General features: G+C 41.6%; 6 protein-coding genes and 2 long non-coding RNA genes across 10 annotated transcripts; 5 read left to right on the top strand and 3 right to left on the bottom strand.

The window, feature by feature from the left end:
• Positions 1–17724: 17724 nt before the first annotated feature.
• Positions 17725–18673, top strand: LOC147255505 (uncharacterized). The gene is made up of 3 exons (XR_015117707.1): positions 17725–17801; positions 17935–18058; positions 18305–18673. It is a non-coding gene; the product is annotated as an uncharacterized LOC147255505 (long non-coding RNA).
• A 5941-nt stretch (positions 18674–24614) lies between these two features.
• itga5 (integrin, alpha 5 (fibronectin receptor, alpha polypeptide)) lies at positions 24615–61394 on the top strand. The gene is made up of 30 exons (XM_086213289.1): positions 24615–24995; positions 34151–34281; positions 40174–40274; positions 40807–40930; positions 41065–41126; positions 41214–41259; positions 41346–41471; positions 41577–41621; positions 41853–41896; positions 42116–42172; positions 42700–42752; positions 42894–43102; positions 43218–43409; positions 43491–43536; positions 43924–44037; positions 45326–45381; positions 45768–45925; positions 46852–46989; positions 50046–50113; positions 51470–51620; positions 51705–51797; positions 52504–52583; positions 52678–52758; positions 52855–52960; positions 53224–53382; positions 54029–54136; positions 56672–56785; positions 57342–57443; positions 57529–57651; positions 58259–61394. Exons 1-30 carry the CDS (start codon positions 24787–24789, stop codon positions 58340–58342), a joined length of 3180 nt encoding a protein of 1059 aa, XP_086069415.1. The 5' UTR covers positions 24615–24786; the 3' UTR covers positions 58343–61394.
• A 13-nt stretch (positions 61395–61407) lies between these two features.
• Positions 61408–84765, bottom strand: rapgef3 (Rap guanine nucleotide exchange factor (GEF) 3). Its single transcript, XM_086213290.1, has 27 exons — positions 84257–84765; positions 81116–81160; positions 75441–75547; positions 75244–75365; positions 73897–74074; positions 73380–73464; positions 72926–72986; positions 71634–71710; positions 71404–71550; positions 71202–71308; positions 69164–69252; positions 68990–69068; positions 68539–68689; positions 67542–67624; positions 67411–67441; positions 67156–67231; positions 66844–66981; positions 66564–66661; positions 66287–66412; positions 64493–64674; positions 63854–63944; positions 63707–63757; positions 63489–63576; positions 63330–63394; positions 63188–63242; positions 63022–63093; positions 61408–62199 (listed from the first exon to the last, which is right to left on the bottom strand). The coding sequence occupies exons 1-27, from the start codon at positions 84338–84340 to the stop codon at positions 62081–62083; spliced, it is 2607 nt and encodes an 868-aa protein (XP_086069416.1). The 5' UTR covers positions 84341–84765; the 3' UTR covers positions 61408–62080.
• A 6479-nt stretch (positions 84766–91244) lies between these two features.
• Positions 91245–93801, top strand: slc48a1a (solute carrier family 48 member 1a). Its single transcript, XM_086213286.1, has 3 exons — positions 91245–91783; positions 92284–92451; positions 92593–93801. The coding sequence occupies exons 1-3, from the start codon at positions 91654–91656 to the stop codon at positions 92727–92729; spliced, it is 435 nt and encodes a 144-aa protein (XP_086069412.1). The 5' UTR covers positions 91245–91653; the 3' UTR covers positions 92730–93801.
• A 103-nt stretch (positions 93802–93904) lies between these two features.
• On the top strand, positions 93905–98649 carry LOC147255501 (solute carrier family 26 member 9-like). The gene is made up of 16 exons (XM_086213288.1): positions 93905–94023; positions 94908–95034; positions 95244–95383; positions 95500–95610; positions 95738–95913; positions 96010–96174; positions 96256–96408; positions 96523–96605; positions 96701–96848; positions 97316–97429; positions 97563–97640; positions 97717–97812; positions 97908–98014; positions 98108–98177; positions 98255–98347; positions 98426–98649. The coding sequence occupies exons 2-16, from the start codon at positions 94910–94912 to the stop codon at positions 98573–98575; spliced, it is 1809 nt and encodes a 602-aa protein (XP_086069414.1). The 5' UTR covers positions 93905–94023; positions 94908–94909; the 3' UTR covers positions 98576–98649.
• On the bottom strand, positions 97353–99719 carry LOC147255500 (uncharacterized). Of its 2 annotated transcripts, XR_015117853.1 has the most exons (4): positions 99527–99719; positions 98298–98469; positions 97884–97988; positions 97353–97490 (listed from the first exon to the last, which is right to left on the bottom strand). It is a non-coding gene; the product is annotated as an uncharacterized LOC147255500 (long non-coding RNA). The 2 variants fall into 2 exon arrangements; XR_015117852.1 differs by having other exon boundaries at positions 98298–99719.
• Positions 99720–101697: 1978 nt separating this feature from the next.
• Positions 101698–105839, top strand: LOC147255499 (solute carrier family 26 member 9-like). The gene is made up of 7 exons (XM_086213287.1): positions 101698–101889; positions 101993–102016; positions 102690–102941; positions 103518–103572; positions 103884–104020; positions 104831–104890; positions 104978–105839. Exons 2-7 carry the CDS (start codon positions 102014–102016, stop codon positions 104987–104989), a joined length of 519 nt encoding a protein of 172 aa, XP_086069413.1. The 5' UTR covers positions 101698–101889; positions 101993–102013; the 3' UTR covers positions 104990–105839.
• Positions 105840–109355: 3516 nt separating this feature from the next.
• On the bottom strand, positions 109356–119703 carry tmdd1 (transmembrane and death domain 1). 2 transcript variants are annotated; one of them, XM_086213284.1, is made up of 6 exons: positions 116626–119703; positions 116140–116331; positions 115795–115914; positions 114870–115022; positions 114331–114531; positions 109356–112313 (listed from the first exon to the last, which is right to left on the bottom strand). In XM_086213284.1, the coding sequence occupies exons 1-6, from the start codon at positions 116747–116749 to the stop codon at positions 112231–112233; spliced, it is 873 nt and encodes a 290-aa protein (XP_086069410.1). In that variant the 5' UTR covers positions 116750–119703; the 3' UTR covers positions 109356–112230. The 2 variants fall into 2 exon arrangements, with proteins under 2 accessions (XP_086069410.1, XP_086069411.1); XM_086213285.1 differs by lacking the exon at positions 109356–112313 and adding an exon at positions 112329–113293.
• Positions 119704–144179: the final 24476 nt, after the last annotated feature.

Here is a 144179-nt window from a genome sequence, read left to right as displayed (position 1 = left end):
TGTTATGTGATTCATTTTAATTTTTAATGTGTCAGGGCTGTAGATTACATGAAATCACACTAAAAAGTGTAGAAAATGATGAGCCTTTGTCCTCTGGAGGTCATAACGGTGACCATCTGCTGGGTGCAGCCCAATTATTAACCACTAGATGACAGCACTAACATTGCATTGCCGCTCACACCTGCTCTCTGTGTTGCAGCATCTAAATTACTGTGTTCATCCGCTCCAGTAGCTACGCTGCTTGTGGTATCCATACCACAGACTGATAGTACTGGGGATAGTATTATAGAAAGCTACAGCCCAGTGTTCCACATGCCGGTGAGCATATTTTTCAGTATCAACCCTTTCACAAGCGCCTCTTATATTATCTTACAGCTTGAAATGGGTGTCTGGCTTGCCACTGCTATAACAACTGATTGCGGAAGAAAAAATATTTGCATTATTTAAAAATTCAATAGCAGGAAGTTGCTCGCCGGGTGAAGTGACACAATGACTCTCCTCTGTTCCCTGAGCGCCTGAGTCAGAAGCTACTTATATGGGGCCTTTTGTCAGTTGAGCACTAGACTCTGAGGTCACTGCTCTGGTTGCAGGATACAGACTCACTGCTCTGACATGCACTTCCTTTCAAAAGGCTTTGCAAGCCAAACTGATAACTGGGGTAGAAATAACAGCCACTATCAGGGGTTGTAAGGCTTCCTCAAAGACTGCTATCATCTCAAAGGGGATAATTGAATTGGACCAACTTTTCACATGGCAGTTAGTAGCTCTTAGACATTTGATGCCATTTGTGATTTCTGGAGGAAGTTTTCTAAAGTCTTATGAAACGACGTGAGTTTGGAAATTGAACTCCAATTTTATATCACTTACCTAGAGAGGCCACAGACGAAAAGATTTTCGTGAATACCTGGAATACAGACGAAAAGTCAAGATATATCTGCCTCAGTTTTCAGAGTTTTTTTTTTCATTGTGTCTCTTGCAGGTTTCCCATCTTGCTATAAACGCAACGGTGCAATGACAAATTGTTATTGGAAACTTTTCAGTATGTTGCTTTACCTGAAGATACCTGATTTAAACATGAGTACTCTTCTATCACCCCCATGTGCCTGAGTGTGTATTCAGCCAACTGACTGAGGCCCGTACACACAAATAAACACCAGAAACACTTGACCTCTGGAACAGTTGTGGCAGTGGTAAACAGTCTTGTAACTATACATCAATTGTTTATCCTCAGGAGCTATTGTTTCCCCCTACCAATGGGCGGAAGAAGCTGGGGGGTTGACGATGGAGTCCATGGCGAACTGGACAAAATATTTTGAGAGAACATTTAAAAAAACATCCAGAGTGGTGGAGTCATTATCCTGGTGTGGACAGATGTGCAAAAGCGCTGTCTGGGCTTTAATTTGAATGTTGTGACTGGACAGTGCCATGGAGAGCGACAGGGCATTTAGGAGTGACACATGTGAAATCAGTAAAATCCCTCCAGCTGACCAGTCTGAAATTGCTGCTCCAGCGCCTGGAAAGAATGCTCTCTCTCTGTGACGCCAGTGCTATGGCATCATCACCGAAACCAATCCCTTTTAAATGGCACTATTCATAAAACAGGCGTACGATATTTTCGCTCCTCTGGCCGGCACTCTTCACATGCTGGCTGAACTGAGGAGGGAAATCCAGACTCACTCTCTCTCTCTCTCTCTCTCTCTCTCTCTCTCTCTCTCTCTCTCTCTCTCTCTCTCTCTCTCTCTCTCTCTCTCTGGTGCAAAGTTCATACTCAGGATCCATACTCAGGAAACAATTAAAACAGGAGAGCTCAAACCAAAACTGCTGCTGCTCAGACCATTGTGTAAAAGAAAAGTGGAGGATGCCAAAATTTTTGGCCTTTGGCCAGATTAAATAAGACTATTTATGGTGGTTATGACAATTTTACAGATGGTGAAGTGATGTTTTTCACAAGTGACCCCTCAGCTTTGTTTTTAACACCTGTGGTCATTGGCGTAATGTTTCAGCATCATCGCCCTTTATGATTATTCCACAGATGGAAAGTGCCCTCAGCTCTCCAACGTTCATACCCCAAACACACAATACAATTGCTGCAGCATATATGTTTCCATGGCTACGAGAGGGGAAAACAGGCCCTGCACATACAGTATGGAAACTCACCCACACCACACAACACTAAAGAATTGTTTTTACAGGTAGAAAAGTGAACCCGTGTGTTGCAGGAAATGAGGTCACTTGAACAAAACAATCGATATACGAGACTGCTACTGAAAACTGAGCCGCAATAAACGTCTGCATTGCCCGACTCCTGCTGTGAATGCCAGTTTTTATACGAGCAAAAGATAAACAAAAAGTGCTGCAGGAATATGGCTTTAATTAAGAATGAATGACTTTCCTGCAATGGTGGAGGTTAGGTATCTACCACAAGCAGGGACTTTTACATGATTCACCTAATTGTCCATTAGGGAATAGTTCGGGCACAGGGACAGGAAGTCATTCTGCTTCCTTTCCCAGATTTGCAAAAACATGTTTCCTTCTAATTCCCATCACCTCTTTGAGACCCCCACAAGGATGGGCGGATGACTCGAGCTCAGATGACAGCAGCATCAGGATCAGAAACAGAACTGAGGTGGCATTATTAAGAATTAGAAGGAAAAAAGAGAATTACTGTCGGAACGATTGAGAAACTTGTATATTACTCGACACTCACACCATGAAGGAATTTAAAGCAAATGCCAGGAAGCAGAACTCCATATTTGTCTAGCAGCTCATGTACTGCACAACTACTAACCGTATTAGCATGAATATGAACAACATGAACAGGGAAACTGACAGCATGCCACTAAATGCCACACACAGTTCATTGATGGGTACTCATTGCCAATTCCAGTTCCAGTAGCTTCCCAAACACCAAGAAACACTCACTTACTTCCAAAAACCCATGAAAGTCTTAACAAAATTAACAGAACATGGACTGCAGTTGACTCTGAAGTATTTTAGCATTAATTGACGTTTCAAAATCCGACTCAGATCACTTGGCCATCATCTTGGATTTTAAGGCAATAAATCCAAAAGCTGTTGAAACATTTCATTATAAAAACGAGAAGTCTTTGGCTGTCTATGACCCAAGTGTCTCAACAACTGGTCATCTTATGGGTGTCCAAATTGTTGGTACCTTAAAGAAATGCAGTGCCAAGGTCGAAGCCTCCGGTCCGAGGTAGTCTGTGGTTTAGCGGCCGGAGGTGATGATTCTGGACAGCTTTGATGCTGTCTGTCTGTCAGTATGTGGTGATCAAAGCGGTAGATTAAAGATGACAGGATGATAGAATGACTGAGATCAATGTCATGCATTTGCCAGGGAGGTTCGACCCTGTCCCTTAAACAACAGGCACCGCAACAGACAAAGGGGTGGGGCCTGCAGTTGTTAAGGCATCACATATGTCTGATGTTTTGTGACATGACACATCTAATGGCTCTACCCCTTAAACATCAGACACTGCATTACCAACACAATAACTGCTGAGTTGTTGTGGTGTGAAATAGTGGGGCTAAAATGTGGCTAAGGGGTGTAAGAGAAAGCACCACATTGTCATGTAATACTGCAGCAACATTATTTTAATGACATAATAGCATCACACTGGGAGGATGAAAACCCAGTGCCACCAGTCTGCGAACACTGGGTCTTAACCAGTGTCATCAACCGCTGCTTTTCACAAGCCATCTGCGACCTTAAAAAACAGAGGTAACCATAAAATCTCAAAAAACAGAAACAGTCAACAAGCACAATTCACCAAAGAGCGCATTTGATGAGATTAATGGATTTCTTTATATACCTCCTCAGAGCTTTAAGGGTCAGGCAGGACATCCCTCTGACATGAAGTCACCTCTTTTGTCTCCACGGGTAAAATGGAAAACATTCAGATGAGATTACCCACTGTTGTTAATGTTGTTGTAAAGAGAGCATGAAAGCATCTATAGATAAACTTCCACCTCGAGGAAAGCTGGGCTCTCAGCCAACGGCTCAGCTAATGGGATGGGTTTTGTTACACAACTGAAAAGAAGCATGATCATAAAACCGAACAAATACCGAAAATCACGAGTTGAACTGAGACTAAGTGCTGATTTTCTTTGCACCTATTTCCATATTGTATCGTGTTTTAGTGTTGTTGTTAGGGAACTTGGGTGTAGTGATGACCGACGTATCCTCAGGGATCAGCAGCCAGCGCAAGAAACACCATATTTCACACAGCTGTGGACACACAGCTGTTTTTCTGGTTCTGCTGCAATCCACTCAGCTGTGCCGCCATGTTTTACTTTCATTCAGTTTTTTTTCTCGTTTTGGCATTGCCATCTTATACCCAGAGGTTGGTGACTTCTGGTTTTGGCTGCACTTTTTCTGGCACATTGAAACCCTAATTAAAGACTGCAGTCAAACCTGGATTGCGCCGCAGTCTCGACTGTCTGTCATGAGACATTTTGTTCTGCAACATACAAAACAACTTTCTTGTGGTGCTTGTAATAAGTCAGCATCTTTCTACTGTACTCCTAGAATATTCTCCATCCTGATTCCTTCTTTGATTGGAACAACCATCTACTGAGGGCTATCACAGGTCTCATTGAAATAGGCAGTAAGTTATTCTATATTCATGCACTTCTTTTGAAAATGTTGTCAAATCCCATTTGAAAGCATTTAATTTTGCATTGATTTTTAACTGCGGCACTGATTCTCTTGTGGTGTTTTAGTAATTCCTATCTATGTAAATACATTTATTGATGGCACGTGTCATATATTATAATTCTGCTAATCGTTTATAAATTTCTGTTTTAATCTCCAAATTAAAAGTCATTTCATGGAAAGCTGTTTAATAAGTTCAATGCAATTAGAGGGCCACGCTTCTGTAAAAATAGCTACAGTCATATTTCAGACGAATCAAACTACCTGCTTGACTTGATTCCATCGGGTTATCCTTGAGCAGACCAGTCGAATGAGGCAGGGCTGAGAATCAGGACCAAAACTTTATTAAAGTTTGTCTCATGGACATGATATGTCCCTGAACTACAACATTTATTTAAGGGAATTTCATAAAGCCCCTTAAGCTGTTAGATTGCTGTGTTTAGGCTAGGACTTTCACTGTAATTGGTGATGGTTCAAACAAGGGTGTAGTCCTTCCCTTATTCAAATTATGTGCGTGTGTGTGTGTGTGTGTGTGTGTGTATATATATAGCTGAGGATACTCTTCAGTTACCATGGTCATGCATCAGCTATCATTAGTTTAATTTTCACTGTTATTTTCCCTAAAATGGACGGCAAAAAGGAAGACAAAAGAAAAGAAAGAAAGATAAAAGTTCATGAGCATCAGTCAAAGCAAATAATCCAGAATAAATATGACCCAGACATGTTGAAATAGAAGCTGTTACAAGAAGTAAGAGACAAAATATCTGTGAGAAATTCTGTTTTGACGTTTTAAGTTTTCGTGACGATTTTTCAGCTTGACCTCTATCACTATGAATGAGGCCACGGCCTTAAGTTCCTAAAGTGTTTAAATTTCCTGAAAACTGTTTGAAGTAAAATACTAAAAAACATTTTAACACATAAGGAAATACTTCGGTTGTTAAGGGTATGTACTTGTGCATGGTTTTCCCTGACAAAATCGATAAGAAATTCTTGATGGTGATTTCATGCAACTCCTTTTTTTAAAGGGATCAGTGGATACAATTTGAGCACATCCTTAACTTGAGTGTTGTTTTCCTGCAAGCGGGCACTGGTTTTGGGTTGCTGCCGGGGAAACAGGCGTAGCATGAATGTAACAGGTGATGGGCTTGATAGAGGGGCTTGTCACAACACTGCTGCGCTCCATCACAGGAAAACTACTGCTGAAAATTAATTACACATCAGGGATGACTTCATAACGTTATTTGTAGCCTGTCTCCTGGGTTTTAGTGGAAAGTGGATCCCACTGGATAGAGTGGACGTATCAGAGGCCCTTTTCTAAGAATATATTGCTGTACTGGACGCAGTGACATCCCTTGGACTCGTCGGCCAAACAAAGCAACGTGAGGTCATTTTGAGTTTGGATTTGTAAAGATCTGCTCCTCATCAGTGAAGCAATGTCAAGTTTTAAGTGATAGCAATCAGTAAAATACAGCAGATCAGTTCAGCTAAATGATCATGAGGTTAAGCTCTTTCAGGCTTTGGAATGCTGAACCGTATCTGTTTACATTTTTCTTCTGTCTGTCTGGGTAATTTTTAAAGTTTAGGTTCAAGGATAAATCCCCGTAAAATAAACCAGGTGCAAAATATTGCAAAAAACAAACAGTTTTTGCTTAAAAATATTAAAAGAGATGGTTACCATGTTCCACAACATTGAGAAGTCATCAGTCACATGCAGTCACCCGACCTGTGCTAACTGGAAAAGAGGGGAGATAATTCAGTATCAAGAGGAGAAAAGTTACAAGGTCACGGCTGGATCTCAATATGATGGTCCTCATTTAATGACTACACACTCCAGCTGCTCCCAGAAAAAAAATGTTACGGCTCAGCGCTTCCCGTGAGATACGAAGGCTTTCCCACCAGGCCTCAAAGGGGGATCATAAAGATGTCTGGTCACCGGGATTCTTCATTTGTCTGGGTTGCAAGAGTTAACAGAGACTGACGAGGCGTTCCTGAAAAACATCATAGGACACCGCTGTGATCTCAGTACAGATTAACGTGATTCCCATGTCAGACAACATCCTGGGAGCTGATAAAATATTTCAATAGAAACCCAAACCGCCCTCCCTGAGATTAAGCTCCAGCAGAGCCAAAGAGAGACAGGAGGAGTTCAAATTGCCATAAATTCTTGAAGAAGTAACGTGAACTGGAGATGGTTAATGATTAGAATCTGTCCTGGTCCCCCTCCTTTCACCCTCCGGCATTGTTTCTCACAGCCAACCACTTTTCTCCTCACATTGTGGCCTGAACACTGAGGACTCGTTGTTCGGCTTGGGCGCGGAGGCTTAAAATAAGCACAATTAGTGTTTTCTCCCTGGCCTGTTGAAGAATAAAAGTGAAATAGTGGCTCATATAAATTTGGTGATGGAGGACACGTGCTGGGTGCAGATTTCACAGGAAAGTTTTGACTATGTGGGTGTATACACTTTTTTCTACATCATGGCTCACATCTTGTAGAGGAATCTGCTTATTTACGCGCTTAATCACATTGTTTTCCCCCTCAGTTGAAGCAATGCTTCACTTACAAAATATATTTTGCCTTTCCAGTACGTACGAACACGTGTCATGAAATGCTTTTCAACCTCCTGCATCACCTCTTCTGACTCCAGAACGAAGGTCCAGCCACGTGGATTTCGCTTGAAGTTAGCGTGAGTGAATTCTTTACTCTGAATACATTGTCTGGACAATGATCCATCACTGTGGCAAGAAAAAAGGCCATTAAAAACCTAAAATGGATATCAGTCTTCACTAAAACTGCAAAGAAAGTTGAAGTGAGGACATGAGGAGCTTGAGAGTAAAGAGTAACTGGAGTAACTGGAAGCTCTGGGAGCTGAGAGACTTTGAACTGAGAGACTTGAGCTGTAACAGTTGCGTGGCAGTTTGCTGCCACCAGCATGGCAGCAAACTGCCACGCTGTCCGTTCACATCCCACCACAAAGATGGATTGCGATTTTCAACTGTAACAATGGTGATGTTTTAAAACTGTTGCCTCAAGCACTGCCTATGTAGAAAATGTACTAAAATATAGTAATTCTATAATTCCGCTACAAATGCATGTACCCCATTTGTTATGCGCTCCAGAAAAATTGGTCTTTGTTTTTTGTTTTGAGCAGAGGTGTTTGTCTCTGGGGTTTTACTTCAATACAAAAACTGCGACTCATGTTTGTGGTGTACATACATTGAAAAATAACTCATCCAAAAGCAAAGTTTGATTAAAAGTATTTTTTCCTAAGCAAAAATTTCCTATGAAAACCACAAATAGAATATTTAGTCTGACATTTTTATTATTTTTTTTCCAAAAATGGCAAACTTATTCATTTACTAGCATGTTTGGACATTCTCTTGAATAGTCGGTGTACTGTTTTTTTTAAAATACAAAACTTGCTCCTGTGATTTTCAGAATATACATTTTCAATGTGTTGAGGACCATAAATAAGATTCACTTGCACTGGACTGAAGGCAAAAGTATAAGAGACAGATACCTTACTGTAAAATCTGGACTCATAAAACCTAAAGTATCTCAATGGCTAGATGCCACAACAGTAAGTGAGAGAAATATGTATTTTGGGTGTCCTAGCGGTCTTAAATTATGTTCATGCACACACACACACACGTCCTGTCCTCGGCGCTCTGTGTTTGGCGTGACCAGATTAAAGGGGTCTGTAGTTTCTCACTGACATCCCTCTCTGACCCTGCAGGCCTTTTTCTTTGCACTCAGCCAGCTTCATTAGGCTCCTGGAGAGTGTGGCCACTCACCCAGGGAGGAGAGGTCATCTTCTAACCTTTTACTAATCACAGCCTCCATCGCTGAGCAGCCAGACCCCTCACCAGCAGCTGGCAGGTGAATCAACGTTCTCTTTGTCAAATCACCTGAAGGTCTGTTTTCTCCCCCTCCCTGGTTCTCGTCCTGATTACGGGGTAAAAGCCAGTGAGTCAGAGAAGTCCCTTTGTTGAGTTGGAACACGCAGCTGCTCCTCATTCATTACTTTAATGTTTTGTTTCTTTGTCATGGCTGACGACCCTTTCAAGGCACGTTCTTGTATTCATTGTGGTAATTTCTACTTATATGTTCAGGTTTACAGTTAGACCACGCAACCCTCCAATCTTCTCTGTGCTACCATGACCTCGAGTCTTGTTAATGACGTATGGAGCAAAATTAGTGTGTGCAAAATGAGTGCGGAAATTTGATACGACCCAATTAGAGACGAGAGGGAGAAGATAGAAAGATGGTGAAGTTACAGTGGGAGGCGAAGCGGGAAGAAAGGGAGTGAGGATGAAGCGGTGAGGGTTTAGGATCCCATGCAGTTTAGCTTTGCATCACTGTTGAAGAAGGGCGTGTTCCTATTAGAGAAAACGAGCAGTTGGAGCCTCATGCTGTTTTAATGAGGGTACCCAGGGCCTTAACTCAGCATGGATGCTCTGGAATATGGAGGAGGTTGCGGGAAAATGGAGCCACAGAATGAGGTCTACAGGATTTGGGTAGAAACGGTTTCTTTATAAGAAGCATTGGAATATGTTCCAGAGTCAATTGGCATCAGGAGACTTTGACTAAGAGATTAGTGTGTCTAGTTTTTAATGAATTAGCGTAGGTCTTAACCTGAATGTTTGCGTGGTCAATTGGCATACATCACGTTTCTTTTTGTTGATTTTACAAACACCCATGATTTTTAAAAAAAAATCAGATTTGCTCATTTGTACAAGAACAGTCCACGAAACCACCGTTGTGCCAATTAGCTTAGGAAACATCTGGCCTAACTCCTTTCCTAAATAGCTTGATGACATGGAAAAATCTTTAATTCAAAATCTCGATTAGTACTGTAAGCAAAATGTACTGAAACTATCAAGAGTACAAGTATTCATTATGCTTTTATTTCACTGAATTGTGACTTTTTGAGCAATATGGCATTGTCACAGTGGAGATAGTTTCAACATGATAATGCCGAATACTCCAATTTGCATATATGAATGCATGGAAGACATACTGATTATATAATCTACATGTGAAATGCCATTCTGATCCTAAAGTATCCCTTAACTATAATAGAGAAATAATGACAATGGAAGAAAAGGTTCAATATTTAATATTTGATATGCCTTGTAGCCACATAGCTCTAGTCAACTGGAAGTCCATTTACTCCTACGAGAGCCTCAGTTTTTATTTCTGGTCTGGAATATGTTCAGAATATGTTGGGGGGGGGGGGGTGGCCGCAGAGTTTGGCTTGACAGTGTCAACTCTGCATGCTGAAACAAGCTAAAGGGCCACAGGTGGACTAAATAACTGACTTTTGCTTTTTCTTCAGCATCTCTGAGCTGCTGAATATTCACTGTGTTTAAGTGCCAAAAAAACAAAATCAGTTTCTCCCCCTTGCTAATCGACGGGTGTTTATATCGACTACTGGGTGTGTAAACACACTGAAGGACTTCTTATTTTGCACACAGATCCCTGTAGAGGGCCGGAGCTGGGAATTATCAGCTCACAGATACTAGATATCCTCTTGTGCCTTCTGTTGCAGTTATTAATTGATGAAATAGTGTGCATCAATTCAACGACAGCGATCTTAGCTCTGCAATTATATGAAAAATGAATATTGACTTAAACGTAGCAGTTGTGTACACAATAATCAGCCGGCCTTTCAATTATGATAACTGGAAAGCTGCAGAAGCTCCTGAACACAGGTCTTTTTTTTCCATCTCTCAACGCAGGAGTTCATACAGTCCATCACAGTCAGACATTTTTGGGCGAAGAGAATGAACACAGTGTCCAGACTGCATCCAGGTGGTTGGATGCTCCACACCCCCAGAGCAGATGTGGTAGCTGAAATCCACAGGTGTGATTGAACTGGTTCCCCAGCCCCCTGCGTGCCAGGTGTTCCTGTGAAAACACTCCAGGGGACACCAGGACAAACTTCCATCCTGCTTGAGGACCAAAAGGAAAATTATACCAAATGTGAGAGAACATCTCAGGGAACATATCGTCTGTTAACACTCATAAGGGAACAAGTTGGTTTGGTCATGGCGGGAGTTTTTAGAATGAGAAAATGTACAGAAATGTAGGATTGAATCCGTCTGCTCAGCGTGTGACTCCGCTTCTGCTCACTTCCACCGTCTGAGGGTCGACCTTGTAGACATGCATTCATCACCAGTGAAGCAACACAAACATGTAAGTTGTCTGTCTGTGGTTGATGTTCTAACATACTTGACAGCGTAACAGCGTCTGGAGAAAGGCTCTTTTACTTGCTCACAGTGTCATGAGCGAGAGAAGAAAATAGTTCCATTTTAAAGTTGGAAAAGGAAGGAAATGATTCTCATGAGATAGACAGAGCCAGGCTGAGTGGTGCCATCTAATTCCAGTATTTATGCAAAGAGCACTATCAATCTCTGGGTGTGTTTCTTCCTTTTTTACATGTCTGGGAGAAGAAGTGAATTTGAGGTCATCTTGTCACATTTTGTTCCCCACAGAGTGACTCATCTTCGGGTAACTTGCCCTGATAATTATAGAGGCTTTGAGTGTTTTTCTGCAGGTAAATGCAATTCCAGACCCAATTTGTATACATTAAGAGACAAAAATGTCCATTTATCCTTCAAAAAAATAAGCAGCAAAGCATTTTGATTAAAGAGGGAAGGTATTTGGTTCTCCTGCCATTTAATGTTGAGCTGTTATCACACAGTCAGCTTGTGACTAGATTTTTCCTTTGAGGGATAAAAGAGGTTTAGGCCAATTTATTGCACTCTACTAAGGGCTCAATAAACTGGGATGGACAAAGCAATAGGGTTTATCTTAAGAGTGCTGTTGTTAGAAAGAAAAAGAATCAAAGAGTGGGATGTAACTTTAACTGGATAATAGATGCAGAGATTTTTCTGCATCTCTGGATCCTTCACAGTTCACAAAGCTATGAGAGGTTTACATGAGATAATTTTTTTTTTTGTTGCTAACTGTGATGACTTTAATTGGTAGTATGAGATTGTGTCTCCAGACGACTGTCATGGAAATAGCATATTATGAGTAAAGGAAAGCCTTAGTCATAGAGCACACACAGTGAGGCCTCCACAGCTGTGTCATCGACGTGCAGGACTCTCAGCTGAGCCAGTAAATGACCCCACCCAGCTGGTCTCTGCTGTCCCCTCTCCACCTCCCGCTAACATCAACAGCATGGCCTGCACCACAACAGAGAGACATGGAAGCAATTATAGCGGCAGGCGCAAGAACCTACAGTACTTCCGACTTTTTATTGTCTAACACCAGGAAACAGGCATTAGAGCGCCATTAAAGAGAATGTCTGTCTTGTCACACAGGGGTACATGTCAACCTGTGAAAACAGCTGTTGTAGTGATGGAGCAGCTCTGAAATGTTTGATAAAAATAGCTGCGATAACTTCTTAAAAGTTATCTTAAAGTGGCCTCTGGGATTGGAATTCTTCAGTGGAAAACCTACATTACGAACAGGGCGTTGATTTTGTAAGATGGTGGACATTCACCAGACGTGGGAGTGTGATGAAAGATGCAATGAAATCACCTCATGGGAAGTGTCGAATTCCGGTTTTTGGAACTTTAATCATCATCGTACACGGAAGAAGTGACGAAATCCTCTGCTGCAGCAGTAACGAGGGGGGTTTCGAAACACCACATTAACGTAATCTGTTTCAGAGTCTTTGTCTATGCAGTTATTTTCAACAGGGTGTGAACAAGACAAATCTCTGGAAAAACGGAACATCACTAAATCACTTCAATAAACGTCTAAGCACGGTCATGCGCCTCATGAACTCATTAAAAAAAAGGGTCACAATGTATACTGTAACTATCGTTAATTTATGTATTCTTACGATGATTAATATGCTTATTAAAATGAATTAAGACCATTAAACGCCACACTGAATCTGTCGTTTCTGACCATGAAAATGTGCGAAAAGCAATGGTATTGTTTGCACGCTGGATTTTCTAACGTGTAAGAGCAGCTGACACTGAAATTCGGATATCAGAGCAGCCAAAGACTTTTCAAATCTGTTCCCTTCTAACGTTTCCGAATCCTTGCAACAATATCATAAATTCAACGACAAATTAAAGCAGCTCAATCTGACTCAGTAATGACAAGAACTAAGCTGCTTAAAGAAAACATATCAATCCAAGAAGTTGCGGTGAGCCTGAAAAATGTCAGTAGCAATGTCAAATATACACATTTTAGTTAATGGGCTAAAAATACAAGACCACCAACATGGTCCTTGAATTCGCTTTTTGCTCCTGGACCCAAACCAGCGGCTTTGATTCTCACAACATTCATGGAAAAAAAGGTCTGAATGAAGATGATAATTTCTCTCACCACGTCCTTCTCACAGGCTCGTCCAACATTTTCTCTGATCCTCCCATCATACTTCTACTACTTTTTCCCCCTCTGGTCTTCCATCCAGGCAGAGGCCATTATCGTTCACATCACATGGAGTTTTACAAGAAAACAAGACATTTCTTCCAAGAGAAACCCAACTTGCTGTGTTTCAGCCAGATCATGATGAGATGAGGTGGGTCCATCCAAAGAAGCTGGACGCACCCACGACAGCAGCTCCACAGGGAGTCTGTGTCTCCCGGTTACCCATGGAAACCATCGTTTTAATGCACGCAAGTAGTGTGGTTGCATGTGTGTGTATGTGTGTGCGCTGTCCAGTAATTCATTTATCCTGTATGTACATAAGTGTGTAAGACAAGACAGGCGGAGGGATGGTGGCTGTGTTGTAAAAGAGAAGTTTCTGCCTTAACAGCTCCCGTACCTAGACAGAATGCACGAAAAGGCCTTCGCCAAATCACTAACAGAAACCAGACGCATAGCAAATGAGGAGGGAGGCTCAGCTCCAGAGGGAATTGGAGTGATGGAGGAGATGAGGAGGAGGTGGTGGGATGCATGAGTCAAGAGTCCGAAATTAAGAAAGAAAGAAAGACTGAGATGAGAGAGAGTTAACCCCCTTTTTGCTATTTTGGATTTCTGCAACTGCAACTACCAGCTGCAGAGAGTGAATCCAGAGTAGCGCTGCGCTGCTGCGTATGTGAGAAAACACTCCGCTGCATGGCGTCTCATTGATTTGGCTTTAAAGATAAAGTGCCTAACTAAAACCATATGCACACACTCAGATAACCGCCGGGCGTCAAATATGAATTCGCTGACATTGGATTGAAATGAAGCCATCAGTCATCACATGGTAGACGATGAACATGGACAGAAAAATGTGAAAAGTTGATTATAGTGTTAGATACTTCAAATAAATCATGTCTGTACAGGCTTGAATTGGAAACAATATTTGGCTGTAGCCTTTTTTGTCACGAACATCCCACCCTCAACCACCCTCCCTCTTCAGAGCTTCGCCTGTAGGTGTTTTTAAATCATGCTCAGCTTCTTTCTAACCAAAACTTCTGGTGCTGTCTTGGAATAAAAAGCTTCCTTAATCTACTTTACAACCTGTGAAGTTGGATAAATTTGTCAGTTGTAATATGAAAAAAAACCCAAAACAATCTTTTCTGAGTTTGAATTCCTGCTGGCTGTCGTCACCAGCATAAACAACCAGTAAGGCCTGCATCTCATCGGCAGCCCATTGCTTGTAAACTTCCTTCTTTGCTTCGCAGGGCTCAGAAATAAGAGTTCTCATCTTGTAACCAGAGCATCACTGGATCCCTGTAAAAAAATTTGGAAAGTACTGAATCAATCGGAAATGTTTGGCAGAGAAAACCCACTTCCCAAGTTTCTGGGACTTCAAAAAGTACTACCTCTTGAGCTGTTTTGCCTCACCGTTTTTGCACCACCGAACGAATGTGATCACCGCATGTATTTGTTAGCTAGCAAGGTATTTCAAAAATCATGGACAGATTTAATTCAGATTTGGTATTAGGACTGATACATTACAAGGGATCTGTGATTAACTTTTGGAGGTGATCCAGATCAAATTATAGATCCTGGATCAGTAGAATATTTTGGCCGGGTATGGCAATTAGCAGTATGTTCTGGAGATGTAATAGGTGATGTTTGATCCAATTCTTTGGAGCACATTGTTGAAAGAAGAACAGTTTTGCTCCTGTAAATCATTCTATTGAACCTATGTTTACTATAATGGTCAAATTTTATCTCACAGACACGTTTTTAGCAGTTTGAGTTAGCATTGGATGCTCTTTCTGGATGTTTTCCAGTTCTTTTTGTATTTTCAATTACAACACCACTCTTTGTGTCCTGACATTCATTTGTGTATTTTCCTCTAAGTCGTACATCACACGGATGGATCCATTTGAGGGGATGGGAGGGAGAGAGGGGTGATGGTCACTGGACTCGGTGTGGCAATTTTGGGACCGTGTAATCCTCCAACAGGCTGGTCCCATATCAAGTAGGCCACCACGGTCAGCCGGTCACATATTTCGGTGTGGTGGCCCACTGCCAGATTACCAGTCTGTGTCTGGAGAATAAGAGGAGGAAGTGTGTAATTGTACAATTTGTCACATGGGAATGTTGGATCAGATGATTCATCCTCATCCTCCACCCCTCCCCTCCCCTCTCCTCTCCTCTCCTCTCTGATATAAAACAATCGTTCACATCATATTTTCTACACTAATCTCTCTCTCTCTCTCTCTCTCTCTCTCTCTCTCCATCCGTGCTGGTCATGAGTGAGACAACGTGTATGTCAGAACAGAGGCTCCTCTTCAGTCTCCTCCTGGCTGGTTGTTGGGTCATACGCCGGGACATGGAGTCCTGAGAGGAACACACCGTGATAAAGAACACAGCCTTATTTAGAATCACATTCGGATGAATGTTTGAGTCACAAGGCACGGAGGAATAATCTCTCCCAAGACACTTCATTACAGGGAGTGAATCAGCAATTCAGAGCAAACATTTAGTGTTGGTGTTTATGCTCCGCAGGCTTTATATCAGTATTACCATGAATGGTCAGTTCTTCCTGAGAGTGAGACATTTAGTCTGCAGGTGATGGAAATGAATCAGCGCTAACAGAGGAGCCGCCGCTTCCTGAATGAGTCTGAACACTTTTGTACAGCACATACCTGCAAACATGTTTTTTTTTTCTTTCTGTAACAGTAAATCCAGGTGTGTCTGATTCAAAAAAAGACAAATGGTCCTTTTTCCTTTGGAAAATGACGTCTTTCCTTTCATGTCCGATGTCACGAATGCACCAGGAAAACTATTTGTATAAAGTATCATGGAGGGCAGTGATGTTGTTTATATTTTTGTGAAAAAATAGGCCTGCTCTCTTTTACGGGAGGGTCATTTGGACCAGGACTGAATGAAGATGAAACCCTTACCAATGACAGACAAAAAACGGATGTTAGCTGTTCGACCTGTGAAAAAAGGGCTTGAAATTGAAATGTCTTTTTGTGATGATGAAAATTAAAAAAAACATGCAATTCACTGGTTTTATAGCACTTCTTCATCAAAAGCGTAAGGGCACTGTTCAGAAGGGTCTGAAATAATTACGTTAACATTTAAATCAAGAGCCTCTAAATTGCCAGATGCTTATTTGACAGACTTAAGTATTTTTGTAACATCTGACCCTTCGTAAGAAGCGTCTGATACAACCCTTCCTTCTACTGTTTTATGGGAAGTTCTCGCCACCGGCAGGATTAAGATTTCCTGTTGTTGTCAACTTGGGTGTTCCTCTTTTGAAAATGTGTTTTTATTGAAATAAGAGTTGAAGCTGTGTTGTTAAAATGTATATTTTGTCATTTTCCCTGAAGGGAAGACACCACTGTTACTGTGGCATGTTGGTGGTCCTACGCCCTGAACCGTGTAATCCTACATTAGCGCTGTTGTATGTGGTCAGTAAAATGCCTTCAGTCAGTGCTGAAATCATAACATATTTAAGTAGGTGTGAGTGTCCTGTTAGATCTAATACAGAAACACAGAAGCAACCGTTATAGGCTCCTACAAAGCCATCACACATGGAGATGTCAGCGCTGTTTCCCTCTGACGGTAAATAAGATGTGAAATGAGCGTCATTGCCTTTGAAGCACAAGCTCGTCATCAGCAGCACCGAAACACAACGTTCCTGAACACAAATGCAGGAAATCTAGGATTGTTTGACTCCAGCGCAGGACTCTGGTGACATGGCACAATAGCGTGTGTCACTGGACAAAACAAGAGCACCACAAAAACACAAATTGTCTTTATGTGTGTAAGATTTCTGTTCAGCAAACCTTTTTTGAGTAAAAAAAGCAAAGTGGAGACACTATTTTTAGTTCGGGACAGACTGTTTGAATTATGGACTTCTTACAGCCAGGAGTTAGACCAGAATTAACGACTGTCCTGAAAGCAAAAAGGCCTCCAAAAGATTTTCCATGGTGATGTCCCAGAGCCCAGTTCAACAGCAATAAAAATACCTGCCTGTTTTTTTTCCCCCTCCTTTCTGGCTATTGTTTGAATTGTGATTTGAAACTACGTGTTGTATACATTCATGCATAACATATTATGTTCCGGAAACAAAGCGCAGGGTGAGAGCACAAGTGAGGATTTGGGGATGTTAAACACATGAACCTGAGGGATGTGTCAGATTTCAAGCAGAGGAAAAAACCTGCAGCTGAACCATAATAATGCTGTTGACCTTGAGCTCTTTCATTAGAGAAGACGCCTCACTTTCCCTCACCGATGTTTGCTTGTGTGCATGCTCGGGTTTGTTTTCCAGACAGAAGAAATACCACTGGCCGAGTCTCTGTTGACCCCTTTATCTATCTTAGTGAAATATATGTATAGGCTAGAGGGAGACTGATATTTATTTTCAGGGTCGATACAAATAGCAGTTGTTTTCTTTTCCTAATGCTGAATAAGCCCGTAAATTACCACATTCACCCAGGTTTTGTGCTCCCGTTAACGCCGGTACACCCATATCTCCTGCAGGTTGAACCAGGAGTAAATGTCAGTTAAAACTGTTTGGACTGCAGATGAAAGCTGGATGTCAGCAGGCATTAGCTTCTTTCTTTTTGGCCAACTGGAAAGAGGCTTTGGTAATAAAAGAGTCCAAAAAAACAATATTTGGAACAGATATCGTGGCAAAGTTGTTGAAATCAGAATCAGAATCAGAAATACTCTATTGATCCCTGGTGAGAGACTGCTGTGTTGCAGGTACTCCCGCTCAAGTGTGGAACATTCTTTACTTTTATGGTTGTTGGTTGTTGTTTTTTTTTTTTAGGTTTATTGAATTTCACCAAAAAAAAACTGAACATTGGTTCTGATATTTTTCCCACTCATCATTCAGATCTCACCATGCCAAATACAACCCAGTACTCCTTGTCCTTCCCTGAAGGGACCACCACTCTGCCTCTCAGCGATTACTCACCAGCCTCATCAGTACATCGGACGACTTGACATGACAGTAACTTGTACATTTCCAAGAAACTCTCCTCATGTCGGTTCACACCAACTGACCACTAACGCACTGATCACCAGCCTCTGATGGCTGCTATATAAGGCTGCGCAAGAGTGTGTGACACCTCGGTGGTCTGGTCAGCATCAACATCAACATTGACTTATAAGGAGGAGATTATAGGGAGTCAGGGGATTGCTGGTGTGTTTTAAAAGGCATTGTGACTCACTGTCCTAAACATTGTTTTTCTTTATGTTTATAGAAAGGTGACACAGCTGAAGGGTGGTACATTCTTCGGAGAGACGGCGCGAGACCTACTATGCTGTTCCTCGTTGTCTAGACAGGACATAACATGAAATACCTCAGGAAGTAGTTGGACACACGGAGGGAATGATGGCCATTTTTTTTTTGAGTGAGTCCCCAGATAAAAACACGTTTTCAATTGTGTTTTTACATAATAAATCAAAGAGAAAACTAGTAGCAGCCAAAATGTAGACTGGATCCAGCACTGGAACAAAAATGATGAATGTGTACTTCCACCACAGGAAGGAAGAGACAACTTGAGCTCACATAAAACAGAAATATTCAGGAAACTAAAGTCGATTCTGTTTTACCTATGGTGTCCATGTCCATGACACATGCTGGTGGTAAATGTAGAAAAAAAGAGAACCCTATTGTTCGTTTGTCCAATTGGAAACATGTGGGAGCCTTTATTTCTGCCATCAGCCCAACTGATGTTCTATCAATCTCATTGTTTCTCCACCGGTGGAGAAACAATAAGTCGCCATTCAGCTAATGAAGTACTGACAGTTACACATATATTGTTGTGTCTACTGGTGCTACAAACAATTCATTGAAAGCTTTACCAACTCACAATACAAGAAGAGCTTCTTTAAAAGTGGCTGTGCCCTTTCAAGTGGGCCTAAAACAGAGGTTTCTATGACTGTGATATCATAACACGAGGCTGTAAAACTAAAAAAAACAAAAACAAATTGCCTGTTTATTATTTATGTCTGTGAATATAAAAAGAAACATATACTATACTTATCTGTTTTTACTTGTTTGTTTTTGTCATGGGAAGCCGGACGCGACTATTTCCATTGTGTCACCCAACATTGGCCAGAGGAGTGGGTGTGGGAAAGCAATAGTAGCAAATTGGAGGGAACGTGTGAATGTTTATGTGTGTGTGTGTGTGTGTGTGTGTGTGTGTGTGTGTGTGTGTGTGTGTGTGTATTTGCATGTGAAACAATACCCTGAGGCTCACCAGTGATCACACTGATTCACTGCCCTCTCCTGCTTTACCCCCAGATACACACAATTTACAGCCACATTCCTTCACTCCGAGGCCTGGTGGCAGGCATGCAGCATGCCCGCCCCAGTGAGAAAACACAGGAGGGGGTCAAGAGGTAGATCATTACTCTCAGAAACAAATAGGCCATCCAAATTAAACATGACACCGTGAACGCTGGAACTCAGTGCAAAACTGGATGAGTGGCTGTGAACAAGTGTTGTTTCACACTATTTTCCAACTCAAACATTCCTGTTCATGTAGTTTCCCAATTGAAGGGTTTGATTTATTTCACTATGGGTACCTGCAAATGTAGCCTAATATGATTTCGCTGCTTTCTGAGTTTTGTGTTGCACTGGTGATTCATGTCAGCATTGACTAACGTTAAAATTCACCCTCTAAACTAAAAGGGGGAAGCATTTTACCAGAAAGTTGTGGTTTTCACTTCTATGAGGAAACGTGCACATGGCAAATATATTAAAAAAACACAGTGTGAAGAATTTATGATGGAATTCTATGTCGTATTCTTAACTATAATGCACTTTTTTATGAGCATGTAATCTCCTTAAACTAACAAATATTGTGTTTAAGTTGGCTTAGGACAAAATAAAGACTTGTTTACTTATTTCTTTTTTCATTCTTGACATTTGTACATTTAATTATAAAAATAAAAACACGCAAAAAAAAATAGGAAAATACAATCATTCATATCCAGCATGACATTTTTTTGTCCTTCATGCAGATATGTTTATCACCAAATGCCTTCCTGCAGCAACTGCATGGTTGCATTATTCCAACAGGGGAGAAACTGACATAGCAACACGAAGCAATCCTGGACCCCGTCCCTACATCGGTGGCTTTGAGATGGTTGGGACTGACCAAAATGAATCGCATCCTGCAGCCCAGACATTGAACTGTTAGTTGTGGTGCTGCTTCCCTTCTAGATACCTACAGTTTTTGATGATTTACATGCCATTCACCTATGAACATATGATGTGGGGATAGACTGAAAAGAATGAGACCACAGATGGAAGCAGTTGACGTTAGCTTCCTCTGTGGGGTGGCTGGCCCTACTGCTGATTTTACTTGATTTATTTGCTTGTTGCATCTAAATGGAGCCTAGGCTTTAGCCAAGGGCTCAGTGTGGTGGGGCTTCTATGCCACTGTGTTTACTGTGCTTGTGTATGTCAAACAAGAGCGGCTAAAACGGAGCTGGAGCTAATAAGTGCTTAAGAGTTGCTTTCTTGAAATCACTGCAATGCCATAGATAGAAGGTACTGGTTTTGAAATGCAAAGGAGGAAATTCGATGCTCTGCAGTGGTGTGGTCAGCTGTTGCAGAGCGACGTGCAGTTACATTTCTAGCTAGGTGATCAGGTAGATTATTGGGCAGGCTACTTAGGATTTGACGTGGAAATATTTTCCTTTAGCATAACAAATTGTGTGGGGGCATCCAGGGAGCTGAGAATATTCCTAACCCGACTGGGGCTAACCAAATACCAAATGATAGCTCTGCAATACAATACAGATTTCTTTGACCTATGTCTAAACTGCGTCTTCACATTGTGTTGATCATTCCTGAAAGTTTTAATCTAAGACATTAACATGTAACACCTTCAAGAGGATTTTTGTGCTGTCCTTGTTGTTCCTTATCCTCCAATGCCCTTCTTTCCATGTTGCAGTCAACAGTTAGTCCTGGATATGAGATGATTCCAAGCATTGCAATCAACATTTGAAAAAACAGTTTTGTTTGTTTGTTTTTTTAAGTTTAGTGAGGAAGAACAGCACATGACACTCAGCTCTGCCGGTAAGTGTTGGCTGTCCTGGGACACTCGAGCACATGAGAAGGCTACTGCATGGTGTGAGCCCCCCACCCCCAGTAGTGTGGTAGCTGCTGCTTTAGTGCCCTGCTCCCTCACTGAATACTGCTCGTTTCCAAGAATTTCGTGAAGATTTTAACAAGGCAATTAAACAATGGACACTATCTGGTTAATTTCGCCCCACACAACGACTCAATTTGTACGGACTGACAGGGGAGCCCACCAGAGGAAACGATAATGCAGCCTGGGCGGGTGATCTTTGCCTTCAGAAAAGCCGCTGGGATGATTTGTCAAGCAGCTTCTAGGTTGCTAAGTGCTTGTGTTGAAAACAATGGACAGTCCACTCAGCAACTTCCAGCCAGCTGAGGACTTCCACCCCTACACGACAAACCTGTCATCCAGTTTGTAATATCTCAAACTGGCTGGAACATTCAACATCGCTTCACCACCCTTCCTGCTTGTACGTGGGGAATGTTACAGGGAGGGAAGCAGCAGATGATAGGAACTGAGTGGGTTTGTGTGAGTGGTATAGCGTTGGAACATAATGAAACAGGAAGCCATGGCAGGCCTTTACATTGAAGGAATTTCCTGCCAGTGAGATGTGTATCAGTGTGTTACAGTTGAGGAGGCAGGAAGCAGCAGGAGGAAGGAAAACTCTCTCACTCTCTCTCCCTCTGTGTGTGTTTGAAAGCCATTTAAAGACAGGTTCCAGGCTTACGGATTAGATCAGGAGCAGGCTTGAACTGAAGCCATACAGCTAATATATGATTCATGGTTGACCTCCAGTTTTCACAACAGTACAGGAATTTGTACAAGAACCACATTTTCCATAATTACCCCTAATTTCCTCACTCAACATGACTGTATATCCATAAATAAATGAATCACAAATCCAATATGTCCAAAAGAAACTGCCTAAAGGAACAAACAGAAATTAACGCCCCCTGATTGTTGTGACTTGTATGTACGTACTATTGAGTTGCCTGTTGTGACTTTATTTGCTGTCTGTTCTCGTGTGTTAAAGCCATGTTTATTCAGCCACTTGAAAGGCTCACAGTTGCCTAATGGCCGCCATAGTGGTGTCTCTCCACCCTGCCCCGTGCAACCCATCAGTGTCGGCACGCCGTTTGTGCTACAGAGACAAATGAGATGGATGTGAGTTGTAGGCTGGGTATCAGAATTCCCACTTTCATACATTAAGATATGCTGATGTGTTGATAATGGCGCTAAGCGGCCTTCTGGTCAAGCTATTAATATTGTGCTGCACTTTATCAGAGAGGCGAGCCAATGAATGTGTGCCTATATGTCTGTACATACATGCGCATAAATATAAGCCTGGCCTTGCCGAAGTGCCAATGTGTCAGGTCTATATTTAAACTGGTTTGCCAGCTGTGTTGAGTTCTGTGAAATGGTCTATAAGTGTTTTGCTGCACTTCAGATCTGTTGCCATAGCGGCCAAGTTGATGATGTCAAAGCTGAGGCACTGGAATAAAACCACACCCCCCTTTTCAACGGAAATCACAGTTGGAGCGAGTTGGAAAATATTGTTCAGTTGGTCATTATGCATCACCAAAAGCAGAACAGGCTCTGGCTTCACACACAAAATATGTGAACGGCACACACTTTCATACACTGACTTAAGGGGATGAAACTAACGTGAACGGACAGAGGAGGAGGAGAGACACTTGAAAGGAATATTTCTCCCGATCGTCTGAAAGGTCACATAGATAATGAGGGGTATATGGATCACATTAGAGCTGTGAAAGGTGACTCTAAAAAAGATGACTACAAACAGCATCAGCTATTTCCAAAGTATTTACTTACCCCCTCGGACTGACCTCATACATGAAGTCATGGGACTCTTTGTCCATGAGTGATGATGCCCTGATGAATTCACATCTTCAGAATATCCAGGAGTCACACGAGCTGATATTTCGAATATTTTCTATTTCTCTGTATGTTTGTAGCGGACGCAAAGAAAAAAAGAAGAGAGAGAATAAATTTATTGTTTGCTTTAATGATCATTTTTAAAACTTCAGTGCAGATATTTTGCCAAACGTCTTCTTCTGTCGTATCCTAACTAGGTTTTGAGCAGCATCATCACCATCATCATCCATTTGGTCTGATAACATTTGTAAATTCCACAAGAGCCGCATTCTTAAATTATTTATGAAAAATTAACAGAGTGCGAACTGGACGTAGCCAGTGTAAGTCTCTGGCATGAATCCTCTTGAAAGTGCAAGAATTTTGCTAAAGCTTCAAACTCCATATGTCGTTCAATGCTATGAGATTTTTAGCGGTGATGGGATTAAATTTGGTTTGAGTGTTCGGGATGTTCACTTATATGGAAATATGGCACACCTCAGCTTTACAGAACAATCTGTTTGCTTCCATCCCAACTTGCAACCCTCAAAACAAAGTCAGGGAAAGAGACCACTTCAGGATTAGGGCTCTGAACCATCACATGCCCCCGACAGCTGTGAACGGGGCCCCCAGACACCCTGGATTACTCCCATCAGTCAATGCTCAGACTTAGCTCCCTGTGTCTGCAGCACTTCGTAGCAGTTATAAATATGAGCAGCACTTGACGGAGAGTTCATGTTGCTACTGCCACACATCCAAATTTGGCCCCAGCGTTCAATCCCCAAGGCTTCAAGTGCATCAGCTAAACCAACAGTCACTAATTCCAGCCTGCCTGGATAAGTTTATTAAAGGTCTCATAGCAGTGAGTCGTTGCCTTTCACAGTCTAACCACTTTCCTTGGTATCGTGTGACTCAGAACCAGGAATACGAAATCTTCCCACACACCCCCAAGAGCTTTAGAGGACAGTTCAAATCAGAGCCATGCTGTAATTAGGAAGACATACATGTGGATCACACATTGGGATGCAGGGTTGTGTGATAAAGGTATAATTAGTGTGCAAATTAGTTACTGCTGAGATGAGGAGACTTGTATTTATGGGATGTTTATTTGACAAATGGAGATGCAGCTGTGTTTTATTTTTTTTTCCAGTTTTGCAAGATGAAAGAATTAGAACTATTGCAAAACAGGGCTGTTGTGTTTTTGCTCACGAAAACTTGGTTTAAAGTTGGATTAAAGGCAGATTGCACTTAACTAATCAGTGAAAACCTCAAGAGATTATCTAGGAAAACAGAGGCATATTACCTGGAGAGGTGAAGTTTCATTGACCTTTCTGTTTGCCTATCTTCCTCTCTGACAGCAGTTCAAAAGGTGAAGACAAGCGTTAGATACGGACTTTTGATCCATTGTTCATTCGGTTACTATCACTGGTGCTCAAAAGTGCAAAAGTTACCACATTTTAACCACATAAACAAATACTAACAGTTTTGAGAGATTCCCTGTTGAAAGTGGGAATCACAGGCTCCTCCTCCTCCAAACTTTTGTCACGGCTGTGGGAACTCCCTGCTTCATGTATCATGATTAGGTGCGCAGAGGAGGCGTGGGTCTGGAGAGTGAGGACGCGCAGAGGAGCTGACGGAGCATTAATGGGAAACTGACCGGGATGCACTCTTAGCAATATTCCACCGTTGTCTTTTGACTTGATTAGCGGACTTGAGTGTAAGAAAAGTGGGACAGTTCTGCCAGTTAACTTATTTATTCGTTTTTTTAAAAAAAAATGGGTTTGGGACGATTCCGCTCAAAGACGCCGGGGATCGTAGACTTTCTCGGCCAGTCAGTCCTTTGTATCCTCGGTCTATTACTCACTTTTTCTCAGCCTCTTTGCGAGGCGTTCAACTTGGACGTGGAGAACACAGCTGTTTACAGCGGAGCGAAAGGGAGCTACTTCGGATACGCTGTTGACTTTTATTTGGCCAATACCGCCAGGTAAGTTAAGTTAACAAACGTAACATCTGATTTTACCAAAATCTTGTGGCAAAAAGTGCCGTTTCCGCTTGGAGCGCTCATTCAGTATCTGATAAAGTTGATTCAATATTGTCTTGGTAACTTAAGTTGTATTTACCGTGGTGCGTCTAAACTTACTGTTTTTTGTTGTTGTATTTAAAAGAACATTTCAAAGTCATCCTCACATAGTCGTAGTTGAAGTAATACTACTGCTAATAATTGTATTTGTTGTTTTGGGTCTGGCATCAAATCAGGGTTCGTATACTTCCTTGGACATACAACACGTTACGCGCAGTGCACGCTCCTCAGCGCATATGCGTCACTGTAATCCAATGTATCAAGAGATTCGATTTTTACTCTAAACCACTTTTATATACTGAAACCAATTTGATGCCAATATAGATGTTCCTTTATATATTTATATATATGTATGTATATGTATATATATGTATACGTGTATATATATGCATATGTATATATGTATATATATATTTGTGTATATATGTGTATATATATGTGTATATATGTGTATATATATATATATATATATATATATATATATATATATATATATATATATATATATATGTGTGTGTGTGTATATGAAGACTACATTTAAAATCAAAATCTCATTATCCCACAAACTGACATTAAATCTGATCTCCTAATCTCACTATAAATGCCAGAAAAATCCTGTTAACTGCAGCAATCCCATCGCTCTGAACTGCTGCTGCTGATTGTGATGCTTCCTGGCTCAGTGGGGTTGTGATCCTTGTGACACTCAGCATGCTGCAAAGGTCTGCAGCATTCTTTCAGAGGAGCTTTTGGCATCGGTCATGTAGAGGGACTTATACTCATACATAACATGCCTGTGGCTGGGTCTAATACCCCTGTGGGTTGACCAGACTATAATAGTGTGGGACATCCTGACTGTCCAAGGAGCTTGTAGTCTTTGGATCAACTGACATGCAGCAAAAAGCAAGGAATGGGTTAATTTATTTGCAGAGGGATCTACATCTGTGCTGCTACCCTGTCGGTGAATTTAAATGGACCCAACCCTGTAATTGCAATAATCATTAACAAAAAGTTATGCAGCCGCAGTCAAGGTTTCACTCAGATATAATCAGACTTCCTGGCCGAATCCATCTGCTGAGCACAAGCGGTGTCTCGCCTGAATGTTCAACCAGCCAGCATGCTGAGATTTTTGAGAAAGGGCTTTATGCCAAGTGGGCCGCCAGCAGCAGCTCTAGTTTCCCTGTTCCTCCTCCCCACTTCTGGACGGCAGACATGGGGAGAATTCCCCCCTCTTCCCCCAGCCCGAGCTGTCTTTTTAAAAGCCTACTGCTCTCGGTCTTCATGTCTCTTCCTGGGAAGTAAAAGCTTCAGGAAAGCTGTATGATTTAGGACGTGAAACTTGTATGCATGGACCCCTCTTCTCTCTCCAACATCCCCCTACTTACGACCTCATATGCTGATGTCATTCAGCGGGGCTTTTTAATTCATCCTTCCTTGGACCTTCCCCCACCGTCTAGCCTCTCTCCCCATCATCTCTCCTCACCTCATTAAGTATGAGACATAGGAGACGTCATCTTATTGATGACTGAACTTTTATGCAGTACAGACACTCTGCTTTATTGAAGAGAAGATGAGACAATGGTTTATTTACTGCGATTGCATCGTTCTGCAACCTCAGTGAACTGTAATTTTCAGAGTGCGATGTATGAAGTCAAATTTCAAACAAAACAAAGTATGAAAGCGCAAATTGAGGACTGGGAATCGGTGTGTTTATCTGAAAAAACCACATTCATCTGTCGCTTTTCACCCACATTTTCTTAGAAGTTGACACATCAGATCAGTCATGGAAAGACTTTCTGTTATCTCATGTTTTTGCCTCCACATCATCGCCATCGTCAACACTGTGGAGACATGGGGAGCGGGGGAGTAGCTGGAATCCCGTGGGGGAGGTCAGTTGAGGGTTGCACGGGGGAGTTTCTCCTTGTCAGGATGAGCCGCTGTGAGTTGCACAAAGCTCTGCTCTGACCTTATGAGTAAAATGATTGCTGTGTTTGAGAAACTGCCAAAAGTGTGTTCATTGCTGCGAGCCGTGCAATGGTACAAAGTTAAAATGATGGCAGATGTGGAGACAAAGGTGGACGATACTTATCCATAAATGAATCTGAAGCCAACAAACACAAAGGCTCACTTTCTCCCACTTCGGCGCTGATCTTTTGACGATGAGTTTATATATGTGGGTCCGTCATGCCCTTCAGCCTAATGAAATTAAGTTTGGACTCTGGTAGACAGGCCACCATGGAAGAATGCCTGAGGACACTATGTGTGTGAACTGTGTGTGACAGCTCACACAGGAAGGGCACAAGGATATATGGTCCTCTCGAGTGTGTGTGTGTGTGTGTGTGTGTGTGTGTGTGTGTGTGTTGTTTCACGTTGAGTCAAGATGGACAGTGTTGCTGTCAGTCAGTGGGGTTACGAGAACAATCGCTATCAAGCTAAACTTTAGTAGGCCATTTAACTGTTCATTGTTGGATCATTACTGACATTACCTCAGCGTATGACAACCGGAGAAAAACTGATTAATTCGCACAACTTTGTCCAACTCTGGAACAATAGGTGGCACGAAGCCTCCTTACAATTACGGGCTGCAATCAGACTTTCTCCCTTATCACCTTTTGCATCACAAGTTAGCAAGCTGTTGAACAGAGGACTTAAAATTAAAGACGACTAAATAAAAATGTGTAACTTCCTCATTGCCTGCCTGCCCAGAATTTTATTTTTTTTCACCCTAGTGCTCACAACACTGATACCGCTTTCCCTTTGCACTGTTCAACTTCCAATTTAAACACACACCAGAACCTGTGGGGCATTCACAGACCAATTTCGGGCCTGTTGAAGCGTATTCTTGCCTCAGTAAATTGATCCGCAGCCACATAGTTTGGTCATATACAGAATGATTTTATGTAATGCCTTTCTACATTAGTGGTACTCAAAGCTTATGAAAGTGTTTTCTCATTCACACACAAACGCGCACACACACACACACACACCAGGATAAATTTAGGGATTCTGTATTTTTGCTCAATGACACTTACACGAATTCTCTGGGGAAGGCAAAGGTTGAGCCAGCAATCTTTTGTTTACCAGACAGTCCCTCTACCCCTGTGCCTCTGAGCCAAAGTCCAGCTTCAATTGACTGAAAATGATAAATCTACATACTCTAACATCATGTGTGTTCCAATGTGTATGTCACTATGTACATCCTCTTCCTCATCATCGGGAGGACTTCTTGGGAGGGATGAGTCCTCTTAAACACTTAATAATAAACACAGTACTCCTCTTTGACTCTCTCTGACAGGCAGGGCGGAGGGAGTGTATCAAACTCAAATAGAAGGAGTCAAAGGTCAGGGGCTGTAAAAAAATTAACAGACCCAGGCTGGAGTGTATGAAAGTCATTGCCCTCTGACGCTTGTCCTAGTTGCTGTCTCAGGATGGACTTGTGGTACCTTTTACTCAAACATGTGCTTGTTTTTTTGACATGTCTGACAGCCTTTTGTCAGATTAGTGTCAGTAAAAGCAATATCAGTGTGCAGTAATGGAGGGCCCTCCGAGGGAGATAGGAGCCTAATGAGTTCCAGTCTATATGTGCCTCCGTAAGGTGGCTATGATGTGCTTTAGCTCATGAATGGTTTGTCCGTGATGAGCACTCTGTTCTGTGTAAGCCACACTCAGAGTTTACCTTTTCAAAGACAGTTGGACTAATATTGACATTGTTCCACCAGGGTCACTTGTAGCCACTTTTAGCAGTAGTGTTCTCTCTGTGTCCCTGCATGTCCAGGCCTCTCCATATAAGATCATTTTCATTTCTGTTATTGTTTTCATTGGTGTCCTTTTTCTGTTGACTTGTTTCTAAATCAGACCAGTAAGTGTTTGAGTGTTGGGTGCACTGCTTGTATATCTGAGCTGCCAAGCTTTTCTTCATCCAGGTTCCCGTTAAAGCAAGCGGACAATGGGTTTCTTTGTTTGACAGCAGGAATTGTTTACTGTTTTCCATCAGAAAAATCTCCCTTCTGAAAAGCAGCTTCAATTCTCTGTTGTCAGACTTTGTGTGTTCCTACGATGATGAGATCAGAAGGTGCGTCCATTATTGTCTGGTGCAGTAAAGGTCAATCAGAATTCTTGTATCCTGGCTGCCCGCACGACAGTCTAGCTTTTACTACTCTGTATGTAAAATGGGCTTTATATAGTAAGCCTGTGTTTCTGTTTGACTAGGAAAAAAAGTCAGTGTGAATGGTGACGATGTGTTTAAAGGGCCTGTGGACCCTGCTCTCACGTCTGCTGTGTAAGGTTGGGAATGCCCCCAGGACGTCATGTCTACCTCGGAAAGGAGTTGGCCATTGGTTGGGGTCGAATTGACTCATACTGTAGATTTAATCTCCCACTACCAGCATGCCTGGTTTGTTTTAACCCTGGGTCACAGAATGACTCATGTGAAGCTAGCTTGACAAAGACTAACCGTTATGTAGCAACAAGAAAATAATGCTATCCTACAGCAATCAACAGGTTGAAATTGACATCAGCCGCATTTCATATTTGAGATGGAAATGAGGTGGCATCACTGGCCGTTAGTCATGTCTGTTTGGGTACTTCTGCATGTTTGGGTGCAGAAAGGGTGGGGGTGGGAGGGTGTTTCAACAGCTGCTTCAGGCCCCCCTCCCTATGTTTAATACAACAGCCTCTCTATCCTGAGGTGAGAAGAGTGGACCCCCTGATGTGAGTATTGAGGAGAGGTGTGAACCTCCAGCAGTTAAAATCCCTAAAGGGGGATTTTAAGGCAGTCGGAGTGTGAAAGCACTGGGAGGTGGGTTTATTTTGGGGGGTTTTCTTGGGAAACTGTTTGCCATTGGAGACGTAAGCTATACTAGAAACCATTATCACATTTTCCCAAGTATCAGAATGTTTCAGATTTCTCCCACCCCACTTGTTTACCTCTCACAATGATTTGACATGGTTGGTGGTTTTGATTTAATAGCTTCTGGTTTTCACTCGTGAGGTTATCATCCACAAGCATCTCTGCTTATTGAAAAGTTTGACATAAATAGAACGATTGTTAAATTTCCAACTTCAGTTTGTAGCTGTTGACCAGATGCATATTATATTATATTTTTATCGGTTTATTTTACAAGGACGCAACATTTTTGAAATCTCCTTTTAAAAAAGTCTCTACCTTGACTAGCAGCATTTGTAATTTGCCGTCCACCTGTTTCTCCACAATATTATCCTTCTGAGAATAGAGAGGAAACAGTTCTGTGGTGATAGTAAGATCAGATCCTTTACAAGCCAGGCTGTTTATCTGATCAGCATATCTGCACAGATTCAGCTATCACTTGCTCTAACTCAAGTTTATCTTGTGATGTTGAAATTGTCAGAGAAGACAGGACTTGCCTCAGGCTTGTATGGCCGCGCAGAGATAATTTATCTCCAAGTTAAAGTCGGATCTGACTTTACAAAAAAATGTGGCTTTAGTACAGCACAGTAGTCTCTCTGTAGTCAGCACACGGCATCCCAGCAGGCACTGCTACTCTCATCATCCTCCCCAACAGCAGCAGCAGCAGCAGCAGCAGCAGCAGCAGCAGCACAAAGAACGTGTGTATTGTGTGTGCGTGAGTATGCGATCGTCCATATGGCAGCAGTGAGGACTCAAACAGCTTCTGTCTGGCCTTGGCTCTGGGAGGACGGGAGACTATGCGTCTGTCTCTATGTGGTCAAGAATAAGTTATCACACACAAGCTGCGCTTCTCATTTCTGTCATTCAGCTGACCTCGCACTAGCAGCTCATGCATGTTACTAAGAGTCTGTATCTGTTTCAGCAGTATGACATCATGCAATTTTGTACCTCATTTCGTGCTCGTGTCGACTCCCTATTTCTATTCTCATTGATCCAGATGTCATTTAATTTTAGTGAGGTTAGTCTTTCGAGAGTGGGAGGGTGGTGGCTCAGTTTATCCATTGGAGGAGGGAAAGAGGGGAAGGTCAAAAGTTTCCAATCTAAGATCAAGTCCCTGCATCTGAGTTCCTTCACTGATATGAAACCACTCCAGTGTTTAAGCACGTGTTTATCGGTCACTGTGGGTCACTGTTCAAGTTTTACTTGCTGACATTTGCTCTTAAGCTTTTGAAAGCCACTTTTTTTTCCCCTCCACACATCCCTGGACCTCTTTTTAAATGGCATTTGCTGAGCCATATTTATGATTACATTTGGCTCTGGTGGGCTCAGCTAATGTGATTTTTCTCTGGATTAAAGCAATCATAATAGTATTCTAGTGACATCAGCCTTGCAGCTGGGTGGAAGACAATTAAATGTGAAATGGGGGTTGGGGGGGTGGGGTATTTGGACCGAAGCAGAGGGGGTAAGAAAGGAATCTTACTCTCTGACAACCTGCTTGTGCAACCTCATCATAAACTGAATTAGCCCCGACTACGCACGATAGCGTCACATCAGCAAGTTCCAGCACTCTGCATCACCCCTAATTTCTCAACCCCACATAAAATAGTGGTTACAGTCTGGCACTCGAAGTGTGGTGAGATATTTTTTGTTGAGTATCCTCAGATTGCTCGAGCTTCTAATGAGAAAAACTCACAACTTAGCTACAGTCAAGCTGTTGTTTACGCATTCCTTGCTCAAAGCCCGAAATGCTTACAGTAGTCTAATTAATGCTTAATTGTCATCTGGGTAGCGTGAAGGTCATTAGTGGCTGTTGTATGGCATCTGGTGGGGTTAGCAATCCTAGACATGGTGAAGCCGCTAATTCTTTTCATCTGCCAGCTCCCCCATGAGGAAAAAATGGGTTTGCTGTTTATTCATAGCAACATGAAACCATGTTGGTTTAATTCTCCAGTAGCCCAAACATTAATAAAGGCTGGTCATGGCTTTTTATACGACACGGCAGCACGGCTTTCCCTTCGCCTGCTGTGATCCCTATCACAGCGGTGATGGTGCCGTTTTCAAGCCTGCTATTGTTTAGACTCACCTCATTCAATTGAACATCACACAACGAGCATCTCTTCTCCTCCGTCAGCCGCCTCCAGCCAATTACATATATTTGCATACTGCAAAAGGTTGGCTGTGCTCCCCCGCCTCTTCTCCTACAAAGAATTCGCAGCCGGCTGCAGATAGAGCTTCATTAAATGCTAATGTTGCAAAAGCTCTAGCTTTGGAGCTCACAGCTAACAGATAAGATGTAGGGGCGGGGAAATGCCTGTTAGACTGATCCTCAGCAGATAAAAACCCATTAAATGCTAAGTTCTCATCTACAGGACTTTCAGATTCCTATCAATATGTGTGCATACATGTGTCTGCACATGTGTGTGAACCCAGTGAAAATTTGCTACACCTGCCAACTGGCTGATTAAAGCATGATCTGCTTGTTTTGTTATTTCCTGTATATATTTTTTTTTGCCTTTGAACAGCTGCCACGGCCAATGATGATGGCTGTTTAGATGTGATTCAACCAGAGATGCTGTGACTCCAGTGTTGTTGTTTATTATGCACATGTGCTTGCATTCAAGGTTTTTCCCCTGGAGACAACAGCTCTTCTCGACTGATAAGAACCTTAACTGCCTGGTTGCTCAGGGGAATTTCTCTGAGACATTCTTTCAAATATCTTTTTTTTTTTTTTTTAAAATGCATTTTCCTGTGAGCTATGACTTTATGAGCCCTGAAGCTGACCATAACACTTTGTGTGAAATATTTACTGACTGCTTGCATATTTTGAGTTGAAAGACAGCTTCAGGGAGATACTCAGCTGTCTCATTTTGGAAATCTGTAACCAGGAAGCCTCCGATTTAGTTTTTTGCACAGGTGGAACTCTGCTGCTTCACTGGGATCTTCCTTTGTCTGCATATTTGGTCAGAAATAAAACAGTGCCTTTTTTTTCTTTGTCAAAAGCTGACTGGTACGTTTATTTTTCTCTCGTCCAACACAAACTGCAAGTTTGTGCTCCACATTTGGAATATAGTATCTCTTAAGAAGTGCAAAGACTCTGTAATGATGTGATATGAAATATTCTCCCCGACCTTCCCCTTTGTTATTCCGCTGTTGAAATTATTTGAAAGCTTTGTACTGACCACCAACACATGCTGGCCCACTTCTGTCAGAGTTCCTCCATAATCCATGTCATAGCTTTTCTTCATTCTGTCATTTGAGCTCATAGATAGGTTCAGTGGGTTTCATTAGTGTAGATTACAATATTGCATGACTTAATTGCTTTCAGACACATGATGAATTAAACATCTTTCGCCGGACTGAGGGGTAACTCTTTTGGACAGGATGCCAAGTTTAGCCAAAATGTAATCGTTCGTGCACTATTGGAAGATCTTAAGCAGGAAAGGGTGCGCTCTTCCTGTTTTAGAGGCCCCTAGACATCGTCTGGTCTCAGTGGTCTCAAGCCTCCTTTACCCACATCAGTGTCGGCACGCTGTCTGTGATGCTTGTCAGGTCAAGTGGGTCTAGAAAGAGGTAATGGCTAAACCATCCACTTAAGATACAATATCTACTGGGGATTTTCCCCCCAACGTAAACATGTTAAAACCTCGGTTTTCACAACTGGTGGATCATTGTTGTCTCTCATCTGTCCCATGTGGTCTGAGTTAGCCACCTGTAAACTCATGAATTGTTCGTCTGTCCTGTTGTACAGTGTCACGTCACAGCTGTAGAAACAAGAGTGTGACTCCACTTAGCCTGTCTGCTTTCTTGTTGAATTTGCCCCACAGGGAGCAACTATTCCTCTTTGTGAGTTTAACTTCACACGAGCGTAGTGAATGTGTCCGTGATTATCACCTGTGCACGTCACAGCTATGCTTATATAGGATTATGTAAAATGGTGCTGCAACCTGTTAAAATGTTTCACTCCTGAGTCAGTATGCAGCTTGCTAAGCAGTAAAATGTGCACACTTGTGCATCATGTTTAAAGCTGTTGAGCAGGAGGTCTGGAATTATGCTGGGATAAGTTTATCAGCCTCTGCAGTGGTTTGGTGGAGATATTCAGGTTCACGAGGATCCTGTACATCAGCAAACCTGTAACATGTGATTTACAGCAACTTGTCTATGTGTTTCTTTTTTGCAGTGCGAGTGTGGTGATAGGTGCTCCCAAAGCCAACACCAGTCAGACTCGTGTGATAGAGGGAGGATCTGTCTTCTACTGTCCATGGAGCCTCAGCAAAACAGATTGTGAGCTCATTGAGTTTGATAAAGAAGGTAAGCTACGTGACCGACTATGTTAATATTCCGCTATCATTCAGGATTATTCCCTTATTCTGAAAAGGGAGAATATTACAACCAAGCTGCGTACATGGCTGCTGAAAATGAAAATTCCACTTATATCCCGTTCACATGTAAGTGTTGTTTATTGCACGCACACCTTGGAAACACACGGGGCTGTGTGACAAAGTGCTGTAAGACTACTCAGTTTGATTTGTAAAGCAGAACCTCAACAAAACTTATCTCATGACTCTGTACAAATAGAGCAGGGCTCCAGCTGCCTTCTGTAAATGACTTTAGTTTAAATTGACTCAACAATGCCAATGCCAACAATCTTTTTTTCATTTTTGTTTTTAATTTCACACTTGTTCCAGCAGTTCAAAAGGATGTTTCCAATGCCACTAAAGCCCTGCTGAATTGAAGTGATGGAGACACAAATTATGACAGAGAGAGGAAGACAGACAAAGACAGAGAACAGAAAAGCGCAAAACAAGAACCATATTCCAAATATGCTGTACACATGTCCAAATAACGCTCCTAAAAATCCAACTCTAATATGGCCTATCCATCATGACTTCATCATAACAATACGTAATTCTGAAAAAGGCCAAATTCAGATCGATCACACAGGAAATTTGCTATGTACATGACCAATTACCAAATTTGCCTTTTTGTCATTTTCATTGTCATTTTTTTGTGTTTCATTGTCATTTTTTTTGTGTCATTTTCTGAGAAGCTTTGTCAGAATATTTTGAAAAATGCTCAACAAATGCTCTCTTTATCTTAACAGAGTGATATAACTGATAAAGATCCCCGTCTAATGACTCAATCACCGTTGTTGGAGATGTTTGAGCTCTCTTGAGATGTCAGAGCTTTGTTACCTCTCTGTACACTTTTCAGGTCAGCAGAGCATTTCCTCTCTGCCGCTGTTGTCAGCAGCAGGTTTGGATCAGGCGTCAGCGTTCTACTCCACTGACCTGTTGTCAGTTGCGTAGGTTCCTTTTTCCTGTTTGTGTCCCTCTCTTTGGGGATGAAAAGGATAATGGGGTGTTGAGGAGGGCTTTTTTGAAGGAGTAGTCCTTCCTTCCTCTAAGTTGTGTTTGTGTTACCCTACCTTAGGAGTTATGGGCAGATAAGAAATGAATAAACAAATAAGCCAGACAAAGAAATGTCCTGTTTGTATAACAGGTGAAGCAGACACCTAAAGTTGTGACAAAAGGCCTCAGGTGGGGTGGAATTAGGTAATGTGTTTTAGTGCAGAACAAGAGGAAGTCCAAGAGGTTGTCTAATGAATGGATTCATGCTCTGGGGTATTGACAGAGGACCTGCCAGCCTTTTTTTTGCCCAGAGGAGACTTAGTGAAGTGGAGAAAGACACAATCAAAGAGTCTAGTTTTTAGACTGTGAGCCAACTTAAATATACTGTCCTTAGTGCACGAAAGAGAGAAGTATTCCAGTGAGTATTTCACAAGCCCATTTAAAAACATTCTTTTATTGGACCCCACAACTTTCTTCACTATTTTCACACTTTTTTTTTTTTTTTGCCACAAAAAAATTGAGTTGAGGATCGTCTGGATGCTGGCTGGAGGCCACAGTGAATGATGTCATGTGTGAGCGGTAAGGTCTAATGGTGAAGGTTTGTTCCCTGGGCTGTCAGAGAGTGTCCTCCGTGTTTTGAAGGGTCTTTGATGGAGCTTGTTTGAGTTCCAGCGCCGGTTCTGACATCTGGATCGTAGCAGTAACGTTGTGCAGAGCGTTAACGTTCAGAACGCGAACATCTGCGTGCAAATGTGTGCCAAACAGCTGTTACATGGATGACATTCACTGTTGCAAATCATTTATTGTAGCTGTGACTGTATTTTCTCTGCCAATTCTGATAATAAAAGCTTGTGTGACAGAAAAGGCATCCTATGGTGATGCCGCCAGTCACAATTTGTCTTTTCAAAATCTGTCTTCAATATGAACATTTGGATTAAGGAGCACCACTATATTTTTATTCTATCTTCCAATAGAGCGGACTTCATATTCAACAAAGTGGTGTCAGAGGTCTCTCTGTCTCTTGGTGTGTTTGAGCTCTGACCCGTAGGCCACAGACCCTCTTAATTAGCCTAACTAATTGGGTCAAAGTTGCCAGAGGCCCCCTCCCATCTACTTCCCCTTCCATTGAGATAAGAGCCTGTCTATGGATCTATGAGAGAGGGAGAGAGAGCACCAGGGAGGGTGTGATAGGGGCACACACAGGATGGGAGGAAGGGAATGGAGGCCACAAAGAGGGAGGGGAAGGAGGAAAGAGAGAGAAACCAGAGCCCTGTTCCTCCACTCTGTCCCCCTCTGCTCTCCCGCTGTCAGTACTCCCACAGGGACAGCTGATGTGATGAGTGAATTTGGCCATTTGTCTTCTACCCCACTGACACACACAAAAATACACATTCTCACAGTGAGAGGCTATAACCCCACTAATGGCTATGCACTAACACACAGTTCAAAGGCGAGAGGCAGGCACTCCAGACCCCCGCACTCCCCTGCTGGTCCCGGGAGAGACTGGGCCGGGCACCATGTCACATCAGCTCACTGTGCTAACCAGCATCCCGGGGAGACTTCAGTTAGATGACATGTTGTTGTGGCCCAGCTTTGGATTTCCTTCTATCTCCCCTCTGAAACATTCCTAGTTTTATTTCACGTGAGTGTAACTGGCTTCCTGCAGACGGACAACAAACCAGACTTTTCATTGTACATGACAGTGACACAAAACGAGTGCTGCTGGTAAAAATGCTTCCATGTGAGAAATATTCAGAGCTCTCACATCTTTAAGGTTTTATGTCAACCCCTCCTGTTCTCAAAAACATGAAAACAGAATGCATGAAAAACCCAAACCTTGCAGAAGAAATGGTTACCTATGCCAGAAGCGTGTCATGTTGTTGCATTCTCACGTAGTGTCGTGATTCTACCAAAGTTATACAGGATTGAGTTATTGTAGCATCATTAGCTGTTCATTCATCTTGGTAAAGTGACCACTGACCCATAAACCCCTCTGACTCCTGCTATCATTTGGCTTTTGACTGGAAAGGGAAACAGTTTAATCAGCATTCAATTCCAGGCCCAATAACCCTGCGTTAGTCATGTTTATTCATCAGCTCTGGCTCAGATCGCCATGGATGTAAGCACAAAAACTCAGCTGAATTTTTGTGTCATACATCTGTTGGTAAAATCTGCTATTATTTTTTTTGTCATCCCAACCACAAAGTGTCTGCAATCATGCAGCACTCTAATGTCGTTGAGTCGGCTTTGAGTATGAAAACAGCCTGCTGTCACTGCCCTCGGTGCTGCATTCAACTTAACTTTTCGTTTACGCTGTTTTCAGATGTGTTTGTGACGTGACACCCCGGGAAAATACAAGGCAACTTTATTATTTGCGACACGAAGGGGGTGAATAGGGTTAAATAAACCTGCTTGCATGCAGGTATGTGCAGGGGGAAAAGGGTATTAGTCTCTTTCTAAACAGTTTTACAGGAAAGGACTTGCGCTAACATGAAAATTCGTATTACAAAACACAAACATAACTGCTGTATTATTGTTTAAAATCTCATTTACAGAACCTTTAAGGCAGTAACATGACGTGCTTCCTCTCTTTTTCACGGTCAGATATGTGGTTACCGCTACGCGCTATGAGTTACACGAGGGTTTTTTTTTTTTTTTTGCACCTAATCCCAGTTGCCATGGCGACTCAAACATACACAATCCTGCTCAGCTTCTGCCGCGGCTTTACATTTGCCTTGTCCAAACAGAAACCCACAAGTTGTGAAAATATTAAGAAGGTGTACGCTTAAAGAAAAGAAAGCCCATGTGGCTAAAACAGATTAGTTGCATGCTTATAAGGAGCCATTTGAAGTCTGGGTTGTGTATTGTAATTGCCTGTTTGGCTAAAGTACTGCTTTTCACACATGCACTCCTGAGAACTTTACCCGGCAGGGGCAGGGTGGGCTGCTGTTCGCCCAGGATGAATTATGTTAGCAGGAAAGACTGCTGATGGAGATTGAGTTGAATTACGCGAGGGTTATTAAAGAACTATAATCTCTCAGGGTGACTGGAGGTAGCGCTCCCTGTAAGCAAAGAAGAATAAGGGCTGTATAGACACGGAGATTTGGGTTTGATAAAAAAAAAAAAAGAATAGGTGGATGGAGATAATATTGAAAATGAAAACAGAAACTGAGACAGAGTGTGTGTCTAAACAGAGATGACTTGGAGGTTGCTATGAGGAAAGTGGGCCAGAGTGAGTATGTTTTCCTTGGACCCCAGCTCCTTAGCTGTTTCCATAAAGACATGAGCAGGCCTTCACCCCAGCTCCAGGCTGCCTAGTTGGCCTGGAAGAAAGACGAGGGGCACAGAGATAGACAAGCCTGACACACAGCACACTTTCGTCACATCCACATAGGCCACGACCCCTGGCAGCGTTCATCGGTACTTCGTCCCTGAGAGGTGCTGCTCTGTTGCAACATGCCAGTGATTTGACACGGTATATAGGGGAAATGAGTCAGTGGCCTGTAAAGGTTTGGGGTGGAGTGGTTTTTCTACTTCCCTTTTGTGTAAACTCTGTCAGTTTCTGAGCTACACAGCGATGATGTGACTTCTTTCCCAAAATCAATTTGTTTGCGTCTCGTTCTCGATTGCAGCACAGATGTAACATCTGCCTCCCAATAAAGTTGTCTTTAAACCTGACTCCTAAGACCATCTGTCACGTCACTTGCTGCTGTCAAAGCGTTGAAGTGGGGGATCAGCATGAACAGCCAGGTGGTCAAAACAGAGCCAAGGGGTCCATGAGGTTAAGCTTGGACAGTGCGGTCCATCCCAAACTAAAATATCGACTCTCCTCTGAGTGGCTGATTTCGCACACACTGTTTCTTTTCTAACTCGGATAGTGTGAACATGAAAAATACTGTAAATATATACGTATAAATAGTTTAAAAACAATTTTTTTCATTGGTCCAGTTGAAGGAATGAATGTCACAATTTTATCTAATCTGCCTAACTATGATGTCACTGTCAGAGTTAAGACTCAAATAGTGAATCAGATTCAAGCAAACTGAGGTCTGAAATGTCAGTTTAAAGTTGCAGTTTCACTTAATTCTATCACACTTTTGATGACAAACATTGATCAGCTTACCTGAAAATAGATTTTTTTTATAATGATATCCTATCGGACGGCATGGTGGTGCAGTGGTCAGCACTGTGGCCTCACAGCAAGAAGGTTCCAGGTTAGAGTCCCGGCTCGGGCGCGGGATCTTTATGTGTGGAGTCTCCATGTTCTCCCCATGCCTGCGTGGGTTCTCTCTGGTACTCCGGCTTCCTCCCACTGTCCAAAGACATGCAATTTGGGGACTAGGCTAACTGGATTCTCTAAATTGACCGTAGGGATGAATGTGAGTGTGAATGGTTGTTCGTCTCTGTATGTTGGCCCTGCGATGGACTGGCGACCTGTCCAGGGTGAACCCCGCCTCTCGCCCGTAGACGCTGGGATAGGCTCCAGCCCCCTGCGACCCTTAATAGAAGGGAATAAGCAGAAGATGATGAATGAATGAATGAATATCATATTAATGCTTGATATGCGCCCCCCCCCTCAAAAAATAAAGTAACCCGAAAGGAATGAAAACAAAATGATTTTTTCTTTGTTAAGTAAATATCTTTGGAAAAGTATTGAGTCCTGACAGATATGAAACTTGAAATACATCTGAAATATAGAATTCAATATTTCAGATAAGCTACTGTGCATCAATTCTCATACCATGGTTTACATCTGCTAACCTACTGGGAGGGGAGAGCTACTTGTCGCCCCAGAGAACTGAATGTTTTGTTATTCCATCTCTCACTGTGATTTTCATGTGTTTGTTTCCAGGGGATCGCAGCGTGTTGCTCAACAACACAAAACATCGTGTTGAGTTTAAGTCCCGCCAATGGTTCGGTGCCACTGTGCGTTCCCACGGTGACACAATACTGGTAAGATGACTCTCTCGGTGATGATTCGGGGGGTTGGGCAGAGAAGGACTTGAGTTTCAGCTTTGCTCCACTCCACTGGTGCTGTTATGGTTAGGGCTCTCAGTGACGCCTGCTCCGGCGGCCACATGGCTGTGAGAAACTTTCTGTTTCAAGCGATGTCTCGCCTTTACATCAGGGGGGGAATGTGTGTGTTCTTTGTTAAAAGTTTGTCTCACTGATTACTGTCCATTAGATTGTTGTCATTCAGGTCCAATTTTCACTTCCAGTCTCAACGCACCGTAGAGAAATATTTTGTGCTCCCCCCTGTGACATCAGAGTTGAGCCGCCTGTTGTTTGGTCTGATAGTATGGGTTGTGACCTGGTTTGGGTTACGTGGTTACCCTGCTCCAGATGTACCACTGACCCCAGCCTGGGTCTCCGTCAGAGTTCACTTGGGTGTTGTTGCAACTGGAAACACATCTCCCACCTAAGAGCTCACCCCATTCATCAATAAGTCTCCTCCCCATCTTTCTCCACCTCCTCCCTACCCCAGGCGTGTGCGCCTCTCTACTCATGGCGGACTGAAAAGGACATCCCCCGTTCTGATGCCACAGGATCATGCTACCTCTCAGTCAACAATTTCACTAACTTTGTGGAGTACGCTCCCTGTCGCACAGGTAACTGTCACCTCGTTGCAAAACTGACCATGAGATTCATCTCTGAAGCAATCAGTGTTAACTGAGTTGAGTAATATTTAGTGGTGCTCTTCTTATTCAGGGAATATTCACTAGTTTTTATTTTGTCTGTGTAGAGATCAGCGATGAGGGAGGACAAGGCTACTGCCAGGGAGGATTCAGCGCTGACTTCACATCGGTAATAACTCTTTTCCTGTCAGAACAGCTCATGGTGTCTGGCGTGTCTTTTCCTTTTTGGTAGTAATTTACAACTTTTATCTTTCAGGATGGCAAAGTCGTACTAGGAGGACCAGGCAGCTACTTCTGGCAAGGTAAGTAGGACATGCCAATCAGGATGAAATAATCCTTAAATGTACTTTTAAGTTTGTACTTATTGAACTGTTTTTCTTAACTCTAGGTCAGGTGATCTCTGCTGCTAAGGAGAACATTATCAAGGCGTACTACCCAGACTATTTCATGCAGTCTGTGCATGGCCAGATCCAGACCAAACAGATCCAGCAGAATCATGATGACAGTTACCAAGGTAAGTTAAGGCCGAATAAAACGTGGTGATTTCATAATGAATGCACACTGATGTAGATCTTAACGCAAACTGAGGCCAATAAATGTGCTATTATGTTCCCTGTAGGTTACTCTGTTGCTGTTGGAGAATTCAGTGGTGATCAGGTGGAAGGTAAGTCCATCAAATATACACCCTCATGGCCAATACAAGGAGAGGCGGTGTGTCATAAAACACACAGGAGCGGACAAATCTTCATATTCCTGCAGAATTAAACATAAGATGAAGACAGCCTCAATATTTTACATGATTATTGAAATGGAAATGTTGTCAATACTGAATTTCTTCTGTCCTCCTTGCTGGATATTTCCCCTCTATAAATTGTCGCTTCATTTCTCTGTGCAGATTTTGTGGCTGGTGTTCCAAAAGAACTCAAGCTTTATGGTTCGGTAAGAAAGCTTAATGCACCAAAATGAACACCAAATGAGAGAGAGGATTGAGAGTGAGATATCTTTGCTTTAGACTCCGGACTGGTGTAGTAAAGTAAAATAAAGGAAAAAAGCAGCTATAGTAATAGTGTGAGGATTGTTTTTTCAGCCAATTCCATACCAGAGACTTTGCTTGTATTAAACCATATAAAAAGACCATATGTGACTGCTGCTTTGCAGGTGTCTATTCTGAACGGCACAAATCTGGGGACCATGATTAACTACACTGGTGAGCAGGTGAGTCATAGAGGTCCTATCTCCAACCCATAAAAATCTCCCTCACGCTCTGCCTCATCTGTGTTTTCACTGCTCCATTCCTCCTGAGAGCTCCTAATTTGTTGAGCAAGTGTAAGCATAAATAATTTCCTCAGTTAGATTTTGGTCTCTTTCATGGTTTGTTGTTAAGCTCAATTATTGAGGGGGGAAAGTGCGGTGGCAATTTGTGCAAATGGTTCTTGGGATAGCATGTTTACACAGCGATGATTGACTCAGCTGAGTAAATAAAATCACAAGTGAATTTGCTTACGCTCAGGTCAGACAATCAGGTCTACAATCCAGATTTCGTGACAGAAAATTAAAAGAGCTGGATAAGAAAGTGGATTTATCGTGCTCTGAAGCTGTTGAAGTCATCAGCCCTTCATGTTGTCTCACTCCCTTTAGTGTTACAGGAAGCAAATGTGAATTTTGCAGGAGCGTCTGTTTTTATTACATGATGATGTCTGCTGAGTGATGATATTTTTGCCGGATACTTGTTTTGTTTACAGATGGGATCATATTATGGCTATGCTGTGGCTACGACTGACATCAACAGTGATGGGTGAGTTCTTTTTCTCTGCCTTGCTAAATAATTAGCTGGACAGAACCTTTATTGGATGCCACCCACATCTCATTGTGGCTGCAACCTCAGGTGTCACAATGTCTGACTTTTAATGACTTGATCTTCTTTTCTTGTCTCCAGGATGGCCGACCTGCTGGTGGGAGCGCCCATGTTCATGATGTGGGGCTCGAGTGGCCGTCTGGAGGAAATAGGCCGGGTCTATGTTTACCTCCAGCTTGGCCCACTCAGCCTGGAGCTCCAACTACCTCACCTTACAGGCACTCAGGAGTTTGGGAGATTTGGCAGCACCATTGCGCCACTGGGAGATCTGAACCAGGATGGATTCAATGGTAAAAGCGGCGATGGAGACTGCTGCAATCAGAAATATGATAGGATTCATTCATTCCACTTTTCAACTGAAATGCGTGAGGACAAATTTGCAAATAAACTTGTGCTCTCATGCAGACGTAGCTATCAGCTGTCCGTTTGGAGGGGAGGATCAGCAGGGACTGGTCTACATCTATAATGGATACGCTCAGGGACTCAGGGAAAAGCCATCTCAGGTGATCAAAGGCCAGTGGGCTGCTGGGACGGTCCCCGCCAGCTTTGGATTTGCACTCCGAGGTGCTCAGGACCTGGACATGAATGGCTATCCAGGTGAGGAGGGTAAAGCTCACAACCATTAGCATCATTATCTTTTGCTATATTTAATGTGTTTTCTCTTCCTTTAATTCTCAGATCTGATTGTTGGTGCCTTTGGCGTTGATAAGGCAGTTCTCTACAGGTTTGTTTTCGGCATTTTGTTTGTTTACTTAAGGAGTTAGACGAGAACAGAAATGCCATGTTGTTCAGCTAAGTTTAAGCAGGAATTTCTAGGAAGGTGAATTAAACAGAAAGTGATGGTATCAGTTGTTAGGACTCAGAGATATGGAGGTGAACACCATTTACAAATTACAGTTATTATTGCACCATGAAAGATTGATAGCACTTTCCATTTAAACTCACTACTTCATCCAAAAACACCCTCAAATTAAAACCAAAATACAAAAATTTTATTTTGAAAAGACAAAATGATTGTGGAGTCCAAGTATATTTCCCAAAAGATCAAACTATTCTTTTATGGCAGTAAGAGTGGAAATTGAGTCTTGAAATAACTTTTTATCACCCACAGAGCTCGCCCCATAGTTAATACCAGTGCCTCCCTGACAGTTTATCCCACTATGATCAACCCTGAGGAGAAGAACTGCATGGTCACTAATGGAAACACCAGCATTCCTGTTTCCTGGTGAGTGTTCAGCTGGTCCAGGACCAACACTCTGGTTACTGCTCTAGTGGTATTTGTTGGTCCTAGCTGCAAAAAGTTGGGTTTCCCCATTCCGCTTCATGCATAAACATTTCTATCCTGTCAGGAAATTCTGATAAGGAATATCCATTCCATCAGCAGTCACGATATGAATACGTACCGAGAGCTGTTCTTATCTGACCTATTTTCAACATGTCTTATACCACACTGTTTCTGCTGTGTAACAGAAATATCGTGCTCAATAGCAGCATTGTTTGCCATTCCTGGCTTCCTCTGAATGTGCACAGTATTCAGCTCCAGAAAGAAGGGTAGAGGAAACAGACGATGGCTGCTTGCTGTTCAACATGGTTGACACTGCACTCATGTGTCGCCCCCCCCCCGCCCCCCCCATTCAAATCCAGATCCATAAAGGAAGCTCTTGTATACACATGTGTCTTGATTACGCTAGGTTGCCTGGTGATGAGGAGTTTTTGTGGGGGTGAAGGGAGTGCAGAGGGGATAATGGGAAGGAGGGCGAGAGAGAGAGAGGGGAGGGGTTGCAGGGGTTTTTGCATTTGCTTTGAATGAGATATTGTTTGCTGGTGGAACACAGCTGGGAAACATCAGGACACGTAGACTCCCGTGAGCGTGCGCACAGAGTTGTGCAGAAACAGGCACAGGAGCTTATACATGAAGTTATTACTCCTCCTCAAAAGAAGCCCTTGTATTCTTTTTGTTTTCATTTTTCTCTTCCCTTTCAGGCTCTCCCTTTTTCCTTTTTCACTTCCAGTTTTTTGCTCTTTGCATTTAATGTGGGTTTATTAGTAAAAGAACTGGGGGTTTTGGGGTTGCAGACATTTGGACAGCAGCAGTGTGTTGTGCGGCTGATGTCATGGGAGTAGGCTACAGGCTTATGTAGACGGCCATTGACTGGTCAGGACTGTAATCTGAGTTGCCCAATTTCACCCTTCTTAACTCTGCTATTCCTTTGAGTGTGGGGGGGCTGAGGGTGGAAACAGAGAGACGCACCAATTTATCAGCCTGGCTGGTGAAAGCAGTCAGATGCCAGAAAAACACTTGGCATTTTTTTCATATTATTCATCGTATTCCCATTACGCCGTGTGTGTTGTTATGTGAAACATGCAAGGAGCTGACATGAGAAAAGAGGGCCTTGAGAGAAAGGAGGGGGAGAAAAAGTGAGACTGAATCTTATGGTGACAATATATTTATACTGAATCTTTGCCATGAATGAATATGCTTCCCCTGATCATCTCCTGTCTGTCCAAAACAGTGTCAACCTGAGTTTCTGCTTATCTGCTGAGGGGAAGCACCTACCAGGAATCCTAGGTGAGCCAGTTTTCCACATGTGCTCTTTATTAAATCTATCAAATAGTCACCAATGGTAACGTTTCAAATCCATTAGGGGTTAAAGCGTTTTGGCAGGTGAAGGCTTTTGGATTTTGTTATGACAAAGACAGGAGTCCCATGTATTTGTATGTCCTCCTTCCAAACTTGTTCTGTGCTCTGTCCTTTTCCATATCAACCCCTAATCATTATCTCTAATAACTACCTCCTCTATAAATATGTGTTCCCCCTGACATAATTTCCATTAACAACGCTATGCGTGCTGCCGAGCATTTATGGCGGTCTTTTTTTTTTTTAAACCTGCCATTATGTGACTCAAGAACATTCATCATGCCATGAATGCTCATTTGTGTGTTTATGTGTTCCAGATTTCCAGGTGGAGGTGCAGCTTGACAGTCATAAGCACAAGCAGAAAGGTGCAGTCAAGCGGGCTCTGTTCTTGGACTCCCAGCAGCCCTTGCTCCAGAGGAGAGTGAGGGTGCGGCATGGCGAGCGCGAATGCTATCACACCAAGATCTACCTACGGGTATGATTTCTCTCTCGCTCATGAAAAAACTAGATGATTGTGATTGTTCAGGCTGTAATTGTCATTACAGTCAGTTGTAATTAACTACTTAAGTGAAAAAAACAGCACTTTTTGTGCATGTTACGGAAATGACAGTATTACAAAACCAGAATTTAATCCTGATAACATTTGGAAAATCTAGAGCAGTTGAACAATGAATTTTTCAATATTCACGATCAAGTAAAAATCAAGTAAACGTTCAAGCAGGCAGATGAAGGCGATTCTTTCTGTCTCATTTCTTAAAATGTTTTGCCTTTTCGTATGTTTTTCAAATTAACCTTGGGATGACCAACGTTTTTTTTCACACAAAGAACAGGAAGCTGTGTCAAATGATTGCCTCTTTTAAGATTATGAAAAACTCAAAAAGATACAAAATTAAACCATCCACCTGAATTCGAGTTTGCAGAGGGTCAAAGGGATGTAGCCGGCTCTGGTAGCCTACTCGTAGTTATTGCTGCTGTAAAATGATGGATAAAATGTTTTGAGATTCGAACTTCTCCTGCAAAATGGCTCATTTCTTCATCTGAATTTGATCCATTTGGTATGATAACATTTGGAAAGTCTGGGAGAGCCGTATGATTAAATCACTTATCCATAACCAAATGGCTGCCTAGGGTTAGCCCATAAGTAGCCATGTGAGCCTCTGCCCATGGAGCATGCTCAGTTTGCATCCCACTGGCAGCTTAGGAATGTGAACACTACATCCTGTGAAATGCAGATTTATCTGGCGGTGATGAGCTTGATGAGTATTGTACCATCTTGTTTGGCATTTATGCCAAAGTACTATGTCTTTAAGCCTTGGGACATTTTTTTTGAACAACACATTCTTACTTTTTGGACAATTTCCATCTCATAAAACCCCTGGTATGTGTTTTATTTGATTGCAGGATGAGAAAGACTTCAGGGATAAACTTTCTTCCATTTATGTGGCCTTGAACTTTACCTTGGACCCCAATGCTGCAGCTGACTCACATGGCTTACGGCCCATCCTCAACTATCAAACCACCAATATAATTGAGCAGAAGGTACTTTGACATGCACTACACTTTCCTGATGTCTTCGGCACAGTTACCTAACCCTGGTTTAATCTACAGGGGTTATGGCGTCATATATGTTTGAACGATGTTGGCTAATAATGTACATGTGGTTCTGGGACTACCAGGTTCTCTAAGCCAATGATAAGGAAATCCACCACACTGAGTAATCCCTCCCTACATCATTGGCTTGCTAACAGACTGTCTTGGATGAAAGTGTGTTGCTTTTAATATAAATTCTAAACTACTCTGTTGGAAGAATGTCAAGGGTACCTGGAAAGCTGTTTGTGAAATGAAATGTGAATCATATTCAGAGCGGGGTATTTCCCCGTCCCAGCAGGATTAATTCTTGGCATGTTTGATGGTGTTAAGGTACAACGGTGACTCGTTCCGGAGCTGAACATTAGGTAGATATTTCTGTGTGGGCTACTTTCCCCTCTGGTGGAGGTCTCTTAGCATTTTGACAGTTTCCTTCTAAGGGCATCCTGTCAACTGTGCGACTATATGGACGACAGTAGCCAACGGATTTAGGGAATGGCAGTGATCATAGCTTTATCTCCAAGTCTATCCCGGTGTGTGTCTTTGTCCTGTTGGATCAGAGCTGAACTCAGTCATTGATGCCCTTAAGGATATCAAAGCTACTGGGCCTCCAACAGATGTGGTCTACTGCTAAACCAAGATCTCGAGGAAAGCTTGAGCTAAGATATCAACCTTAAACCTAGAAAAGCCCCTTTTTTTACTAAACACCCAAGAGGGCAAACTTGATACATATGTGTGTGTGTGTGTGTGTGTGTGTGTGTGTGTCTGTGTGTGAGTGAAATGGGGGTGGGAGTAGAATCAAAGTGCCAACATATTTCATTATTCTGGATTTGGTCTTTGTGAATATAAGGGAGTGTAAACAGTGAAGGGTTGCTCTGCTACCGCAGCCTTGGCCCTGATCAGACACATGATGCGCTATTGATTTTCACATATGCTTTCAGATTGTGTGGCACAATTTCATTAGCTCGGCCAATTTCTTCCTTTCTGGGAGACTGGGACAGCCTTGCTATCATCTTAAGATATTCCATATGTTTCACGAAGATTTATGGTTTTACATTGGCTCTATTAATTGCCATCGTTCTCATCATCATGTAAGAGCGCATGACCCAGTTGATCAAAGATCCAAGTTGTTGTCACGTTCTCAGAACATTCTTCATCAATACCCTCATTGTTCCTAAAATAATCCCCAACCGAATCGGTATGACTTTGATTAATGGACTCTTGGACTTTGCCAAGCTGATATTAGATTTTATTGTATTGCGTTTGTCTTCATTTCAAATTGTCATGTCAGTGTTGTTAAACTACAGTGATGGGCCTACAAACGTCATTTTTCTGACCCACGCAGACCCATGGGCCCAGGAGGACATGTGGCCAAGTTAACTTAGCGGTTTCCATGGTGTCCATAATTAGAGCCCCTGTATGGTGTAATGACAAGGGGGGTGCATGGCTCTCTCTAATCTCCTCCTCCATTTCTATTTATTATCCTCATCGTCATGAGCATCATCACACTCGCAGTCACAGCGGGGTGCAATTTGGCAGTCCGCAGAGTTTCTCTTGCTGCCGCCCTGCCACACGTTCAGGGCTCATCCTCTTATCAAGCACTGGTTTGGTTCTTTTCTTGTTATCTTTGACCCCCCCAAAAAAAGTCCAGAGAGATATCCGATGTCTCAGTGAGCTCTTCTTAAGCTCCTCCCTCTCCATATGCTCATATACATCTGTGGTTCGCTGGGTGGCGTAGCATGTGGTGAAAGCGTGGTTGGCCACATAGTGCTGTGATGTGGCATGCTGGTTAAGATCTGGCAGCTCGGTGCTCCGCTCCGCAGGAGGATCTCCTCTGGCACGTTCTGTGTGCTGTATGCTCCCCTGTTCATCATTTCCTCCTCTTACGTCGCAAAGAGAAAACATATGTGTGCCGTGACAGCTGGTTCTGGGGAGTGTGTCCGTGCCTACACAGGGTCATTGTTTCACTGAGTTTGTGTGCAGTGATGATGTCTTGTAAAAACAGTAATCCAGGTGTGTGTTAGCTCGTGGTGTAATGCATTAGTCATACCACATGTCACACGGTGCTACACTCATCCTGTTTTCCTCCTTATGGCCAGGTTGGACTAAAGATTCATGACAACACGTGGAAACTTGCAACTACTTGTTCCACTGAGAGACGGTTGTACTGTATTTAGTTGTATTTATACTGTTTCTCACTGGAGATCAGACAAAACAAATCACAGGTGACATCCCCCAGCTGAGCTGAGCCCAGCTGAGCTGCTTAACACCGCTCCTACTCTCCCTGCAACTTTTTCACCACACTGTGAACCTTTGAGCTCAGCTGGCCTTAAAAAGATAAAAGAAGTGCACTTTTAGTTCGAGTTGCTCCGCTTCCAAGAACAGAAACACCTCTGATGCTGGCTGAAAATCTGATCATGTATTTGCCCTGAAAAGGGGCCTTGCTACTTCTGCTACTTTTGTTACATACAGGAAATGAATTCTTCGTCACTTCTCTGAAACAGCAGCCTTGACCTACACAGGAAGTTGTGCTGTTCTTCCACTGGCAGTTGCTATTTTAGATGAATTGATTTGCTGTATATTGTGCAGACGAAGCTTGCAAAATGTCAGTAATGTAATAATACTTTACATTAACAAATAAAATATTGGTGTGTCCAGTATCAAGGCTGTAGTTTAGAGGGTGACCTTCAAAGTGAGTTATGAAACAAAGTGCTGTGGCTTCATTCTCTGGATGTTTTTGTTCATGTTTTAAGAGTTTAACATGAACCAAGTCATACAACGATGTTATGTCAAATCCATACAGAGATTTTTGTAAATGTAGTTGTTGAGTAAAAAACATACACGCATTTATTTATTTTTCAGTACTGTGTATCAGATCACTGCTGGCTGATGTGCAGGTTCAGGTATCGGATACCCTTTCAGAAAAGAGGAGTCGGAGCTTCTCTGTTTGTTGTCCTGTCTGATCATCATTATTGAGCCATTAATCAAAACCAACGTGTGTCTTTTAGGCTCAGATTCTGCTGGACTGCGGGGAGGACAACATCTGTGTTCCTGACTTGAAGCTGGCAGTTCACGGGTGAGGCTTTTCATTTCCCTGTACATTTCTAAATATCCCACAGCCTTTGGATTTTAGAAAATATATTAGAGCATGGTGAATAAATACAGTGTCACCAGTGAACAAGGTAACAGACGCTGAACTCTTCAACTTCTACAATGCAAATGGGAGCTTGGATTTGAGTAGTAAAACAAAAATACAGCTGTTTTTGTTGCTCTGCTGCTTTGTTTAGTTTTGCATACCAGTGAGAGGCTGCTAATAGCCACAGTAGAGTAGAGGTGCACGGTCCTTTGAAAACAGGAAGAAGCTCTGCTCTACAGGTGCTATGACAAGGGGAAGACAGTGGGGGGTGGGTTGAAGGTTTGGTTTGGAAGGAATCGAGAGCTGAGGCCCGATCTCGCCGGCTTCTGAGGCTGTCAGGAGCACCCTGCATGCCACACTTTGATTTGAGAAATCTGTTAGCATTTTTCTTAAAAATAACAGCCACCCCGATACTCCCTTCTCCGCTCTGTCATTTTGATTTCACATTCCTATATTTATCTAACATCTGCCTCCATTTTTTCCTCAACGTATGGCTGACCCATCACATATGGAATAACCTGCTGTGAGTGTGGCACTGCATTCAAATGCAGGTCTATCAGCCATAGAAGGTGTTATTAATGTCATTGGAATAATTGCTTAATGCTTTTTTGTGCTCCGTAGTGACTGATTTAAGCCTTGTTACAGGGGTTAATGGGACGGACATGATTTAATAGACGTTCAGAGAAAATCGTTCCTGGGGTGTTGTTTTTTTCTATTCCACTGCCAAAGCACATAACCTGTAAGACCAGTGAGCCCCCCCGGGGAAGCTTTGCAGTTTCTTGGCATTTTCTAATTTTGAGCCCTTGTTTAGTTTAAAAAGCACAATGCCAGTTAGAATCAGACTACAGCTGACTCGCAGGTCGACAGAGGATCAGACCTAGAAATCTTCTCTCTCTTGCTCTCCTGCCTTGCTTTTACGAGAGCGGCCCGTAATTAAAAGCGTCTGTGTGGCCCTCTGTGTGGAATTTTTCATTGTTCTTAGCTGTGTAGAGGGATTTGGAATGAGGCATAGGGGGTGAGAGAAAGCAAAGAAGGGGGAGGTCTTTGATAGTCCTGTTTTACAGCATGTTCCACCTAATTACCTAGTTCAGGAGGGGGTTTGTTGGATGAATCTAATTTCATGTTTTTTTTTTGCCACACTGAAAGTTAACATGTATTAGCATGATTAGACAATTAATTTATCATTTTGTACTTTCCTTATAACAACCAGCCGTATTTATTTGTCCATAGAGTCCTGATACCATTTAATGTTGACACTGTTAGTAATCAGCTTTTATTCTTTCTGCGGGCCCTCAGGGACAGGAAGGAAGTCTACCTGGGTGATGACAACTCGCTGACCCTGACGTTCAATGTCAGGAATGAGGGTGAGGGAGGGGCGTACGAGGCAGAGTTGTATGTGGTGCTGCCGCCTGAGGCTGACTATAGCGGTATCGCCCGCAATAATGAGGTGAGTAGAGATGTAATGCACACTGCAATGTTCAACTCCAGGAGCCAATCTGATGTCCTGAACAGTCGGTCCTATCGTTCCCAGAGTTTGACCCAGCTCACCTGCAGCTATGAGACGGAGAATCAGACCCGATACCTCAGCTGTGATTTGGGAAACCCGATGAAGTCCGGTACCAGTGTAAGAACACCATTATCTGTTTTTGGCCAAGAATGAGTTTTAGGGTTGTGGGTGATTTGATTTTTGTTCAAAGTGGTAGTTGGTTTACACATTACAGTTTCCTCTTCATTGTGTAAAAAAAAAAAAAAGTTTGTCATCACCGGGTAAGGTGTGAAGAACAAAGGAAGAGGAAGTGTATTTTAGGAAACGTGACAGAAAAGTACTGCAGAGTTCCCCCTACTGTCTCAATTTTGATGTGAACACATAGGTCATCAGATTGTCTCAGCACCATTGATTTGAATTAAATAAAATCCAAGCTCTGATTAAAGCACAGAGCAAAAAAGAGTATTTTCCAAATACACCCAAGAACATCATGTTAGAAGATGCGGTGAATGATGTCATAGGAGGTGTGGCTGCCTGAAAATGCTCTCCAGTCTTGAAGCCAACTGGCACCACGTTATTGAGACGTTAGTGTCCAGCCTTGGACTTTGTGTCTTCAGATATCAATTTCAGTTGTCAGAATTCAAATTTTCATTAGACGTCCTGACATTGAATTTTGTTGACATCCCAACTAAGACTGGAGCAAATAGCAATTTGTTAATGCCAGTTGGGTGCCAGCTGAGGAGAAATGAGTGTACAGTGTTTCACATGCAGGCATTTTTAGTTGAGGTTACATCATCTACCCACTCCTTTTTTCTATAAGATGAATGATGAATCTTCTTTACAGCTTTGGGCAGGTCTGCGCTTCACAGTGCCACGGCTGAAGGACACACATAAAACTGTTCAATTTGAGCTGCAAATGCGCAGGTATGACATGATTTCAACAACAGATCCTAGAAAATGTGCGAAACCTTCCATCAAATGACATCAGTTTATCAGAATTCTTCCCTCCTCCCCGCAGTAAAAATGAGAACAACTCCCACAGCGAGGTTGTACCCTACAAGCTGGAGGTGGTTGTCCAGGCTGAGGTCATTCTGCAGGGGTGAGTCTTAGGATTCCCTCTCATGAACTTTTACATCTTAATCAAGTCTCTGATGCCTCCCTGCACATGTTCTCACTCCTCAATTCTTTTTTTAAGTGTGTCGCGACCAGATAAGGTCTTCTTTCCACCGGCTAACTGGAAGCAGCCCAAAAGCTATGGGGTGGAGCAGGATGTTGGGCCTGGAGTGGAACACATTTATGAGGTAAGCGACCATAGCTGTTCATACTCATGAAGGAGGATCCTCAGAGCAGAGATGATGGAAAAAACTAAAGAAAACATACCCCAGATTAGACAGGATAATTTACTCGCTGTGCAGATGTAGTTTCACATGGGGGGATTACAAACAGGTTAAAAGATTCGCCAGATGGGAAAAAAATCTGTTTCCACCTGTAGCTTTGACTAAAATATGAATAAAAAAGAAGTTGCCATTGATGCTTCTAATAGTTTACCGTTTCTTTTTTCCAGCTGGTGAACAATGGGCCCAGTCGGATCAGCCACACCCTCCTTGAGCTACGTTGCCCCCTCAGCGTCCAGGGTCTCGCTCTCCTTTACCCTCTGGAGTTCTCCACAGAGGGCCCCATCAACTGCACCGCTGACAAAAACATGAACCACAGACGACTCAAAGTGAGTGACCTCGTACAGATGTGCGCATATGCCCACCTCTCAGGGTCAAACGAGGGAAAAAAAAGGGGAAAATCTGACTGTTAAGATCTCCCACTGATTCTCAGTAAGATGTATGATTAACTGTTGGGTCTTCCCGCTGGTTTGCCCACACCCACCTCCTCTTCGCTGCTTCTCAGCCCCACCCAGGACACTTACCCCACCACTGCTTTGAAGCTCCAGCTCTTCCCTATGCTCAGCACAGCTTGATGAACCACCTCACCCAGCAATATACTCACTCATCTTCGACATCTAGAGACGCACCCCCTTATACCAAGTTACAGCTTTGGGATTTTGTGGGCAAAACATTTCAGTGCAGTTGTTTGTGTTTACATTTGAAGTATGACAGATGTTGAGAAGGGCTGTAAGTGGTCATCAGTCTAAGCTGTGCTCTAATGTTTTTTTTCCCCCTGGTGAATTGCTAAGTAGGCTGTATTTCCACGGGAATTCACGTGGAGTGGTGCTCACATGCTTCTGATTAATGACAAATCAGCCTCAGGGTCACACTAACATTAGGTCCTATATTGACAGAACGGGTGGTGTGCTCTCCTTGACTGGGAGGTCAGTGTCTAATGGGTTCGATGTGCTTTTGTACCGTCTTGTCTTTTAGCTCCAGCACACATCCACAGAACCACCTCTGCTGGCACTGAAGGCCCATGAGCACCGTGTCGAGAAGAGGGAAGCCCAAAGGAATCAGCTCTCGCAGTTGACGAACCTGGTAAGAGGCTTTGATGAGTATTGTCACTTTCTACAAATACGGAATTTTTGGTGTGTGAAATTGTCAAGCCAAACACATGCAAATAGCCAAAATAGCTCCAAAAAAATAAAAATGTCTCCATCAATAGGAAAACATGCTGCAAAATCAGACAAGGCTTGACAGAAACACTGCGAATCCCATTAAATGGCAAGTAAGGGCACTTCAAATTGATGAACATGTCTGGACACACTTGTTTTTTAACACAATATTTTGGTGGCCAAAATGTCAAAATAAAATAAGAACATTTCCAACACCACTGACAGAGAGCCAACTTCAATAAACTTGTGAGACAGCAAAAAAAATAAAAGTTCATTTTGTATAACTCCCTTCTGGGAACACCTCTCTTGTTATTAATTGGAATTTTTAGTATTTCTGTAATGTGTTTGAGAATGTGCTTGTATTTTTGTCTCTTTCAAAGTCGTTTCCTCAGATTCAGTGTTTTGAGCTCTCCGGGCCACCATACACGTGAGAAGTTTGGCACAATATATTTTGTAGCGTTGCCTTAAATAAAGTTTACAGGCCTGGATGTATTTTTTTAGACACTGGCCCTCGCCTTACGCGAGGCTCTTGGGATTGCATAATTAGATTATGATGTCATTAAAAGGGAGGGGTCAGAGGGCACAGGCTTGTCCAGCTGTGGTGATTAACATTAAAGGGCCTTCAGTAGTGGTGGATGTAACATATGGGAGGCTTTTTTTTGCCAGTGATGCTCGGCTTACTTCACTGCTCTTTAATTTTTGGCTCTGGCTCTTTGAGGCCCCGAGCCCCCACACACACTGGCCCCATTGATCCACCCAGCTGCAGGTAGCTGCTCTCCCTGCCTCTGTCTGTGGATACCTGCCTCAACCAAAGAGCTCTTTGTCCAGCAGCCTGTCGTCCCTAACTGTGCTCGTTTATCAAGCATGTCCGATGACACGTTCAGATGAAGGACCCCATTCTCTCATTTCCCCTGAGTTTGCACTTTTGCTTTCTGCGCTCCAGAGGACAGATATCTGTCTTCAAAGTGCTACTTAATGAAAGTCTTTCAGAGTTTGGCGATGCTTCACTGAGGCTGTGTTGGAGTGAGAGTTTGAAATTGAGAGCAGCAACAAAGGCTTGGCTGTAAATGCACGAACAACAGCAAAATAAATATTGTGTTGTAGTTCTTCAGTTAATTAGAAATGTGTTGGCATTTATTAGAATTTTGTTTATCTGGTGAGATACCAATTTGGGCTCATAAGCATCCCAGTATTCCAGGTCCATGGGGTCCATTGTCCCACAAATTTACAATTAAATAGAGCCAATAGCTACAATGCAGAGCAAATCACCATAACGGGAAAACACACTGAATATATACATATATATTTTTAATAACTTTAAGAATAAAAAGACAACAAGGGAGGAATCATAAAAGCAAATCCCAAAAATCTAACATTCACAATAGCAAATCAGATCTTTTCCTTTTTATCTTCCTTTACGGCAGCACGACACACCTCTTGAGCCGCTCTCATCCCGTTGCACTTGTTGTACTTGCTAGTGGACTGGAATAAAATCTTTAATCATGATGAATTTTCCAGGCTTAATTAATCATTGCAGACCTTCTTTTTTTCTTTTCTTTTTTTTTTTCCTTACAAAGGGTTAAACTATTTAGACCCCATACACACAACAGCTGTGGAGTCAGGCTGCTGACTATTTTTCCTTTTTTTTTTTTTTTTTATGAAGTTGTGGGAAAAGCATGCACACCCCCAAGCTCCAGATCACGACCGCATAATCCCACCAGGGAGGATATGTGGAGGACTGGAGCATCTCTGGCACTGGACAGTTCTCATGTCATTTCCACAAAGCTTTGTAGCCCTGCTGCCCTGGGCATCGGGAGGGTTTACCAGGAGGAAGTGGACTGATACGCTCCCTGTCTGTCTGATTACTCTTATTAACTCTGTCTAAGATCGAGCCTGGAGCAACTAGGCGGGAACTCTCTTCTCCTCCTGTGTTTGCCCTTCACAGTGTAATAAGTAAACCAATGCGCTCCCGCAGGAAACCCACTGAAACCTCTCAGTCTGGGGGTGGTCTGGCTGTATGGCATCAGCTCTAAAACACATTGCGTACATGTTTTAAAATGTTAAACATGCTAAGTTGCATTATAGGGATGTAATTAAGATTGTGTATTCAACAGTTCTGAGAAAATGGGATGGTTTCAGTGGTAACGTGGAGAGTGGTGCATGCAGCATTTTTACAGTCTCATGACATTCCTTCAGTCTAATTCGAAGCAGGCGTGGAATAGGGATCATAACATTGGGCTCTTTGTTATATTTATTTGACCTGCAGTATTAATGTGGCTGTTATTTGTCTTATGTCAATATAAACGATTTTCACTCTTTCCTGCGTGTCCTTCAACTGCAGCCTGTGATTAGCTATGATTTGTGGGAGGATATTTTTTTCTTCTCCGCGCTATTTATGAACTCGAGAATGATTTGAATGACTAATAAATGTCATTTGAACTCCTCTCTGTCTCCGTAGTCCTGCTCTAATGTGGAGTGCTGGGCACTCCAGTGTCACGTGGGTCTTCTGGAGAAAGGAACAACTGCGATTCTGAAAGTGCGATCCCGCATCTGGGCTGAGACCTTCATTGAGGTTTGTAGGAGATGAACCTTTTCCTTACACACTTGGGAACAGATGACAAGGGCATGACAGAGGAAAAGGATGTGGACTATTTCACTGACGCCCGTATTTTCTCGCTTGCCAGGATATAAGGAGCTATTATTGAAGTCTGAATAAAGACAAAAAAAAAAAAGATAGTAAAGCTGAATTAGTCACATATTTGTTTGTGTTGATGAGGCATCATCGGTTCTTCTGCTCAGTCTAAAATTCCCTCAAAAGCAACACTTCTAAGCTGAGCTTGCTCCACACTAGATGGGCAGACTTCAATTTCTGTTCGTGCACTCACATTTTCAGTGCTCCTGCCATGTCTGATCTACACAGGCTATTTATTACCCCCATGCATGCTGTAACACAAGACACATGTGTGGATGTGTTGAAAATTCATTATCTGGTTGTCACCACTTCTCATAGGATTGGTATGCAAAACTGTTTTCTTTGGAAAAGGCGCACGGTCTCTGTCCCCACCTAGTGTGTATTAGTGGGTTTCATTTTGATTCTGGTGAAGTAACGTTCATGTTTCTCCTTTCAGAGAGCTTATAAGCAGTATGTGCTGGAGTGTCTGGCTCGATATAGCGTGAAGAAGATGCCTTATGCCATCCTACCTAAACATGTATCCAGTGGGCACAAAAAGGTATTTAAGACCTTTATTAATTTAGTCGAATCACTGTTGCAGGTCGACTACATGCAGAGGTTTTAAAGTGTGTCCTCATCCTCAGGTGGTGACCCAGGTGGTGTGGAACAAACCAGACATTGAGAACTCAGTTCCTCTGTGGATCATCATACTGGCCATTCTGGCTGGTTTACTGCTTCTGGCGCTACTCATCTATGTATTATACAAGGTCGGTGTAACGGGGTGTTTCATGGATTAGTGTGTGGGATCTAGTGATATCTAGTGGTGAAGCTTCAGACAACACTTCACACTTTCAAGTGTGCAGGAGAACTTGCAGGGCGAATGATCCTACGTTTATCAAAAATAGGCTTCTCAAACAGCGTAAGCTTCCTACAGAATAAAAAAAAAAAAAAAATTGATCCCCGCAGCAAAATTAATTAGTACCCTTCAGTTGCTTATAACAATTAGGTAAGAGGAAATAATAAATAATTAAAGCCCCTAGAAATGATAGTGAAAGTGCGTTTCAGCTGCAACAATTGATTGTTTCTGGTGATCTAACACTTGTGAAACCACTGGTATGGGATTCTTTCTAATAAATCAAAGCTTGAGTTTGTGGCTAATTTCTCTAGTTTTAAAGATTATTTTAACAGTTAGAGCCTGACCACTTCAGGTGTGAGTTTGACCCACTTTCGATAAATTTTATTCCTCCCAATAATCTATCCTGAATTTTACACACTGGGTCTCTGGAATAGCTTTGTATTATTGACAGACTGAAAATGTAGGATCGTCTTAGTTGAATTTCTGCTGTATTGAAATGTTTTCTATGTTTCTTGCAGTTTGGCTTTTTCAAGCGATCTTTACCGTACGGCACTGCCATGGAGAAGGCGCAACTCAAACCACAGGCTGCTTCTGAGGCTTAGATGACAACCAGAGCAACCGCTACCAGAACCACAGTACCTGGCCGTATGATTGCAATGGAGAAACATGACAGATCATGTTGATTGGATCAGAGAGCAGTTGAAGAGTTAGGCGGAAGAGAGACCACTGGAACTCCACTGTGCTGCACTAGAGGAAGACAAACGTCCAAAGATCTCCAAGCCAAATGAATGTTGATTCTTTTTTTTAATTTATACCTTGTTTTTTTTGTTTTGTTTTTTTGTTTTGGCAGGTTGGGATTGTTACCAAGTAGAATTTTTGTATGCAATGCCTCAACTTGACTGAACTTCAAGAAAGTGACCGCAAAAGACGCACAGGTTACGCCGGTTGGGGGTTCCTTTTGTGGATTCTAGTGATAGAAAAGTTCTGTAATAGCCCTTTAACTGCCTTATTTTGGTGCTAATAAGCTGATGTGTTCACTGCCTTGCTTGAGGTAGCCAGAAGCCATCAGTCATGTTGCCTGTCGTTCTGATTGTTCATGATGGATTAGCTGGCAACATTAACCTGACCTAGCAAATCCAAAGTTTAGATTTGGAATTTAAGTTAGCCTTTCTTTGTTACAAAATATAATATTTGATTAAATTTAAGCCTCAATGCATTGGGGGTGTTCCCATGGTAGGATCCAGCTCACTGCAATGGAACAGGGCACGCGGGTATAGTGGGGGGATGCTTCGAAGCCGCCGGTGAACATGATCTCTCTTTGCCTCAGGTTGGAGGGCAGTACTGGGTTGAGTTTTTTTTTTTAATTTTATTTTTTTGCACTCAAAGGAAATCTACTGATTTACTTCCAAAGACACCAATGACTGACTGACCTTCCTTTGAGTTCTCATTTTGACTCCTACTGATCACTTCGTGTTGAGTTACCAATGCTGGCATCGTCATTGTTATTGCAGGCGACTGGGATGGGACTGGAACCACCACGGACCCGTGCAACCTCACATTTGGCTTGAATCAGTGTGGTGCTTCTGGTGAAGATGCAAGAGAACATTTTGCTGACTTTAATCCTGCTCGATTCGGGTTGGGCTCATTACGCCCTGAGACCAAGAGCAGGTAAATGATGCTTCATAAAATCCACAGAGCTAACAGGCATGGCACAGAGATGCCTAGAACCAAAGACATGACAATCAGCAATGTTGTAGCCTTGACAGTTTCAGTCTGAGAACAGGCAGGATCATCACTCTTAGTGAGCAGAGGGATCCATTTTCAGCTTACAGAGACTGTATTTTTGATTGTCTTTTATCGGAGGAAAGAGTCGTCCCAGTACCAAAAGTCTGCAGGACTGAACATTAAAATGCTTAGTGTTGGTTAATTGTCTTGTACATAGATTTTAATATGCTTTACATGTAAATACTGTGGGTCAGAGTTGGTTGTGCTTGCATGTAAACATGTGACTTGCAAACATGCATTTGTGTGAATGGTATATTTATGAATGTTTGTTTTTTGTATGAATTGGTTATAGCCTTTCCCTCTGCTTAGTCCTGGTTATCCCTTCAATCTTGATTACCATCCATTCTGCTTTCATATTGATTGCAATTGCATACAGATCAGTGATTGTCCAGGATTGATTTTTAACAGTCCTGCAGCAGTAATGCTGTCATCCAGATGTTAGCATCCTTCAGGGTGTCTTGTACCTCTAACAAAGGGAAACCAACCAGGCACTGGGAACTAAATGTTGTTTGGAAGTGCAATATTTATAGTCACTCTTTTTAATATTTCATCTTTTCTTTTGTTTGTGAATGAGTTGTGATAAACCAGACCTTTGTAACATGTGGTGAGGTGTGTTGAAGGAACAGGCCAACTTTTTGACTTATTTGCCATCCTCCCCAGTGAGAAACCCATGCTAGTTAGCTTAGCACAATGCATGGTTGTGGATGGTAAGTGTTAGCATACCTCAGTCAAGTAATTGAATACAGTTTTCTCCGAAGGGTTCTCCTAGTTTTTCATAGCATCTTTTAATGAAATAAGAATTTAAATGAAGAGTTTTAAGTCAGACACATAGTCTGAACCACTTTCGTGACAAATCCAATGTGTGCAGCGATTATGGCAAACATTTGTGTTCGTTGACAACTAGAGGTGCAACTGCTTCTACCATTCATGGCTGACTTTTTGATGTGGATGATTACTCAAGAGCAAAGAAAGATCATGAACTTTAGATATGAGGACTTTGGCAGGTATGCTAACACATACCACCCACTGTCATTCATTGTGCTGAGCAAACCAGCGTTCGGGTGGCCTGCATGGGTCTTCGCTCGCTATTGCACAAACAAAGGAAAAGAAGTGTATCTGTCTTCTTGTCTGGCTCTGGGGAGGATGGCAAATTCTCCTATTACTCAAAAAGTTTGTGTGTTCCTCATAGTATGTGAAAAGCACATCGATAAATCAGTCTTCAGTTTCTGGATTTCCGTGTTCACCCGCTTGCTTACGAAGCCTACTTCAAGTGCGTTTTTGAAGGATTTTTTTTCCACTTCACCTACAGTATACTCACCACTTCATTGCTGGACCACTTTTCTGATTGTTAATTTTTACACCTGATAACAACCACCAGACTATATATCAGATTTTTTTTTTTTTAAATTATGCACTAGATGGTTGCATTTGTCCAAACACTCATTATCTAGACTTAACATGTGTTAACGTTTGTTTGCAATATTACAACCTTATTGTATATTCCCTCATATTTGATAGTGATTTGTTAAATGAATTGGAAACCTTTAAAATTCTTATACAATTGTTTATAAGAAAATGATTTACTGAACAACCCATTATTTATGACAGGGGATCATTTTTGCTACTTTCTCCGTGGTTACCCTCCTTTTTAAAACATCTTGGCCCATTTCCACTCTCCAGGACTTTCAAAAAGAAGTTGTACATATTTATGACAAGGGGAGTATTTTTGAATTCAAATGATTGATGTCTTGTGAATTTTCTCACCCCATATTGGGGAGAACATTTTTGTTAAGGGAGGGGAGGATACTTGGAGGTCAATTTTTACTTGTTGTGGTTTGTATTTTAATAAAATATTTCTCTTTTTAATAATTCTTGTCATTTCATCGAACACACACATTACTGAGAAAATAATTTATTTAGAAAACAACATTGTATGAAATTATATGCCTGCCATAATCTATCTATCTATCTATCTATCTATATATATATATATGTATATATATTAGCTTTGAAGTACTAGTGCACAAACAACTGACCTAAAGTGGTAGGCTATAGGTAAAGAACTGCTTACAAGTTCCTCTGGCCCTTTTGTGGAATCATCTGTGTAGTTCTCCTTCACGTACAGCAGTATACTGTGACTAAACAAAAACGACAAAACAAACATGCATAATCCTTCATGTAACATGATGTGGCTTCAATATGGCAACATTGCTGTGTTAGGTTCCGCAAAACCAAATGAATGTGCAGTCGTGTCGTAAGGCTTTTTTTTTGTATAGATAAATGCTTTCCCAGAAGTCCCATTGTTCAGCATTAGAGGTCATTACTGTGCACATTGCACATCTTCTCTCTTTGCTGCGCTGCGTAGAAAGCTTCTCCATGAATGTCCGGCATCTTTAATTAGAGCAAGTATCCACGGCACTGATGGGTCTCATTCAGGCAAATCCTCCGGAGTTCCAGGTCATAGAAATGAGCGTGGAATTTTTGTTCATCCAGCTACAGTCACTTTCAGATTCCGCTACAGTTGAAAAGTCTTCATTCAGCTGACGGTTGGTGTCCTAGCATTCTATTGTTCTTGATAGGTGTGTTAGCTTACGCTGGTTGTCAATCACCTTCAGGTTCTGAATGTACTGCCGGATGCTGCTGGGACTCCGCAGGAGAAGGACGTGGTCAGAATCTGGGTAGGTAGAATAAACGAAAGTGAGGAAAGAAGGGAATTAGTGCAACTGTAATCAGAAATCAGCTGTTACCAGTTATCTTCTTTCGTGATATTGTCTGATCCATTTTATTCCCTTCCACTCATTCTAGTAGTAGATGTCGCTAAAGGTGGCTTATTTAATCTGCTTTAGCTGCTTCCTCTTCATGCTGTCTTGCAACACACCTCCAAGCCAAATCCTTTCCAGTCTGTCTATGAGTTCATCAGTGTCGTATCTGTTGTTGTTGTTGCTGACTCTGTTCTGTCCCCGATGGGGGTCGCTGCTGCTGCTGCTGCTGCTCTCGCTGCCTCTGGCTCTAGGGAGGTCCCAGGACAGAGCCATACTGCCAAATGAAACCTATTGTCGTGCAATTCATTTATTTTCACAAAGTCGTCCTGACAGAACTACAGAAATGTTAAAATAGGTTCTTTCAGACCAGGGATCTGTTTCATAGTGACCAGAATGTTGGAGAAAGTAGTTCCTCTTTTGCCAAGTCCAGACCACTGGAACTGGTAACCATTTTATCAAGAAAGGTCAAGGAACCTTTTCAGCTCCCACCACAAAGCTGTGTCAACAGCAGCTATTCACTCGTAATCAGGAGCCCTGCAGCCGACCTGTGTCACTTCACCATTCACGCTGACAGTGCAAACATAAACAGGGAAAAAGACCCTAGTAGGAAAAATGTTCCTGCGTTCCTAGAACTGTTCAGCCTGAAAGCACCTGTAACCTGTGAAAGAATCTTGTCATTTTACGGTCAGCGCAACTACGTAGTACCACTGACAGTGACTCTGGATTTAGCTTACATGTGGATATGCGGGTAGCAGGCGCTTCCAGGAACATCCGATCCGCCAGTCCTCTCTGAGGCGATGAAGGCACTGCAGGGGGGAAATTGTTCATTTACCTGATAAATGAAATATCTAACCTTCCCGGGTGTCGGTATGCCTGCAACATGACGGGCTCAACACTCACCATACGGCTGGCTCCTGCAACTCCGTACGATTTTCACCGTCTTGGCAATCATACGCTGTGACAATGAGCGAAAAAAGAGAAATTGCTACTTATGTGCTCATATGTGTGAGGAGAGTAACGAAGCTCAACTCTTCCGTCTTACCATCTTCTCAAAATTGACTAACTTCTCTACATAGTTGGGGTTTCCCTCATTGATGAATGTCATGTCTGGGAACAGAAAACATTTTGTACAATTAGTATTGTGGTTATTTTATTGTGGGACTGTATCACATTCATACATGAAACTATTATGTAATATTACCTTTGAGCAGCAGAGGCATGAAAGGGATGTAAGGAGGACTGAGTTTGGCAACAGCTAATCGGTAGGCCCTGTGGTTGCGTGACGGATCCTAACCGAAGCAAAGAATAGAAGACCAAAGCACTTGTGTTAAATCATAAAGAGCGGAGATTAAACTGAATTTCAAGATGAGAAAGACATTTAAAAAATGATAGAGTGAACAGAAATAATGTGTCATTTACCATCAACCTCTCATAAGCACAGTATATCCTCTTTGTCTTGCCGGGTATTCGCTGTGAAACACGATAACCAGCAAAATATGAGTGGAAGTTATTCTTTAATAATGAGCAAGCAACAACTATAGTCATGACATGTTGGCGTTTTCTAACCTCCCAGGTCTTGTAAAGTCTCTGCACTGAACTGTTGCTCAAACCGAACATCACAGCGAAGAATGAATTCAGATTCTTCTGCTCCTTTAATCTGTGACAGCAAGGACACGTGGTAACACACAAACATGTCTCAGAGTGAAAATGCTGGCTTTAGAGTTTGTTTTGAGAGTGATCGGTTTAAAGGATGTCTGTGTTCCCAGGGTTCTGTGTTCCCCAGCTCAATATATCACACGATGGGGTAAAGGCTATGACACGTATGGCCCTGAGAACACAGATTCACTCTCCAGCAGGTTCTGCGGGACTGATTGATGTAAATGAAGATTTCATGTCCACGTTCAACATAGATTTACTCTACATAGTTGAACATTTCACCAGGCTAATATTTGCTAAGCAGCTTTAAATGCACGGTAGACTGGCGATGATGGAAATGCAATTCATTCATAGATATTAGCCTGGGTAAACTGGTAAGCGGTAAACTCTGACATCCTGTGACACTAGAGCGCATTCATCTCTCTCTGCTGGCATGAATGTCTTCCCCAAATATTACTGTAACCCTGCTGACGCAATGTCATGCTCAAAGTTTCTTTGAAATCCATTAAAATATGTTTATCAAATATCCGATATTTAAATGTGGCTTACACAGCAGCGATCTTGACGAACTTCTTGAGCAGGATGGCTCGTTTCACCAGGTCCTCGCAGAGGCACAGCTCAGTCACCACCCAGTACTGCACCTCGTTGAAGTGACGCACAAACCGCTCCAGGTTAGCTGTGATGGCGCCTGGGAATTTATGACGTCCGAATACATAATGTATGAGCTCGGCCTGTAGAAACACGAGTTTGGATGAGATTGAAAATACAGACAAAAACACAGGAAAAGACAAGCAGGTGTTTAGAGGCCACCGCATGAATGCGATCAGAGAAATGTGGTTGCACTCGAGAAACACACACATGCTGAGAAAGCTCCTACCAAACATTTTGAAGCAAGGTTTCTAGTTTAGGAGTGACCCAGGAACATCTCAGGGCAACTTTGACAAAGAAAGAGACAAAAACCTTTACCTTTCCAACCCTGTTGATGGGTATGAAGTATTGTTACTGCATAAATTCACTTATTAAGATGCCCTTGTTTAAAAAATGAACATCTCTTCTGAAAGAATAAAAAGTTCTTAGGCCTAGTTATGCAGCAGTAATCAGTAATGGGTGTGGACATCCAGCGGAACTGTATCACAACAGGAGTGAGGAACTGCTTGTATGATGCTGATGGAAAGTTGAGACACAGCCAGCTTCCATTTGACAAATATTTCCATGTTGTGATCACTTTCATTTCTGCGTTACTGCGTTGGGTGGGAGACATGAACTCATTCTCTAAAGAGATTCACTGCAAACAAGATCCCTGCATGATCTAATCTGTAGCACTGTAGTGGACTATAATCACCCACATGAATTCAGAGCTGTCACACAATGAGTTGAAGCTAAGCTGTAATGCTAGGTAAGCATTACTTAAACATAATTATCCAGTTAGCAATTTTTTTTAGACCTGGATTATAAAATGTAGAAAATGTAAGTAACACTTCATCCACACCCTGCCTCATCCCCCATATTAACCTTTAAAGTTACCATAAACACCACTAGTAAATGATTAGTAGACACATTAGTTACCTATGCTAACAGTTAATTCAACATTATTAACAATTAAGAAAGCATTAACTTCCTGTGAGCAATGTACTTTTATATTAAAGTATTACCAGAAACTCTTGCAACACTTGCAAGTCCAAATACTGATACTTCATATTAAGATGTCAATTTTTTTTCTATGACCCAAAATCACAATTCCCTTGAGACAAAATTTCCCATCTGTACCAAGTGTGGCCCCCACTGTCCCCAGACCCCTGGTTTGAACAAGGACAAAAGACCAAAGACCCCTTTAACAGGAAAGTGGCAGAAACCTCAGGGAGCTCAGGAACCTCTCCCAGGATGGACACTGCTTTCTATGTATTATGTACTTCAGTTTACCCATGAATCAATCAATCTTGAGGGCTAACGTTCTGTGCTAATAGTTCTTCTCCTGCGGGATCTACTGACTGTGAAGGAAATCAGAAGAAAACGTCACAATTCTAGGAATTTCATCTGAATTTTGTCACCAGGAGCAACACTTTGCACAAGAAGGCATTGTGAATGCAACCCCTTTATGAATGTAGCAAAGCTGCTATCGAATAAAAGCATGCCCTGGGGTGTGGGAGACAGATAGATGATAGCAAAAAAAGATAAGCAGTCTCCTGTTGAAATTTGGAAATGTCTTTAATGCCACATTCAGTTGAGGTTTTACTGGCATTACAGAACATTAACTGATGGACTCCTGACTGGCTTTTTTAGGGTTAACAAGCCATTCAGTATCAGTAAACATGCTGTGGTCCCATGTAAAATATACTGACCAACCTCATGCATGGCAGTGAACAGCTCCCAGTCATAATTAGTGAGTTCACTGGCAATGTCTTTGGAGCTCATCTGTTCAAGGAGGTCAGTCGTTGCTCGTTCTGGACCCTGCTGCACTTTCAGGGGCACCTAGTAGTGCGGGGGGGGGACAAAATGATCAGGAAGCAGGTCAGGATATATTACAACAATGTCACCATTACAAATAATAATGCACACATAAAGAAAGGAGTTTTTTTCTTTCACTCAAGACATAATTCACAGAGACCAACCAACTCCTCACCAATTGTTCCACTTGGCTGCTTGTACAGATGAAGAGTCTCTCGTTGAGTCCCAGGGCGGTGAAAACTGCAGTAGCATCCAGCTTTAACTGAGCTCTTTCTGTCCAGTACATAAAAAAAAAAACCTTTTTAGCACAACAACCTGATTAAAAAAACACTAGAAAATCAATCAACGTGACATTCACTTGATCAGAAAATGATTGAATACGTAGCTTTAAATGCTTTATTCTGTCCAATACACGAAAACGGGTTATTCAATTAAAGGCACATTTTAAATTTCACCTCCAGAGGAGTTCATCTTGACCAGGATGTGATCGCCACCAGGTTTGACGATCGATGACAGGACGTCCTGTACAGATGTGTTCACCGGGAGCATCAAAGTCAGAGGTTTGTTGTCTGGCCTGAAAATCTCATACAGAACTGCAACAAGACGAGACAGAAATGTTAAAACGTGTCGCTTTGATGACTGACGATGTGATGTGTGTTACAAGCACACACAGATACTGTGAATGAGCTTGCTTGAAGTCCCTCTATGCTGTGACATCCATATCTAATATTACTGATAAGGTAGATTTGAATGTTTGAGCGAATCACCTTTATCGTGCGCTTTGATTGGTTGTAACCTCCCCGCCTGCTCCTCGCAGGTGGAAAACCAATCAAACGGCTGGTTCTGTCGAGGGTAGCAGAGTGACTCAGCAAGTCAGTGACATTAAACTGACAAGTGACAACAATATGACATTAACACTGTTCTCACTAAGATGTACATCTGATATGAATGTTCTGTAACCTGTTGTCATTTGCAAAAAAAAAAAAAAAACAGGAAAGAAAAATCTACTGGAAGACGCTTACTCTGCTCAGTGAATGATATCCATTCTCCATCCTGTTAAGATATTAGGAGATGACAGCGTTAGATAAAACACTACATTAGATTTGCTTGAGTTACGTCTAGCAGATGTGACAACATAGTAAAGGCAAGTTACACTTTTGTTCTCCTTCTCTCCCTGAAATGTTCTTTCAGCATGCTGGACAGGCGGGAATCAGCCGCCACCTCCTTCTTCAGCCTCTGTGGCAGCACAAACACAAAAGAGGGACATAATTAGTGATAGGTCAAGCAGGGAGGTCCCTTTATAGTGCAGTTTGCCATAAATCCTCTGCTCACACATGCACATTACTTGTTTTACCTCAATAACATGCACACTGACAACAACAACAACAACAAACATTTGTTGCACGCAAGTGAGTAAAGCTGTCTTCACTGTCTTTACTTGTGAATTTACAGCAGCCGTAACAACGCGGTGTTGTTTTCAGCTCGTGGTGCTAGCGTACAGGGCTCCATACACCATTTTACAAATCCTTCTCTACCAGGAAAATTTGCAGGATTTAACTTTCTGGGTATAAAAATGACAGAAGTCTACCTCTAAATTGTTATTGACAAATATTCATTTTTCTATATCAGTCTTCAAAGAACCACATATTCATATCATATTCATAATAGACTGGAACAGGTGAAGCAAATTTACAAAAACTTCACCAAGCCAGGCTATTTTTCAAGTTAATTTCTCTTCCAGGAAATTTTAGTATGATTCTAAACCGAATAATTGAACTTGGAGACTCCTGCTCTAACACTGAGGTGGAAGTCTGTTCTTAGGTGGGTTTTTCTAGATTTCTCTGGCTGTAGACACACATTTTGTCACAGTGATGGCATCTCAGCTGCGTAACTGTACTCATTCAACTTCATAGTAACAGAGTGTTGTCTGATCCATATGTACTGAGCACTTATGTCATACTGTAGAAATGACTACTGACTTAGTGCTCCTCTTTGGGAACATCAGCATGTTTTTTTGGTGTTGCTGCTGGTGTGATCCAGTCACAAGATGTTCTCTGGTTAATATTACTTTTTGTGTTCATGCATCATCAAACGCTGAGTTCAGGGACTGTCTGAGAAACAAGCGTGACCAAGATTAATTGCAGCCTCACCTCCAGAAAGGTTGAAGCAATTGGGTCCTCTCTCAGCAAAAGGCCGTACAGCGCCACCCACTGTCCAATCAGCTTCACTACCTTCTGCTTGGTGTTCAAAACATAGGCAGCCTTCTCCTGCTCTGAGCCTTCAGAGAGCTCTGCCCGGTAGGTGATATGGAGTTAAGGACTAATGGTGCAAGACAATTTTGGCAATAACAGAATATTATGTATATTTAGTCATGGCGATTAGATCCTCTTACTGCAAACATTTCACATAAAAACTGACATTGTTTGTTAATATTGTGTTATTATAAGCATCATTATACACACGGTTGCCAAGGGCAGCAGTTTCCAAACATTAATTTGGAAACTAGTTTGAAAGGCATCAGCGGAAGAGAGCTTTCTGCCTCCTGAGTTTCATTTGTGTCAGAGCAGAAATGAGCTGCACAGATGGACCTTCACAGGATATTGGTGCAGCAGCGCAGAACACAGCTGACTGGACGGCATGAAGACTTTGTGGGTGAGGAGAAAATCACTCGCACAGGGATCTGCAGAGGGACAAACATCACAACATCACATCCCTCCTGAATCACTCCAAAAAAAAAAAAAGGGAACAAACAAGTTGATGCATGCAGGCTCCCACCTATAGCATCATTGGCATTAGAGTCCAGCTTCACTGTTTCCAGCAGGTGCTCTAGGATTTTCTCTGGCGTTCCTGACATTACTGTATACCTGAGCAAAGCAGGACAGACAAAGAACATAATATTTAACGTGAGAGTAAATCCCCAATGCACCAAAAATCACAACAATCTACATCGACAGCTTTTGCACTAGCTGTTCTTGTGCCAAGCGACATTATGGAACCAGCATTTGTCAACAACCAAACCTCCTTCTCTCTGCAACAACGATAAAACTCAGACTCTGCTGACCAATCTCTCAGTATTGATTGTTAACTCCCTGAAAATAGGCTCTGCAGTGAGCTCATCATTCTCAGGTGCCATTTTGTGTGAAAGCTTTGAGCGTTAGCTTAATTACAACCCTGCTCTCAAGCTCTCTCACTGCATTGCATTGCGCTTCAGAGTTTATGTGTGTCTCAAAATGGACTTTCAGAAAAGCAGCAAAAAGCTTTTGATGTAATCACTGTTCATCCAGAAGAGGAGTGGGAGGAGAACTTGGGAGAATATCACACCAAAGTGGACGGAGGCTTGGTATTCATTAGTTTGCTGTTTAATTATAACATACCACATTATATATCTATTTAATAATCCTTGTGTAGTTGGCGGATTTTTGCCTAATGCTCACAAGCACAAAAAAAACACCCGATCTGGTTGCTGTCATGCAATTGATTCTTAATTCTAAGCCTTAGGGGGTTATGTTAGTGTCAGTGTTAGGGTTAGGTTTAGGGTTAGGGTTAGAATTAGGAATAGGAAACACGAGCTCTTTAGCAACCCTACTGAGCCTACTGGGCATTAATAACATTGGGTCAAGCAAATGAATACGTGATCATAGCCACTTACAGCTACTTGTAGGTAGAGTAGGGCCCTACTAGACCGTGTCAGTGGGATTATGGTATCAGGATTAAGTTTATTCAATGGCATGACAGAAACCAAATCAGCTGAAAAAAATGAAAATTTGTTGAAGTCTTCAGGTAGTAAGAGGAGGAGAAATTAAGATGGGTGTAGTGGCAAATGAGTGGAAATTGTTTGACCCAAAAAAGGAGGCCATCATCATCATCATCATCATCATCATCATCATCATCATCATCATCATCATCATCATTGCCGCCTTGTTTATATTTGCTTAAACACTTCCAGGACTGATAACAAAGTCACGGAACAAAGCTGGGTGGAAGTCCATTTCTTTTCTAGCTGTCAGATAAGAATCCATTAATACGACTTAAACCATGTTTGACCAAAGGATTGCTGCACTTGTGCACTATTGTAGTGTGATGACGTGTTTGGTTTTGTATGTGCCAACACCCAGGAGGAGCAGGGTGGTAGAAAGAAAACGTGGGTAAACAATGGCAGCTCTCTCACGGTGTTATAAAAACGCGATAAACTATAAAATTCAGTCATTCATATTCAGGACTTGATATAGGAGACTATAAAAACACAGACCGATTCAAATTGCCCTCTAAATATATCATTTGATCATTGATGTTGTTAATGCACTGGTGCAGATATAGAAAAACTATGATAAAGTAGCATCACACACTGGGTTGCACCAGCAGTTTATCTACACATTTTACAATCACAGCAAATCAATATGCTGCATTTACTCCGCCGGCTAAGAACGAATCAAAACAAGATTTATTCATTTCATGGGCTCCGTGTGTGACGCGACACTACCGGGTGGGTGGGCCCTGGACCCCACACATCACGTAAGATCACGTGTGTTAATTGAAAAAGCAACGTGCATTATCTGACTGTGAAAGGGTGAGGGAGGAGAGAGAGGGAGAAGGGGGAGAGAGTTTTAGACATTTGAAATCTTAACAAGAGCATAAACATTCTAAAAAAGTGAGTAGACACTGTTCTTTATTCAAACAGGCATGCAAAAAGGTGTTAATGTGCATTTACCCTCCGATACAACCTGAGGTGGCGTATGCTGTATTTCGGGACTTACGATAAATTGCAAACCTGCTTGTGAAGTGTTTTGCCCCAAGAATGATCAGAGTCTCTCACTTGCTGTTGTTTCCTGCTCCTCCTTGCTCCGCTGTGTCGGCACTCTTCTCCAGCACGAGCACAGTTTTACCATGCTCTTCCAATCGCACTGTGTTCGCTTCCACATCCTAACGTCCAAGAAACAAAGAAACAGGGACAAGGAGTTACAGCCGTTGAAGAAGTCAAGGATAGGCACATGCTGACACTCAGAAGTCGGACAAACCTTCAGAATACGTATAAAATCCTGTTTATCCACGCGGAGGAAGTGGCAGTTATCTTCTCTCAGGATTATGGTGGCAGCACGAGGAGCATCATTCAGCAAAGCTAGCTGCCCAAAGTCCTCACCCTCATGTAGTGTGGTTACCAGGCCCTGTATACACACAGTACTGTCAGCATCACAACATACCAGGACCGAATTCCAAGGTAACAGAGCATTATATTTTCATCCATTACCTTCCCGTGTGTGATCACATTTACTGAGCCTTTCCAGATGATGTACCAGGAAGTGCCTTTGTCCCCCTGACTGAACACTTCATCACAAAAAAGACAACAGTGACCATTTACAGACATCTGCATAAATTATATGTACAATATCTTTTATTATGTTCAAATTACTTTCATATTGATTACAAGGAGATGGGAAGAGAGGAGGAGAATGAGCTGGACACATTATGACCTGATTACTTTCAATGAAGTCATGAATTAATCATTTTTTAAAATTAATTATAGGCTTTTGAATATATAGTTTAGGGTTCACATGGTTTGGTGGAGATAATACACATAGAAGTCATTGTTACTGTGGCTCGTAATTCTTGAAATGCACACTATAGCTTTAGAGCTCACAAAATTCAGAGTAGTAATAATATACGTATATAAAACAACCTGCATACTCGAACAAGCTACATGGTGAGGAATACGCACGATGATATTGCACGAAGTCCAAGCTGATTGTGCTCTCCAGACTCAACAGTTTCAGCTCAGAATCTCAGATTTAGTGCGTGATACTCAAACCAATCAGGAACCAGAGATGGCTGTAGTCATTGATTCTACTTGAGTGGCGCCCTGAATCCCAGAAGTGAGTCCCCTCTCTCGTCTCAAGGTCAGTGGAATTTTGAATGTGTTTTTGAGTAAATGCCTGACATGGTTGTGGTTACAATCTTAAGAGATTTAAATGTTTTGCTCTGTGGTGTAAAACACATCGGTTAAAATCACACTCATAAATTACAAAGCTTTCTTAAAATGGGAAACAAGAAGCTGAACGAGACCACAGAGGTGGCCACAGATAATAAATGTCATCACACAGAAAACAGAAGATGCACCAAACTTGCTTTGGTGATGCTGAGGTTGTGCATCGGCGGTGTAGTTCATTCACAGCATAAAGTTAGCTTGGTACATTCATCAATCGCATTTATGCTTCAAAAAGCATGGAAGTGGTGTAGAACATGCAAGTCCCATAAAATTTTGTTTGCCGTTATTTTTCGTCAAAAGTACAAAATCCAGTGTGAAAATCTCACTGACTTGTGGTCGAGGGAACTGTGGCGATGCTAACTTCCAAGCTGCTGTGTAACAAATCAAATCATATAACAGCAAAATATTGATTATTTGCTTCTCCATTATACTGCTCTAGCAGTTGTGCAGAAAGGAGGTTTTGCGGGGCATTGATGCACATCAGAGCTTCAGTATACTGAGGTTCAGTTGCCTCTCGACCACTCAGGCTGACACACTAGCAAAGCTGTCACACTCACAGACTGTTCCGGCCTTGGCATGTGATTCAAAGACCAGCACTGCAGCCAGCTCCTTACGCACCTACGGGCACAAAAAGGCAAGAAATGACTGAGGCTCCATTGATAACTCTTGTTTCCACTGTATTTTCCGTTAATGTTTTTTTGGTAAGTGTATTTTAAGAATAAGAAGCAACTGGTGCATGCTTTGGATGATTTTCTCACAATATGAAATATTTACTCTCACAAATGATAAGAAACTGCATCAACATGTAATAATGTTGACACAAGAATGTTTTGGCAAAATTTCCTTATGATGGTATAAGTACAAATGTTTTAGATGAAAGGTATATTATTTCCAGAAAACTTTACTAAACTTCAATAGTAAGACTATATCTATAGAAGATTGTGCAGCTACATCAGAATTCGAGACAGTGGTTTTAATCAGGAGATATCAAGGGTAATAACAGGGACTGACAGAGGTGGATAGATGAGCGGCAGCCTTGACGTGGAGCAGCTCCTCGTAGATGACCTCCAGGTCCTCAGCGCTTCGCTGACTCGGACTGAGCACATTCAGAACAACACGTTCAATCAGCCACAGACGCAAATGAAGAGGTAAACAAAAGCGGCATCATGTAGAATGATAATATAATAGTCACAGAGGCACTGGGCTTGTTCGAGATACAAAATACCATATGATCAATATGTACGGACATCAAACAGACTTCCCTGTTCCACTCAGATCCCCACAGACCCACTCTGGTTGGATACGCCCACATATGGAAGCTCAGTCTCATTGCTCTTAATAGACCTGCTGCTAACATCTTGGTGCCAGATACCACAGGACACATTCAGAGGTCATGAGGGGTCAACGCCTCCAACAGGTCAAAGCTGTTCTAGCAGCTCAATATTCTGCTGCTGGGATTACATTTTGTGGCTGATCAGTGTCGTTTGACAGTTTTTATGCATGTAGTATTTAGACTGAACATACTGACCATTTGCGCAGAATCATAGTGAGCAGAGCATCAGGTCCCAGCTGAGACAGCAGCGAGAGACCCTCCTGCAGCTCGTCCTCTGAGTCCTTCTCATTCGTCGCATGATTCAAGCCAAACTCAGAGTTCTGGAAGCGGTAGAACTGGGTGTCCTTGTCGTGAAAGTTCAGTTCATGTTTCACTTGATCGAGGCAAAACAGAAAGAGGAAAAACCTAAACTTAATAACAATTTGGTGGCACACAGGTTAAATGATCTATTTTCTTCTTCTCAATCCAGGCATTCAGGTTCCACAACACAACTGCTTGACCAAATCCTGCTCGTTGGCATCCATCTCAAACTCAGATTTAGCACTAAGAAACATGATCCCTTCAGCAGATGAATGTGAAAAGAGCTTTCCAATCCTATAATCTGCATGTAAGTATTTTAGCATAATGAAGTTCGGCAAAAAAGAAATAACAAATAACATTTTGACCTTGTAGTGGAATGGTGCTACCGTGTAGCAACTCAGCAGGGATAAGATAAATGTAAATGAGTGCAAATCTATGCAGCGATCCCCTTCATTTGAGGATGAAGTGTCTCTATCTTGATTGGAGCTGTCTGTTTCTGAAAGACAATGCGCTGTTCATCCAGTCCAAGTGGGAATGGAACACTTGACTGAGTGAGAACAACTAAAGCAGATGCCCTCGCGGACTCAAGTCACCAGATTTCAAGCTCCTCAGACATGTTTGATAAATTCTTGAGTGCCGCCTGAGACATCATTAGCAGAATACATTAAAAAAGTACAGGAAAATGACAGGATTTCATGCATAATCAATATTCATTCTGCAACAGTCCATGCAAAAGTAAATAGTAGAATTACCACATAGCGGTTGTATGTCTCTGGTATGTCTACATAACTGTGATTAAATGAATTAAAAAGTGTGTTAATTTTGTTTTAATAAATAAGCCTTTGCCTGGTTATGAATTAGTCTTCTCAACAAGGGAGATCTATTTTTTAAAAGCTCAATTCATTCTATCCTTGAGTACAAGAGGACATTGGTTCCCAATTTAAAGAACCTACTGTGTGTTGAGGCGACAGTGACCTTCGAGCACCAAAATCTTTTCGGTTCATCCTCCGTCCAAGTGGATGTTGGTGCATGATTTCATGAAATTCCTGAGACATCATGTTAATGTGGACCAGATAGATAAACCTCCAGATCTTGGCTGCACGGAGATCCAGAGGCATCCATCTGTGTTTTTGTTCTTAACCAAATGCAGCTGACAAATACTGTCTGGTGTGATGCAGACTGAAGTATATATCGTTTATTCCATTTTCCTTAAGACATGATTCTTCACTTTTCATTTCTTACCGTGAAGGAGGACTCCTTCATCCACTAAGACCTGCCACATCCCAACCGCCTGGCTTCTTGATTGAAGTCCTTCATTTTGTTTCAACAGCCAATCAACAAGTTCCTTGCCAGAGCAACATTGTCTATGAGAAAAATTTTGCATGTTACTTTGCATGTAATTTACAGTTTGCATGTAATTTACGAGCAGGTGATGCTACCTGTGTGTTTTGAGGTGATATTTTCGATCACGGATCAGACCGGGATTCCTCTCGATCATGACACTGTACACTGACCTCGCTGCCTTTACAACACGGTCTGAAAGAAACTAGACCAGCATAAAAAAAGGGATTGAGCAGTTAAACAAATAGAATCTACCTGTGGTAACTGGACTGGATTAAGTGATGAAATCAGCTGAGAGGAGTGAGAGAGAGCTGCGAAGACACAGAGGGAGGAGATGTAACACACAAGGTTGTGTTTACTGAAAAAGCCAACTTCTGTGCTGGTGAGAATCATCTGTGAGAAAGAGGGAAAAAAGGGACTCGTATCTTCACATTTCTCATCAGCTTGGAGATCATTTGTGATCTGCATCAACAGCGTGAGTGGAGATTTCTGTGGGTGTTGGGAGCGTAATGTTGTGTGTGTGTGTGTGTGTGTGTGGGTTGTAGGGAGAATGTGTTAAAAACGGCTGTGTTGAACCTTGCTATGTTCCCAGCCCCTACAACTCACTCTAAGGCTGGCACGCACAGACGGCAAACTTTCCGCTCCGACCACCCTCAATGGAGTTCCTTTCAACTCTCGATTTATTTCCTCCTCACTCCCCCTCACATACACACAACTCACACGGCTCAGGTCTGAAACCCAAAAAGAGTGCAGACAGGGGTGAAAACCTGTCAGCCACTGATGCAGAAGCAACGCTTACATAACAAGACTGTGCTCTAATGTGGCTGATTGAGACATTTTCACGCTTTACACTTATTCACACATCAACAATATTTACTGTCTCAATGATTACTTCCCCCTCATGCCTCTCCTGCACCCGGTCTTGTGATTCCACGAGTGACTCAGATGGTTGTCTGTTTGTTCTGCGGATTTCCCTCTGGGCTCTGTTATTTGTCCAAGTTGGGGGTCTTGGGATGCACACAGATCCAAACAGTGACCATTTCCCATTTCAGTTTTTCTGCTATTATTGTAATGTGAGGAAGCAAGTGACAGAAACTGTCCACTTCCTTTGCATTTTTTTTAGTCTTTTGCAACTCAAACAGGATATAAAAAATGCTGATTTAGTGACACTATGTCTCAATGATGCCAAAAACATTCATTGCTGTTTCAAAATGAAACAGGTCCGCTTTCACACATCCATCCATGCACAAGGTTGCAGGGAGCTGGAGCCTTTCCAAGCTGAGGTGAGAAGCAAAATTCACTCTCAGGACGCCAGTCAATCACAGGGCTCCCATAGAGAGGCAGACAATGTTTTTGACATGTTTTGTCTATGGGAGGAAGCCGGAACAGATGAAGAGCACCCACGCAGGAACTCCTTGCCGTGTGGTGACAATGCTAACCACTCCACCGACATACCACCTCCCCAAAGTTCACATAGGACAGCTAATTATAAGGTGCAACTATAATGGTCTACTGAGGGTGAACTGAACAGGGCACAAGGGCATATTTCAATATGTCATCCCCAAATCGGCCTGTTCCCAGACCTGACATCCTCAGAGTAAATACGCCCTGAGGCGTCTGCTGTGCCCTGTTGGAGTTATTCCCAGGAGTCCATTTTCCTCTCTCATAGCAAAATTCTCAGGCACATCAACTCAAAATTCTTGATGGGGCCATTTTCCATTACCTAAGTCAGTCTTTGCAAAAACAGCCTTGAATGCCATATTTCTCAGCCATGTAAACACGCAGAAAATAGAGTCATTGGTTTCATGCAATGTTTTTGTTGCTGCAATTCATTCCAGCGCTGCCTTTCTGTGCTGTGTCGTTTATCATCTGCATGTGGGCCACCCATTGCCGTTATCTATAAAACTAATAAACCTGGTGTTGCGCACGTAATTGTTCCAGCTGAGTTGGATTACAGAGCAAACACCTTTCCCACAAGTGCACCAGTCAATGTCACAAAGTACAATCCCCAGCCAGTCAGTGTGAGAAGAATAAAACTGATGTATGAGCCATCTGTAGCGTTTGGACAAGCAGCCATAATCCATTTTATGACTTGCCTCAAATCTGCTGTTGAAGTCAATCTACAGCCGAGAGCCTAGAAAGTCTCTCAAAAAACCCTTTATTTTACCTTTCGAGTCATACACAGGTGTCTTGAGCGCACAGAGAAGTCCCCCATCTTAATTCTTTGTGACTACAAAAAGCAGGTAGCGTCAGCCATGCACATTTAGCTTCAAGCTAACACCAACTGACAGCCAACAGCAACCACAGTAACACAATGACTGCAAAGTAATACAAGCAATACTTCATTCAAAAAAGTGTTTTCTTTGTCTCTCAAGTATTCACAGAGACAAGTTTTTCCTGCATCACTTTTTGGTGACTTCAGAATGAGAGATGAGTCAGCCATGTAATTTTAGTTTGAAACTAATGGGCATTTATTGCTAACAAAGGCAAAACTACCCAAAAACATATTTCCAAATCTCCAACTCATCCTCCAGTATATTCCACATCCTCTTAATTCAACTGTTTGCTGGTTAACCACAAAAACTTTGATTTGAGCTAAAAACAAATGAACACTTCAGCACAACCAGGTGGCGCACTGAGTTGAACCAACTTGCTCGAGCTGGTCCGTGCTCATTCAGACACTTGTTTGTTTTTAGCTCAAATTAAAGTGTTGGTGTTTTACTGCGTATATGTCCGGATAAAAAGAAGCGATGGAAGATGCCCTGAGTTCACCATCAGTTGCCTTTAGCATCAAGATAATTGTAAGTGGCTGGCTCTTTTTGCATTCTGGATTTTGCCACAGAATGGCTGCCTATCCAGTGTGTGGTGCAGTGACGCTTATTATCACACGGGCTGGAATGTGGCCATTTGTTCGGAGGGAGGTTCCGCTTGTCTTTATCACTGCACAATCATGTATTATTTTCATTAACTTTGATCCGGTCCTGGCTGAAGCAATTAGCTTTTTGAAGTGTGTGGTAATTAGTTTGATTTCATGCATTTGCACTGGGTTGACTGCTGATGAGAACAGTTATCCACATCCTCCATATTTCTCCTTGTGGGCGAGACGTTTCTCTTTCCAACCTTGGTGGGCTGTGTTGTGTAAGAAGCAGCTATAGTTGAACATAAGGAGCTCAAATGTGGCTCTGTGCACTGCAGATACCAGTGAAAAGATGCTCTGTAAGCTCAGAAGATTCCAAACTTTCCTAGTGGTTTCACGGAACATCTCCCACTTTTCTGCCATGGTATTGGCAGGGCCCTATCAGCCTGTTGGTCCAAGACTTTGGTCTCATATCTCAAGAAATATTGGATGGATTGTCATAAAATTTTTGTCAGTATATTTATGGTTTTATTAGAATGAGGCTCTTTGTTTCAAGTTTACTGTTTCTTCACAATTATTATTTTATTATCGCAGAGACTTCAGATTAATATTAAATGTGAATATAGATTTGTAGCTGTTAAGCACATGTTCAAGTGTGTTTGAGTTAGCATCGGTATCAGGTCAGGTCTGGGAACAGGCTAGGAGGGATGAGGTCTCCTAGTCGAGGCCCCCTAGTTGATGACCGTGTCTGAAGAAAAAAAAAAAGAAAAGCAAAGAAAAAAAAGGGCATAATCAAGTGGAGCATATCAAAAACAAGTAACCGTGTTATTATGCTATCTGAATGCTTGATGCTGACTTTTGGATTCAGGAGCTGAAACACTCCATCCATCCAGAACCATGAGACACCCTGGACAGGTCACCAGTCCATCACAGGGTCACATATAGAGACAGACAACCGTTCACGCTCACAGTTATCGCTAATTTCGAGTCTCCAGTTAACCTGACCAGCATGTTTTGAGCATGTGGGAGGAAGCCAGAGTACCCAGGGACAACCCACGCTGACAGTATTCAAACTCCACACATAAAGGCCCTGGCCAGCTGGTGAATTCGGACCAAGGACCCAGAATCTTCTTGCTGTGACGCAACAGTGGTAACCACCACACCCCTGTGCCACCCAGACACTAACGATGAAAACACTAATTGTAAAAAGCACAAGCAAACATGCCTCTAAGAGGCTGGTAACATCTGCTACTGTTTTATATTCTCTGTTTAGAGCAAAACAACATTCAAAGAGGCTGATACTTTGAGTGCTGAAAGTCTTTCCATCTTGTTGTCTTTGTCAACTCCTCTGAGGAAGACCAAACATGATTCATTTTCCAAGTCAAACCTTGTTATCAGTGCATTAAAGGTTCTCCTCTTAGCATGCTGTCGAAGACGCAAAGATAAACCGTTGTGAGGGGCCTGGGCTGGGTTCAGGAGGGCGGGTGGGGACTGGAGCTTCAATTAACTACAGGCCCTGGAGTGCCCTTTAGACTCCTTGTGACTGCTTGCCCTGCTAGGAATGTGCTTTTAAAGACTCGCTTGAGTAGTAATGCAGGATATTATAACAACAAAAGAACAAGTTCAGCAGTTTGAGAGGATGCAAGCACTGCAACTCTAAATGATGCCAGAGGTCGGCTCTGCTCAAAACAACCATGGAAGTGAAAACTCCAGGTTGCCCACGATTCCATTGGTCCCATTCAAGCATTATGCCCACTTAAGTCAGTATCTGTGGTCGTGAGTTAAGCGGATGAGAATGGTCTTCAAATGGACAAATATAAAAGATTACAATTGACTTTTAAAAGTTACTAGTTGATGATCAAATGTGATGATCAAGCTAAAAAAAGATTCTTGATATTAACTGTTGCAAATGTCCAACGTTTTCAAAAAAAATTGGGGGAGGAAATTACATTTAATCTGGGATAGAATGATAGTTCGTATATAAATTCTAAGTTAATACAGTTTTTAACATGTTGCACATCCATCAAATGTTCAATATGTTGAATGACAGAATTAAATTAATCAATTAACTAACTTAACTTATCTCGACCAACTTTAAGGGCGTGGCACACACATGTTATTCTTGACCCTGAGGCTGGGTTATGGTTGTTTCTATCACTCGAGATGTACTGTTGTTACACATTAAAAATAAATTGATCAGCATTTCCGGCTCACATTTTTGTCTTTCGGACTACATTGAGAGGACAGGATTCATATGTATATTCATAACCAAACAACATAATTAATGAGCATCTTTTAATCTTTTAAATTTGCTCATTCAAGACCTCCAAATAACCCGTGGTTTCAGCAAGGCAAAATAAAATCCTCCGATCCAGATCTTTTCTACAATCAAATCTATTTTTCTTCAATTCTTCCAAATTTCATTGAAATCCATCCACAGCTTCAACTTGCTGGAAGACAAACAAACAACTGCCTGTGATCACATTAACCAAAGCCAATTCAAACCAAAGCTGCTGTTTTCCACTAAAACCGATCTGGACACAAATGGACTCTTCATTTCACCGCGCCAACAAGTCAGGTGAAAATCTGCATGGCAGTTTTTGCATAACCCTGCAAACAGACCACTAAACAAGCACCAATGAAAAAATGACCTTCCTGGCAAAGTGCCGATAAACATCCTTATAGTCACTTTATGAACGATGACAGCTATTGACCTTGGAAGGCATGAGTCTTGAATGCTAATCTTCAAAATGATTTCTTCATCATGAACTAATGTCTTATAAATGAGTTGTTAATGACAGGTATTGTGTTACCTCCTTTTTCGCATGTCACCGTGTCTCTTGTTATTGCCGGCGCAGATCAGTGTTAGCAGTGAGGAGTTGCTGAAGCAAAGCTCACCATCTCTGATATACACACCTGCTTCATGGTGTCCTTTGAATTCAGGGCCTCTGGCAGTGGAGTCTATGAGAAAGAGGGAGAGACGCCATCACTACTGAGCCATTTCTTCATATCTACAATAAAGCAGATAACTTGCTTTGGAACAGCATTCCTCAGGAACTAGCTGAACTGCTCCTTGATGATAATCTGGCTATGGCTGCACCAAATAAACAAGCTGGCTAGCTGGTCTGTCTAGATAGAAAAGAGTAATTATTTTCTTTTCATTTGGATGAAGGTTAACACAAATACATTATCTCGAGCTGTGCTGGGTTGCCATTGTCTCCCATGTGGTGTGGGTGGCTATCGAGAGTGTGTAATGAAGTGGGGGACAGAGTGCATCGACATCAGCAAAGGAAAGTACATAGCCTGTCGCCTGTTTGTTTAGTGGAAAGGTTGCTGTTAGCCATGACCGACGATTTCTCGTGAAAAGGCTTCAATCTTGAAACAGTTTACAGATGAGGTGTGCTGCTATTGTCAAAGATATGGAGATTTAACAACATATTATTTCTTCTTATTTCCAGAACTTCCTCGTAGACGAGTCAGACCAACCTAGACTAGAGTCAGACTAGCCTTTGACGAGAGTCCACTAACCCTGGCTTAAAAAACTATTTAATTCGACACTTTCTTTGTGTTGCCACTGTTATGAACCTTTTGTAACCATAGCAAACACGTACTCTAAAGGTAATTGTATTTCATTCAAATCTCAGGGGAAAATGTAGGTCATTTAAGACCATTATTGAGATTACATTTTCCCTCTAGATCTGATAACATAGTGTTATGTCTGGACTCACACAATATGCAGGAAACAATGGCTAATAGATGCTGCATTTCACTGACTATGGAGTTCATATTGTTGAATGGGGTGTGGAGACAGTGCTTAGGTAGGCAGCACGGCTGCCATCGCTGGCTTGACTGATCACGTGGCAGTAATGAGCTCCTGATAAACATCTGTTTTTTAAATGTTTGACTGGCATGTTTTGTCTGGTCTCCAGCGCAGCAGCTACGGTGTGTGCTTGTCGCATGATCGTCTGACTGGCGTGCCGCCCATTGTTTTTCCGTGGAACACACATTAGCTCATAAGCAACGATGATCGGTCCCTCACCTCACAGCGTTGCCGGGGCAACTCAGTCCGGATGAAAATACACGATCATGAAAGTAAAAAGGGTTTAAAGGTGTTTCTGACCACATGAAAGATGCATCAATCTGATCAACGTATAGCTTCCTGTGCAACCCTGCCACAAGACTGAAAAAAGTACTTTTACTGATACTGAAATCACACGTAGAACATCGTCCAGCAATCAAGACTCCACCAAAGCAGCATGCTTGTCCCTCGCGTGAACAGAAAATGCGTTAAAAAACAAAAGAAAAATCTATGTATTTCCTCACCTGAAAAGAAGTAGACAGTGTTAGGTTCCTTTACAATGTGAAGTATTTTCTTCTGCTTTGTTTCCAGGTTTTGTTTGCATGCGGTATTAACATGAGACCAGTTTCTTTGGCTTGATGTGCCTGGCTGCCTGTGTCAAAGGGGCCAGCAGCACAGCCCAGTTCCAGTTTAATTAAGCTCATTTGGCAGTTCATTTTGGCGGCTATTTTTTTTTTATTCATTCTCAGTCTGGCATCAAATGTTCTTGTCAATTTTCATCATCCTGTTTTAATTAAGTCAAGTTTTAGTGGGCTTAAAGTCTGAGCATTTTAGTCTTATCTTTATGGAAGGGAACCATAACTATTTAAATGGACTTTTATCAATGAATGTACAATCATTATTTCTTAATGTGATCCTTAATGAGTCTCGGTCTCCTCCTGAGCTGATTTTCATCTAATTTTAGTCTTTTCTCTAAAATGCACATTGGTTTTTTTGGTCGCATTTTAGTCAGCCTTTTAAATTTTAGTTGAGTTAACAGAATCTAAAAATAGTAGTCCGAGACTTTTTTATTATTGTCATCGCTTTCAATTTGATAGGATGAATAATAATGAACCTTATGGCTGACATCTTACAATGATTGACAAAAGGACAGGACACCAATAAAGCAACCCACGTGCACTTTCTGCATCTTCACTTAGCAAACCCCAAAATAGGTAATAAATCCAATCTGGTTCATCAGACGCATCGAAGCAGGAGAAAAGTTGTTTCATCATCACCATGCCTCCATTCGACAACTTGAACCGTACACTTTTGTGTAAACTGTTTTTTGAAGTGTTGACCTGGGGAGGACATCCTCTGTGGTGTTGAGTGTTCTTGTGTAAAATTTATTACACGTGAGATAACCTGAATAAACACAAACTCCCCTGATTCAGTCGCTCCAGTCTTGTGACATTAGAGAAAATGTCCAGCGTGTTACATAATGTTATTGTTAAGTTCAGGATGTTGGGCATGGCACAGACCCGAATCCAAACATAGCTTTGGACTATTTAGTTTTCATTGTAAATGAATCTTTTGAGTTTCTTCTGTAAAATTAAACATTAATATTTAGCTGGCAACGGTACAGGATACGGTCTGTTGACATTTACAGTCTCTTTGACCTCTTCAAGTCAAGTAAATTTAGAAGCTAAGAGCCTTACTGTTCTGTGTCTTCCTGTGACCTGGAAACTGAAATCTCCCTTCTTTACAATCTTCAAAAATCTCCTCTGTAATCTGAGCGGGGGTGTTGTGCTGAAAACGAACAATAAACAATACACTATTTATAACTGGAGTTTAATAAAAACTGTTTACCTTCCTGTGTGCCCACACTCAGACTGCCAAAACAATAGGGTAAAAAATCTGCTTCAGTTTACAGGAAACATTGTTGAAAAATGTTGTTTTTGGTGACTTTAACTGTTTCACGGAGGAGGTGAGAGGCTGAAGACTCCAAACCTCTGACAGATGGCTTTAAATCCCCCATGTCTCAGATATTCCCTAAACACAATGATAGTGCATCTCATTCTAATACACAGCGATCGATTCATCATTCATTTTAAGATCGAGGGAGACAAATGTGAGACAAGACAAGTTATTAGTTAATTTAAATAAGCGCTACACCACCAGGGATGTGTGTAACTAATGCTGCATTTTCATCACTCTCATCTTTTCTGCCGTGCGACACAAGCGGTTCGTTTCTCTCGGTAATTATTGAAGCGACATACCCAGCTGATGCCCCGTATCATCGGTGTCTCCACTGAGCCGCGGTCCGGGAAAACTTGGTAGTTGTGACTCCGAAACAGATGCATCTTGTTTCAGATATAAACAACCGACAAACAACTTTCCAAGTCACAGGATCTGCACACGGACTCTGCACCCCCAGACATTATTCACTACACGGTAGATCTGCTCGTTACTGTACAACACCGGACGACGGTGCCGCTTGGGGACTCGGCATGCTGTCCCAGTATCAAGGCGGGATTTAACAGGTCGTCCCCGACATCCAAACACGGAATTGTTTCTTCTCGGGATGTGTTCGCCCCAGTGAGGTCAGGCTGTGAAGCTCTCACCCATCCCTCGCAGGACCAGCGCGCGTTGTTGCGTGTAAGAGCTGTTTGACATGGACCAGAGACGTCCCCTCCGGCATTCTACCATAATTAATGACGTTTGATTTATTGCGCCTGAGGTCCATGCTCCATTATGTGTAAGTGGACAGATCCAGACGTTTCACTTTGTCTGTTATCAACGGCGTGCGCCGACTGGTGCGAGAAACCGTTAAAAAAATAATTAAATATTAATAATAACATATATCACAAAAGTAATCATATTTTATTCGAGGGGCCAGAGTGTTCACCTGGAATATAATGTAATTAGGCATAGATGCTGTAGCCTAGTTGCCTGATTTGCATCACTCGTGCCTGTTCATAGTGGAGCTGTGGTAAGAGCTGCCATGCGTAAATACGCATGCTTATTGCGCAAAGCAGATCAGTCAACGAGGAAAGTTAGGCCAAAGAGAAAATAAGCCATTTTTATTAGTTGTGAAAGTTTCAATCAAATCATGACCATCTGAAGGCATCATATTTTCATAATTTACCAAGGAGGATGTGTTTCTGGAATTTGAGTGGTGTAATCTGGGCGAAACCTCTCAGTTTTAGAGTGAGACTGGCCACGCCTGGTGTTTTCCTTCTGGATGTATTCCTATAGCGAGTTATCTGGATCTGCTAAGATTACGGCTGGAAAAGCTACGGTCAGTTTAGAGTCTGGATTAACCTCATCATCCATTGTATGTCCTTGGACTGTGGGAGGAAGCCGGAGTACCTGGAGAGAACCCACACAGGCACAGGGAGAACATGGAGACTCCACAGGGAAAGATCCTGTGCTCCAGCTGGGGCTTGAACCCGGAACCTTCTTGCTGTGAGGTGACAGTGCTGACCATTGCACCACTGTTTTGGCCACATACTGTTGTCATGGCGATGCACTATTCAGTATAAAACAAAGCTATTTCTGAGGGACTAGGACTGCTTGACAAAACTACAAAATGAAATAAAATAAATTATGGGCGTAAAACGTGGCAGAGGGACTTGATAGCGCTCCCTATAAAGATGAAAGAGCACTTCCTGTATGTTTCACCAACTTTTTTGAAAGCAACATTCCAAAATTCTGAGGTGAATCAAGATCAGATCCCAGTCACTTGCTGCTTACAGCTTTCATTTAAGATGTGTTTGATACTGTTAATTTAAATCCTTACTGGTCTGAACATGAACTATATTCTTATGGTTAAAACCTTACAGAACACAGTCAAGCACTCAACAACTTTCCAGGTTTTCAACACTTTACCTGATACTGCTGACTCCCTAGAATGCGTCAAGGGTGAAATAAAGGAGGTATAATATTGGAAGCGAGCACTATTTAGTTTGCTCTGGGCCGTAGCTCAGAGCAGCCAGCTTGAGCTACGGGCTCCACACACACTTATCAGCTTGTCCAGCTGTCTGGCCCAACTGGTTTAGAGGCACATGGACAAGCAGATAAAATGTTTCAAGGGCAGAAAGCAGTTTAGGATGCAGAACAGAACTTGATGTCTCTCCAGTGTTCAACGAGAACTTGGTTTGGTCACAGACCTGTGCCCTTTGCACAGGTGTTGAACTGTTGTGGTTTATGGATTCATAAAATCAAATCATAGTGCTGTAAATTATACCAACATGTCCGCTCTGTTGCATAGTTGTGAATAGATCTTGCAACACCTTTGTCAGTCTTTGCCTCAGTGGTTCAAAGTTATTTTATTGACTTCGGCTGTGGACTACATGAGCAGGTGACTTACCGCTGTCTTCTTTGGTGAGCAACATCGAGATGGAGAATAGATGTATTTGACCAAATTCTCCATACAGCAGATGGCTTGAAAGCGTAGCTGCAACGAACATGAAGGAACAGACTAATCATTACTCATTATAGGTAAGAAAGGAAACATTTGAAGCTTATTTTTTGGACCGTAATCAAGCAAAGGGGTTTGGCATCATATTTAATTTGATTTCGTAAGCACCTCCAGTTATAACTGGATCAGGGTCAACTGTAAGTTGGAGGTTTGACATGTAATCTAACACTTGTTAAATCCCAGTTTTTATTCCAGCACAGGGCTGCTTGTGCTGACGACACTGCTCCGGCAACAAGATAACCACAGACAACAACATCTATTCTGCACAGATTTCTCTGGCTCGGTGTGTTCCGAATGTAATAGAATGTCCTGTTGTGTGAGTTATTAATAAAAACTCCTGCACCTGTTGGCCCTGCATGCTGCCTCTGTTTTAAACATTACTGTGTCTTTCTTGGAGATCTTCTCTATTAGTGTGAGTGCTGAGTGAATGATGGCTCACAAAGCCCAAAGAACTCGCTGCAAATCCCATCTCCTCTCAGCCAAGACGTTACGCTGCAATCCCTGGTCCTGGGATTTATCAACCTCTGAAGAGAAAACAGTGACTTACCAAGTTTAGACCTCTGCGGAATCACAAGGACGCTCCAAGCAAAGACGTCTCAAAAGCCGGTTTTAAGGTAAACAAACCGTTCTACAAAACAGAAAATACTCTTTTAGATGCAGTTGTTATGTGTTCTGGCTAACTTGTGTGACTCTGTGTCTCCTCCGACTGTCTCTGCGTATCTCCTATGCTAAAATAAGAATGCTCACAATGAAGGAATCCAGTTTAGCTTCTTAAAATCTCCTTAGGGAACGTAAACATGATAGTTTAGCTGATAAGGAAGCACACACTGCTAGTCTGTTTGATTGTAACTGACAAAGTGACTTTAATTGTGCTGCAGAACATCAGTGAGAACAGGGGAACTTTCAGGGGATTTATGGTAGCTTTGTGCCAAATCTATAAAAAAGAAAAACCAACTGAAAAAAAGAAGATTGCATTTCTAGCTCTCTACGCAGGATGAGGATCATGTGAGGGTTGATTTTTGAACCATGAAGGCAGGATAAATTCAAAGATTGGTCCTGGATATGAGATCAATGCTCATTAACTCTGCGGCAGTGGTGGATGACCTTGTTTAGTTCAGAGTCAATACTGGAGTTAGAACCGACATTAAGCTCTGTCTGCGAGGGGGACAAGGGGAACAGCTGCTGTTATTTCCTGACTGCAGAAATATTTTTAGTGGGAGATTGTGGCTCTTATGAGCAGCAAGTTTTATTTCTAAATTTTTGAACTGTTAGGCATCATCTCACAACAATACGCGAGACACTGCTATCACCTGAGTTGCTGGTCCAGTCATTTATGAATCAAACAAATCCTTACATTTATCATCTCCACGTCCGAAGAGGCCCGGTGACTGACTTGAGCATTTAACAAAGGGACTCGTTAGACCTTTTAGCAGGATTCATAATGAGGCCGACCTCCAGAAAGAGCAGGCTGAGATCTGTCAGCTATGAAGAGCCTCCAGGAAGACAGACTGCAAATCTAACCAAAAGTGCACCGAGCCACTGAATAAAGAAACCCACAAGGCTCTGCAAGCCTGCAACTGACTGGTAAACACATGAGCACCCACACTCTTTCCTCCACGACCAGCCGCCTCTCTCTACAACCTCCCCCCTTCAAGATTTTGCAGTCATTTTCAGAGATAAGAACATTCTGGCAGTGTTGAACAAGAATACATTCTGTGTCTTGGGTTTGTCTCCTTACAAATAAATATATTTGTAGTTGACAACAACGATTTGTTTTGGAAAAGGATCAATCATCTTAAAAGCTCCACGTAAAATCACGACTCCATCCCAATTTGCTTGAGATAATTGTAGTTGTCTTGAGGAGAAAGTACTGCAAATTGTCCATCTCACAGATACTTTCCCTGTAGCTCTTAAAACAACTGTTAAAAGGGGACATTATGAAAAACACTTTTCAGTGCTTATCTTGCCTGTGTGCCCACTAACACATAAAGTGTGAAATAAGAATATACAATCATTGATGAGGGCCTCTGTAGTTTTGCGATTCAACAAAATGTTCAGATTTAATTCCCTGTAGTGCATCATAGGGGGCTTCGTAGGACTTGCAGTCACCTCTGCATCTTCTAAATAGGCACCACCCACAAGGAAGTTTTAGAAAATTCAAAAAGTGGTTGAATATGGTGTCCCTGAGGTCACACATGGTGTTCCTCAGGGGCCTATTATAGGACCCGAACATTTTAATTTTTACACAGGAAAATATCAGAGAGCAGCAGGACAAAGATTTTCATACATCGTCTGATGGTACACAGAGCCACACGAGGCAAGGAGAAACCCATTATACAATCAATTATCCTTCTGATCTGATTACAAAAGACATATTGATGAGCTATCTTGTTGCATTAACCACTTTAATATGTGTAGATGTTGTAAAAATGTCTCAAAATTGGCTCAGCCTGAACTCTGAGGTCATCATTTTAACCAAACAAATGCAGACTGATGTTAATGCTCATTTAATAAAGCTGAGCATGAATGCAAAGCATTAAACAACTAAGCTTGATGTATTTGTGACTTTTCACATGAATCTCAGACAAGAAACGTCGATAGAAATGCACTTTACCACATCAGAACTCCACAGAGAGATGTGTTTGTGCTTTTATCTCTGGCAGACTTTCTTGTTAATATTCTCAGTCCAACTGGAGGAATCCTTATCAAGCGTCAGATGATGGAGATGCAGCAGCACATCCTCTCAACACTGCTAGATGCAGAAACTGACCGGTTTTAAAAGCCGACTATTTATCTAGATACGTTTCTCAGGTTTGCCCTTCATGATCTTCAACGTTTGATCCTGTTGTTCCTGAGATGATAATAAAGAAATTAAGATGCGGATTTAGTCTTCCAGAGTAGACCAAAGCCCTTTTAGGTTCCCATCTATCTTTACCTTTTACATATTTAATAGGTCTGCTTTATTTATTGACTTATTTTTGAATTATTATCATTGTGTTCTCTATTCTCCCGTCTCTGTTGGTATATCAGTCTTTATGGGCGCTAACGCAAAGACTACAAGGCCGGTTTGCTAGTGTGTAGCATTATCCAAGGAGAAACCCATTACATAATCAATTTCAAACTTGAACAACTTGAGCTCTTCAGTTTTACAGATCTCTACTCACTTTGTATAAGGCTTCCCTTCCAATGCCTGTCTTGAATTGTGTAAATAAACACTGCCCTCTACTGAGAATTTAGATGCCCTGCAACCTGCATCAAGGACAACTATTGTTGTGGATAATCACTGTTACTGTTTAATCCACAAGGAAATGTTTAAAGTGGCAAAGCAGAAGATATTTAAAAGCTAATGTTTGCATTAATATCGACAGTTATGTAACTCTCTCTCCCTCCTCCTGTGTTTATTTATTTATGTCAGCGTGTTTCTATTTAGATCCCCCAGGAGTGGGAGTGGGATTTCCTGCGACACATCCACGCCCATGGAATGTTCACGTTGCCAGATGTCTTTGTTGTGGCCTTCTTGTGACACACATGCACACTAATGTTTGTGTATCTATCTTGGTGGGGACACACATACACACACACACACATATACACACATATACACACATACACACACACACACACACACACACACACACACACACACACACACACACACACACACACACACACCTTTTCCTTCCTCTCCTCTTGCCAGTTAGCAGCGGCAAAGAGAAATGATATTTTATTCGTTTGACCCCACAGGCAAGTGAAGACTGAAACAGACAATAATTCATGAGCATGAAAATGGAGATGAACAATAACTACCCATCACTGACAGGTAGCTGCATCCTGCGGCTGTTGGTCATATTCACCAGAGGTTCTACATATTATTATACCCTTCTTTGGCATCACTTTAATCATACATGGTATTTAAATTGAATTCCCACATTTCCGTATGTCCATTCAAAATAGAAGCTTTGTAGATAAGTGATCAGTAACTCACCACTGGTCTGCTCTGCTGTAGGATCTTTGGTTTCCACAATTCAGTTTTTAAGTTCTCTTTTCAGCTCCTGATGTTGTCAGATGCCCAAAGATGATTCCCACTGAAGTTTGGAGGAGTGCTAATGGACACAGTTTCCTGTATCTCTCTGATTGGCCATGAAGGGAGAGCCTCAGGGCGACAGGCTGTAGAAGCTAGACACAGAAAACATTTAGAATTTGCTTACTCGAGTCAGAGTTATGTAATCTAATCCAATAAATATCAGGAATTATTTGAAGCTGGACTCCAGAGCACTCATTTAATTGCTCTGCATTATTTGTATGTAAACAAAATAAACACTAAGTCATTAGAAGTTTATTATGTTTAACGAGTGTAAAGATTTCTGTCAGCTGACCATACCAAGATCATGTGGACAGGGAAATGACCTTATGACAGCATCAACTCTATAACAGACAGTCACGCAAACCCTCAAACAGCAGAACACATCTTTTCATAACTGCTTTTAATGTGTGATCTCTTTTTTTAATGAGCTCGTTTTTATGACCATCTTTTAATGTCTTTTGCTCTTTGTAAACTGTTCCCTGAAAAGTTTTTCCTATTATTATTATTATTATTATTATTACTATTTTGGGTCTCTGCTCAATATGCTATGTTGTAATATGTTTTTAAGGACAATGCAAAGCGTCGATAGAATTTCTAGAATTGCAGTAACTCTTTCTTCCACTAGAGGCGGTGTGACGGGGAGCCGGGGGTTTCCTATGAGCAAAGATATTATCGAGTGTGAAAGATAGCCAACTCCGCGAGAAATTGTTCAACCGCACATATATAGCTTTCACCGGCGGCTCAAGGCGGGGATCCACGGTGGGAGTGTGTTCTCGCTAACAAAGACTATCTTCGTTGTTTCAACCAGATCAACACTTACCAGTATTTTGTTGCTGTTTGTGTAAATTGTGATTAACCGTTTTTGTGATTTGCAACAAGACACCCATCGGCGACTATTTTTGCTATTTGGAAAGCTAGTTTTGCTAACTGTAACAGACGTCGTCCTCCAGTCGAGGGAGATTGTATCGTTTCGTTTTTTTTCTGTCGGTTATCAACAGGGATAACTTACATAATGTGGCGTTAATCTGTTGATGTAGCTGGCTGCTTTTAAAAGTACTCCGTTATCTGACCCTCCTTTGGTTTATAAACTACACGTCTACCTATTTAGAATGGGCAACAGCAGGATCTACTTTAGCATCGGATATGCTACCTTTGGTAGCCTGGTTGGACTTTCGGCTTTCTTGGTGTGGAATATTGCTTACAAACAACCATGGACGGCGGCCATGGGAGGCCTATCAGGTTTGTAAAGACCTCTTTACCATAACCATTGAAGTAGATTAATATTTGTACATAATGAGCGTAATTTAATGTTTCCACATGATAATATAGCTCTTAATTCCTGCTTAATCCTCAAGTAGGCCGCACTGTCAGACAAATTAGCACTTGCTATCTGCTAAACGCTAATGAGACTTGTAAGATTGGCTTCATTAAAGCTCCCTCGAATAAAAGGTGTTTGAATTTCATCATCCAGTTGCCATTTGGCCAGTGGACAAAATGTTAATTGTACAGCCTGAATCAAACAATATCAACCTGCTTAAGTGTATAAATTAAACCTTTTTATTTATTATGTGGCTTAATTTAATGTAATGTCAGGTAGTTAACTCCCTTAGTTATAGAATATATAGAGGACTTTGTAATATGATGCTCTGTATGTACTTGTATGTGGTTTCTCTGCTGTGAAAGTCTGGCTTTGAAAATACACTCCTTGACTGTGTGTGTGTGTGTTTGTCCCTTGGCAGGAGTGCTGGCCCTCTGGGCACTTGTCACACACATCATGTACCTGCAGGACTACTGGCGCACCTGGCTCAAAGGTCTCAGATTCTTCATCGCTGTTGGCGTCCTCTTCTCAGTTTTAGCTGTGACTGCCATCATCACCTTCTTAACTCTGGCCATCTTACAGAAGCAATGTAATGCCACTGTTTTTCTCATGTTGAATGATGAGATGTAAACAAAGCTATGCAAATGACTCTGTTCTCAACTCATATAATCTTTTACTCATATGTGGCTCCTGGTGTAAGGATTTATTTGGCTTCTTTTCTGTCCCACAGCTCCAACTGACCCGAGGAGTCTCTACCTCTCCTGTGTGTGGAGCTTCCTGACCCTCAAATGGTCCTTCCTCTTGGCCTTGTACTCGTACAGATATCGCCAAGAGTTCGCAGACATCAGCATCCTCAGCGATTTCTAGTCAGTACTGATTTTACGGACTGCAATGGACTGTGAGTGTCTGGGTTACCAGTAAGAGCTGGTCAAAGAGCTTTTGTAGCAAAGAGGAGGAAACGCAGACGTGTTTAGATTTTAAAAAGTCCCCTGACTTTTATCGCTTGGAGTTGCACTTGCTTTACAAGCTCCGTGTTTGTATTGTAACCTGCTCTCCTGCTTTTAATGACCCACATGTTTTGATTCATGTTAGCAGTCATTCATCTAAACCTCCGAGTCCTGGAACGTTTGCTTAAGAACATTGATAGAGGAGCTTTTATCTTGGTTTTGTTTTAATTTAAACTGGATTTTGTCGAACTGGAAGATCTCCACGACAGCTGGCTTTTAAACAAATGATTAATTGTTGAAATGAAGCCAAAACTAAAATCCTGTCTATGACAACTAAAACCTGCTCGACGCTACTCCCGAGTGTTTGTTAGCTGTCTGTCGTTTGACTTCTGAACTGGTGAATATTTCCATCTCACTGTTGCAAAGGCAGTTTTTAGCTCCCTTCATTGTGAACAAAGCTATTTTTTAATTAAATCACTTGCACTCTTATGTAAAGCTTTTTTAATAAAATATATAATGTACTCCGTGAAGATCCCAAGGTTGAAATATATTCTTTTTCCTCTTTCATAGTCTGAGCTAAATTGTTGTCTTCTCCTGAAGTTGTGCTTTTTATATTTTGTTCCACCAGGGGGCGACTTGCTTTTTCTGTCAGGAGTCCATTTGGAAATTCCTACATTCCTCTAGAGAAAACAAATGGATTCCATAAATATTTGCACTCGAGTCTTTGATATTGATGCCATTGTTTTGCACACAAACCCCCACTACAATGTAAAAAATCCTGTTTGTCCATCGTCTCACTCTTGTAAATGTTCAAATAAACTTATTTGTATGTATCATTTATTTTAGGTATTGATGATTTGTGCAAGTCAGGTTTAACTGAGCTCTGTAAAAGGTTTAGCTCCTAGCTTTAGTTCCTGGCCTGTGCGGTACACAAAGCTTTAACATGTTTTTTTTGTTGATGGGAGAATGTGAGGATGCTACCTGTGTACAGCAAACCAACCCATTAAAGATCAATTTATTGTTAATTACAGAGTGTTGTATCTCTGCTCCGTTCTGCAGCCCTGATTCCACTCAAGGTTGTCAAGGTTTCTTTGTTGTTAAGCTCCACCTGGAAGGTGTAGAGGGTCTTAAGCGAAACTTGATAAGTAATCAGGCGAGTGGGCAATGCACACATCTGAGCCAAAGGCCTGCAGACGGTGCGCTTCAAGAATAAGGTACGTGCTGTGTTTCCAGCCTTCCACTGTCTTGTTGCTATGGTAAAATTGCTAAATTGAAGCTGTTATGCTGATATTAAAATTCATGTGCGTCTTGAATTACTTGCAGAATTTTTTTTTTTCACAAGTAACGTCGTTTTCTAAGCAGACTGCCTAAATATGTACTGAGGACATTTTCACAGGTACTTGGTGGAGCACAGAAATTCAAATCTCCATTTTGTATCATTTCTTTGCGCGTATGTTTCACTTCACGTTCCTGTTCTAAACTACAAATGACGTTTTGCTGTATTTGCTAGTCACCCTGAGTGAAATAAATATTCCACCATTCTCGAGCTAAAATAGTCAATATTGTGCCTTCTTAAGGTAGATTTCAGTCCAAATGAGGGAATGCACTTTGGTAGTTTTGATTAAATGTTATTTTGTTAAAATCCTCTCTAGACCTTTAACAAAATATTTCAATTCACAATTCATGTTTTGTAATTGCCCATCAATCGATCAATTAGTGACCTTCAGTTGCAACACTATTTTTGTCTGCTGCATGCAGGTTTTTAGAATTCTGAGGAAGGTTTGGGCTGGTGCGTGCATGTGATGTTGATCAAATATTTATCGGTCCCAGTCGCTGATCCCTCCTTCCTCAAGGTTAGATTAACAAGCTTTGCACTTGAAATATGTCGCTTAATTGGAAAACCACACAATCCATAAATTGCTCTTGTATAATCAAAAATGATTTAAATATCACATGGGCTGGGCTTGAAAAAAATTATAATCTTGATATGTCACACAGAATTTTATGAATATTTTGTCACGCGTCTCCCTAAGGATTTAAGACAAAAGAGGATAAAGTTGTTTTTTTTTACACCCTAATATGTGTCAATCTGCTCCAGCCATGCCCCAGGATCGCCCACAGTATGTGATTGACAGGCCTGCGTATAACCTCCCAGACTTCAACCGAGAGTTTGACAAGAAGAGCCGACAGTTCCCTGTTGGAGAGAAAGTGAAGAAACTCTTCAGGTAAAGATTTCGGTCTTGTTGTTCTCAGTCTGACTACATGTCTTCCTGTCACACAAACTCCTACTTCTGACAAAGCTTTATGAGGAAGCAGCGGGGAGCCCTGTAGCTACGACCCAACGCCAGGTTTGGACATGTGTTATGAACTCGTTCAAGGTGACAGCCAGGAAAGCTGAGCTCTTCAAAGACTTTCTCTTGTTTGTTTCTATCAGATGCTCTGCTCCGAGACTGAAGGGCTTGTTATTCAGACATCTGCCTGTACTCAGCTGGCTTCCCAAGTACAAAGTGAAAGAAAACCTACTGTGTGATGTTATCAGCGGGGTCAGCGCCGGTACCATTCAGGTTCCACAAGGTCACTCAGTCCTCTCCTGTCTTTAATGCCCTTCATTTACAGTTTGTGTTTCTCAATGTTAAAATGATTTATGTGACACTTACAAGAAAAAATAAAAGGGTTTCTGTTCTTTCCAGGCATGGCGTTTGCCCTCTTGGCAAACCTCCCACCTGTCAACGGTCTCTACTCCTCCTTCTTCCCTCTCATTCCTTATTTCTTCATGGGTACTGCTCACCAGCTGGTCCCAGGTACATCGGAGTGATTTATCTGCAGTAATTTCATATGACGACAGTGATAAGTTGCCAGTGCTGCACACTGCAGGTCAGGCACACTCGTCCTGAAGAACACAGATGTCACTCTATCCCCTACGTCCAGGTACTTTCGCGGTCCTCAGCATTATGGTGGGAATCGTGTGTCTTAGGCTGGCACCCGAGTCAGACTTCAGTTATTTCAATGCCACTCTCAATTCCACAACAGTGGACAAAGACAGGATGAACGAGGTCCGGCTGGGTGTATCTGCAACTCTGGCCTGCCTCACTGCAATAATACAGGTGCTCGAGCAGTTAAATCATTTCAAGAGAAACTGCAATGTGGTGCTTCCTTGTCTTATGAATGTGACTCATGGAGAAACGCTTGTGTCAGTGCAGATTGGGCTCGGCTTCATGCAGTTTGGGTTTGTAGCCATCTACCTGTCGGAATCATTCGTCAGAGGCTTCATGACTGCTGCAGGATTGCAGATCCTCATCTCAGTCCTCAAGTACATCTTTGGCATTAAAGTTCCACCTTACAGCGGTCCACTGGCTGTCATATATGTACGTCATCCTAACATTCTTTTTTAATCATGACAAGAAAATATGGAAGAAATTTGGTACCACTATTATCCTTGGTCCTAGACTCTCATAGATATCGTATGTGGCCTTCCCGATACCAACATCGCCTCGTTAGTATTTGCTCTGGTCAGCAGTCTGGTGCTGATTGTGGTGAAGGAGCTGAGTGCTCACTACCGCCACAAGCTACCCTTCCCCATTCCAATGGAGATCATCATTGTAAGTAGTTTAATATTCTCTGAGGAAACAGTGCAGTTAGCGTAGCTGTTGCACAGATGTTTAGCTCATGTACGTTTGGCAGCAGTGATTGATCCCCCATGCTGTTCCCAACAGGTGGTGGTGGCCACAGCTATCTCAGGCCCTCTGCATCTGCCTCACATTTATAACATGGACGTAGTGGGAGAAATCCCTCTGGGGTGATTCATTCATTCACTTTCATTCACTTTCATTCACTGACATGACACCTGCGATGTATTTTTATTGCTCAGTTTAAATTGGTGTCTTTCGCCAGATTTCCAGCACCATTTCTGCCGACGGTGAGTCAGTGGGAGGACATGTTGAGCACGGCGTTCTCCCTGGCGATAGTGGGCTATGTCATTAACTTGGCTATGGGCAGGACACTGGCAGCCAAGCATGGCTACGATGTGGATCCCAACCAGGTAGAACTAGATGCCTCCATGATGTGTTTCTTAAGAAGAATGTACTTGAATATGTGTTTCAGCTGTGGCTGAATAGGCTGCAGTCCAGTGACCTTTGTATCCCATGTGAATTAGTCCTTTCATAGGGTGTTTTTTTTTTTTAAAAGCCAAAGACATCTAAACATCTTCTAAATTAAATTTTGTAGTGGATGTTTGCAATGGATATAATGACATTTCCTTTCATCTTTTTTTCTTTTGTTCTTGAGACATAAATTTGAGGTCAGAGTGACATTGACCTTTAGCCCCAAACAATTTATTTTCAGTTCAGTCTTGAGTTTAAGTGTTTGTTCCAAATTGAAAGAAATCAACTCAAAGCATTCCTTAGGGTGATTTCTTCCTAAGAGTAAGACTGAGACAGACACACAGACAACATCAGGAAGTTAGACATTTTATTTCATTTTCAGTAATTCCTTCATGTCCATGTACAGGAAATGTTGGCTCTTGGCTGCAGCAATTTCCTTGGGTCCTTCTTTAAGATCCATGTGATCTGCTGCGCGCTCTCTGTGACCCTGGCAGTAGACAGCGCCGGGGGAACATCGCAGGCGAGTCTTCTGTTACCTCTCCAACTTACTTCTCCAAGTCTGAGATCAAGTTTTGCTTTCACTGTAATGAGGGAAAACAGAATGGACGACTAGAACATAAAATTCAAACTGCAACTCTGTTGCCTTCTCACAGTTTGCTAGTCTATGCGTGATGCTGGTTGTAATGGTAACCATGCTTGCCCTGGGGGCCTTCTTGAAACCTCTTCCAAAGGTAAGCACACATGAGACGCAACAAAAAACAGACATAAAACTTTTAATTAGTTGTAAGAGAATCTTGGTGTCTCCAGTCAGTGCTTGGGGCCTTGATTGCAGTCAACCTGAAGAACACTCTGCTACAACTCTCCGATCCCTTTTATTTATGGAAGAAGAGCAAACTGGACTGTGTAAGACGAGACTGTATCCGTGCAGTATTGCGACCAAATGCAATAACCTTTTATTTAAAAAAAAAACCAACCCTCTACTTTCCCTTCTCTTCCAGTGTGTGTGGGTTGTGTCATTCTTGGCCACGTTCTTTTTGAGCTTGCCTTATGGGGTTGCCATCGGAGTCGGCTTTTCCATCCTTGTTGTGATATTCAAGACACAATTGTAAGTAATTCTTGGAAAAAGACAATGCAGAAGAATTGTATGATACACATATCTCTGGTTTTTTTTATCATAATAATAATGTGCCCCGTACAGTCGTAATGGTTCATCAGTGGATCAGATCATGAACACAGACATCTACAAAAACCCCAAAGTTTACAGTAAGGTATAAAAACTACAATTATTACCATTTCAGAAAATATAAGAGGCATTCAATCTCATTCATTTCTAATAACTCCTCAGGTCGTCTCAATAACAGGTGTGAAAATAGTGAACTATTGCTCACCACTCTATTTTGCAAATGCCGAAATATTTCGTCAGAAGGTCATCAAGAAGGTAGAGTGAACAAACGACTTTCTGAATGAGCAGGTTCATGCGGCTCCCGGGTGTTGACACAGGCATGTTTGTGTCTAGACTGGGCTGGATCCTGGCAAACTGATCCTGGCCAAGAGGAAGTTCTTACAAAAAGAACAGAAGGAGAAAGCCAAAGAGGAGAAGAAGGAGGTGGAGTCGAGAAGGAGGACGCGCAGATCTTTGGTTAGCATGAGGGGTCAGGTGAGATGAAGCACATGACACAGGTAACACACTCTCTACTGAGCTGCGATGACAAAAATCCTGTAAATCTGGCAACTCATCAATCTACAGGTCCTTAAATACTTTGGAAAATGAATAAATTACTTAAAAATAAAACATACATGTAAAATAGATGTTAAAACAGTTTTAAATATGAAATGCAAAGTGAATATATGAAATTGCAGAATAAAATATGCTAATTAATTGTTATAATAGCGGTGCAAACTCCACACAGAAGGATCCTGTGCTCGAGTCCAGGCTCAAACCCAGAACCGTCTTGCTGTGAGGTGACAGCGCTAACCACTGCACCACCGTGCCACCTTCTCCCAAAACCAAACAATGGCAAATACGACTGAATCACATTTCCATGATTAGCAACTTCGACATATGAAATTCTCTCCCTCGGTCTGTCATTTGTAGCCTAACTTATCTGAAACTAGCCGACACCCAGGGAGCGTGCACACCTCCGCCAAGGCAATGCCGAGCCATCAGATCAAGATCCGCTTCTGGATCATTTCTGAAATCTTAACTGATTGTTCCTCAACCTAAGTGATGTCATCCTACCAAATTTCATCTGTCGATCCTCAACTTTTTGAGGTATTCTGCCATCAGACAAAGCATCACCGTGACCACATGACTTCCTTGATGCAAAGTCATCTTGATAATTGTCTCAAAATCCTGCCACAGTTATGTTTCTCCTTCCTGTCGGATGGTACATGCACTGTCTCCTACAAACATACATGTCATTTTCATGCTAGGGATCCTGATTATTACTGGATCTGAAGGAACATACGCAAAATATCAATAAATTAATATCGTCCACATAAGCAATGAAGATATGCTGACCACTGTAAGTACGTCCTTGTGGCTGGTTATTGTTTGCTATGGTACTTTGACCCTATTCAACCTTTTGTACAATCAAAGAAATAAGAAATGACTTACTTGAAAAATAGTGGTAAACAAAAACAAAAGTCCCAATATCAACATGACTGTGACACTGTCTTCATTTGTACTAAACTATCAGGTGAGAATTAACCCAGGTTATTTTTTTTAACGAGGTAACTGCTGCCTGAGAGAGAAGGAGATAAAGTTTGCAGGCTGCTCAGCCACTGGGAGGCTTTAACTGAACCCCCTGGGCTCCCTGTCTTTTATTCTGTTGTAATATCAAACTAATCTTGTTCCTTTGAGTCTGCTATGCGCCCCTCCCTGTCCAGCAGGTCTGTCTGACTTCTCCTACAGGATTTATATTGAGCGCTCATAATTTGGCTCGTAGACTTCTAGACAAAACAAAGAAAGACCAAATGAACACAAAAACAGTTCAATGTCTGCGACACTGTTTTCAGCGGTGTGAAGACCAATAACAGTTTCTCAGTTATAAAGAACAGTCTGAGCTCTGTTAAAAGCCAATAAAAGCCGCAGTGTTCATTAAACCACAAACAAGAAATATGTGACAGGACAAAAAAAAAAGTTTGGCCTGAAGGTGGCGCCACAGGAAAAGTTATATGATCACATAAACCATCTGATGATGATAGATACTTTATTGATCTCCAAGACAAATTTGCATGTTATTATGCAATTTTCATCTGTGGGAATCTGTGCCTTTTCTAGCTGACAATGATGCTTCTCTGCCTTCATCTGTTAGATAATGGTGACGTGTGTGTAACACACACACAAACAAAGTCATTATTTCACTGGCAGGGTTTCTCAAAAGTCGCCAGCGTCCTGCCGCTGCCGTGACATCACGTCATGTTTCCAGACGCGTGTGGAACTTTAGCTATCGCGATGATTAAACAACTTCTTTGTGTTTACCATATCTTCTCCGTTCACCAGGAGAAGCAACAAATTTTATCAGACTTGACATTCATTGGTAAGGTAATTAACGACTGCCTGCCATGTCGTTCTTTACCAAATGGAAATTACCTTTATGTTTCCAACAGAAAATGCACGCTACTCTTTTCAGGCGGAGGAAAGGTAATTACGGTGAACTTTAGTGTTACCTTGCCAATTGTCTTCATTTGGTATTTACAAAGTATTGACTTACAGTATTTCAAAGAAATGAGGCTCTCTGTGCTTAATAGAAAAAGTAATTAAAGTTCTTTTTACTTATTTACCATGGCCTTATTCATGTTGAGATGCAGCCGTCTGGTCGAGACACTGAAGTTTTCTAGCATTTGTCACTTCTGATGACTTTTGCTGTCAGCTTTCCCACTACCTGGGGGGCATGGCTCAGGGGTCGAGTGGCCGTCTAGCAACTAAAGGGTCGCTGGTTCAATCCCCGACCCCGGTGACCATGTCAAAGTGTTCTTGAGCAAGATCCTGAACCCATAATTGCTCCTGATGAGTAGGTTGGCGCCTTGCATGGCAGCCTCCTCCATCAATGTGTGTGTGTGAGTGTGTGAATGAGATGACACTGTAAAGCGCTTTGAGTGCCGCTAAGGTAGAAAAGCGCTATATAAAATTGAGTCCACTTACCATGAGTCCATTTTACCTTTTCTCTTGAATTAGAAAGATGTTGGTTTGGCTATGATGAGAACTAGCTGGTAAATTTACAGGAGGTTGACAACAGTCATGATGCATTTGATATTATCACAAAGCCACACAACATGTCGTACAAAAAGTTCTACAACTCAAACTATGATGCCCAGTCCTTTCTGTCCGGGTTCTTGTCTTTCTAACCATTTGTTCCCCTCAACAAGGAGGGAATGCGATGACCAATGTGGGTCTGTTTTTTTCAAATAAAACAGCAAACAATTGATACTCTAAATTGACCGTAGGTGTGACTGTGAGTGTGAATGGTTGTCTGTCTCTTTGTGTTGGCCCAGCGATGGACTGGCGACCTGTCAAGGGTGAACCCTGCCTCTCACCTGAAGGCTGCTGGGATAGGCTCCACCCCTCATGACCCTTAACAGGATAAGTGGTAGAAAATTGATCAATGGATGGATGGATGGATGGAAAACAAATGGATGGATTTTGATCAAATTTTTTCCTAAATGTTATTTCTCTGGGATGAGTTTTGATCCAATCCCTGCAGTCCTGTGAAATGGCTGGAAGACAAATGATTCAGCCTCTGAAATAATCTTAAACCTACTTTTGTCACGATCCCTGCCTCGTGTTTCCTGTTGTGTTGTGGTCAGTGTCCTGTCTTCCTGTGCTCCTCCCTGCGATTACCTCATGTGTCTCACCTGGGCGACTACACCACCTGTGCCTCGTTTTCCCTCGTGTATTTAACCTCTGTGTTTCCTTTCATCCCCGTCCGCTATTGGCTCTACTCCCCCCCCCCCGGTCAGAACGTGACAAGTTTTGATGTAATGAACTGTGTTGAGGCCGTGTGCTTTATTTGGAGGGTTAAGTATTGCAGAACCATGGCAACTGTTTGGGAAAGTCATTTATTTACCTTCTTCCCTTCAGTTGGACAAGAAGCTTGATGCCATGGTTCGTAGTTGCAATCGCTCTTCTTCTTCTTTATAAACATCTCTTTTTTTTTTTGGCTCAAATTTTGAGATGTTGCATCAAATCTGCTGCACCCTTATCTTTTTCTAAAATGAGGCTAAATTGCAGTTTTGAGTTATTTCATATTGAGTGTAATACACAGCCTTGGTTCCATGAAAGAGCCTTTTGGAGAAAAGTGTATCTAGTAATTTTGATAACTATGCTACACAGCCCATCCACTAGCATTTATTCTGCTAAGCTAACTAGGATCCAGCAGAAGGGTGTCTATCTTCTTCTCTGGCTTGGGGAATATATCCCCCCCCCCCAAAAAATTGCCATACTTGTTTAAGCTCCTGGAGATGTGGATTATGTTCTGTATTGTTGATGTGGAATTTTTGGTGGTTTATGAAGAAAATATATGTACAGAATTGGATGATTCTATGTTCATATTTGTCCATGTTGCTATTAATTTTGGCCAAACAATTATTTTAATATTTCATAGTAATTTTGTCATTCCAGTACTTCAACTCGCATTTTTTTCGCTAAGTATCTTCCTCACGTTGCTTCATTGCTCAGCCATTAATTCAAAGATTACCCATAATTCTTTTGTATAACATTAGAAACATCTGTGAATACAATTGAGTGTCTTTTCTTGACGTATGTCCTTTCACTCTAGTCAGTGTCACAACTTGAGCTGCAGAATGACTTCGATATGAGCAGCAAGAGTGCCAGCAAACCCGAGGCCCCCACCAGCTACGTCAACTTCCACTGTAGTGATATTGAAATGGGGGAAAACGCACCTGGCCAGGATCCGGCCGGCCTCTCTGTTGTCACACTGGAGTCCCAGCCAATGCCCTTCCACACCCTCATCCTGGACCTGGCAGGGGTTTGCTTCATAGACCTCATGAGCATCAAATTATTGATTAAGGTTGTATGAGATACGATTATTGGTTTTCTGTTTCCTGAACCCTTTCAGGTCTGCCTATCTAGTCACAACTTCATTTTTTAAAAACAGTTAACTGACTTAAATTCCTTTTTAAACATTTACAGCTTGGCAAGACACTTGAGAGGACTTAAAAGGAGCTTAACTGGGGGCTACGTGGCTATAGCGCCCCCTAGCCCAAGACTGGTGTAGCGCAGTACCTCAGAAATAAAGGCACAAGATGAAAGGAGGCTGAATAGGTTCTACATAATAAATTTAATGCACAGGTCCATGTAAATTACTGCAGGAAATTACTAGGAACTGTCCACATTGTCATTTTACAATTTATATTAGTTAAATCAGCAGGCTAACAGTTAGCTTTCATGTAACACTTAACTGACACTAATAAACTCTTACACGGAAGGTGTTCAGTTGTTAACATAGCAGAACTTAGAGATGTTATAAAAGACTAAATCATTGAAACTCTTGAATGTAAGCGTTTCCGTATGAACTTTTTGTAGGCTCAAGAATCTTGTGTACAGTCACATTTATTTATTGTTCTTTCCTTTACTCTCTACACAGATGAACTCAAACTACACAATGCTAGGTATTCAGTTCTACCTGGCTAATGTACAAGGTAAAATCCTAAATGTCTTATGTGCATTTCACATTTATCGGCTCTACCGAGTGGTTGGCATGACAACAGAAACCATTCATATATATGAGGTCTGTGAAGGACACTGGGAGAGGACAATTATGAGTGAGACTTAAGTGTATATACTTGTCCTAGAGAGTGTTTATCTTCCATTTCCCAGTGAGAAGGTGGTGATCCACTGTAATTATAATTTCTTGTGATTGATTGTCTTAAGACCTTAAATCTGTATTTCTCTTCTCTTGACAAATGGTACCGCAATTCTTAGCTCTGGTGTTCTATTTTGCTCTCTTCAGCCCAGGTTTATGAGGAACTGGATGCTGGAGGAGCCTTTGATGACGGTAATATTGCCCGCAGTAATCTCTTCCTTTCTGTCCATGATGCCGTCCTGTTTGCTCAGCAGACCTCCAGAGACAGAGCCGAGTCTCCACAGGTAGGCCCCGCTGTTTGAAATAATCTTAAAACAGCCCATGTTTCAAAGGCTGTACTGTCAGACATTTAGAGGCAGATTAAGCAGAAGTGAGACCAGTAATGAATTCCTTTTTCTTAACTCTGCTTTTGTTGCCTTATCTGCTTCAGCAAAAGTAAACAGAAATATCACAAAGGTTTTTTTTTGTGAGACAGTGAGTGGCACAACAAACACACTTCCAAGTTACACCAAGGTCACTCTGCCTATGCTGCTGGTCGGACTTTTCATGTTTTATTACACCTGTTCCTCTTACTGCCTAATGAGCATGGCCGAACTGTTTAGCACTCGAGAGGACAAACCGTAGAATGCAATTCGTACTGATAACAAACTGCTTGTAATTTTGTATGTCTGTCTGAAAACAATATCAACTCTCCTGTTGGTTCCTTTGCGTTTACATTCTTTCGATTTTTGTACAGAAGTAAGATTGTGGGTTTTGTCTTTTCCGATCGGAAGCATCTTAGAATGGAAGCAGGAAGAATGACAACATACTGAATACATGTCATCTGATCTTTTATGTATGTTTGCATGTTACGAGAATACACTCATAAAGTCTCACTCACGTGGAAGACTCAAGTTTCTTGACCAGTATTTTAACCCTTTAGGTGACTTTTAAAAGTGACTCTCTGTTACTTTGCCTCGAACATCCTTGCAAGCAGTGAAAGCAGGGCTGCTACGATGTCTTTACTGTATAGGGACCGTAATCATGTCAGTGTTAATAACGTCACATTGTGTGCATGCTTATTAAATATGGGCTTTTTACTTTGTATGCTGCAGGCAGAGAGAGCAAGACAGGAACTGGCCTTTAACATTAATGAGGAGAAGGATCTGGAGCAGGTACACATGCATTTGTCAGATAGAAAACTTTCTTGACTCATCAGTATATCTAAGATTTGATATCTGAGAGTGTTTTTGCTTTTGCAGGAACTGTTTTGAACATGAATCCATGCAGTGAAGATGAGGAAAAGAAACTATTGAACATTAAATAATCTTAAATGTTGTTGTAATTTATGGAAATGTGTTGTTACCAAAATTATACTGTGCTTGATCTTTTTTTTGTTTGTTTTGGTGACTGTCAGTTATCCAGATAAATGTTTTATGTTTCGGTTGGCACATATAAATAAAAGACTCCAAACTCTAAGTGAGCCGATAATGAGGGGCCGACCCCCAGAGTAACGCTGGAGGAAATCTGCTGACTTTGCAGTCATACGGAAGTGATCCATGCAGTTAACTGGGAACGTGCACGGCCGCAGCTGTGAGGACCCTCCAGCTGAGCGGCATCCCTGTGGCGGCGAGACTCTGAGGAAGGCTAAACACAAATGAACAGACAGCATCAGCACTTTCATGGGTTTTTTTTGTGGCGCATGTAAGGACCATTGGCATATTCCATATGCAATATATCTAAAACTACCAAAATAATTGACTAATGTCAGCACTTGCACAGCGAGTATATTAAATATGAAATATGTGGGTCAACTAATTTCTATTTGTGCAGCAGGTGCTTTTGGTGTCTATCCTAGCAGCAGGCAGACAGTGGTGTTGGTATGCCTTCCTGCGATGCATGAATGGATTTATGAAGCTATTAGGAAGTCATCCTTAGGTATTCTGGCACACATCTGTTCTTCTGCTCTCCTTTCTCTCTGCAGCAAATTGGCACCACAAGTGATTACGAGGTTTCTGGGGCCATCAGCCTTAATTTGTTGCTCTGGGAGAGTCTCTCATCACTTAATATGTGTGTGTGTGTGTGTGTGTGTGTGTGCATTTGTGTTCAATTCCATCACCTGCAACTCTTTAGATCACTTTCATTTCTCGGCCATTGTTTTCAGACTACCACCAATTGCTTGGACCATAAATCAATATTAATTTGAGAATTGTTCTGATTAAAATACAAATTGGTTTGACCGTTGTTTGTCAATTAAGGTTTTGCATCGCTCTGTCCTGCTTTTAGCTGGATGCGTCTATATAAAACTTGTTCGCTGGTTTTGAGTATGCGCAGAGACAAAATTATGTATAGTGAAATCAGTCTGTGGGCGCATCTAAACTTTCAACAAGTACTCCAACCAAACAACTGTACAAGTCAGTTACGGACTCTGATATGACACAGATGCACAGTTCTGATCAGAAGTCAGTCAGAAAATAATGTTTTCTAATATGTCCTGTGTTTAGATAGATTGAGGCAGAAAAACACACTTTGGGAGTGAACAGCCACCCACCCTTGCAGCAGCCATCAAACCAGGGAGCCGAACATGAGTCCCCTGTGCTAAAGTCCGATGTGTGAGACATCCGCAACACCAACCTGCCTCTTTACGCAGATGTTTTGGAAATATATTAATTTCATCTGATCGCTATTTTTAGGGCCTGAGCCTGAAGGTACTTTAGGCGAAGACCCTGTTATGTTTGCTCGTTTCATTTATTTTTCCATGTATCATCAAAATGACTATGGCAAATGATGTAAACATCAATGTGGGCCATTTTCATGATTTGTATTTATGACCTATCAAGTTGTCTGTCGAAGGATGTTAGGAGGATGGGCTCAAAAATGTTTGTTTCATGATTGATATATATTGGTTTTCCAGTGTGTAGCCACAAAACAGCATCATAGGCAAAGTTCCACAGGTTGGATTCGAACCTACGACTCCCGTTAAGGTCACTTAGCTTTGGCACACTGGATGGATGTGCTCCACCTATCAAGTTGTCCCAAGAAATGCACGTCTGCAGTTTCAGTGCTCCTCTCCCATTCCCTTTTCAGATTGAATTGCGAGCTTCCCCGCTACTCTCCCGCACTCATTATATTTGGTGTTAGGCTCTCATGCTTTGGGCTATTTCACTTTTCTAATTTGTCTTCTTGATATCGTAGCATATAATTAGCCCTGACGCAACAGGTATAAGAAACCAATCTGGTGGTCCAAGAAATGACTACATTGAATAATCAAATGCTTGAAGCTAAATCATTCCTCAAATTAGATCTGTTCATAATAGACCTGCAAGTTCACAGAAAAATTCATTTTACACCCTTTGAACATTCATTGACCATGATGGTTTAATTAACAAGGTTTATTGTAGAGATTTAAGACGGAGAGATGTACGTGTTCAATGTGTGTTCAGTGTGTGTACACAGGCAGTGGTTTCATACTACTGAGACTAATTGCATGGTGTCAGAGGATATCTCCTTGGAGAGTCTTGGGACCTTGTCATTTAGCGTTCACCTCCTTTTATACAGAGCCGTACCAGACAAAATATTCAGCTCTGACCTTTTGGATGTGGATTTGCTGTAATAAAATGCCGGGAATTCAGAGTTTATAAGAGTCATCTGAGGGAAAGGAGATGACAGAGCGACCAAAACCACTTCCCGAAATGTAAATAATGACTGTTTGACATTGATCAAGTGACAGCAGTTGGTATTTTGCATATGCACTTAATAGACCTCTGTTTGGGGATATACTCTGCCCCATTAACACACCACGTTGCAGCCATGGGTTCATAAATCTTGACTGTGCAATGTCAGCAGATTGTCTTTGGACAAGGTTTGTTTACAGAGTGGTAGAGGGCAAATCTGACCACTGATAGCTGGCATTAATTAACATTGCATACTGTCTCATTCCACTAGTTCAACAGCTATTAAATGCACCAGCAATAGAATATTCTCTTGAGAATAATTATAGCCAAAATGACTTAGTCTGCATGTCTGGCACGAGGACGGTTAATTATTTAGAGTTGAATTAAGCCAGAACGCTACATCTGATGGAAATTACAGCTCAACCTGTGTGCCATTTTTGTTTTTCTCCTTCAGCAGCACAAACGTGTGATAACTGATTTCATGACACATCATTACATTTAGAATAAACTGTACAATTTAACTTATTAATTATGTTTTGAAAAAACTGACATTTACAGAGTTTGGAAGAATGGCTGCAGGAAACTGAAGAGAACCTTGAAGATTTTTAGAAAAAAAAACCCCATTTATTTGTGGGTAAGGAAGGAAAAATGTCTCACAAACCAAAGCTGAAACAAGAAGATAAAGTATTAGAGAGATAAACAAATCCAACCTTCCTTCAAAATATGATATCATCAGATTCGCAGCTATCACATTGGACAGATATGCGAGTATCATCAGTGCAGGGTTTTATCATGAGATCAACTCATTAAACGGAGCAGCAGGTTCTGTTGCTCTCCTGCCTTTCTTATTAGATAAAAACCGCTGTGTGATGACTGTGGATACTTGCTCCTTACTGAGCCGTTCACCATGAGTGGGGAAATCAGACAAGACAATGCAAAACAGCGCAGTGTGGTGCAACACTGAGGGAACTCATTAGAACACTAGAGCATGGGAGGAAGCCACACGATGCTTTGTAACATGCCGTCAGGAGTGTTGTAGGTGTTGTTATGCAATCATTATATGATTGCTTGTGCACAATTAATGAATTTGGAGAATTGCATGATAAACTCCCAGGCCAAGAAGGGTGTAAATTAGAGAAAAAAGTTGTGTATTTTTGTCTTTTGAATTCTCGTGTCAAGAGGAGAAAGAATGAAGTGATTCTTGTCATATTGGCAGCATGTCAATGTAGCTGCCAGTATACTCACAGCAACTCTATTTATATATACCGAGGAGACAATGAGGAATGTCTACAAAAGACTGGTTACATTTAAGTTACATCATTACTACACTGTCGTAAAAATACTTCAACACTGTCGGATGTAAACAACCATGCCATGATGTTACTGAAAGATTAACAGTCACTGAATTGTATGGCTTAGTACTGTGAATGAAAATAACTATATCCCCGTCTTTTGCAGTTTTCTTTTTACACCATCTAGCACTTGACTCAGTGTTGAATCCTTCCATCGTGATGTGCTTTTTTCTGCTCGTTGTTTACAGTCTTTATAGCACCTTGAGGCACTTGCATGGAGATGAAAGATTATAAATGTGAGTGAAATATTTCAAAAGTAGCCTGTTTACTCTCAGTCAACAGTTTAAAACAACCCAAAGAGCTTTATCAAGCCGTCAGACTCCAACAATTTCTCGGACCTTGCGTTTAAGCCAATGTGTTGTGTCTCTTTTGTGCTCCGCACAGACTGTTTATGTGGCTGCATCCCAGGCCCGCTCAAAACATGATTGTCCAAAGCTACTCAAACAGCAAACAGACACCAGAATTTTCCCTCTCTCAACATTTTCTCTCATTCATATGCAGAATCTTGTTTTTTTTTATCGAGATTGCTTGAGACCCATCTGAGAGTCTGATTAGCACTTAAATGCTGTATTTTAAGGATCCATTAAAGTTCTTTCGAACAAAAAAACAGAGAGTTTAACTTTTGCATTAGTGTGAAAGGGCTTTATTTAAAAATAAAAGCTTAATCTTGCTGTAAATGGACTGCAATCATTTACAGTGCAGGCTTAAAGAATTACAATTGTCACGAGTGTGTCAGCTCACACTCGAATCATATTCCAGAGACAAGGAGCAGCCATGTCTTACAAATGTCAGAGCAGGTGACGACCATTTATCACACAAGCAATGATAAAGCGGAGTAATAAAGTATGTCAGAGAGCATTAATTCAGACTTTGGGTGTCAGTGGGTGATAAAAGCACAAAATAAATCAGAAACACAATGGATACGGATGCTCCTGGTGTCACTGAATGGTTTGATGCTTCTGAAAACAATGTGAATTGCGTCATGCATACGCCAAATGAGCCAATATCGCTTAGAAGGATGGTGGTCGTTGGTCCAGAAGGGTTCCTCTAAGCCAGGGGTGTCAAACTGGTCCAGTAAAGGGCCGTGTGGCTGCAGGTTTTCATTCCAACCTAGCAAAAGCAACACGCAATCCAACCAATGAGCTGTGTGGACACAGGTTGATTGATTTAAGTAGATTGAGGTGTTGCTTTTCCTCGGTTGGAATGAAAACCTGCAGCCACACGGCCCTTTACTGGACCAGTTTGACACCTGTGCTCTAAGCGGTTCTGATGGTTCTTCTCTTTCCAACACCTTACTAAATCACTTTGTCACTCATCTGTAACTTTTGGTAAACTCCTGTGGAAACCCTCCGTGTTGTTTTCATTAACATTCTCTCGGTGGGTTTTCCTGCCATTGTGGTTTGTGTAGTTTGACATTGATGATTGTGTTTAGTTCAGCAAACAAACGTCCTATTTTTATAAAGCCAGGCAGCCATAAGAAAAACGATCCTCACTCTGTTTACCTGTATCATGCATCACTTTTCATCAGAAAAATTCGGATTTCTTGAAAATACATCGTTCCCTGTGAGTGAGAGGTAACTTGATGTCATCCAGTAACGACAGATGAATTTATGAGTGCTGTGGCAAATTTTTTTTATCACAGAACATAATGTTGATCTGTTTTTATTTAAGTCACCAAATCCACCCATCCATCCATTTTCTACCACTTATCCTGTTAAGGGTTGTGGGGTGCTGGAGCCCATCCCAGCGGCTTTCGGGTGAGGGGCGGGTTTCACCCTGGACAGGTCGCCAGTCCATCACAGGGCCAACACATAGAGACAAACAACCATAGAAGCCTGTTCCAGTTGTGTGGTGTGCTCTGAACTGGTCAAAATAAATAATGTCTTAAACAAAGAAACTTCAATAAATATCAAAGTAATGATGAAATACCATCCTGTTAAAAATCCTGTTTACTTTGTTGTGAAATGTACTTCCATTTGAATAAATCTTACCAAAAAAACAAACAAACAAACAAACAAAAAAACACATGGCACTGTCTTTAGTTTCACATCCATATGCATGCAAGTGCTTGAGACTTTACTCTCACAGCACCGGCTGTTTAACATGTTTAGGCTCGGTGATTCATGGTGTCTGCTCCCTAGAACAGCTGCACCGCACTGTGACTGCCTTCTCAACTCTCTCTTGTGTTGTAAAAGACTAAAACTGCAAACCTTGATGGTACAGATCTAGAAACAATTCACGGTGTACTCTACACTGGTTTGGTGAATATCATAAATACAGATTCTTAGATATTTTATGGTAAACTTAATATTAATTGATCTATGTTTTACTTCTTTATCACAATGTTGCGTTTGCTGTCACAGTCAGCTTATTATACACATTTAAACAATTCACAAGTTATTAATAAAGAAATTCTGAAAAATAATTTCAACAATTACTGAAATTTTCTGCTGCAACAACCTCCCCCGACCACAAGGTGACACTGTGGCTTTATCTGTAAACTCATGCAGTAAGTTGTCTGATCAGCCCTAAAAACTTTGAAGAAGTCTGTGTTTCCCTCCAAGGAAACCATGAAAGACAAAATTGTGAAAGCTGGAACAGAGGCTATTAAAAAGAGGCTTTAAAAGCGCTGGTGTTGTGATCTTGTTTCCTGTGATCCATATATATTGAGCAAAGGGAGAGTGATGGTTGAGTGGGGATGGCAGCACCTCAGTGGCCCAGCAGATGAATGAAGATGCAAATGGGGGGAGTGGGAAGTTAAAGCCTTTAGTGACACTAAGCACACCCCAGAGGCCCTGGTGCAGAACGCTCAGCCTCAGCACATCAAGGACGCAGCCTTTCTGTCTGAGCGCTCCCTCGGCATGCATCTCATCCCGTCCATCTACATTTTCATGCAGACAAACACCTGACTCCTTATGCTTAGCTGAGCCCCTGACAACAGACAGATGTGCCCTCCTCGGAGAATCCATTTTGATAAGCTGCTGCTGCTCTACAAACAATTAAATAACCCACAGAAATGACCAAAATAAAAAAAGGGGAAAAAAACGATTTTACATGAGAATGGAAATGCCTGAAAACCGCACGCGTTAGCTGTGCCTGGGCTGTAAAAGTCAATTTCATGTCAGATTCTTTCTCTGTTCATCCATGACATCTGTGATTGCTTCATCCCTTTGCATGAGAATGGCCGGTCTATTCTGGTGCTCAGGATTCAGTAAATGAAATGCATCGTAAAGGACTGCAGACAATCACGTGATCCGGCTCTCATAGAATATGAGATTACGCTCCCTTCTGTACTTCCCTATAGTGAGCTTTAACTCAGTGTGCAGCGTACTCAAGGTTTTTCTGTAGTTTCATTATTCTCTAAGAACAGCTTCCAGCTGGGACCTTGGCTACACCGAAGAGTGTCACAACCGTGATGCAAGCCCCATGTGACATGATGTTTCTGTGAGTCACTCAGGCATACAGTAGTCTGGCTTTCCTCTCCACTGGTTACAGAAATACAGGTGAGCCCACAGCAGGTGAACCTGTCATAGTCAGCACCTCCAGCATCCTAACAGCCAGCAGGGGAAAAACTGAAGGACACAGGATTTTTTTGTCATGTAGAGTGCTGCTGTTTCCCCTGGGATGCTAAGTGATGAAGGTGAAACATAATACTCTCCGAGAACTCGCTTTTACTTTCAGTTTTATATACAAAAATGTATTCAGTACAACAGGAAAATAAAGTCTGCATCAGATTATTTAGGTCACTATTGAGCTGTGTGGCCTTTTAGTGTTACTCATGCAGCTTTGCGATTTAAATGTTGATTTATGGATTAATTATCTGTAATTGCTGCTTAGTGCTACTGTTAATCCGAGCTGTCTGCCTCCTGAAGCACATTAGGCTAGATTTGTATAATGAAGTAATTAGTTCAATTATGAAGAAAGTTTGGAGCAAGAACAAAACTGGGTACAAGAAGCTGTGCCCCAGTGCCAGGAGCATATTCTCTCAGCAGCATAAGTGAAAATGTCTTCGTCAATTTTTTCTTGATTAAAATTTGTGCGTGTCAACAAAGTTACTTTCACGCTTCATAAGCGAATATATTTATTTGCGCTTGTTCATCAGCCTTGCGTTTCACTTCAGAGGCCTACAAAAATTCCAAACAACACAACAAGAGGAATGACCTCAACCCTCGAGGATGACCGAATTTTTGATTTTGAATCTTTAATTTTGATGTCTCTTTTAATCACTAACGTGATACGCACTTTAAAGAACTTCTCCGAGGGGCCGCATCAAATTGATTAGTGTTGCAAAATTGTGTTTGTTGTGTCAAAATTGTGACAAACCACAAGTATTTGAGTTTCTCTCACCCTATGTTGTCACAGCAGCTTGAGAATTTTGAAAATTCACCATTAAACTGGTAGAACTCCTGCTCATATGAGTCCATGTTTTTCAATTGTCAAATTTTGGATTAACGTCCTGGGCTGGAGATATCTGCAGGTCAATATTGACTCCTCATGGTTGCGCTGGTCAGTGGTTACAGCTCAGTGAGCCTGATGAAACAACTTCATTGGACTGAGATCAAAATTATACAGCGTGGTGTTAAGATAACATTTTCAATGAACGATCAAACGTTGCCTAGATTATGCAAATGAACCACAAAATATATAAATGTTTGTGTTTAATGTGGTATGTAGAGTTGTAATCTGCTTCAACCTTCCGATGAGTAACAAAGTAATAGTTTATGTCTATATTGACTAATATTGCATGAATACTGGCTAACCTAGCATCTTAATGACCAACTGAGTAACTGACTTCTGAAAAACAACAATCTGACGGATTAAGAGGGGCCTAGACAGGGATTTTGGGCCTCGCGAAACTAAAAGCAATAATCAATAACAAAAAACAAGACAAAAGCTTCAGGCTTACTGATTCTGTGTCTGCCTCACTGCTACATCTAATCAAATAAATAGTTTGTCCTTCACACCTTTATATATATATATATATATATATATATATATATATATATATATATATATATATATATATATATATATGAAAATAAACTGTATCTTATATTTGACTTCAGACGCTGCCATCACGAGCATCTATTGTCTGCTAGTAATGTTTCTGTTATTAGTCTTTTGGGCTGCCTGTGGACGTATCAGCAGGCTCCAGGGACGCAGGCGCCAGGCTGGATAATTATTTGTTCTTCGATGCCAGACAGGCATGTTGCCGTCACTTGGAGGGGAAATGGAAAGTGGCATCGCTATCACAGTAACACCGGAACAACCTTTGGTGTGAGGGCTCGGTTCCAGCGCATCTGTCACACCACTAGTCATCTACCCACTGGCAAGACGATAATGCTTACTGGTCTTGCAAAACACAGCATGGATAATTACTTTATCTGTAAAGGCATTATTCTTGTCATATTTGTCATAATTAGTTGTAGTGGAGTGGAATCAATGTTTAGTTGCTTCATTGGTTCTGTTGACCAGGGCAGACTAAATTTATTTCAAAACGTGCTTCTGTTTTTGCCAGTTTTATAACTTTATGTACACAATTTCCCAGAATAACCTCGAAGTAGCATCATCCTTGATCAGTTCACTTACCACCAGAAAACTCTGACTTGTTTCTACGGAAGATGTAGGTGATGGTGAAGAGAATGAAGATGCCTGCAAGCAGAATTCCTCCAAAGCCCGCTAGGATGCCATACAGCAAAGGAAGTGTAACATCCGATAGTCCCTTCTGGTAGAGAGGGACAGGTGACCGCTCCACAATGAGATCCATGTCACGCCATGTCAGATCTGCAGCTAGTACACAGCATAAAGACAATATAGGAGCATTTTAGACAATTGAATTTTGGGAAAATAGATGATTACAATTTTTTAATATCTAGGTGTCTTGGGAAGCACAGTAAGAGCATTGGTGTGGAGAAGTGATGAGCTGGAAGCTTGCCTGTGGCCACCGAATCTAATCTGGCATCTCATCTACACTTAATAGATCTGAGGGTCAGTGAAACACATCATTTGTCATTCAGTAGTCTCCAGAAGGATAACATCTCCTCATGACGTCACTATCCCTGGAGGTTTGGGCGTCAACATAGCCACGCATGTTAAGTTCCCCACCATTTTACCAAACTAAATCATACCTCTTTTTCTTACGACCTTCTGCTCTGTACGCTGGTGGTCTCTTGTGTCCGGCTGCAACGGTGGGACGTTTAAAGTCTGAACGTACTTATGATAGTCTTCAACGTAACGTTTCAGGTTCAGGGCTTTATCCTGATTGATGTTCTTTCCCACTTCTGTGAAAACACAAGTATTTCTCCATCGGTACCAAAAGTATACATGTATTCCATTCTAGAAGAGCCTGTAGGTATAAATTAAATTGTTGTTTTCGCACCATGAACATAATGAGTTCTGGCAGGAGAGTAACGTCAGTTCAGAATGAAACAAAATGAACCACTCGACAGTCTACATATCTCTTCAGAACTACATTCCAAAATGTATGATAATTGCTGCATTCTGCATCCTTACAGCCTGTTTCATCAAAGACACCACTGCCCCCCCCCTTGTGTTTTTTAACTCATCTCATCCCATCCTCTCCTTGTCTTTTTCTACTCCAAAGCTGCTGATGAAAGGAGCAGATGGTTTGTTCTGCGGCTGGTGTCAGCTCCACTGAGTCCTCTGTCAGATCATTTACACCTCCTTCTCTCCAACGCCACTCGGCTGTGGAGTTGTGTGCACACTGGCCGGCAACACATGCCAGAAACTGGCAGCGTGAAAAATATGTCATTTTTGAAGCTCCAATTAAAACTAATCTCAAAGTAATGAAGCAATTATGCGCCGTTGTTCAAGTCTCAAAAAGGCCTTCTTGACCAGAATAAACAAAATTTCCAAAATACTCTGCCATGTACTCAAATTAGGCTTTGTTAATTTCCTTCTGTCAGGGGACATGCTGGGATTTTCGCACATGAGATTTGCTATCAATGGTAACAGTTGTTTTTTTTTTTTTTTTAAATCCCATCCCATTACATTACTGGTAGTGTTTTCTCTTTTTTTACGTTTGATTCTTACCAATGGCGATGTCTGTTCTGTCGATGTGCTGCAAGGCGCGAGTAAGCCTGTCGTAGTAAGTCTGCTCGCCGTACTTCACCAGCCAATCTGTCAAGGCCGTGCGGCACCAAGCCTCACTATCTAGTAAACAGAAAACACATGGACTCAGACAGACAGGTCTCAGAAAAGCCCCCAGGCTGAGATGGATGTGTGACAAACAGGCAGGTCTCAGGTGGGATTTTCTCAGCTTCTACTTCTGATAGTAGGCCTGCATGTTCTGTCTCTGAGAAATTCTCATCTTCATGTTCACAAATAAGTGCCAGTGGTCATGGGTGATACTGTGGTTCGATGACGTAGGGTGCTAACCTGCAGCAGAGGAGGTGCTTCTCTTGGCTCGGGGCTTGAGATTGAGTCGATTTCTCTCCGGTGAGAGGCGCTCAAGACGCTGGAAGATGCTTTCCTCTGGATGAGAGAGGGCGAGCAGAAGGTCCTGACATTCCTGAGATGTCAGCATCTCCACTAATCGCTCTATCTGATGGACACCGATGTCTTCTGCAACTGAACAGCGAAATCACACACTTGTCAAAGTGATGTTCACACTCCAACAACAGATCTGAGAACAGATGATCTATCTAGACTGATCTAACTGTCATCACGGTTTGGTCCAATAATTGCAAGTTGATGAGGAAGTTTCTGACACCACATAACACACTTGCTGTGTGGTTAGCAAATATTACCTTGAGAAGAGAAAGTGAATTTCACAACAGAGTAATCAGCATATCCAGACATACAAGAATAACTCCCCATTACATTCTTGCTGCTGATGCAGCTGCTTTTAGAACTGGAGCTCACCTGTATCCTCACCAAGAGTTGAATTTAGATGACGAAAAAGCAAGAAGGTATAAAGTGTCCACAGTTTCAGGTTGAATACAGGAAGTAAAAACTCAATATATGCTGCAAATACATGGAAGACCATGACGTCCTATTTGATTCGTCAGTTTTTGTTGTTGTGTAATTGTGACCAGCACAACTAGAACAAAGCTGTCTTTGTTTTAACCTCATTAATGAGGTTGCAGTGTCTGGGATGCTCATATTTAGTGTGTCAATCTCAGATCAAAGTCTGATTCTGATGCAGCAAGTCAGAATTCTGTGCATAATGGAAAGCATTGATGAATTTAGCGCAAGGTGCAGTGGTTGTGTGCTGTGCTGTTGTGAACACCCCCTGATGACATTACGTCTGGTGGAGAGAAGACAAAGTGACTGAATGAAGACACTGTAGGTCATTCCAAGTTTATTGGAATTTGAGGGCCTGTTGATTTGTGTGATGTCAAAAAACTCTGAATGCTGCATCGCGGGGACAGAATTCTGACTTCGTTCCCGGGCAGAATGATCTCAGTACACCGTCCAATCACAACGCTCATGTGAGTGACCCAGAGTGAATGGCTTTAAATTGCGGCATAGTGGCGGTGGCTGCGGCCTTGTGCGAAATAAGTGTGAGATCACCGACCTCTGACATAATCACTCAAATTGTAAAGTTTGAATTGAATAGCAGGTCACCACTGATGATGCAATGCATCCTTTCAAATAACTTCAATGTAAATCCATTTGCATCTCGGCTTTAAGAGCGATATTTTGTGAAATATTTCATTTTTATAAAAGCAATAATTTTGCCAGGGTTGGGTCAGATTGCTTTGAAAAGTATTTGGGTCACTGAATGCGACTGGCATTCAAAAAAATGATAAAAAACAAAAACAGTCAGCTTTCCAAAAACTGAAAATAGTGCAGCATGTACTAAAAAAAAATAAATAAATTGACAAAGACACAAAAATGTCAGACCCAGAAGTATTCTTTTATCTCTTTAAAAACATCTTCATTTCCAACAAAATGTAAATAAAATACTAATTGTATATGCAGAATTAATAGAACAAAGGAATAATCTCTTATGGAACAGCTTTAGTCAAAACCAACATGTAATCACAGAACCCTTTAAAATGTCCCTACAACAGACCATTTGTCAAATACACTCTTAATTTTGTTCATGAATTTAATATTTTTTTGGTTAATCAAACCTGATTACATGTGATCTGTTACCACTCAGCTTTGTCAGTTAATATCTTATTAGAGACAAATATAATTTCATGAAATCTGAATGACACTTATGTTCGTGTACAAACCAACTGAAGTGGTATATTTAGTCAAAATTAGTGACAGTATCCCTTCTAATAATAGTACAACCACAATGGTATAGCACTTTTCAGAACAAACATATCAGCTTTAAGTACTTAACAATAAAATTGAATTATTCGGGAAAGCATGCAAAAAACAAAAACAAACAAACAAACAATAATAGATAAAAGCAGTGGTTAAAAATGGAAAAAATAGATCATGTAATTTCAACAACCAAATGATGGCAACAAACAAAGCAACAGTTTCTTTACTCAATTATTCTCCTACACAAATTGCTATTTTCCATAAAATACAAATTCATAAACGGCAATAAGTACGCTTTATTTCTGATGAGTCAGCTGTTTCCAGCGTTGATGTGTGGCGTTGTTTCACAAACGGAATGAAACCATGGCGTTTAATAATCATCGTGCGAAATGAATGTACAGCAGAGGCACAAGCGTCAGGCATCGTACCATTTACAGAAACAATAAAGTGATAAATATTGTGATTTATAGTTTGTCGACATTAGTTGATGCTTATTGGCTAGGATTATCATATCAGTGTGTGTGTGTGTGTGTGTGTGTGTGTGTGTGTGTGTGTGTGTGTTTGTGTGAGTGTTTGTGACGTGCACACCTGCAGCTGCTTAATTAGACGACACAGCAGTTATGGAGGCAGCTTCTTAGCATGCACATTGTGACTACTTCTGTGTTTGTGTTTGGTGTGAAAGATTAAAATCGCTTGCAGCGATGCAGAAGTGCACTTAAAAGCCAAAATCCATTCAATCCTGGCAATACCAAAAGGGTGCATTCATATTTATGTGAGAGCCTCCAAACGCATCACCATGGGCCAAAAACATGTTGGCTTACTCTGTATTGTTATTATTGGTATCATGACACATTGAAGGGGAAGGGTTGTAAGTGAATCAACAACAAAGCTGACATTAGAAGTGAAGGGACGTGCTCGCCAACCTCCAGATGAAACGCAGTTTTATTCACAACTCCATTGAACTTTAAAGTTGAATCGCGAGATTGAAAACCCCTGCAGTCTTTGTCAGATGAAGAGCTTCATAAAAGCCACAGCCTCATCTGCGAAGGGTATCTATATTTTAAAAATGCACATTTTGTAGGGTGGTTTGTAAATTATAGCAACATTAATACAGTGGATGTGAAAGTAAAGTTGCAAACTTTGTTCGATTTTTTTTTTGGGTGAGGGCATGACTGGATAGAAGTGGGAGTCATTGTGATGTATCTCTCTTACAGGGAGAAAGAACTGGTTAATGACATTATCGTGTGCGCTACAGGGAGGGCATGTTTTAAATTGTTAATAAGTATCATTTTCCAAACAGTAAAGGTTGTTTGTGTGGGCTGAGTTTCAAATTCTCCATGTTGGCAAATGAAAAAAAAAAAGAAAAAAAAAAGCTTTGGGGCTGAGAACCAGAGAACCTTGGGTGTGGGTGGTATAACAACTGTGTTATGATCTGAAAAGTTGCACTTGAAAAAAGAAAGAAACACTGGGCACAAGATCAGGAAATTCATATTACTGAGTTGCTTATTGCTAAATATAATACATACAGACATTATACGATGTAAGAAAAATAAATACAACACAAAGAAGATCTTGAGGTCAGTAGTAGAACATTCAAATTCAAAACTACGCAATCGTAGGAACAAATTGAGTTACTTGTTTGACTTCTGACTTGAAAGCCCTCAGGGATTGTGGCTGTTAGCTGGTGAGGTCATATCTCCATGTCTCTTACACTTCACACCACTGAAATCTGGTTAGATACAAATACAGACTCCGGTGGAATGAAGGATAGAATACATGGAATATTCTAGTAGAAAGTCTCTGAAATATAAACACATACATGTAGTTTGTTAAAAAAAAAAGTATCCCAGCCTTGATCTCCAGTCTTGGAGTGATTCATCACAGTTTTGTTTGCAGGACTGTTAAGTGCATGTCAGAGTAAAGCCTCAAGCCTTACTTTCAGTGTAAGACTCAGGATGGAGGCCGACCCTGGCACCTGGTGCAGAGCTGTTGATTGGGACTGTATGATTTATGAGCGAGCCTCAGGGGTTGAGGGGGTGGCAATGAATCCAGCAGAAATTGGATGTTAGCCTCTTTATTTTCTTGACTTTAAGTTTGAGCTCAAGCCTGAGCGAGACCAGGCCTGCCCTGCTGAATGGCTCCAGGGTTTCAGGGTGCTGCCGTTGAAATGTAGAGCTCTGGCATGTTATCACAGGCCTGAGCTGGATGGCTGTTTAGTCATCGATGATGCAACCCCATGGCGGCCCACCTCGCACCCGCGACTGCTACCAGACACCACGGCCAGCCTTGCTAACGGCTCACCTCAGAGTCACACTGGGGAAACCCAAGGCTTCCTCTTTCTCCACACCTGACGCTTTCAAATGAGTCTCTTATGCGCAGCCACTCTTACGCAGCCGCCACTTCTGTGCCCCAAACTCTCATGCTGAAGGTTAAAAGCAAATGCTGCCTTCAGCAGCATGATTTGACACCTTATCTTTTTAATAAAATCACTATAAATAGTCACAGACTCTGTAGCTAAAAAACAAATGTGTCTGAAAAAATCTTTCAGCTATTTCTGTAAATAGATTTGTATCTTACCTTCTTTAAAATGCATTACTCACCTTATTTGCTCCATCTGAAACTCTAGAAATAAAATGCAAATCAAATGCTCAAGCAGTCTTCGCGAGGGACTGAAGGAACCACTGACAAGGCGCTATCTGTCTTTTCTCTACCTTATTCAGGTATTTGTGTTTTAGAGGACCGCACGGACCAATTAGAAAGAAGCATCTCTGCAGGACCGCCCATTTTTAAGCGATTAAAAGCCGCCACACCCAGCCATCTGGAGTTTTTATTGCCAAAAAGAACAAATAATCAATGTCAAATTCCACAATGTCTGTGACCAAACATTCTGAGCAAAATCTTGACATTTTAGATCTCTTATTAACTTAACAAACATCTACTTCAGAGGCTTTGAAAGAAGACTCCCAGGAAGGCAGAAATGAACTAAAGAGTTTCATGTAATATTCATCTAATAAGGGCCTTGTGTTCATTATTTGAAGAGCCTCTGCTGTAATTTGCTCATCTTTGTCTCGTTCCCTAGAGTAAACCACATTCTTTATTAGACAAGGACATCTCTGAAGCTTTTCAGAGGCCCTTCAAACCCATTTTCATAAAAATATTTGATAAGATCATTTGCAACTGTGGCAAGAGACAAAAAATTTGCATTTAGTTAAATACATAATCCAATTCCTGAGCATCACTCAGCCCTTAGACTTCACACTTTTTTAAAATAGTGGTAATACTGTAAGTGCGCTTTGTTTTTGTGAGAAAAAATATTGTAAAAATATACATATACTTAGCAAGAAAATGTTCAGTGCCGTTCTCTGGCTACATTATTCCCCCTTTTGGTCTTTGATGAAAAATGGGGCGACACCCGACATCCCTCATTGTGAAAGGACCCACTTTTTTGAAAAGCATTCCTTCCCCTCACAATAGCAGTGTTTGGGGGTGGGGGTGAGGAGACGGAGCAGACACATTCCTAAGGTACAGACCTGCAACACAAAGCCTCACCTGAAAATATATTTCTCTCGAGAGCACATTCATTTGAGACCAATCTTCTTTATATGTGAGTTTATTGACAAGGACAGCAGAACCTTTGAGTTATGAGCTGTTCTCTTGAGACAGACCGTGCTTTACCTCTGTGTTCTGTGTGGGCAAGATAGCTCCGGACAGTGTGACTTGTTCGGGGGAATCTTTTGGACCACTGGAAGGTGACAGCTGAAAAACGATCCTCTAAAAAACACTCCGCTCGAAGGCAGCCCTGCTTCTGCCTTACTAACCACTCAGAGAAAAGACTTTGGAGGAGAAATTGTTCCTGCAGCCCCAGTGGTTGTGTTGACTAATAGTGTTTTAAAGTTTATGAATGGAATTGATTTCTTTTCTATTTGTGAGATTTTAGTGTACTGGCAGCATGCAGCATGTATTCATGTATTCTGATTTTTTTTTTTCCCTTGAAGATTGCAGTATTGTTGAAGCAGAGATGCCTCAGACTAAACCTGAAATTGTATCAGTATCACGGCAACAACATATCAAAAATGTAAATAATTAGTACCACAAAATGTGAGGGGTTGCTCATAGCCATACATCAGGCTCAGAAACACAATGTCAGCTGTAAGTTCCCACTTGACGGCCTGTTGGCTTAATCTTCACTTTTTAGTTAGGGTCGATTAATTCAGAGTGAAAATCACAAACAAGTTTTGATTTCAGGTGTGTATTTTGTGGCATCATTATTGATATTTAGTGATGTTTTGTGGTGAGGTTTCGCCTTTTTAGATGAAGCGGTGCTACATTACAGAATCGCACTCCCTGAGGCTCTGTTGCGTGTCACTGATTTGAAGCCTCAACATTCAGATTCGGAGAAAGACTCACATGCATATTTTAATGTGGCTTCACAAGTGGTTGAGACGCACATGTTACGAGCACAAACTGATTGCCAAACAATAGTTTTAAAAGGCGTGTGGTGAACCAAATCCCAACAGCACCAGGATACGGAAGTGTGTTAGTTGACGACCTTTACCGCTTTGAACATGAGCCAGTCCCTCTGTTTAATTAAAAAACTACTGAAAACTGATATAGCCTATAGATGAATATTCTGAAACACACGTGATTGGCTTTCATACATGTGAATGCATAATCATCCCGGCTTTGATTGTTTATTCCTCATACGTCCCTTGAAACTTACCGCATGAGGAATGAATGCAGTACGCCTCAAACAGCTTTACCTCCCTGCTTCAAAACACAATCTGCCTCAGAAGAAATGCATGTATTGAAGATATCTTTGAATGGTAAAACAAAGACGCTTTACATTTTTGAACTATTGTATTTGCGTCAGGAGCTTTTCACATACATGCCAGTGTGAATGTTTTGTGTGGGGTTGGTGGGTGTCGGCCCTGTCTGGGAGCTCTGTGGCCCGAGGCCCTCAAGAGGTTGATACTCCCCTCATCTCTTTCTCTGACGCTTCATTGGCAGATTCTGTTCTGACTTGCCTGGGAAGGAATGCAACAACCTTCTTAGGTACTTTTATGCTCAAGCATATTGACAATGAGGAGTCCCATCATTTTATGGAATAAATATTTAATTCTCCATTTGGATGCAGATTTCACATGTCACACCCGGAATACAAATGGGCTGTCCCTCCCTTCGAAAATATCCAAGGCCTTGTGTGAAGAGGATATGTGTGTGAGCTCCAGACAAACATGGTGGAACGTGATCAGATCTTATTGAGAACGACTGTAAGGAGAAATAACATCCAACGTGAGCCAGTAGATGCAATGACAAAAGATAATGAATTTTTAAAATCCCTATTTTATACCTTATAGTCATCGAAATTGAAAAATCACTCGTTTTTTGGAGTCATGCGTCTCTTTGGTTCTCAGTGAAGTCAGGAATATATTCACTAGTCTGTTACTAACATCATTGTTTGGTGCTCTGAGGACAGCACCGGACAATAAAACCTAAAAAAAAAAATGAAGTCAAGGAAGATATAAAACCCTGCAGAGCTGCAGGGCCTGCAGTCAGGGGATCATTACCTCCTCCAGACATGTGTCTGTTTGTCAGGCTATCTCAAAAACTAGAATCTGGTGGATTTAAGTGGAAAGATATCATATTACAAGGAACAACTTATTAATTGTTGGAGGCTCTGGATAAAATTGCGGACCTCTTAGAACTGTTTTCAATGTAACAGTTGTTATCTTAGGAAAAAAAAAAAAATAGAGCAGGGCTGACCAAAGAGGGCCACATTGGCCATAAGTTTAGGTTTGGCCCTGGAGATGTAAATAAATAGATGATTGATTATCATGTCACAAAAGTGCTACTGCAGCGGCCCTAAATTTGGCATCAGTGAAGTCCAAAAATGGGGTCCAGAGAAACTGGTATACAGTCAAAAGGCATCTTAAAAAGAATGTGCGTGCTACTGTAGCTTTCAGCCCACCACTAAGTTTGAATTTTGGCCCTCCAAGGGAAAAAGTTTCGGCAGCTCTGACTCAGAATGTACTTGTACATTTTCGGTACATTGTGGGAAAGTGGGTAGATCGTGTCACTTGTGACAGATTATAAGGATACCCCATACCTAACCCTCTAACCCCCCCCCCCCCCATAATTAATTGACACATTAGTTTATGGTTAACTAAGCATAACAAACTGTGATTAGTGTACCTTTATCATAAACTGCTACTGGGTATGTATCAAACTCTGGAGGTCTGTATCAGTGAAGACCACTTTTTTGAACAGTTTTTAACGATAGTGTCATACATAATATGATTCTGTATCCTCATAGCCTCCTTGGCAGGGATATACACTCTATGAGTACTTTTAGCATTTTTATCAAGTTTTTTTCCAGCAAAATAATGGAATAAATTGGATTAAACTCTGTTAAACTTCTTGAAGCCTGTTGTCTCCTGGCCACGATGAGTGGACTATGAGAACGCAGAAACAATTCAATGATTGTTCTTAAGAAGAAAATTGTGTGCAACCTTCCAAAAGTTGTTTTTGAAATGAACACTGGAGGGTACTGGATATGATCATATGTGAGACAGACAGGGGGTCTGTCAGTACCTTGTGTTTATGTTCCTCTCTCCCTGACATTGTGTAATGGATCGTGCAGTGATACCAGCAAGAAGGATGGCATCGCCGCAGGATTTCTGGGAAATGCTGCCTTTTGCTGAAACATTGTCTTATCTGCATATTACTGGAGTGTGAATCCATGACACGACAAACCACCGAGAGAATCCATCACTTTTGTTGCCATGGGGATTAAACACATTAAGTAATAAATAAGGAATTGCTTCATTGCATTTGGCTTAAATCATTGTCAAAATGTGTAGAATGTCCCCACCCAAAAACATGTTTCTCGTGTGAGACAAATACAAAAGCTCCCAACACTCCCACTTCTTTGTAAAGGCACACTGCAGCCTCAGTGAATGTGTCTGGGCTTGTTTTTTTGGTTCAGAATACCTGTCGGCTTCTTCGCTAAGTATCTTCCTCTATAGAAACTGGGGACATTCCAGCTGGCTGGAGGTGCTGATTAGTCCTGGTTTCTTTGAATGAGTGTACGGGCTTCTGTGTCTGTGTTGTGGGTTGGGGACTTAGGACAGGCGCAATTGAGAGGTCAACACTCATCTAATGACAAAGGTGAGACAGACAAAGCCAAAAGCCTTTGGTCCATTAGTTAACCTGGTCAAACCGAAGAAGAAACGTGCCAGGAATTTTTTTCCTCCAAAAGATCTGATTGTGATTCATAAGAGCGTTCAGGGTTTTGTCAGCATGTACACAGCGACGTGTGTATGTGTGCGTGCTTTGGAAGTTTTCTGTGTGTGCATTACTTGGCTTGTATAGAAACAACTTTTATCTATCATTTGCCTGCAGCCACTTGAGGCCTGAATTCTTGACTCACAGAATAAAACCAGTGTTTTTGAGGGGGCGTTCATGTGAGGCAATGACTCTGACTTTTCCTGCTGTTCCTTTGGTGCTGGATTTACCTTGACACAGGATGTCAGTATTTTGTCTTGAGAAACTGACAGGGGTCACCGGGAGCCATTTTAGTCTTTACAGTCTCTCAAAAGTTAATCCTGAGAAAAAACATTGGAAAAACTTGAGTGGGATGTACACTACTTTTCTCATTTGAGTCTATTATTTATTTATTTGGCTATTTGGAACAAAGGGCAACGGCACGGTGGTGCAGTGGTTAGCACTGTAGCTCTTTCTGTGTGGAGTCTCCATGTTCTCCCTGTTCCTGTGTGGGTTCTCTCTGGTACTCCAGCTTCCTCCCACAGTCCAAAGACATCAAGAGAGGACGAGGCTGATTGATACTCTAAATTGACCGTAGGTGTGACTGTGAGTGTGAATGGTTGTCTGTCTATATGTGTTGGTCCTGTGATGGACTGGCGACCTGTCCAGGGTGAACCCCGCCTCTCGCCCGAAAGCCACTGGGATAGGCTCCACCTCCCCCCCGCAACCCTTAACAGGATAAGTGGTAGAAAATGGATGGATGGTGCATTATACTCCGTGTATAGCCGAGCTACACGTGTAGCTCTAACACTAACTACATACTAACAGGCTTTGACCTGAGACTGAGACAGAGCAAAAAAATCATGTTTCATGGTGATATTCCTCACCATGCTGCGGTGTGGCAAAGTTCACCCAGAGTTGGTGGTGCATGCCATAATGTATGGTGCACGTTCCAAAGAGATTGTACGCGTATAGCTTGAGTTCCACAGCGTAAGAACATGTGTTCTGGCTGCAGAGGGAGAATGAAAGTGATGCGTGAGACTGGCGACAAGCCACCTTGTTTTAAGGTAAAGAGGCTGCATCGCGTTGCGAGGCAGCAGGCAAATACATCAAGAGCACATAAACGGTGTCTCTGTCCAAACTACATCTGAAGATCTGGAGAGTAAACTGTAGTTGTGTGTTTTTTCTTAAAGAATCCAATCAATGTGTTTGATGATATAATGATGTGAAACTACAGTAGGGCTGATGGGAGTTAATTAAACCTTCCGCCAGCTGGTTCAGCTTGGACTCATTCTCAGTCATGAACCCATGGTCGTCAGGTTCCTGAGGACTTGATCAGACACCGTCACCACGGCGACCTTCGTGGTGAACAGTCCCCGGTTTGTGTCCAACTCGCTAGCTGCTCCGTGGATCTCAGTCGATAGATGGGATTAAATTAAGAAGTGAAAAATGTTTCTGATTTTACCAAAGAAGTGACTGCTTCAATGAACGGGTTCAGGCTACTGAACATTTGGTTCAGAGAATGGGTTTTTAACGATACAGAAAAGCTGTAATAACTTTAATGCACTTCTGTGGTGGCAATTTGCACTATTAAATGGAGATTCAAGCTGTTTTAAGAAGTACAGACAAAGAGCAGCTGTAATTTGTACATGAAATTTCAATTAATTTCTCAGTGGTGTTTTTGCAATTCGTAGCTCCAGCAAGCATCACGTCACGGCTGCTGGTCGCTTCGCTTCATTTGTGAAATGTTTATTGTATGGATACTCTTATGAATTTGTCATTCTTAACTAATATGTTTTGCTTTAAATTTCCAGTTTGATTTTTTATCTAACCGTTGTGGCTTTGTCAAGTTATTAAATGAAGTTGTTTATAAGGCACCGAGACAACTGGATGATAGTGATGTCCTTTTAACTTTGACTTTCCACTTAAAGCAGACATAGCTAGACATCCTGAAATAGTTGTCTTTTCAATGACATGAAAAAGGCACATTTTCAAACTTCACTTACAAATTAAATCAGACATTGTTGGACATCCTGCAGTCGCTGCCTTTTTACCTGTCCTTTTCAACCAAGCCCGAGACGAATGTCAAAGCTTTCACTTCCAGTGTTCTGCTCTTCCAGTTGGAAATATTTAGCCTTCTTGCTCTCGTAGGAGACCTTGATCTGGCCTTCCAGTCAGCAAATAGAAGCAAAAGGCTCAGCTAAAATAATACTGGCTCAGAATTGAGGGAAATATGCAAAGTTGTTTTCTTCTTTTCTTATAGAGGTGTTAAAATCAGAATTGCTTATTTAATCACTCGCGCAAACTGGAAAAATAAATACGCATTTTGCAAGCTGTATCACTCCTCCTCTTCTCAATGCCAGATGATTACAACCGTGCGTGTTAGAAGTAATCGAGATATTTCAACTGTCATGGATGAATGTGATGCAACACAATATCGTGATCGAACTTGACCAACTTTAATCACTTTATAAGGCCTTAATCTTCAGAGTGCTGGTTTGACTAAGCATGCATTTGTGTTACAGAGTGACAATAGTAAAAATCAGGCTTTGTAGATTCAGTTTGGGTCCATTTCTTCATGGAATCGACACATGCTGTTTTCTGTTAGATGTGGAGGAGGTGAGATAGTGAAGCCACATAAAAGAGCTGCAAGATTTTTCTCCCCTAACTGGCTCGACAGAGCAGAAGCAGAGGCAGTAACTTACTCTCCCGTACGTACAATCTCACCTGAAGGTACTTTAAACCTTTTATTTATACAACAAAATGAATACAACCGGAGAAACTATTATTGTGAGCTTGTCTTTTGACAAAATGACACAGACCTTTAAGCGCTGCTGTAGCTCTATGCTCTAAATGTTCTAATTACTCAAAGATCTTTTATTCTTGGTCAGTGATAAAGGTCAGTTGCCCTTTCTGATAAGTAAACGTTCAGCTGTAGTGTAACAGACCCGCAGTGCTGCCTCCTTAGTAACTGTTGCGGCACATGAACACATAGGTCAATGCATTCTCTTCCACTTTCACTCTTCAATGGGTTCTTTTGCTAGTTTAGACATGAGATATCCACAGTTTGATGGGCCTGTCCAGGCCGGTTGTGGTTGTCAGCATAGAGCAAACTACCTACCTTATTACTGTTATATTTATTATTACTATTGTAAATCTTAAGAAACATGATGTTGATGACGTCCACATTTGGACCCAAACCTGTTTAGGTTTAGGGTCCTGTTTCGGTAAGATATTGCACAAACCCATTTTGTTGTTTGGAATGCAACTGATTTTTACTTTGCTACTCATCGTTTTGCCAGTCGAACCCATTCGATGGCCGTATCAGCATCAGCATATAAGGTGTAAATCAGCATACGTCCGGTGGAAAGACTCTGTAGGACTTTGGCCGTAGTGGCTAAAGCTCAGGCGTAGATGGGTGTGGATCCAGAGCTTTTGTGAATGTTATCAGTGACATCTGGGTTTTTCATCTTTTTTGTTTTATACCACCACAATTCAATTCCATCTGGCTGCAATGAAAAATGTCTACGATACCGGACTAAGATCAACGATCCGGATCAACTCATGCCTCTTCAGGGTTTTAATATTCTTATTCTCATCGGGGCCGTGATCCAAAATGAGATCCTCTTTCACATTCTGTCACTTGCTCTGCTCCAGCATGAGTTCCGCTAACACATAATGACTCATGGGCTTGAGAGAACCTATTTATATCACAACACCACCAGAACTGATCAAGTACTAATGATGTGTTGGTTCCCGTAAGAAGCAGCCCCTGTGTGTGTGGCAGAAGTGTTTTCAATCGGAATACTATGGTGGGAATATTTGGTTCCTGTAGGGGGAGAAGTGTGTGGCTGAGGGTGATGTACTGTAGGGGTGGTCTGCACGACGTGAAGTTTATTTCCTGTTCATTAACCTTCATGGGTTTTGATATCAGGCATGAATGAGATTTCATATCAATCACATAAGCATTCAACACTGCTTACAGTTTTATTTGCACTTACAACAATTAATGCAGACAAATGCTGAGTAAAACTCAACACTTCATCTCAAGCACACTCATGCAAAAGCAATAAATGGCGACGGTCACAAGAGTTTAAAAGTAAGACAGGAAAAGCAGCAAGAGGAAATATACTGTATTTGACTATTAATTTGAAAGGGGAACTCAATTTTTTTCTTCAACCAGGACTTTCTGACTTTTATTCGAAGTCAGTGATGGAAATAACCATGTTTGAAATTGCTCCTGTGCAGAGCACAGAGCTGCCTGCAGCCCCAGAGCAGCCATAATGTAATCCAATGGGGCAACTGGCTACCGTCAAATTACACTTATTAAAGTGTATTTTTTTCATACTGACAGGCCCAGATTGACATTATAATTTTTTTTTTTAATGGAAAGCAGAAATGAATGTCTACATTAGTTCTCTCCCCTCTTGGAACACCATTTTACTTCAGAATAAGGTACTTTTGAGTTGAGCTCTTTTTTTTGACTGGCAGTTGTAAAAAATGGCCAAAATGCTCATACAGACCCAAGGGTGGCAACATACGGAGTATCGACGGGAGTGTAAGCATCCATATGTCCCACAACCAGCTGCAACTTCTGTGAGTCCTTATCGAAATACCATAGTCTGGTAGCACTGTTGCACAAAGATATTTTTGACCCACTTCAGAAAAGCACACACACAAAGTATTGTTTTTAAAAACTTTTATATCACACTAAAGTCACAATTTTTCTCATCCAAAACAAATTTCACATGGTCGACTTTCTCCACCTCTGATTCACGCTTGGTTTCTCCACTGGTGACGTGATTTCAGAGTGAGGCTTCTCCCCGGGTGAGAGTTGGACATGGATCACGACAAACAAACATTTCTGGATTCTATTATTTTTCAGACAACAACAATAACAGTCTGAGCCTGTGAGTTTGAAAAAAGAACGCCCTTTCGGTTGGCAGTGTGACGGTGGCCAGTCGCCCCGTTGGATGACATCACAGCGTTTCTGGGGCGCTTTCATCGCTCACTAAAAGTTCCCCTTGAATTATATTACATTTGTTCATTCATTTATTTATTCAACAGAAATTTGATGAACACCGGGGCCATGTAAGACTCTCAGAGTCTGTACGTGATTTAAGGATTGAGATGACATAAACAGGGTTGAATGAATGGAAGCTGATACTGTTTTTAGTGTCAAATTGATTGTTGGGAATAAAAAAAAAAAAATCAAATGAATGTTTTTTTTGAATTAATAAACAAATAGATAGAGACACACCATGAAATATGATATAAATCTCTACTAATAAAAATAAAAAATGCTTTTAATATAATAAAGCGTTTCCAGACTATTGTAAGGGGACTTCTTTTTCTCATACTAAGGGAAAAAAATGAAAGTAACATCAGTTATGAGTGATGGTGATGGAGAGAAGGTGGTTGAATTTTAGGACACAGGCGAGGCCTACATCATTCAATTTCTAGAAGTCATTGGCACTAAATTGAGAGTTTGTAATCTGACATTGGTTATTTTCTAGCCTCTGCTTATCTGAATAGAACATGAGGAGCAGAATGAGTTTCTGACTTTTGAAAATAAGAGCCACAGCCACCGGCTTTACATATTTATTTGGTAGCAAAGGTTGGATAACACAGCAGAGAAACTAAATTATGTATCAACATCTAATGCTGATTCTACTTCATAGGCCAAGCTCTCCAGATGCGGAGAGGGCAACACGGACGGCAGATGTATAGGTCTGCAAATGCCTATTTATCCTGCTGAAGTACAGGCATCTAGAATAAATACTTCCTACTTTACATGTGAATAAGAACAGTGTATTGGGTTTCAGGATTTGATTGAAAGTGCTGTTATCTAATCTGTGATAAATATTCATCCCGTGGCCTTTCTTATTCAATTGTTGTGGAGCCCAGAATTAATGGGAATTTATCTGGTCAGCTCCAAGATGAGCCGTAGATTCACGACATTTGGGTATCAACTCTGCGGGGAAGGTTTTGCATTCTAATGTGAGCAGCAGCGGGTCAAAACTACTCTTATTTTGAAATATAAAGTTTGCTTTTGAGGAATTAGCCAACAGCGAGAGCAGTCGAAGGATGTCTATAATAACTGTTCCTTTACAATCTCCTTTCTAGCACAGCACAGGCAGGAATTTTCCAGAAGAGTTTCTGCCCCTCTGTGGAATGTTGACAGGATGGTGCACGTCTGTGCAAACACAAAACTTTACTTCCCACCAGGTGACCGCGTTTGTTCACCTGGAGAACGCCTCATCACCTGCATGAGTATTTGCCCGCAAAAAAAACAAGTGTCAAACCAACGACAATGCAATCTCTATGACGTGAAGACACGACCATCTCCTGATTTCTCTCCCCCTTTCAAACGTATCTCATTAATTAAAAAAAAAAATCAGATCCAAAACGTGTGATAAGAAAACAGGGATTTGTTTTTTTAATGCAGTACACTTAGACTGAAGTGTTATTTTTTTTGTCTGAATCCCAAGTATTTAAACACAAGGCCTCATTACGACAAAGCCCTCACTTAATTTTAAGGGTAACATTATCTTGGTAACAACATACTGCAGGCATTCATCCGACACCTGGAGGAAAAGTAAATCCGTGAACATGCTACTGAGATGTTTTCCTTCGGTCATCATATTTTTGAGGACAAATGCCGAACGGACTTCACGGAACGCAGCTGAGAAGGATGTTGCTGGGTGCGGGTGGGTGGATGCTTGCTGAGGTTTTTACTAGATTATTGAGACAAAGCTCTACATGTGCTGGACATGTTTTGCTCTCACCTCCTCCACCTTCATTCCTCTCCCGCTGAGGTATGAGGTTACTGCAGGAATTTGACAGAGGGGAGGATGCCTTTATTTTCTCCTGGATGACGCTGACGCAGGGCAACATGAGCTGCGGCTTTGTAAAGGTTCTGCAGCTCTGTGATCAGCTCTGGTTCAGTCACTGGACCTCCCCGCCTGTGAAACCTGATCCAGTTGTGAGATTTTCTTTGAAACGGAAAGGTAATACAGTTTTCCTGCCTCAAGCACAGATAACAGTTAGACTCTCTTATATTATGTGGGCGTACCATCCAAATGCATCAGCGCAACACATCTCAGCACAGGTAATGGAATTGCGGTTCCTGATAATGGTTTACAACTTAAACCTTACTTTGGTGAGTTAGTCCAGTGTTAAGACCGGCAGCACCTCATTATTTTCAGCCCTGATGCTGAGAATCATTAAGAGAGATCCTTGAATTGGCCACGTAAATGTTGGCGCCCTCATACTCAGTTAAGGTTCATGACAAAGCTCCACTCTTAGTTCCATGGGTGAAGTAGAGGGAACTCCATATAGACAATCTCAGCGGTAGACCTACACTTTTGCACCATCTACTGGATCAGACAGGGAAGAAAAAAAAAAGAGAAGAGGACTGAAAGTATCTTCTGGATTTAAAACACACCTGTGCTTGACAAATGACACAAATGACAAAACTGGTAGTTGCTGAGAGTGACAGAAAACATACCCGGTGGAGAGAACCCAGTGTGAGGCCTCGGAGAACTTGTTCCTAAATGCCACAAGATGCAATCTGTTCCCGCAATTTGTTAGTTTTTGCAAAGAAGTTGGTCTTTCTATTTTTTATTTTATTTTATATTTAGGGACAAGTTCTATCGTGTGGCCACGAACTAACAAATCATCTCGAGGCCGCAAGATATAACTTCTTCTGTCATTTAGTAATTCTGAATTCGCAAGATGCAACTATTTCCCTCAGGTGTATTAATTTGTGCCTGTGACATAAAACTTGTTCCCTTACTTTTAGAATATTTGTGAACAATTATATTTTGCAACCACAGATTGAAAAATTATTGTGAGACCAAAAGATATAAATTTATTTATTTTTCTGAAAACGAGATGCAACTTGCTTGAATTTAGTTGTCGTTATATTTGTGAACAACGTAAAATCATCATGTGGCCTAAAATGATGGAGCAATTTTGTTTTCCTTTTGGTCTCAGAATTCATGTATTTTTCTATGTTTGTCCCTTCCAGGGCTCCTTAGCGGTGAGAAAGGGATACTTCTATCAAACCGCGATGAATGAGATTTTGGAACCTGATATTCTCGAACATTTTGTCTTTCTACTCTGCCTGGTTTAATGTTGGATCAGCCGGTCTGAAGTCTCACTAGAACTTTAATTTGACTGAAAATCACAGCATGACCACAGAAGTAGAAATTCATGTAGCATGTGCCTGCAGAAACCCAGCCAACCCTGCGCCTGTTTAATAGGTTCCAGGTATTTCTTCCTTTTGTGACATGTAATTTAATTTTGCGCTTTAACTCCCTCTAATATACACTTGACTTAGAGTGTGAACACATTCTGAAGCGGCCCTGTGATTTCCCACCAACGCCAGACATTATTATTGTCATCAAACACAGATTACAGCCTTTGCTCTCTTCATTCAGAAAAAAAGAAGAAGCAGAAGACGACTTCAACAAACAAAGTAGAAAAATCCACACAAACGCAGCCAGTATGGAAACATCTACTCTCATTTTTACTGCAGACCGATATAGATGCACCATGCTGCGGGTTCTGCCCCCATAAAGACAATTCGTTTTTTGTAGGTTTGTTGTCATAATTTTACATCAGGAACAGGCTTTATTGTCATTCCAGCCAGCTAGCACAGAAACGTGATGAGAGGAAACGAAATTCTCCCGGGCAGATTAACACAAGGTCCCCCCCTTCCTTCAACCTAACATATAAAATATGTAATTTACTATTTTAACAACCATAGACTTACATGAATTTATAGCTTAACGAGACATATACTTGATACTATTCATAGAAATGGGTCTATAAATCACGGCATATACCTACAAATCCCATGCAGGCCTCTGTAGTATAGAGTAAGTCATTGCAGAAGTATAAAACAAGTCCAATAATGACTGTTGCAGCTGAATGATCAGAGAAACGGGCCAGAAAGTTCACTTGGTTTGTTGTTTTCAGAAACAGAAAAGAAGGAAATAAATCAATGAAAGTGTCTGCAACATTAAAGAAATGTTGATTTTCCTGGTAAGAAAAAGCAATTACAACATTTATGAAATACTTTTGTTCCTGCCTTTCTAACTGAAAATTTAAAATATTTCACTTATGTATTAACAATAAGACCATGAATATCCAGACACCACTGGAGGCTAGATTAATAAAATGATCTTTGAACATATTTTCTACCAGCAATAACGTGTACTACCGTTATTGCTTAAATAAATAGCATCTCTCTCTCTCTCTCTCTCTCTCTCTCTCTCTCTCTCTCTCACACCCTCCTTATTTCCTTACCGCTCCCCAGGCCTCAGTGGTGATGATTCAGCACAGCAGCAGCTCCTTCCTCCTAGAGGAGCATTTATCATCTGATTTCTTATTCCTATCATTCATAATCTTATTAATAAGATAAGAAATACACAAAACCAGGTGCCTGATAAATGCTAGATCTGACGAGTACAAGAACTAAGAAAAGAACACATGCATTCTTTTCATACCTGACATTTGGGGATTTTAAAATAAAACTGTCATCCGCAACTGTTCGTCATTGGTTGATCTCTGTTTCTGAAAAGAAAACAGACTGGGAGATCATTGAGGATCATCACTTTTTGGCATTTTTCACTGTGATTCTGTTGCAGTAACCTAATCTGCCTGCAGCCAATCGATTGATGTATTAATAACACCAGGAGAATTCCAAATATTGTTAGATGAATAGTAATACCATTATCGCTAGTGGGATGATGAATGAATGATTAAACTGGACATTGACTGATCGGCAAGCTACACTGAACCACATCACATGATGAATGAAACTTTCTTTCCACCTCATCAAAAAGGGCAACAAAAAGAGAGAGAGGGCCCTAAGTACACCGCACAAGACGGCAGGCCTCCACCTCCAAAACTGACAGGAAGTCAGCTGTCCTCCACGGCGGAAGTTTGTCTTCTTCGAGCGTTTTTTTTTCTTTCGTTAACAGAGTTTGTATTTTGCCATTATGTAAATAACCCTATCTGCATTTTAACTTTGATCTAACCCTACCCCTATCCCCCGGAGGACATGTGACTCCCTTTCGGTATTTGGAGGCAGAGATAAAGTTGCTCACATGGCTTAGCTCACATAGTGTACCTACTTACAAGTAGGACACAGAATCACTGTTTTAGAATCAGCACTCGGTCAATATTAGTGAAATCAGCGCCATATGTTAGAAAAAGTATCCAAACTAAAAATGTCCAAAGAGGTTTGAGACACAGCTACAAGCACAGAGGAACCGATACTGTGAAAAGAGCCGGTCCATCCAATACTGATAACCCCGTCTCTGTGGTGGTTCCCAGGACAAGTGTCACCAGTCTATGACATACAAACAGGCTTTCAGTGAGACAACACCACCAGCCATACGCTGTTGCGGTTGACCAAAACCTACACGGGCTGAATGAGTTGACTTAACAGTTAAAAGGACATTCATGCCGCAAACATCAAATCAAGAGTTTTCTTTGCTTTTGTCCAAACCAAAAGAAAACCCTGAGAGTGACCAGAGCACCACAACCGAAAAAATCCTTGTAAAACACCTTTAGCAGAATGTCCTCCTGGTTTTGTTTTGCTAGCAAGGTCATTAATCCTCCACTCCTACGTTTGCCTGAACTGCAGTGCTTGAGCAGATGGCGGATTCACCACTAACACAGGGCTGCCCAGTAAACAGTTCTCGTGGGAATAAATTGCCATATGTGACATGTTTTGTTAAAAGATCTAACAATATAACATATTATAAAACATTTACACAAAGTTAAAACCTGGCATTGTATAATACAGTAATTGTTTTGGCAGCAATTTAAGCCAGACGATTATTAAAATGTTCACACGTTCCTACACATCCTTTATAGGCCATGGATGAAACTATTCCGCTATTTGTCTCTCAGCATGCAGGCTTTACTCTCGGAACATTTCTTCTGCTTTTGGAACTTGGATATAGATTTTTGAAAAAATGAGCAGGAACTAGATTTTTGTAACTTTTGAAAGTTACAAATGGTTTCTGCAATCTCTTCTCTCCATATGAGATTGGGTGAGTCATGCTGAGGTATTTTCTCCAGCTGGGGGAGTCAGATGAAAAAGAATGCTGGCAATATTATTTGTGAAACCGAGTTGACGTTATTGCAGTTTTATGTGTCATGGGAAATCATTGTGTCCTGGGCTGCAGCAAATGATTATTGAGAACTTATTGTGTGCGATGTTTAATATAAGGGAAAGAACAGACAAAATCACTCATGGCACCTCAGGGAATAAATTAAGGGTGAGGGAGAGTGAAGGTATCTCTGGCATCTCTGCAGAGAGAGAGAGAGAGAGAGGGTCTTTATTACCACCTGCCCGGCTTTGTGTTGTGTCATTACTGGGACACAGCACATTTCATACTGTACAGCTGGTGGAGAATTTTATTCCCAGACTCTGCTGGAAGGAGCACTGTGTGTGGACTGCAGTATTTACTGAAACCAATACATCCAGCAAATATTGATCTGTGAAATGTACTGGGAAGCCATAGTGCCTGCACACTCCTGAGGCAATCAGCCCAGTGTCTTCAATTTCTTTTGCCATATGTTTGACTTAACAAGTCCGCTGTCCTTTCATTATACACCTTGTGTTCTCACCTCAATGAAACCAAACATGGATATATTTGCTGTCTGCAAAGTAGATGATATTATTTACTTCTTTAACAGTTTGGAGTCGTGCTCCAAAGTGATGGTATTGGGTCACTGAGTCTCGGCTACATCATGGTCCCCAGGCAGGCAGAGGCAGATTTCTCTCACCGACCTTCTGCAGGGCAGACTTTTGCTCATGGTTTGTAGAGAAAAGCAGTGTGGTCTCAGGAGCCCAGCCCGCGCTTGGGTGTGCTTATCAGCAAGAGCAAGAGCGAAGCTATTTTCTCCTATCCTTCAGTGAAGGGCACCTGGAGAGGCTTCCACCCAGGTAGGGCTACTGTAAAGTGCATATGGCAGAAAGAAATAAGACATAAAGAAGAATTTATAAAATAAAAGTTTGAGAAACATTTTTCATGCTTCATAGGTTTGTGCAGAGAGGACATAATTTTCTGAGGCTGCACAGAGTTAGCATCAGCATGGGTTCCCTTGACACATTGGATTTTGAATTATTGCAGAAAATAACCTGTGTCGCAAACACATTTTTATGATACATTTTGTTCAGCATAGGGCTGCCCCCTGTAACTTGATGGATTGTATCACCAGCGGGGAAACCCCAGAGTCGACTGAGATTCTTCAAGCTGAGCTCGGATTGTCTTTTGCAAAAGTGGATTGAACACTGCTGCTGTTGTTGTTTAACTGCTGTTTTTGTACATTGTATGTATCTTAGGTAAAAATGTAGGTGTTAAAACCTTTCATGTCTGGTCATTTTATCGAGATGGAGCCAGTAATTTGCAGACCTGACACCGAGCACTGGTCGTGCTGACAGGTCACAGCTGCTTGGCAACATGATTCACCAGTGCAGGGCTTTTCTCAGCTCTGGTCCATCACCTGGATGCAGATTTCCAGTGAGGCCCAGCTAGCGAGTGGCTGGCACGCCAGCTGCGATCAATGCCACCATCAAAAACAGCTTAATGTAGAGAAAGCACGCAGAAATTTGTCAAAATTTCTCCAAAGTCTCAGGCAGAGGTTAAATATGAGATATACTGTCATTAATTTTAGGAGAAACCAAATCTCATTGAGCCTGCACTTTCTGGAGGCGGAGACTGGTAGAAAATTTAGTCAGAATACCTGCAGGCTTTTTAGGCTACAATTACTCTGACACAGTAGAGTAAGAGGAATTAATTGTCCAGTCATCCGTGATTGAAGTCTGCTGAGATCATCATGTCCTCTTGTACAGAAGAAGCAGCGTAATACCCTCACGCATGAAGTCTGACCCCCTTTTACTGTGCTTACTCATATGGCCCATGTTTAAGCAACCAAAGCAAATCCCTCTTTGCTCAAGGGTTTCCATTTTCTCCTGGTGGGATGTTTTTTTGATGACCTCCAAGCAGGAATCAAAATAGTTTCTTCCATGATCGTACAGAACAAGTTGAAGACAGATGGCACAGTGATATCTGGTTCTCCTTGGCTCCTCTTCAGATGTTTTAAGTGTCTTCTACAGTAGCAAAACTGCTGCCGTTGTACATTAGACCAGATTTTGGTTTGTTAAAGGTGCTGGAATATTTATTTCCCCCCTTTCTTGTGGGAAGGGGGACTGGAGTCTAAGTTACCCTCTGATGAATTTTACTAACCTTTCAAATTTTGTGCTGTGTTCTTGGTAGCTAAACAAAGGCAGCTGTCCCCCACCTTATTTAACTTTAAGGAGAGTGTTCATCGCTTGCAAAACATTTCTTCCTCTAGGAAACAAAGCAGAGTCATTAAGTGGCTTTCTGTCCTCTGACTGAACTCAGGCAGCTACTGTACACCCAAGTTCATGTGTTGGCCATCAGTAAATTGCTCTAAAAAGAAGAATCTGTCCTTGTTGTTGGTTTTTGTCTTCAGTGCCATATTCAAATGCCAGTATGAAACCTAAATAATGCAGGGGTTCTCAACTAAACACTGGATTTCTGCAGGGAGGAGAGAAAGTTTCTCTTCTTTGAAGAGAAGTGGAGGGATTTTACTTTGCTGCTAAATTACTAGCAAGAGTTGTCTTTCATTACCCACAGCCTGGTTGTCAGGAGGTCATCTGCAAGTCTTCCTCAGCCTGACGGTGTTTGATAGGATCATGTCTGCTAATTGTGAGTAATCACTGGTATTATCACGTTGCCGAGAGCACGCTCACTTGCCAGTCCGTCCGTACCCGACATCGAACGGTCTTCATTCTTGCCATGGACGTCAGTCACTTGGGCTTTTTGAGGACGGATGTGATATTTTCATGAAGCACATGTGGAACCATGCATTTCATGTGTTCACCACAACAAAAGGGTTAGTCTATTCACCAAAAATGATGCTAACTAATTTTCTGTTTGCAGCGTTTTGGCTCTTAACCCAATGCTTCTACAGATGTTGTAACAGCACCACATAATGTACTGTTAAGAGATTGTTTGAAGTGTTTCTGTGGAATCCGGTTGGAAAACAGCCCCCGAAGATGCGGACCCTGGAACAAGCAGGCTCAGTCTTTTTAGACAAACGGGTGATTACTGGCACGGTGTGAGGAAGTGGACAGTTACAGAATATTCTAAGAACTGGTTGGCCCCCAGGGAATCAAAACATGGGCTTTGGTTAGATATCGTGATGTATTTTGGTGAAAACATCTCAACTTTTCCAATGCAATGAGAAGCACGGAAACATGGTAAATACGAGCTGTGACACAAAAGTTCAGGGACATTTATTCTATAACCTAAAAAAATAGTACTATGGCTTATTAGAAAAAACAACAACATCCAGTTAAAAAGCAATACAAATACTCCAAACAGAGATGCCAGTGTCAATCCAATGTGATACAAATCTTTGTTGCTGTACCCTTTTGAAATATTATTTTCTACTCTTAAATTACTTTGTACCCTTTCCAGTTACTCCTCTTTAAGTCTAACAAATACATATATCTGTGCAGATATTTCCTTGTTTTCTTCCACTATTTTTCAGTATTTTTTCAAATGTTCATTCACCTACAAAATTAAAAGGTATAATAATACATACATACTGTTATGAAATTACAATAAACATGAAATTTGAGTGATACAAAATGTACATCACTGTATTGTCAAAGGATTTTTATTAATCAGTGTTTAATTTTGTTGTTGTTTTACTGTTGCATGTGTATCATGCGTATCGGATGTACATGCACGTGCATCAAACCGCCTACTGCAGCTCTCTCCAGCGACGTTCCGCTCTCCGCAGACCTCGCCCTCTGCACCATGTCACAGCGCTGTAGGTCTCAGCAGAGCGCCAGTGGAGCGAGTGGTGATTAAGTTGGAAGGTCAGGTGGAATTGATTCTTTTCCCCGCGGTACATCCTTGTAGCACTTATAGAGACAAGTGCCAATTTGTTTTGGGAGCATAGCATTATTTTAGAGACTCTTCCCTCGTGGGGTTTTCATCTGCTCACTACTGACCCCAATGGCGTCGCCCCAACAAGACCATGTCCACTACTGTTTGGAGCTAAAACAGCAGCGGCGAGACATTAGAGCAGCACAAGCCCTGCAGAGATTGAATTAATTGAGCTCAATTACTTTCATGAGTTGGTGTACGCTATCCTAGAATGATCTTTAAAGTTTGATTAGTGCATTACTCATCCATTACGCTAATGTAAACCCCCTCTGTTTTAATAGATGCTACAAACAAAAACCATTTGCCCTAGTTAGTAAAGCTTTTTTAGTCAAACAATCTCGTGATGAAACCACCTCGCAACTTTCTATTGAAAAGTAATTCTTGTATAATTTGTCAAACAAATTGCTCTCCTCTTGTATTTCTATATTAAAATGTGTGGTCTGCGTGGTAATTGATGGGGGAAACAAAGGCAGGCATCATGTATTTCATGTCATGTAGACAATATCAGAGCAGCGTAAGTCTGACAACTTGTTCTGTTGTTTTAATGCCTCATCAAGCAGTGACAGCAAGCTGTAATTGTGGACTGAGCTTCTTGTTTTGATCGAACTGACTGATGCAAAGCTGACAGCACATACAGCTGCCATCACTTATGAAGCCATTAACATTGTCTACATGTTTACTGAGCTGAAAAGATTCAAAGACACCTGAGATTTATTAAAAAAAAAAACACCAAAAAAACAACCCAAAAAACAAAAAAACAATCTCACACAAAATAAGGCGTATTTCATGTATTACAGTCACAGCACAAGCCATCAGCCCATATACATGGAATGCAATATCAAATCCTTCTCTGCATTTACTTGAGTGGAATTTTGATCTGAGACTTTTTATTTTGTTCTTGGCCTTTTTGACTTTTGCTTCAGTTCTTCTTCCACCATTGACAATAGATAGACATTCTATAAGTCACATGTACATTTTAGATGAATTTTCCCAGAGCTTTTGATATGTAAGATTATTTTTTTATATGTATTTTTTGGATGTGTACTTCCAAATGTGTTTGTGAGCCAGAGAGACCATTTTGAATGCTGGTTTGGATTTATTTTTTTCAGTGTACCAGAGCACATGATTCAATGACATCTACTCTGGCTCTGAGGTTGTAGATTGCGAGCATCGCTCTGCGGCTTCTGTGGAGGATGAATTTTCCTTGTCTTTGGCCTTTTTCATGTAATTCATGATGTGTTTTATTCATGAATGTAGCCCTCAAGGCCACATTGCTCGGTTGTGTTATTCTAGCTGATGAACAAATTCCTTATTTTGGGAAAAAAGGGATGTGTGTGGGACTGATATCTTGACTCATGCACCAGCCTCCCTAAGTCTCGTGACCAGTCCTCACGCTTGCCCATGACTGCAACAAACTGAATATCGCTGCCCTCACAGAGTACTCTCCCACGAGACTTGCAATACCTGAAAGAACGTGATGCATAATTTGTCTTCCATAATCCAGCAACTGTCTGGGTTCAAAATACATTGAAATTAAAGTGGTTATTAAAAACAGGTTTTGTCACTAGAACAACGGAGGTACAGAAAATGAATGAGTACAGTCTGTAACTGTCAAATGCAGGTTCTTCCAACCAAAATGGTTAGTCGGCAAAACTGCAACCACCAGTTTTTTTTTTTGTTTTTTTTTGTCTTTCAACATCTACATTCACCCTCCCAAAATCAACATGGAAACATGACACGTGTTTGGTTAATCCATTTCTGGCGACAGTGCAAACATGACTGTGCAATATGGGAGGAAGGGGGGGGGGGGGGGGTCCATGGAAAACAACCCACCCACTGACAAGAAAATCCATAGTTTCAAGCATTTATACACTAATGAAAACATAAGTATGAATCCATTTCTGCCAGTAGATCCCCCTAAATCCTACTCGCTGGTCCAGTTCATCCTTTCCCCTACAGGTTGCTGTGCCAAAGCTGCGAGTGAGCCGTCTCTTCTCTCCATCGTGGGTGGCAGATGGAGGCTCTTGGACTGTGAGGAACGGATGTAAAATGTGCTGCCGCTCAGCACCTCTCCACGCATCCCAGGGGAAATGCAGACGCTTCAGCCTCCCTCAACTTGCTTGGTTACATCCGTAGGATATAGGAAATGGGGATAGTGGTGAGTCGGTGGGTTTGTGGGTCAAGGGTTGGCAGAATAACACATGCAATCATGACGCAGGTAGTGGCTGCCTGGAATGGTAATGGTATTATAATGATTTTGATGGAATGTCTTCATAAATGTCTGCTCCCTAGGGAGGAAGAGGCGAGACGTGGGGCCGTCGTGTGGATGGGCTCTTTTCACCATGAATAAATTCATGTCCATTCCTGTGTGCTGGTGCAGCCTTTGTTTGCTCATCCCGTATGCAGCTGGTTGTGCAGACCGTCCCGGGAGATGAAAGTTTGTAAACAGGAATAATAATTAGGAACAGGTCGACGGGCAGGTAATCTGCATGTCGCTTCCACAGGCGTACTTGCCCAGTATGCAGCCATTTGGGTGGCCCTCCATTAGCATTTTGTTTGCAAAGAGACATGGGTGTCGTTTGATCTCTTGTCAAAGCAAACAGAATAGATGTAATCTCTAATTGCTTTAAATGAGATTAGACCTTTAACTAGCAAACAGATTCCATGAATTCTGGACTTCATTTATTAGCCACCAAACTGCACCCACATAATTGATTTAAGTGTAAGAGATTAAATTATATCGTATATGAGATGATATGCACAAATTAATCAAACTGTGGGAATGAGTTACATCTTGTGACAACAAAATATTTTTTTTTTCCTCTCTGTGGCCACTGCGGGGCTCTGTAAGGACACTGTGTCAGTCAAATGCAAATTTATGCAGCATAACTTGTGTAGAGACTGTTTACCTAAGAACACAGCTGTGTTGCAAAATATGGCTATAAAATTCAAATATTCTCTTCGACTGCAATGTTGAAAAGTTGTGAACACAAGAGCACTGAAGCCAACATCTGGGGCCTAAATTAGAGTTATATAGATTTGATAGAGCGCCTCTGGTGGCACCAGTTTACTGGCTTGCTAATATAATGACAGGATGCTAATGATTAATTAAACAGCTAATTTTCATTATGACTGTAGCAAGAGGGATGCTTGATCTTCAAGTGACTTTGAAGCAGGCATAAAAAAGGGAGTCTTTTGCTATTCTGCAGCCATACCTTCTCCTGTCTCTAACAAGCCCATGACAGCAAACAAATCTTTGACAAGTCCCTCTCCTTGCCCAGCCCTCTTTTATAGATAGTCTTAAGACTTTAATCCGGATCCGGTGACAGACTCATCCTCAGTCAATAGGGTAAAGAGAAGCTCATGCTGGGGATGTATGCTCTTGTCCAAAGGCTGGTTCAAGCAAACATGCTCCGAATCTTAAACTGGAGCTAACCTCAAATGAAGATTATTGAAACAGGAATTGATGCTTTGAGAATAAGCGTTTTTTTTTTCTTCTGTAGAATGTAAAATTCTTGTCAAATCTCAGACAGTTTGGGCAGCCAGTTCGAAGGAACCAAAAAGTAATATAATTCCTCCACCCCTGACTATTGAACCATGTAACTCCTTCCAATTTAGACCCTTGGAACTTTCGCAAATATTAACTTCCTTGCTTACGTCCCATGTTTTATGTACACTGCATCACTTTCCCTTCCACCGTGACTCATTTCACAGTCGTGTGTGAGCAGATCTGCTGGTGAGAGTTATGTGACCTGCAGTTACGCGTGTGGCCTATCACACCTGCTTAGACTGACTGATACCCACCACACTCAACACGCAGAGCTGTCACAACCATTCACAACCATTCACATGCTCTTTGTAAGTTTATTCTTCAATCCACAAGATTAGCGGTGAACTTGCAGCAGATAATTAAAATTATCA

This window comes from Aulostomus chinensis, chromosome 9, assembly GCF_037954235.1.
Source record: "Aulostomus chinensis isolate RoL2024-O1b breed Wild chromosome 9, RoL_Achi_v1.0, whole genome shotgun sequence".
In the NCBI taxonomy this organism is placed as follows: domain Eukaryota; kingdom Metazoa; phylum Chordata; class Actinopteri; order Syngnathiformes; family Aulostomidae; genus Aulostomus; species Aulostomus chinensis.
The sequence above is the reverse complement of the archived record's forward strand: the minus strand, read 5'-3'. Positions and strand labels throughout refer to the sequence as shown.

Bases quoted from the DNA above. Each gene is read 5' to 3' on its own strand.
- itga5 (XM_086213289.1), top strand. From the start codon at position 24,787: ATGGGTTTGGGACGATTCCGCTCAAAGACGCCGGGGATCGTAGACTTT. The intron at 42,173-42,699 runs GTGAGTCATAGA...TTTTGTTTACAG, and splicing joins TTAACTACACTGGTGAGCAG to ATGGGATCATATTATGGCTA. The intron at 52,584-52,677 runs GTATGACATGAT...TCCTCCCCGCAG, and splicing joins TTTGAGCTGCAAATGCGCAG to TAAAAATGAGAACAACTCCC.
- rapgef3 (XM_086213290.1), bottom strand. From the start codon at position 84,340: ATGCATCTGTTTCGGAGTCACAACTACCAAGTTTTCCCGGACCGCGGC. The intron at 71,309-71,403 runs GTTTGTCCGACT...CTTGGACGTTAG, and splicing joins ATTTTATACGTATTCTGAAG to GATGTGGAAGCGAACACAGT. The intron at 67,442-67,541 runs GTAACTTGCCTT...ATATCTTAACAG, and splicing joins GAGAGAAGGAGAACAAAAGT to GATGGAGAATGGATATCATT.
- slc48a1a (XM_086213286.1), top strand. From the start codon at position 91,654: ATGGGCAACAGCAGGATCTACTTTAGCATCGGATATGCTACCTTTGGT. The intron at 91,784-92,283 runs GTTTGTAAAGAC...GTCCCTTGGCAG, and splicing joins GGCCATGGGAGGCCTATCAG to GAGTGCTGGCCCTCTGGGCA. The intron at 92,452-92,592 runs GTAATGCCACTG...TCTGTCCCACAG, and splicing joins GGCCATCTTACAGAAGCAAT to CTCCAACTGACCCGAGGAGT.
- LOC147255501 (XM_086213288.1), top strand. From the start codon at position 94,910: ATGCCCCAGGATCGCCCACAGTATGTGATTGACAGGCCTGCGTATAAC. The intron at 97,813-97,907 runs GTAAGACGAGAC...CTTCTCTTCCAG, and splicing joins AGAAGAGCAAACTGGACTGT to TGTGTGTGGGTTGTGTCATT. The intron at 98,015-98,107 runs GTAAGTAATTCT...TGCCCCGTACAG, and splicing joins GTGATATTCAAGACACAATT to TCGTAATGGTTCATCAGTGG.
- LOC147255499 (XM_086213287.1), top strand. The intron at 102,942-103,517 runs GTTGTATGAGAT...CTCTCTACACAG, and splicing joins GCATCAAATTATTGATTAAG to ATGAACTCAAACTACACAAT. The intron at 104,021-104,830 runs GTAGGCCCCGCT...TGTATGCTGCAG, and splicing joins ACAGAGCCGAGTCTCCACAG to GCAGAGAGAGCAAGACAGGA.
- tmdd1 (XM_086213284.1), bottom strand. From the start codon at position 116,749: ATGGTCTTCCATGTATTTGCAGCATATATTGAGTTTTTACTTCCTGTA. The intron at 115,915-116,139 runs GTTAGCACCCTA...TCTGTTTACTAG, and splicing joins AAGCACCTCCTCTGCTGCAG to ATAGTGAGGCTTGGTGCCGC. The intron at 112,314-114,330 runs GTAAGTGAACTG...TGTGTCCTTCAG, and splicing joins CAAGTCAGAGTTTTCTGGTG to TTTTTCCCCTGCTGGCTGTT.